At 43.5% G+C, this 144179-nt stretch overlaps 1 protein-coding gene across 1 annotated transcript; it reads right to left on the bottom strand.

The window, feature by feature from the left end:
• Nucleotides 1-52952: 52952 nt before the first annotated feature.
• Nucleotides 52953-120921, bottom strand: CPFTSY (signal recognition particle receptor protein, chloroplast (FTSY)). Its single transcript, XM_087378077.1, has 11 exons — nucleotides 120475-120921; nucleotides 120111-120215; nucleotides 119912-119985; nucleotides 83752-83810; nucleotides 65419-65456; nucleotides 63226-63346; nucleotides 63043-63111; nucleotides 62565-62647; nucleotides 62374-62442; nucleotides 61803-61865; nucleotides 52953-53538 (listed from the first exon to the last, which is right to left on the bottom strand). The coding sequence occupies exons 1-11, from the start codon at nucleotides 120904-120906 to the stop codon at nucleotides 53425-53427; spliced, it is 1227 nt and encodes a 408-aa protein (XP_087234203.1). The 5' UTR covers nucleotides 120907-120921; the 3' UTR covers nucleotides 52953-53424.
• Nucleotides 120922-144179: the final 23258 nt, after the last annotated feature.

Here is a 144179-nt window from a genome sequence, read left to right as displayed (position 1 = left end):
CATAAGGATGTTATGTTATCAACCATACCATCATCAGTGACTTTTAGAATCCTCATCTGCGCAAATGACCATTGCTCCACTTGTTCAAATCCCAATACTTCACCTTCTGCTACAGTCTTATTTGCAAATGATCTCATTTGTAAAATGTCCCCTATAGTAAAATCCAAGGTGGTGCACTTTGTATTCTTGATAATGTCTGTTGCATAAGTCTCATCTTTGTCCCATGCTATAAATGATTTGTTGGATGTATTGTAGGGCATAACATCTCCAAGTGTTTCCATATCTCCACATTTATACTTTAGCTCAACATGTGCGCTAAGAATCTTTGATACAATAACTGCCACCTTATCTTCGCCAAGTCTTCGAAAGTGGCAAATTGAATTGGGATCACTATCATGGATTGTAGCAAATGCAACTACTTCTCTTTTGCTACATAAAATCACATCCATCCCTGGAACAAAATCTATAGCCATCTCCTTTGTGAGAGTCCTTCGCAAGCAAGCTGCAGTAGCAACAATTACATAAATATTAGTCTCTTTTTAATAATCTACTCATTATTATAATTTTTAATTAGTACTTAATTTATTAGTGGGAGAAGTTATCCGATCAAGTACTCATCAGATGGACATGCCAAGTTATCCTTTGCATGGTCAATCAAGCATTAAATACTATTTTTGCTCGTGTCATGCACATCCGTAAAAAAACATGAGCCTCCTAGGTATGTTATCCAATCAAGCACTAATGGGATGCATGTGCCACTCTGCATGTAAGTCAATTCCACCTAGTTGAGGTGTACAAAAAGTGTTGTGCCCATCGGATATGCTTTGCATGGTCCATCGAGCATTAAATACTATTTTTGCTTGTGTCATGCACATCCGTAAACAAAACACGCTGCTAGGTGTGTTATCTGATCAAGTACTTATGCGATGGGAATGCCACTTTGCATGTAAGTCAATTCCACCTGGTTGAAGGTGTGTGCAAAGTATTGTGCCCATCGGATATGGTTTGCATTGTCGATCAAGCATAACACACTGTTTATGCATCACTGTCATGCACAACCATATAAAAACACGGCCATAGGTGTGTTATTCAAATAAGTACTTATCAGATGGGGGCTCCACTTTGCACGCAAGTCCATTTTAACTAAGTTGAGGTGCGTGCAAAGTATTGTCACCATCGGATATGATTTGCATGGTCGATCATGCATTATACACCATTTTTTCCCTAATGATATGCACATTCGCAAACAAACACGCCATTAGGTGTGTTATCTGACCAAGTACTTATCGGATGGGTGTGCCTCATTGAGAACATTTCAATACCACCTAGGTTGAGGCGTACAAAAAGTTTTGTGCCCATCGGATATCCTTTGCATGGTCGATCGAGCATTAAATACTATTTTTACTCTAGTGTCATGCACATCCGTCAAAAAACACGCTGCTAGGTATGTTATCCGATCAAGCACTTATGGGATGGGCATGCCACTTTGCATGTAAGTCGATTCTACCTAGTTGAAGGTGTATGCAAAGTACTGTGCCCATCGGATATGCTTTGCATTGTCGATCAAGCATAAAACACCGTTTTTGCCTTGGTGTCATGCACAACCATGAAAAAACACGGTGCTAGGTGTGTTATTCAAACTAGTACTTATCACATGGGGTCTCCAATTTTCACCCAAGTCCATTTCAACTAGGTTGAGGTGTGTGCAAAGTATTGTCACCATCGGATATGAGTTGCATGGTCGATCATGCATTATACACCGTTTTTTCCCTAGTGGTATGCACATCCACAAAAAAACACGCCCTTAGGTATGTTATCTGACCAAGTACTTATCGGATGGGTGTGCCTCTTTGACAACATTTTAATACCTCATAGGTTGAGGTATAGGAAAAGTATTATGCCCATCGGATATGCTTTGCATGGTCGATCGAGCATTAAATACCATTTTTGCCTTAGGGCCATGCACATTCGTAAAAAAACACGCTGCTAGGTGTGTTATCCGATCAAGCACTTATGCGATGGGAATGCCACTTTGCATGTAAGTAAATTCCACCTAGTTGAAGGTGTGTGCAAAGTATCGTGCCCATCGGATATGCTTCGCATGGTTGATCGAGAATTAAATACCATTTTTGCCTTAGTGCCATGCACATCCGTAAAAAAACACGCTGCTAGGTGTGTTATCTGATCAAGCACTTATGCGATGGGCGTGCCACTTTGCATGTAAGTCAATTCCACCTAGTTGAAGGTGTGTGTGAAGTATTGTGTTCATCGGATATGCTTTGCATTGTCGATCAAGTATAACACACCGTTTCTGCCTTAGTGTCATGCACAACCATATAAAAACACGGCCATAGGTGTGTTATTCAAATAAGTACTTATCAGATGGGGGCTCCACTTTGCACGTAAGTTCTTTTCAACTAAGTTGAGGTGCATGCAAAGTATTGTCACCATCGGATATGATTTGCATGGTCGATCATGCATTATACACCATTTTTTCCCTAATGATATGCACATCCGCAAAAAAACATGACATTAGGTGTGTTATCTGACCAAGTACTTATCGAATGGGTGTGCCTCATTGAGAACATTTCAATACCACCTAGGTTGAGGCATACAAAAAGTTTAGCCCATCGGATATCATTTGCATGGTCGATCGAGCATTAAATACTTTTTTTACTCTAGTGTCATGCACATCCGTCAAAAAACACGCTGCTAGGTATGTTCTCCGATCAAGCACTTATGGGATGGGTGTGCCACTTTGCATGTAAGTCTATTCCACCTAGTTGAAGATGTGTGCAAAGTATAGTGCCCATCGGCGGATATGCTTTGCATGGTCGATCGAGCATTTAATACCATTTTTTGCCTTAGTGCCATGCACATCCGTAAAAAAACACACTGCTATGTGTGTTATCCGGTCAAGCACTTATGCGATGGGCGTGCCACTTTGCATGTAGGTCAATTCCACCTGTTTGAAGGTGTGTGCAAAGTATCGTGCCCATCAAATATGATTTGCATGGTCGATTGAGCATTAAATACCATTTGTGCCTTAGTGCCATGCACATCCGTAAAAAAACACGCTGCTAGATGTATTATCCGATCAAGCACTTATGCGATGGGAATGCCACTTTGCATGTAAGTCAATTCCACCTAGTTGAAGGTGTGTGCAAAGTATCGTGCCCATCGGATATGCTTTGCATGGTTGATCGGGCATTAAATACCATTTTTGCCTTAGTGCCATGCACATCCGTAAAAAAACACGCTACTAGGTGTGTTATCTGATCAAGCACTTATGCGATGGGCGTGTCACTTTGCATGTAAGTCAATTCCATCTAGTTGAAGGTGTGTGCAAAGTATTGTGCCCATTGGATATGCTTTGCATTGTCGATCAAGCATAACACACCGTTTTTGCCTTAGTGTCATGCACAACCATATAAAAACACGGCCATAGGAGTGTTATTCAAATAAGTACTTATCAGATGGGGGCTCCACAATGCACGCAAGTCTGTTTTAACTACATTGAGGTGCGTGCAAAGTATTGTCACCATCGGATATGATTTGCATGGTCGATCACGCATTATACACCATTTTCTCGCTAATGATATGCACATCCGCAAAAAAACACACCATTACGTGTGTTATCTGACCAAGCACTTATCGGATGGGTGTGCCTCATTGAGAACATTTTAATACCACCTAGGTTAAGGCGTACGAAAAGTTTTGTGCCCATCGGATATCATTTGCATGGTCGATCGAGCATTAAATACTATTTTTGCTCTAGTGTCATGCACATCCGTCAAAAAACACACTGCTAGGTATGTTATCCAATCAAGCACTTATGGGATGGGTGTGCCGCTTTGCATATAAGTCTATTCCACCTAGTTGAAGGTGTGTGCAAAGTATCGTGCCCATCGGATATGCTTTGCATGGCTGATCGAGCATTAAATACCATTTTTGCCTTAGTGCCATGCACATCCGTAAAAAAACACGCTGCTAGGTGTGTTATCTGACCAAGTACTTATCGGATGGGTGTGCCTCATTGCGAAAATTTTAATACCACATAGGTTGAGGCGTACGAAAAGTTTTGTGCCCATCGGATATGCTTTGCATGGTCAATCGAGCATTAAATACTATTTTTGCTCTAGTGTCATGCACATCCGTCAAAAAACACGCTGCTAGGTATGTTATCCAATCAAGCACTTATGGGATGGGCGTGCCACTTTGCATGTAAGTCGATTCCACCTATTTGAAGGTGTGTGCAAAGTATTGTGCCCATCGGATATGCTTTGCATTGTCGATCAAGCATAAAACACCGTTTTTGCCTTGGTGTCATGCACAACCATGAAAAAACACGGTCCTAGGTGTGTTATTCAAACTAGTACTTATCGGATGGGGGCTCCAGTTTGCACACAAGTCCGTTTCAACTATGTTGAGGTGTGTTCAAAGTATTATCACCATCGGATATGAGTTCCATGGTCAATCACTCATTATACATTGTTTTATCCTTAGTGGTATGCACATCCGCAAAAAAACACGCCCTTAGGTATGTTATCTGACCAAGTACTTATCGGATGGGTGTGCCTCTTTGACAACATTTTAATACCACCTAGGTTGAGGTATAGGAAAAGTATTATGCCCATCGGCGGATATGCTTTGCATGGTCGATCAAGCATTAAATACCATTTCTGTTTTAACTATGTTGAGGTGCGTGCAAAGTATTGTCACCATCGGATATGATTTGCTTGGTCGATCACGCATTATACTTCATTTTTTCCCTAATGATATGCACATCCGCAAAAAAACACGCCATTAGGTGTGTTATCTGACCAAGTACTTATCAGATGGGTGTGCCTCATTGAGAACATTTCAATATCGCCTAGGTTAAGGCGTACGAAAAGTTTTGTGCCCATCGGATATCATTTGCATGGTCGATCGAGCATTAAATACTATTTTTGCTCTAGTGTCATGCACATCCGTCAAAAAACACGCTACTAGGTATGTTATCCGATCAAGCACTTATGGGACGGGCATGCCGCTTTGCATATAAGTCTATTCCACTTAGTTGAAGGTGTGTTCAAAGTATCGTGCCCATCGGATATGCTTTGCATGGTGGATCGAGCATTAAATTTCATTTTTGCCTTAGTGCCATGCACATCCGTAAAAAAACACGCTGCTAGGTGTGTTATCTGACCAAGTACTTATCGAATGGGTGTGCCTCATTACGAACATTTTAATACCACCTAGGTTGAGGCGTACAAAAAGTTTTGTGCCCATTGGATATGTTTTGCATGGTCGATCGAGCATTAAATACTATTTTTGCTCTAGTGTCATGCACATCCGTCAAATAACACGCTGCTAGGTATGTTATCCGATCAAGCACTTATGGGATGGGCGTGCCACTTTGCATGTAAGTCGATTCCACCTAGTTGAAGGTGTGTGCAAAGTATTGTGCCCATCGGATATGCTTTGCATTGTCGATCAAGCATAAAACACCGTTTTTGCCTTGGTGTCATGCACAACCATGAAAAAACACGGTCCTAGTTGTGTTATTCAAACAAGTACTTATCGGATGGGGGCTCTAGTTTTCACACAAGTCCGTTTCAACTATGTTGAGGTGTGTGCAAAGTATTGTCACCATCGGATATGATTTGCATGGTCGATCACGTATTATATATCGTTTTTTCCCTAGTGGTATGCACATATGCAAAAAAACACGCCCTTAGGTATGTTATCTGACCAAGTACTTATCGGATGGGTGTGCCTCTTTGAAAACATTTTAATACCACCTAGGTTGAGGTATAGGAAAAGTATTATGCCCATCGGATATGCTTTGCATGGTCGATCGAGCATTAAATACCATTTTTGCCTTAGTGCCATGCACATCCGGAAAAAAACACGATGCTAGGTGTGTTATGCGATCAAGCACTTATGCGATGGGAATTCCACTTTCCATGTAACTCAATTCCACCTATTTGAAGGTGTGTGCAAAGTATCGTGCCCATCGGATATGCTTTGCATGGTCGATCGAGCATTAAATACCATTTTTGCCTTAGTGCCATGCACATCCGTTAAAAAACACACTGCTACGTGTGTTATCTGATCAAGCACTTATGCGATGGGCATGCCACTTTTCATGTAAGTCAATTCCAGCTAGTTGAAGGTGTGTGCAAAGTATTGTGCCGATCAGATATGCTTTGCATTGTCGATCAAGCATAACACACCGTTTTTGCCTTAGTGTCAACACAACCATATAAAAACACGGCCATAGGTGTGTTATTCAAATAAGTACTTATCAAATGGGGGCTTCACTTTGTACGCAAGTCCGTTTTAACTACGTTGAGGTGCGTGCAAAGTATTGTCACCATCGGATATGATTTGCATGGTCGATCACGCATTATACACCATTTTTTGCCTAATGATATACACATCCGCAAAAAAACACACCATTAGGTGTGTTCTCTGACCAAGTACTTATCGGATGGGTGTGCCTTATTGAGAACATTTCAATATCACCTAGGTTAAGGCATACGAAAAGTTTTGTGCCCATCGAATATCATTTGCATGGTCGATCGAGCATTAAATACTATTTTTGCTCTAGTGTCATGCACATCCGTCAAAAAACACGCTACTAGGTATGTTATCCGATCAAGCACTTATGCGATGGGCATGCCGCTTTGCATCTAAGTCTATTCCACCTAGTTGAAGGTGTGTGCAAAGTATCGTGCCCATCGGATATGCTTTGCATGGTGGATCGAGCATTAAATACCATTTTTGCCTTAATGCCATGCACATCCGTAAAAAGACACGCTGCTAGGTGTGTTATCTGACCAAGTACTTATCGGATGGGTGTGCCTCATTGCAAACATTTCAATACCACGTAGTTTGAGGCATACGAAAAGTTTTGTGCCCATCGGATATGCTTTGCATGGTCGATCGAGCATTAAATACTATTTTTGCTCGTGTCATGCACATCTGTCAAAAAACACGCTGCTAGGTATGTTATCCGATCAAGCACTTATGGGATGGGCGTGCCACTTTGCATGTAAGTTGATTCCACCTAGTTGAAGGTGTGTGCAAAGTATTGTGCCCATCAGATATGCTTTGCATTGTCGATCAAGCATAAAACACCGTTTTTGCCTTGGTGTCATGCACAACCATAAAAAAACACGATCCTAGGTGTGTTATTCAAACTAGTACTTATCACATGGGGGCTCCAATTTTCACCCAAGTCCATTTCAACTAGGTTGAGGTGTGTGCAAAGTATTGTCACCATCGGATATGAGTTGCATGGTTGATCATGCATTATACACCGTTTTTTCCCTAGTGGTATGCACATCCGCAAAAAAACACGCCCTTAGGTATGTTATCTGACCAAGTACTTATCGGATGGGTGTGCCTCTTTGACAACATTTTAATACCACATAGGTTGAGGTATAGGAAAAGTATTATGCCCATCGGATATGCTTTGCATGGTCGATCGAGCATTAAATACCATTTTTGCCTTAGTGCCATGCTTATTCGTAAAAAAACACGCTGCTAGGTGTGTTATCTGATCAAGCACTTATGCGATGGGAATGCCACTTTGCATGTAAGTAAATTCCACCTAGTTGAAGGTGTGTGCAAAGTACGTACCCATCGGATATGCTTTGCATGGTCGATCGAGCATTAAATACCATTTTTGCCTTAGTGCCATGCACATCCGTAAAAAAACACACTGCTACGTGGGTTATCTGATCAACCACTTACGCGATGGGCGTGTCACTTTGCATGTAAGTCAATTCCACCTAGTTGAAGGTGTGTGCAAAGTATTGTGCCCATCGGATATGCTTTGCATGGTCGATCGAGCATTAAATACTATTTTTGCTCTAGTGTCATGCACATCCGTCAAAAAACATGCTGCTAAGTATGTTATCCAATCAAGCACTTATGGGATGGGCGTGCCACTTTGCATGTAAGTCAATTCCACCTAGTTAAAGGTGTGTGCAAAGTATCGTGCCCATCGGATATTCTTTGCATGGTCGATCGAGCATTAAATACCATTTTTGCCTTAGTGCCATGCACATCCGTAAAAAAACACGCTGCTAGGTGTGTTATCTGATCAAGCACTTATGCGATGGGCGTGCAACTTTTCATGTAAGTCAATTCCTCCTAGTTGAAAAATACCATTTTTGCCTTAGTGCCATGCACATCCGTAAAAAAACACGCTGCTAGGTGTGTTATCTGATCAAGCACTTATGCGATGGGCGTGCCACTTTGCATGTAAGTCAATTCCACTTAGTTGAAGGTGTGTGCAAAGTATTGTGCCCATTGGATATGCTTTGCATTGTCGATCAAGCATAAAACACCGTTTTTGCCTTGGTGTCATGCACAACCATGAAAAAACACGGTCCTAGGTGTGTTATTCAAACTAGTACTTATCGGATGGGGGCTCTAGTTTGCATGCAAGTCCGTTTCAACTAGGTTGAGGTGTGTGCAAAGTATTGTCACCATTGGATATGATTTGCATGGTCGATCACGCACTATACACCGTTTTTCCCTAGTGGTATGCACATCCGCAAAAAAACACGCCCTTATGTATGTTATCTGACCAAGTACTTATCGGATGGGTGTGCCTCTTTGACAACATTTTAATACCACCTAGGTTGAGGTATAGGAAAAGTATTATGCCCATCGGATATGCTTTGCATGGTCGATCAAGCATTAAATACCATTTTTGCCTTAGTGCCATGCACATCCGTAAAAAAACACGCTGCTAGGTGTGTTATCCGATCAAGCACTTATGCGATGGGAATGCCACTTTGCATGTAAGTAAATTCCACCTAGTTGAAGGTGTGTGCAAAGTATCGTGCCCATCGGATATGCTTTGCATGGTCGATCGAGCATTAAATTCCATTTTTGCCTTAGTGCCATGCACATCCGTAAAAAAACACTTTGCTAGGTGTGTTATCTGATCAAGCACTTATGCGATGGGTGTGCAACTTTGCATGTAAGTCAATTTCACCTAGCTGAAGGTGTGTGCAAAGTATCGTGCCCATCGGATATGCTTTGCATTGTCGATCAAGCATAACACACTGTTTCTGCCTTAGTGTCATGCACAACCATATAAAAACACGGCCATAGGTGTGTTATTCAAATAAGTACTTATCAGATGGGGGCTCCACTTTGCACGCAAGTCCGTTTTAACTATGTTGAGGTGCGTGCAAAGTATTGTCACCATCGGATATGATTTGCATGGTCGATCACGCATTATACACCATTTTTCCCTAATGATATGCACATCTGCAAAAAAACACGCCGTTAGGTGTGTTATCTGACCAAGTACTTATCGGATGGGTGTGCCTCATTGAGAAAATTTTAATACCACCTAGTTTGAGGCGTACGAAAAGTTTTGTGGCCATCGGATATCCTTTGCATGGTCGATCGAGCATTAAATACTATTTTTACTCTAGTGTCATGCACATCCGTCAAAAAACACGCTACTAGGTATGTTATCCGATCAAGCACTTATGGGATGGGCGTGCCACTTTGCATGTAAGTCGATTCTACCTAGTTGAAGGTGTGTGCAAAGTATTGTGCTCATCGGATATGCTTTGCATTGTTGATCAAGCATAAAACACCGTTTTTGCCTTGGTGTCATGCACAATCGTCAAAAAACACGATCGTAGGTATATTTTTCAAACAAGTACTTATCGGATGGGGATGCCACTTTGCACACAAGTAAATACTACCTAGGTTGAGGAACGTGTAAAGTCTTGTGTCCATTGGATATGCTTTGCATAGTCGGTCTCACATGATACACCATTTTGTTGCTAGTGTTATGCACAATCGTCATAAAATACGTTTGGAGGTGTGTTTTCCGAACAAGTACTTATGAGATGGGTGCACCATTTTGTATGCAAGTCAATAAGACCTAGGTTGAGGCGTGTACAAAGTTTTGTGCCCATCGGAGAAATGTAGATGCGATAATATTAGAAAATTCTCGGTATATGTATATGTGTGTGTGTGTGGCAAACAATTTTGACACAAAGTAAACACCTAGTGCACAAATTATGCACTTCATACCTTGAGTAAATAAGCTTGTTGATGAGGATAAATATTCCCTTGAATAAAAGCACAGTTGTTGTATGACCACAATAGGATCGCTTTGACACCTGTGATTTTGCCCATATGTAAGTTTACAAATAGTATAAAAAATCATATAATAATATATTAATAGTTTGCAAATGTGTATAGCAAGTGAGTAATGGGAAGTGGTAGTGGGAATGAGGAGGGAGGAGTGGAATAGGATAGGGAAGTAATAAGGGTGTATGATAATAAGTATAAAAAATAGTATAATAATATATTAATAGTTTTCAAATGGCAAGTGAGTAATGGGAAGTGGAAGTGAGAGTGGGGAGGGAAGAATGGAATGGGAGAGGGGAAGGTAATAGGGGAGTAGGCTAATAAGGGATTGAAATGAGTGAGGGAGTTAATAGGGGATGAAAAAGAGGAGGGTGAGATGGGGAAATATGGGGTTTTGGGAAATGGGAGGAGTATGGGACATGGTGGAAATGTGGGATGGGAGTGGTGGCAATGGGGAGGAAGAAGAAATGGATGGATGGGGGGAGGGCTAATGGATGAGGGATGGGGGTCCAATAGGAGAGGGGGAGTAATGGGAGCCAATGGGAGAGAGGATAAATGAAAAGCCAATAGGAGAGAGGGGAGGAATGGAAAGCCAATAGGAGAGGAGGAGGAAAACCTAATTTTTCTTATATATAGTCTTCCTTCTTCATTCATTCTCCCCTCATTTCATTCACTGAAGCAAGAAAGCAAGAAAGCAAGGACGATCAAGAGAGCAAGGAAGGAAGAGCAAGAAAGCAAGAAAGAGCAAACTTACAAACTTTTTCCAGGTACTTGCAAATTTTTTTGATTAATTTTTCTAGTTTCTTTTTTAAAATTTGAAGAGAGAGGAACTAGAGAGAGAAAGGTTCAGGGGAGGAGAAGAAGAGGATGGAGGGAAGGGAGGAGAAAGGGAGGCAGAGGGTGGGGCTGAGTAGAGGAAGGAAAGGAGGAGGGAGGGGGGGGAAGGGAGGGACTGTGTCTCCCATGGAGGGAGGAAGGGGGGAGGGGGAAGGGGGGGCTGGCGGCCTGGAGGGGAGGAAGGGGGCTGGCGGTAGCAGCCACCAGCTTGGGGGCGAAGAGGGAGGTGGGTGGGAGGGAAGCGGATGGGAGGGGGGGCTGGGAGGGAAGCGGGTGGGAGGGGGGGCTGGCAGCCGCGGCCGCCAGCTCGGGAGTGAGGAGGGGGTTGGGTGGGAGGGGTGAGAGTGGTAGGAGGAGCGGCTGGCGGCCGCGGCCGCCAGCTTGGGGGCGGGGTGAAGAGGGAGGTGGGTGGGAGGGAAGGGGGTGGGAGCGAAGGGGGTGGGAGGGGGGGCTGGCGACCACGGCCGCCAGCTCGGGGGCGGGGCGAAGAGGGAGGTGGGTGGGAGCTCGGGGGCGGGGCGAAGAGGGAGGTGGGTGGGAGCGAAGGAGGTGGGAGGGGCACCTGGCGGCCACAGCCGCCAACTCGGGGGTGGGGAGGGGGTTGGGTGGGAGGCGTGAGAGGGGTGGGAGGGGCGGCTGGCAGCCGCGGCCGCCAGCTCGAGGGCACAGAGGGGGTTGGGTGGGAGGGATGAAGGGGTGGGAGGGGCTGAGAGGGGGGGGGCTGGTGGCCACGGCCGCCAGCTTGGGGGTGGGGAGGGCGGTGGGTGGGGGGTGGTGGGAGGGGTTGAGAGGGGGGGGCTGGCGGCTGCGGCCGCCAGCCCAGGGGAAGGGGGGGTGTGGGGAAGAGGGAGGGGGAGGGCTGGGGGGTCGCGAAGGGGGGGAGGGTGAAGAGGGGGGGGGTTGGGTGGGAGGAACGGGGGTGGGAGGGGTTGAGAGGAGGGGGGGGGCTGGCGGCCGCGGCCGCCAACCCGGGGGAAGGGGGGGTGGGAAAGGGGGGGAGGGCTGGGGGGTCTCAAAGGGGGGGGGGAGGGCTGAGAGGGGGGGAAAGGGGTGGGAGGGGTTGAGAGGAGGGGGGGCCGCCGGCCGGGGGCTGGGAGGGTCTCGAAGGAAGGAGGGGGGACGGCTGAGAGGGCGAGAAGGGGGTGCGAGGGGTTGAGAGGAGGGGGGGAGGGGGGGGTGGGGAAGGGGGGAGCGCTGAGAGGGGGAGGGGGAAGGGTGAAGAAGGGGGGAGTGCTGAGAGGGGGAGGGGGCTGGCGGCCATGGCCGCCAGCCCGGGGAGGGGGTGGGAGGGGTGAAGGGGGTGGGAGGGGTGGGAGGGGTTGAGAGGAGGGGAGGGGGCTGGCGGCCGCGGCCGCCAGCCTGGGGAAGGGTGGGTGGGAAAGGGGGGGAGGGCTCGGCGGGGTCGGGAAGGAGGGGGGGAGGGTTGAGAGGGCAAGGGTGTGGGAGGGGTCGAGAAGAGGGGAGGGGGCTGGCGGCCGCGGCCAACAGCCCGGGGAGAAAGGGAGGGAGGGCTCGGGGGGGTCACCAAGGAGGGGGGGGGAGGGTTGAGAGGGGGGCGAGGGGGTGGGAGGGGTTGAGAGGAGGGGGGGGGCTGGCGGCCACAGCCGCCAGCCCCAGGGGGAAAGGGAGGGAGGGCTCAGGGGGGTCGCCAAGGAGGGGGGGACGGTTGAGAGGGGGGCAAGGGGGTGGGAGGGGTTGAGAGGAGGGGGGGCTGGCGGCCGCGACCGCCAGCCCAGGGAAGGGGGGGTGGGGAAGAGGGGGGGAGGGTTGGGGGGGTCACGAAGGGGGGTGGGAAAAAGGGGGGAGGGTTGAAAGTGGGTTAGGGGAAAAAGGGGTAGGGGAGGAAGGGGTTAGGCGACGGGAGAGGGGGAAGGGTAGCGGGAGGGGAGGGGTCGACGGGGGGATTTTGGCGAAAGGAGGGAGGGGAGGGGAGGGGAGGGGAGGGGTCAAGGGAGGAGTTTTGGTGGTGGAGGGAGGGGGGGGAAGGGAGGGGAGGGCTGGGTCGAGGAATGGATGGAGGGAGGGAGGGAGGGGAGAGGAAGGAGAGAGAGGAGAGAGAGAGGGAGAGGAGAGGAGGGAGCAGAAGGAGAGAGAGGGGAGAGGAGAATTTGACTTACTATCACGAGCAAGAACGACAAATAAGATTTGACTTACGAGAAGAATGAAAAGGACTTACGAGAAGAATGAAAAGGACTTACGAGAATCGAGAAGAATGTTGAAGAAAGTATCAAGAAGAATGTTGAACACAAATTTGAATTCAAAAGGAACGTATGAGAAGAAAGTATAAGAAGAATGTTAGAAGAAAGTATAAGAAGAATGTTGAACACAAATTTGAATTCAAATTTCCCTCTCTTTTTTGAAAATTCAAATTTATGCGTAGGAGGAATGGGCTAGTTTTAACTCTCTCCTCATTTCATTGAAGCAACCAAGAGCGGAAGAGAAAGGATAAGCGGAGCCTTACTTTTTTCACTTTTTCCGAGTACTTGCATTCTTTTTTATTCGTCTTGTAATTCTTTTTCTTTACTTACAATTCTTTTCAATTAGTTTCTTGTTAAAGTTTTTGAGTTCTATTTCTTAAAATTCGTATTGTAATTCTTTTTCTTTACTTATAATTCTTTTTCAATTAATTTATTCTTAAAGTTTTTGAGGAGGGTGGTCTTTTAGAAGGCATTACAATTCTTTTTAAATTAGTTTCTTATTTGAGTTTTTGAGTTCTATTTGAATTAGTTTTTTATTTATATTTGAGTTTGTAAATTTGAGAAATGAGAGAATAGGGAGGGAGGGAAAGAGAGAAATTAAGAGAGAGAAGAGGGGCTCCTTAAATGAGAGAGGAGAGGGAGAGAGGGAGAGAGAGAGAGAGATTCACACAGAGAAGAGGGGCTCCTTAAATGAGAGAGAAGAGTAGGGAGGGAAAGAAAGAGAGAGGAGAGAGGGGGAGAGAGATTAAGAGAGAGAAGCGGGTCTCTTGGGGGCCGTGGCTGCTTGAGGGAGGGAGAGAGTAGGGAGAGAGAGGGAGAGAGAGAGAAAGAGAGAGAGGGAGAGAGAGAAAGAGGGAGAGAGGGAAAGAGAGAGAGGGAGAGAGAGAGAGGGAGAGAGAGAGAGAGAGAAAGAGAGAGAGAGATGTTTATCAGAATGAAACGTGGCGAGAGGAGAAGAAGAAGAAGAAGAATGTATTACCGTCCTCTGGGGGCCGAGAAACCGACCCATGGGACCCATGAAAATCACAATACAAGTGTCTCCCTTCTTTTATGGAAGGGGTAGGAAAACAACTATTCTGAAATACATTGAGTAATACAACATTCCCGATATTGAAGAATCTTGGCAATAAAATTGCCCAGAGTGGCTATATGGGTATGTGAAAGCAAGCTTGCGAGGGTGTCGTGTTCCTTTGTAATGTTGTTAAAGTCCCTCCTTATGCATGCATATCGTGGGCATGTAAGGAGGACATGTGCCTCTGTCTCTACTTGTTCTTGGTCACATAACTTGCAAAATCTTTGTTCCCTTGAGACATCTCCCCAAGCACCTTTCTCTACCTCCAAAGTGTGTGATCGGGTGCGGATGAGTGCAATACTTCTTCTTGCATTTGCAGGTATGGGTATAGTTATGTACTTTTGTGCATTATCTTCCTCCTTGGAGTAGGTGTCCCAATAGATGGGATTGATATGTGTACAATAGTACTCATACTTAGCCCTTTTCTCAGCTGATTGCCATTTTTGTTGCAATATTCCCAACAAAGCTTTATGAAATGTCTTCTCATCCATTTCCCCGGATGACATCTCAAGGTAGGATGTTACTCTCCATCTTTGGAACCATCTTTGAATGTCTTGCCACCAACCAGATGATAACATCTTGCTTTTGTTTGTCTTTTGAGGCCTTTTACTTGCTTCCCATGCTTTCATTGGTAATCTCTGCCACCCCATGTTCTTGACCTTCTTCACATATTTGAAAACCCTTCGTAGTGCTCTCAGTTCAATGGGCCTTGTACCAGTCTCAATAAGCATGATTGAGTACGGTGTAGTAATTTTGACTCCTAGATGCCGTCTTAGAAATGATTTCTGTATTTTTTCAATATCATTCCATTTTGATGCTGAGATGCTTCCTCCCCATACTTCTACTGCATATAGCACTGTTTGCACCACATATGCATCAAATAGAATCCGTTTGATGCTCCATCTCTTAGTGTCACTATTTCTGCAGTCATTTTCAAAATGATAATACTTTCCCCACCCAGCATCTATCCTTCTATGGACACAATCATTCCATCTATGATTTGCTGGCACATCTATTCCCAAGTATTTGAATGTGTTTACCCTCTCAATTTCCTGCTCATTGAACATAATACTTGGGGTGTTTGCAGGCTGCTTTGTTTTTACTATCATCATTTTAGTTTTGGTGGCATTTACCATGAGTCCACTCTCTGCACAGAGCTTGTGTAGAATGGGCATCATCCTCTGCATACTTTCTGCTGTGTATGAGAAAAAGACAACATCATCTGCATATAACAACAGTAGTACGGTGTATGCACATATTTCAGGGTCCTCTAGCTGCTGCTCTTGCATCATTTCTTTGACCAACTCCTCCAATCTGTCAATACATAGTCCAAATAATGTTGGTGACAAAGGGCAACCCTGTTTAACCCCCATATTACTGTGGAATGTATTTGACAATCCGTTTCTGCCTTTGAGTTGGCAAGTTACCCTCTCATACAATCTGAAAACTGCTGAGAGAGGAAAAGAGAGAGAGAGAGAGAAGAGAAGAGGGAGACTTAGGGAGAGAGAAAAAGAGAGAGAGAGAGAGAGAGAGAGAGAGAGAGGAAGAGAGAGGGAGAGAGAGAGAGGAATGAAACTTCTGTGCTAGAGGGAGGGAGAGGGAGAGAGAGAATAAGTGGGATGAGGATAGAGAGAAAAATACTTAAGAGTTGTCAAAGAGAGAGAGAGAGAGAGATTAAGAGAGAGAATGAGGTGTCTTGACTATGGCTACAAAGAGATTTAGGAGTCGAGAGAGAGAGAGAGAGAGAGAAAGTAAAGAGAGTTTTATATATTTACATCTTTTATATTATACTTTTAAAAAATTATAAAAGAGTGAATTTATGGTTTGTTTTGAAGGTGAGATAATATTTTTATATATATTCATCTTTTAAATTGAAAAATGTTAACTTTTCTTTAGATACTTGTTCTTCATTTATATCACATGCAGGTTTAGCCTCTACATCACAACCCCTTCTTTTGCATATTTAAGCCTCTTAAACCCCAACACATTAAAATGAACACAGAAAAAGAAATTATTTATTGCTTTTCTTCGCTTCGACGGTTGGTTTAGCATAGTTTAGCATAGATTAGATTTCTTGTAGGATTATGGAGCAATCAGCTAATGTGATGGCTATCCTAAATGACTCTGAGATCAAAGAATGGGTTTCTGATGTCACTTTGAATTTCAAAGGAAAGGAATATAGCCCCAATGGCTTTGGTAGGTGGACTCGATATCACATGGGCAGAAGAGCTTGGTTTCTTCATCAAAAGGAAAAGAAACTCTTTCTACTTTTGTCAAAAAGGGAGTTCAATGGTGTTGAAGATCCATGGGATGCTACTTTCTTCAAAAAAGATATGACTTCAAGCCTTATAGTAGGCATAATAATACAGCGAAAAGACACCTTTGTGGATATTTTAACAAAGAGTTTAGATCCTGAAGTTGGTGGTATGCATTTTATTGTGTCAAGGAGAGACGCAAAGACCTTTGTGATGCCTCCTCCTCAACCATCAAAGTTTCCAGAGCTGCAAAGGGCATTGGAGACTCTTTCATATACTTGGGAGTAATTTCCTAGTGTGGTGGCAAAAAGGATGCATGCAAAGATAATGTTTGAATACTTTCAGGATGCAGAATATGCTCCTCATATTCAAGGATCTTCACATGAAGGAGATCAAAAAGCTCAGACTTCGATGCAGGGACAAGAAGAACAGGCACACTGTCACAAACCTGTAGAACATGAGCGCAAACTTCTAGAGCCAGAAATGGTGGATGTAACTAAGGATGATGAAAAACAAGCCTTGAGTGCACGAGAATTAGCAAAAATTGAAGAAGATCAAGGTCGATCCACTACAGTTATGCTAGAAGCTCTTGCTAGCAAACCACGACATGAAATGCAAAAGGCTAGTACTGCAAGAGCCACGGTTCCAAGCAGTAAGAAAAGACATCGTCCCACTGTAGAGAAAGATAATGTGGATGAAAAACGGTCAAAAAAAGAGAAAGATGAAGAAGACTCAGAATCCGAGGCTGAAGATGATCAGGATGAACTCACATCAATCAAAAATCTTAATCTGTGTCTTAATGAAGCAGTTACAGATGATGATGTGGGATATATCTGGGGTCAAAGGACGTGGTTTGTGAATGCCAAAGATGTGGAAGCTGCAGCTCTCTTTACTAATAGCCGAAGCCTTGATATATCCTATGCAATGCAAATATACAAGGCTTTGAGTGATGGTAAGAAACCTATGGCAAGCAATGTGGTCTTGCGCCCAATAATGTTTTGTCCAACCAAAAATAGTTTTCTGGATCAAATAACATTTACAGGGCCTACACATTTCGAGGAAATCTTCAGTCAATTCTTTAAAGACACTCTAAAAAATATTCCACATGAACAAGGCGAAGAGGCACAAGGTGAGAATATGCTAAAGGAAGTAAAGAAGGAATTTCTCCTTCATTGCAGATTCCAGCCCATTGATGGTCAACATTGGGCTTATGCTTGTAATCAGATCGCAAGGGAAGCAAAGGAGGGCAAAAGACTCACTCCAGAACAATTTGTAAAGATAAGCTCATTCCATTATTATCCTGCAACAATCTGTATATTCAAGCATGAGATCAAGTATTTGATTGAGTCCGAAAGACTTAATCATTATGTCCATGGAAAGCATAAGATATCCTCAACATCAGAGGTCTTACAGAAGGCAAGGGTTATATGGACAACATTTGGTTCTCCAAATCCTGATTTGAAGCGGAAGGTCACAAAAGCAGACGCCGACACACTCACAAACTTTTATACTTCTTTGAGTGCAGTTGTGCCTAGGGGAACTCAAGAGCGAGAAGAAAGTATGACAAGCCTCAAGGTGGTGAGGGACAGATATGCCGACTACACTTCTATCATATGTCGTCCTGTTGAAGTGTTCAATGAGATGCTTGAAACGTGCATTGCTTGTGAGCGTGGACAGCTGACCTATGAAGCTCCTTTGTTTATCTCCGGCAAGTCAAAGGTAATGGATAAGAAGGAGTTGATGGCAAGGATGTGGAGGCCTGTAAAGTACTTACCTGATAAGTATGCATCCATGGCAGCACAAAAAATTTTAAAGAAAGAATGGTTTTTTGGAAAAAAAGACAAAGACCACTGCATGGAAGAATGCATCATTGTACAGGTGAGGCGTGATGCAGTGCATAGTGCCATTAAGTATTTGCTGTCAGAGAAATAAATTCCACTTACTCATTGTAACATTGACTATAATGTGGTGAAGCATATAGCTTCTTTGTCAACACCCAAGGTAAAGCTATGGGCAAACAGGTGGATTAAAAAGGATGAAGATGGGTCGGAAATAGTAACCTCTTATATGAGAAAAGAGATCCCACAATAGGTGGTTGCATATGTGGAAAGATTAATCAACGAGATAAGAATGCCGACAGATATGCACCAAAGCTTTCAATTCAATGTAGAGGTTACGGCAGAGTCTGGAAAGCTTGTCAACTTTAGGGGAGTCTCAGAAGATGACTTCTTCAAGAATGAGTCAGCATGGGATAAGCCACAACTATTCTTTATCAATGAAGTTTCTAGCGATGATATCCATAACTTCATTGATAGAATAGTATATACCATCATTAGCAAAGTGGCGATTTGCAACATTGTCATTTTTGTTGATAAAAAAGACAAAGAAGCCATGCAGGTTACTCTAGAGCGAGCATATTCATCAGATTTGAAGATCTATAGTGGTGTTTATGTAGCAAAGAGAGGCAAGAGAGAATGTGGCATAGCGATTCAAACTCTTGAATCATTCTTTCTGTGTATGTGGAGTCCCAACCCTGATCACTCCTTACAAAAGAACATAAGAGGGAATTCAAATAATTTGAGATTGATGCTAGAAGAGCAAGATATTCCCAGGTCCATACATTATCAAAAAAACAACTATGGAAGTCCTGCAAAAAGTGGGAGTCTCTTGCTTACCATGATGGAGAATTTCCTGCCGGCAGGTTGGGAGGTCACCTTGTGCAGGATGGGATATTTATTTGAGGATCTCCTAAGAAAAGGCAACTCCACAAATATTATTGAAAATAAGCATTTCATGGCTTATTTCCAGCTTCAAGCAGATCTAAGCACAGGCTATGACAAAGAGATAGACCACAAGGACACCGATGACATGGATGATTACCTTGAAGATCATAATGTCCCAGTTGATGATGATGAAAAGATGGACTTACATGACCCGTTCACAGAGAGGTTGGTGGATGAAGACAAACATGATGATGCCTTCTTTGATAATTATGGCTCGTAGGGTTATGAAAAAAGGCCACTACGACAATACTTAGCAGTATGAACTCTCTATTTCTCAACTAAATACAATTTTTTAAATAAGATTTAAATTTAAAGATAATGAATCTAATCTCTCATATTTGTTTACAGGCAATAGAGGGAGAAGAAATGGATGAAGTCAATATGGAGGCACTCCCTTCTACTTCAACAATGCAACCACCTCTAAATTTGATTGAAAAATCAAATTTAGCTGCATTGGATAAAATGGAGAGATCATTTGAAGTTAGGATCATTTTGAAACGAGAACCTCAATATTTAAGCTTTGGTAGAGAGGAGGTTTCAATCCTCTCCAATCCTTTAAAAGAGGTTAATGACAATGTTATCTTGGCCATTCTCAGGTAACGTTTATTTATTTGTTGCTACTTCAATAAGCTAACATTTGTTTATTTATTCACAGTTCAGTTATATATCAATTTCCTAGTGCAAAATGCAAATCAATTCTATGAGCTAATGTTTGTTTATTTCTTGGTGCAGTGTAGCTATTTCTCAGCTTCCTAGTACAGTGCAGCATCGTGTCTACATGCTCGATGCTCTCCTTTCTTCTATTCTTAGCTCTCCTCAAAAGACTATAGAAGATGTTTGTACCTGGTTAAGCCCTTTGAATTTAGATGGGGTGCGAGTCATCTTAATGCCTTATCATGAAGCGTAAGTATCAACTCTAACCTTATTTTTACTATTTCTTTGGCAAGTTTATGTAAAACAATAATCATTTTTATTCTGGTCGTGTAGCTCACATTGGAGTCTGATCTTCTGGGACCTTGAACTCAACCATTTATGGTTTGTGAATTCAATAGAAGGCTATCATGCCAACTTCCCAAGGTAATTATTCTCTTAATATTTTTGATACTTTCTTATTTTGAGCTTATTTTGTATCTTATGATCATGACATATTAATATATTTCATATGTCATGCTGGACAGTGCTGCATATCGGCTAGTATCTCCTGTCAGAACAACCACGGAGCAACAAGATCAAGTAGAATTCAAAAGATGTCTGCCAGTGGAGCAAAAAGATGGACACAGCTATGGGTGGAGAGTTGCCTACAATTGCATGTTGTTTCTTAGAGAGATTTTTGATTTGGAGTTACCAGTTAAAATGGAATCATATACAGAAGCTGATCTGCTAGCATTTCGGGCTGAGAGTATTCAGCCTCTAATTACTACCATTGGGAAACAACATGAAAATATGACTACATTGCAGCATGTATAAAACCTTATCTTTATACTTGTATGCTTGTTCCAGCCTTTAATTGGGATCCTTTAATTGGGATGTGTAAATCTCATAACTTTTTTATATTTTCTTCCAAGAGGAGAAGAGACTGAGTCTAATGAAAGCATGCTATCTTTATACTTTTATGATTATTTAAACCATTATTTTTATTTGGGATGTGTAAATCTCATAACTTGTCTAATGAAAGCATGCTATCTTTATACTTCTATGATTATTTAAACCATTATTTTTATTTGGGATGTGTAAATCTCATAACTTTTTAAATTTTTCATCCAAGAGGAGGAGAGACTCACTCTAATGAAAGCGTGTATGAAACCTTTTTAAATTTTTGCTCCAAGCAGAGGAGAGACTTACTCTAATGAAAGCATGTATGAAACCTTATCTGCTTGTTTAAGCCTTTATTTGGGATGTGTACATCGCATAACTTTTTTATATTTTTATGGCAGAAGGAGGATGTGGAGGACATAGCAAGTGAAGAAGAATACGATGTAGACTACTCCCTCAATAAGATGAGTCATAAAAATATGAATATATTGGAGCAGATTGGAAGTTCATTCACTGCTATGTTGTTAATTCGACAACAACCTCATTTTTTTGAATTTGGTGAAGAAGAGATTTCAATCCTCTTGAATCCTAAGAATGAGGTTAATGTCAAAGTCATTACAACCATCCTCAGGTTTGATGCAGCCTTTTCCTTGGCTTTATACTTTGCTTATTTTGATTAAACCCAAGAAGCTAATACTTTTTTTTTAAATATAGTAATGTTATAGCAAATTTTTCGCAAAATATACAAAGCGTTTCATATATGCTCGATCCTCGTATTTCGGAAGTGCTTAGCAACAAAGAAGAAACCATAGAGAATGTTTGCAAGTGGTTGAAGCACGTTCCTATGAATGATGCACAAGTTATTTTTATAGCATATTATGAGAAGTAAGCATCAAACCCTACTTGTTTTTTCTATTGCATTGCTAGAATTGTCTCAAACACAGTAATTATTCTTTATTGATAATGCAGCTCACATTGGAGTCTGGTAGTCATGGACATCCTTGCGAAGAAGTGCTTCTTTGCCAACTCAATGACATCCGTCCATGGCAATGTGTTAGAGTAAGTATAGACTACACTTTCACTTCTTGACATGTAGATTGATATGCAATGCACATATTCACTATTGTTATATGTTTTGATGTGCAGATCAGCTCGAAAGTTAGTAGATGCTATCAACATAGTAATGTGGCAATGTGACTTGGCACAACAAATAGAGTATATAACATGTCAGGTATCACATCAAGAGAATAGCCACATCTATAATTGTGGATGGAGGGTGGGCTACAATTGCTTTTTGGTACTTGGTCAAATTTTTGAGATACAAACTGACACCACACTGTCAACATATACGGATTTGCATCTCTATGCATTTATAACATGTACCATTCGAGCAATCATTGATTGCGAAATGAATGCCATCAAAGAGTCAAAGAGGATAGAAGACCTCAACTCTACAAACATGGCTTCATTAGAAGAATTGGGAAGCTCTTTTAATGTTAGGGTTATGATTCAACATAGACCTCAGTATCTTGAATTTGGGGGAGAGGAGATTTCAATTCTCTCTAGAGCTTCAAATGAGGTCAATAACAACATTATGATGGCCATTCTCAGGTTTGATACAAACTTTTTCTCTACTTGATAATTCAATATTTTGCTTAAATCTAATAAGCTAATATTCATTTATTTGTTGGTGCAGTATAGTTATCTCACGATTTGGTAGAGTCGTACAAAATCGTGTGTATATGTTGGATTCCCTCCTTTCTCCTATACTTAGCGATAGCAGAAAGACAATAGGCGATGTTTGTAAATTATTACAGCCTTTACATTTACATGGCATGCGAGTCCTATTTATGGCATATCATGAGATGTAAGTATCATGGCCACCTTTATTTTTGTCTTATACTGGCAACATTGTGTTAAATAATAATGGTTCTTAATTATTCGTGTAGAGAACATTGGAGTCTGGTTGTTTGGAACCTTGAAGACAACTATTGTTGGTTTGTTAACTCGATTGCAGGCTTTCATGGCTCAGTGCAAACGTAAGTATTCTATTAATCTATTGTTACTTCTATATTATGTACCTTATGTGATAGACACACTAAGTTTTTTTAATATGTCATGATAAGCAGGTCGATTGAGAAGTTGGTATCTGCTATCAGAGAAACAGGACAGTACAAAGACTCGGTAGACTTCCAAAAGCATTTAGTAGTAGAGCAGGAAGATGGGCATAGTTGTGGGTGGAGAGTTGCCTACAACTGCATGTTGATTTTCAAAGAAATTTTCTCACTTAAGCCACAGATCTCATCGGAAGACTCTTTGGAGCTCAAATATTCAGAGGAGGATATACAATTGTTTAGGGCTGAAATCATTCGAGACCTAATTGCTGCCATTAGAATACAAAGTGCAACTGAAGCAATATCAGAGCTTCCCTTTAAGGAAGAGGAGACTGAGTCTACTATGAAAGCACTGCACACTACAGAAGAAAACACTATATTAGGGAATTTGGGAATTTTCAAATAGTTTGGGACTTCCCAATACGGTTAAGATTTGGCCACATGGTCAAATATGGACCCACTACTTGAAAGTCGAATCCATCCTGAACACCATACTAGGGAATCCTCCCAAGTTCCACGTTTAAATGAGGGTTCAAGTTTTGGCCACTTGGTCAAATCCTAACCCTTTACTTAAAAGTGGGACTTGGGAGATTCCCAAATTCTCCAATATAGTGTTAGAAGTAGAGACCCAATGTACACCTACAGCACCACAGCCTCCACTGGAAGCATCAGAAGAGTTGCCACCGCCTCTGCTTGCATTTAAGGAAGAGGATATTGAGTCTACTCCGAAAGCACTACATACTACAAAAGAAGTAGAGACCGAGTGTACATCTACAGCACCACAGCCTCCATTGGAAGCATCAGAAGAGTTGCCACAGTCTCCACTAGAAGCATCACAAGAGTTGTGATGCATGTATGATGTTGTGTTTGTAGTTTTTGTTGATTATACACCAATTTGTGACTTATTACTTAAGTGGCATAATCATGATATTTATATAATTTCTTTATGTACACAATTTTATGATATGAATGTGTGATGATGTGATTATTTAGAAATAAATCCTTGTGTGATGAGAATTTTGATATGAATATGTGATGATGTAATATTTGTAATATATTTCTTCATGCACACAATTTTATGATATGAATGTGTGATGATGTGATTATTTGGAAATAAATCCTTGTGTGATGAGAATTTTGATATGAATATGTGATGATGTAATATTTGTAATATATTTCTTCATGCACACAATTTTATGATATGAATGTGTGATGATGTGATTATTTGGAAATAAATCCTTGTGTGATGAGAATTTTGATATGAATATGTGATGATGTAATATTTGTAATATATTTCTTCATGCACACAATTTTATGATATGAATGTGTGATGATGTGATTATTTGGAAATAAATCCTTGTGTGATGAGAATTTTGATATGAATATGTGATGATGTAATATTTGTAATATATTTCTTCATGCACACAATTTTATGATATGAATGTGTGATGATGTGATTATTTGGAAATAAATCCTTGTGTGATGAGCATTTTATTCAGTTGGACAGTCTCCACTCACTTAAAGTAGAGCATTCGCAATGCTTCTCTCACTTTATTCCAACCCTTATCCTTATCATCTCCACTCACTTAAAGTAGAGCATTCAATCTCCACTCGCTTTATTCCAACCTTATCCTTATCATAGTGAACACATCGTGCCTCTCACTTTATTCCAACCCTTATCCTTATCGTAGTGAACACATTGTGCCTTAGTGCACTTGTATTCTTCCATCCTAGTCCTTCCACAAACACTCTCTTATTTCTTACATCCTAGTCCTTCTGAGTAACTTGTATTCTTCTATCCTAGTCCTTCCGCAAACACTCTCAGAGTCTTCTTTCATCCATCTTGATAACCAAGTATTCTTCTATCCTAGTTCTTTCACAAACACTCTCTTCTTTCATCCATCCTAGTGCTTCTCATTAACTTGTATTCTTCTTGTATTATTCTATCCTAGTCCTTCTGCAAACACTCTCAGAGTCTTCTTTTATCCATCTTGATAACCAAGTATTCTTCTATCATCCTAGTTCTTCCACAAACACTCTCTTCTTTCATCCATCCTAGTGCTTCTCATTAACTTGTATTCTTCCATCGTAGTCCTTCCGCAGACACTCTCTTCTTTCTTGCATCGTAGTCCATCTCCCTTTCTTTATCATCTCCCCACCCATGGATGTCCTTGGCATTGTTGAAGACGTGGAGTTCGGAATTAACAATCTCAAAGAATGGATTGCTGACCAAGGAGCACAGAGAGAGGCCAGAATTCGACAAGGTTCTCCTTTGACACACATGGAGAGAGAGGAATTTGCTGCACAAAGGCACGCAGAGAGGGAGGAGACTCTCAAGATAGCAGAGAGTGAAAGACTTCTAAGACGTATGATAAAAGCATGACAAGATCTATTAGACTTCTTAAGTAACCTGCGTTATCGCAGCTCTCGTCATGGACAATTTGATGCGGATGCTGAGAGAACAATAAGAGCCTCTCAAAGAAATTATAAAGAAACAATTTGTGATTGCTTAAATTTCTTCTTCGCATGTAATTATGTTGAGGATACAGCTATGGAGGCAATGAAAGATTGGGTTGTTGAGAAGATAAGAGAGACCAATGATGAGATCTTCTAGACTTAGATAAGAGAGACTATATTAAGGTGTTTTTTGACACCATATGGCTTTGTATTAAGGTGTTTTTTGACACCATATGGCTTTGAGTAATATGATCTACTTCTTGTACAAATGTGATGTTAAGATGATGTTAAGAGAGACTGTATTAAGGTGTTTTTTGACACCATATGGCTTTGAGTAATATGATCTACTTCTTTACAAATGTGATATGCTCTTTTTGAAATGTACTCTAGTTTTCATAACATGTCACGCCATTTTTTCTAGTTTGATTTTTTAAAATCTTACTTTTTGTCTCTTTTAACAATGTGATGTACTCTAGTTTTAATAACATCTCACGTCATTTTTTCTAATTTGATTTTTTAAAATCTTCCTTTTTGACTCAATGTTTTGTTTTATAAGGGCCTCTTTTTTTGAAATTTTTTATCCAAAATTATATCACAAAATGAATTTGGATAGTGCAAGAGTCCAAAATTAATGAAATAGGTGTTCATTGCAATAGATTGGTTTGTAGTTGCTCATCATCTCTTCCATGGATTTTCTTCTATGCTTTGAGCCTTCGTAGTTCTTATGCTCATCTAGTTGCACTAGGTTTAGCACGATCCTACATTATTTGACAAGGCTATCAGTGTGGACAATTAACCTTGAGGATAAGAGATATGGGTAGATGGGGGGGGGGGGCAAGGGGGTGGTTTCTATATTATCATGACCCAAAGGACCTTAATAAAGGGATCATATGAGGGGGGAGGACAATAGGGGACCATTGGAGGGCTTTTTTCCGAAGGCACCTTAGGTATTAATGTAGCCCCATTTAGGAGCTCTCTAGACTTGTGCTAACTCTCACCTTGTGTGCTAATGTAGCCCCATTTTTGAGCTCTCTAGAATATGATCATTCTCAAAAATGGGGGGATAGTGGTGTGGTCAAATCCTCACCCTATTGGAGGGTTCATATGTGCTAGTCTTCCCTAAGTGAGGCCAAAATTTTTAGGTTGTAACCCATAGTTTACTAGCTCAATATGTATCCTTCTCTCCTCCATGAGAACATTTTATGTGTATTAGTAAATCATAGTTTATTGGATTAATCTATATCACCCTGTCCCCAATGAAAGATAAATGGCTCTTAGCCATAGCCTAAAACGATTATCCTAAAGTTTGAGAAGATTATCTAAAAGCATATGCTCATTGGCCCTTATAGGCGTAATGTAATTATGATGACGTATAAATGCCATGCAAGAGTTGACCTGTTATCTCATTGTTCTATCCTTGAACATGCACTATCAATACTCATCATCACATATACTACCCTTTTGGAAGTGAAATCACTTGATTTTGGATACGCATGTATGTATGCACACACACACATCCCCCATTGGGAGGGGATATTAAGTGGCACCTTATTCTCTATGGGGGCTTTTCTCAACTTAGGACATTTTTATGTAGCACTATTGGAATAATAGTACCACACGTTCCAATTTAGGTGGATGTGAAGACCCTAACACGTGAGTAAAGTGAACAAAATTGAAATGATAATATTTGATATATATATTTGATCTGTATTAGCAAGTTATATTACAATATTTGTATTGGACATGGACAAGGATGATAGAAAAATAGATAACCTATTAGCAAATTATATTTGATGCATTATCATGATTGAATACGTAATATCACATTCTCCCTTTTAGATGAATGAGAACATCTCAACACATGAGTAATACAAGCAGTTATAATAGGAGCTATGTGATATATAGGGAACATAGAGAATGGAATATACTTCCAATGTAATACATTATACGGAATTATACTACAGCAATAGTATTGGGGGAAACTAGATAAACTGAAATATAGGGATACGAGAGGACATTAACTGATGACTTCTGGTCTTTGTATTGAACCAAACTTAGCTTTGTAATGGTTATGGAACCACCATGGGTGAGTGAAGATATTATGACTCTGATTAAGGGATGTAAACGATGATAAATTGGGGGATTCACGATACTGTAAGCCTTTTTTTAAAAATGGGCCACATTAGGAGGCTATAGATTTAGCCTAATAGATACCTAGAGAAAATGGAATTTAAAAAGTAACGGAAGATGCCATGCACTACCATGGTGCAACTAAATACTCTAAGGAACTACAGAAGCAACCTTAAGATATCCGCATCCAACAGATAGAAACTAGAGGTCCATCCAAGGGACCTATGGAATGGAGGAAAGGCACACATTGAGATCCAAGTAAGAAACAATGGAGGGACTGGTAGAGAGTAATACGTAGTAGAAAAGGAGGGAAACAAAGGACGTAATTAAATGAGAGATGGTGGAGATACTGACATGATATTCAAGGGTACTAACCCTCATTGATTGTAGGGCTGCGGACCACAGCCACGAATTGAACAATCGAGTAGTGGGGGACTTCCTTGGAGGGAGAGTTTACCCCGTCCTCCAAGAGAGAACAGCATCCACAGCAGGCACAAAGTAGAGAAACCCATGAGAAGAGAGCAACCATTACAAGACTGCACGCAGAGTACGAGTTTCAAGAGTGAATCATGTCAAGAAATTGGAAAAGACTTGTCTGCACGCTACACACTCTAAGAGATGAACAGAGAGCTCCACAGACACACGTGATGTTAGATGGGGCCGCCCCAGGTACCGATACCATAAAGAGGTGCTGAATGATCTGGGAACTCAAGGAGGGTGAGGCAGTTCTACCCCCTCCATGAAGCTCCATTGTAAGCCTACGTGGATGTTTACATTAGTATTTTTCTTCACCATTTTTCACCACGCCCTGGTAGGGAAGCGAGGATAGACTTGCATTAGTCCAAGAAGCTCCTCCACTGGGCACGAAAGGGTAGCATGACAATGCGCCCCGACTTGCACCTTCTCCTTGCACTACGTGGTTTTGCAATCTATGCGCCTCCATTAGACACTAGTGCCTTAGCTAGAAGCAATATAGGGTCACCCGTAAAGAACACCGATGACCGGAGGCCAATTGAATGGATATGGAGAAATTGGGTGGCTGTCGCGTCCCATGCACTAACTACACAAGTGGACCTCTGAGCCAGGCAGTCCGAGAAAAGCATGGAAAATGGGCCCAACTACATAAGTGGACCTCTGAGCCAGTCCGAGAAAAGCGTGGAGAATGGGAGTCCTCCCCTCAGAGGACTTCAACACCTTAGTGGGCAGTGAATAAGAAGGTGGGAAGACGTGGAGCATTGGTATATGGGTTAACAGTAGGAGAGAGGCAATGACATGCTGGATAACGAGTAGAAGTTTGCTTCACATAGTATTTTACGTATATAGAGTATAAGCTACAACTTTCGACAGTTTCTATTGATCGCTCGAATTTCTAGCACACTTGCTTGATTTCATTCGAAATGGTGGAACTGGGAAATTAGTGATTGAAGTGTGGAAGCCGATAGATTAGGCTCCAAACTATTTGTTATCTATGAACTATGTTCCAACGTGTCCAAACAGAGATGGGAACGAAGTGAGTCATAAGGAGAACCGGAGGGGATAACGTATATCCAGATTTTGGGATTGTCGATACGAGACTTTGTTGTATAAGAGAGCGTAGTATATAGTGACTTGTACGTGCATGCGACTAATTTGCTGGAGATTGCAATGAAGGGCCGTTGTGCCATCGAGCTTTTCACATGTGACGCTTATCTGCAGTTGGAGGCGGCATAAGGAGAACTACTAACGTGGGTTTACGAGTTCGCCAAGAATAGAACTAACCGTGCAAAATAACTACTTATACTTTAGGGTCGAAAATCTAAGGGACCAACATAGTTCATAAAAAGTGCTTCGCGCTAGAAGAGTTACCCTGCTCCATGATTACTATAACTATTTATTTTAACTTTGTCCATTACTTCTATGTAGTGAAGGAAACGAGATGTAAAGGAAGCTCTTGAATATTCCATAGATCATTCTACATTTATGTACATTCTCCGAGTTATCTATTTACAAATTATACACATTCTCGCAATGTTATCTCAACTGTATGTCTTCCACTAAAGTTACAACAAATATGTGAAATAAACATAGTTCTCTGATGTCTTTGAACAGTCATTGGGTTGTCCACAAACTTTTTTGAAACATGTTACAAGTTACATGATGGAAATGCTATACAAGTTACATATACAGCTCTCCTCTCCTTGCTTAATAGGAAGAAGAAACTTGGTAGAGTAATGATTACGTCCATGTTCACATATAGGTAGCATTAAGGAATACACGAGATGCATTATTGTTGATAATCTTTATTAACAAGAAAGCTTACAGCCACTTAGCGGTGAGTTTTATTACCATTTACTGAATGTGAGTTTTATTACCATTTATTGAATATTTTCGAGAGTGCCAAGTGCCATACTATGAAGTATTATGTAAAAGAAAGTAATATTATAAGTAAGAAAGTAGTGTTCTAGGAAAGAAGGTGTGGATTTCATAATATGATATGGACCGTTTATATTGAGCATGAGGTTCAGTTTATAATTTGGACTGGAAAAAGCTTTTTCTACTGTCATTTATGGAATTTTTATGACCATTTATTGATGGTTTTTACTGCCGTTTGGAGAGGATTCTCATTGACATATATGAAATATTCTTGCAATTCAAGTGCCATATTCAAGTGCCATATTAAAATTAAATGCAAATCAAGTTGGGTGACAAGGATAACAATTGTGTGCTATCATGGAGGCTTGCAGTCTCACATTAAAAGATCATCGTTCTAACTTGCCCTTTTTGTGGATGGATGCAGGTGAGTTGGCATACTTCTCAACCAGATTTGCTGATGACATTTGCTAAGGATGACACTGGCACACTTTATACTACTGGCGAAATAGATAGATGCATAGGTCCATCCTATGATAATAGTTGACAGTTTGGGTTATAACTTTTGGCCAATACTCATAATTTTAGGAGTAACTTACCCTCTATTTGAATATACTATAAACATGGAATTTTGAGTAAACTCAGGGATCTATAGATACTGCTATGATTTTACAAGTTTTTGAAAAAGACAAAAGTTTTTACCTTAAAGTCTTCCTTTAGATGTGATGGTATGAAATTTTGGAATGAAAGAGGACGGATAATTGAAAGAATTGGGACACCTTAGACTCCCCTTTCGAAATTATATTCAGTTGTTGATGTTATGGAACCTTTATTTACAGCAATGCCAATCTATTGATGTATAATAGTCTTTGATCCAGTTTTATGGGGAATAATAAGACTTACAATTTAAAGGAATTTGATAAATTCCATGTCTAAATGGGAGTGTGATTCTTGCAAATAGAAATAGTAAAGTTGAAGTTGTTCGATGAAATAATTGTTGAATGATTAAAAGATAGTAAAGGGGTATGATTCTGAATATATCAGGGATGTTGGAATGAGATGTGAAATAGAGTAGTAGAAATATAGGTTGAAACGCACACACACACACACACTTTTTCACTTATACTTATTTTATATGTTTCATTTCCTCCCCCCCATCCCTTTTTACTCACTAATAGTTCTTTTTCCCCCTTCTTTAACGTGTACTCCTTTTTTTTACAACACACTTGTAATTCTCCTAAAGCCTCCCTTGAGCTGCCCTTTCTTTTTACGTTACCCTTCATTCTTATTTTCAACCCTCTTCCTCCCTTATCTAACATATATATACTACTCAAAACCCCCTTACCTAGGCAACCAATTTTAACTAAACTTATTTGCTTTCTTTTAACTAACCCCCCTTGGTCATGGCGTTATGCACCGCCTTGCACCACCCAAACCCTTTATGGGCCTTATCTTTTACTTAATTGCTCACCACCCTTCCCTACGTACGTGTTAACTTCTTGCGGTGCCTTATCTTGGTGGCAGTTTTGGATCACTACGGCTCTTCTTCTTTTGCTATATCCCTTTATGCCTTTTACCAGTTCGTGGTCTTGTAGGCCTTTTGCTCTTAGCTCTCTTCCTCTATGCAGTGAGGCATAGCTACTCATGCTAATTCTTATGAAGTAGCTTGCTCCTATAACCTCCTTGCTTTCCAAAGTTTCACGAAGGACAAGATCTGCCCGTCGTCGTTCCCTAGCATCGCCTACACCTTGGCTACCATGTAGGTCTTGTTTACTCCCTGTTGTTTTGATATTTTACATTGCTTTGAGCTACGAACCTTTTACGTTGCATGGCGCTACGTTGAAACACTACCACTACCTCGAGTTCATTGCCAGGCGTTTGCTTTGCTACTAGTAGACTACGCGTTGCTCTCGGCTCCATATTTTACATTGCTTTGAGCTACGGACCTTTTACGTTGCATGGCACTACGTTGAAACACTACCACTAACTCGAGTCCATTGCGAGGCATTCTCTTTGCTACTGGTAGACTACACGCTGCTCTTAGCTCCTCCAAGTTCTTACTTAGGCATAGCTCATAGTAGCTGATTTCTATGTAGCATCATTTGGTCGAGTGGGTGGTCGACACTTGGTCTGTCTACATAGTTATCTCTGAGTTTTGAGTTTTGTACACAGTCGTACACTCTTGGTTTCTTATTTTTGACAACTCACATTGCTACTAAGCTCTCACTAGTGTCCTTCCTACTCTCTCTTTCTTGCCCAAGAATTTAGTTGCTTCTCGGCTCAAAGGGGCCTCAGAGCCTGCCCTTTGTGTTGTCTTAGTCTTTTTGCAAGGTTCTAGTTTTATGACGGTCTCCTTGATCGCTCTTTTTTTTTTTGCTTCTATTGCTAAAGCCTCCTCCATGATTTTCTCAGGTTTTGCCATGCAAAAGACCTTCTCCTCTCATACTTCCTTGATTGCCTCGTTATTGCATTCTTAGTTGATAGCTTGAGCACTATAGATGGCTCATTTCTTACACTTACTCTATTAATCCCTTTTTTTTAGATTTAGGTTTCTAGTTATTTTTAGAGTAGTTTCTACTTATATAATTATTTATATTCCCTTGTTACTTTTTCCTATATTTAGTGATGCACGTAAGCTTGTAGTTGACTAGACCATTTATCGCATACGTATTACTCTTATCTATGTGTGTGTGTGTGTGTGTGTGTGTGTGTACACATATATGTATATATATATATATATATATATACATACATATGTATATGTATATGTATATGCATATATACATATACATATATGTATATATATATACATATACACTACATACATATGTATATGTATATATATATATATATATATATATACATACATATATATATACACATATATAGCTGCACTTTAATGATGCTCTTTTTTCAATTAGTGTTTTGATCCTTTATTTTTACTTAATATGCTTAAGGTATATGCTTAATTTCAACCTTTTTACTTGATTCTTTTGCTTTATTTCAATATATATAATAAGGTCTCTTTATAAAGCTCTCTTTTATTTATGCAATTCTCTCCTCGCTTATTTGTTCCTATATTTTAGTCATGGCCCTTTAGTGATTAATTTTTAAGTAAAAAAGTGTTATTAAATTTCTCTCAAAGAAAAAGTTAAACCCCCTTTTTTTTGCCCTCTAACTTCAACTCACACACACACACACACGCACATATATATATATATGCATCCTTAGGGTACCATTGTTTTGTAATTTCCAATTTGTGGCTTTAGAAGCAATAGAATTCACATGTACCCTACATGTGAATTCTATTTGTAAGATAAGCTTTCTCTCTACTTCAAGTTGTGATTTTTTCTTAATTAAGCTTGCATGGGAGTGGATTACCCCCTGCTTTAATCTAATTAATGTATTTGGTCCCTAACTACCACTCAGGGATGAGGTTTACCCACCTTACAATTCTTTTCACGTTTTGGAAATTCTTTAGATTGTTAACCCACACTATTTTTACATTCCTTTAAAGCTCCTTTTCATCTTTGAGGTCTGAAAGGTGTGCTCATGTTCTTTGGTAAATTGATAACAAGCAAGGGGATACAGGCATTACCTGTCTACCCAAATTCAACTTCCTTGTTCTAACAACTGGTTGGTTTGGATGGTGGCAGGTAAGTTAACCTTGACCTTGGAGCTTAGACTACCGAAAGGATTCTACACTTTTGTAAACCTACCTTGTTTGGCTATAATACCTTTGAAATAAATTTATATTTCATTTCTTTTACATGTTTAAATCTCCATATTTGAATTATTTTTAAATTTTAATTGTTTAGTTTAAGGCCAATCTATGACTGAAGCAATTGTATGGTTCAATTATTGAGGGGATAATGAATTTTAAACACATAATACTCTCCCTACTAGCCTTTGGTCGGGCTAGTACCATACAATTGTTTCAGTTTAGTAATGGCTTTTGTTTGCTTTGGTATCTTGTAGTTTCTCTTGTCCTTTTATACAGGGTCATAGTCATCTCCTTACCAAGAGGTAGTCAGTTGATTCTCATGTCCCCTTATTCAAGATCAGAGTTGTCTCCTTACCAAAAGGTATTTGGATAATCTCCTGTGTAATAATATAATTCGTAATGATTGTTTAACAGTTTGAATCCCCTTAATGGGACAGTCATATGACATCTTATGGTATTTTTTCTTCCTTGATTTACTAACTATTAAATCTGATGCATAGAGCTTAGATGAAAGTACACTTCGGATACCCTTTTCTATCAAGCCCACTTATGACATTTACTTCATCATCTCCTACAAAACACTTCTATTATACTAGAAAATCTATCATTTCTTTGGTGGGGAGTAAGTCACATGGTGGGCTTACTCCCCACCATGTGGTCTTACCCTCTGGGTTGGGAGTGGGCCACACACACACACATTTCTCTGACACTATCACATTTAGACTCACACATACACTTTTTCTTTAATTTACACATTGGTCCCCACACCCACTCCCTCACCCCCCACTTATGATTGACTTCCCCACTTGAAAGCTTCCCTTTTACTTTATCTCTTTTAATTTCTTTTATATTTATAAATATCATATATATATAATTTTATGTATTCATATAGATATTTAATTATGTAGTTACGTAATTGTTCTTAAAATAATTATATGGCCTTTAATTATTAATTGATGATCACTTATTCAAGTTTCCATGAGATTCTTGGGTGAACTATTAAATTTGTTGATCACGTATTGATTTTAGCTTATGTATCCTCAGTTTGTTTATTAATAGTTCCCTTCTTAATTTATTCTCACACACACACGTTAATTTAGCTCAATAACTTATCTTAATCACACACACACACACATAGTTTTTCACTTATACTTATTTTATATGTTTTATTTCCTCCCCTCCATCCCTTTTTATTCACTAATAGTTCTTTTTCCCCCCTTATTTAATGTGTACCGCTTTCTTTTACAACACACTTGTAATTCTCCTAAAGCCCCCCTTGAGCTGCCCTTTCTTTTTACTTTACCCTTCATTCTTATTTTCAACCCTCTTCCCCCCTTACCTAACTACGCCTTATCTAACATATATATACTACTCAAACCCCCTTACCTAGGCAACCCCTTTTAAGTAAACTTATTTGCTTTCTTTAAACCAAACCCCCTTGCTCATGGCGTTACGCACCGGCCTTGCACCACCCAAACCCTTTATGGGCCTTATCTTTTGCTCAATTGCTCACCACCCCTCCCTACGTATGTGTTAATTTCTTGTGGTACCTTATCTTGGTGGCAGTTTTGGATCACGATGGCTCTTCTTCTCTTGCTATATCCCTTTATGCCTTTTACTAGTTCATGGTCTTCTGCCCTTTTGCTCTTAGCTCTCTTCCTCTATGCACTGAGCCATAGCTACTCTTGCTAATTCTTATGAAGTTGCTTGCTCCTACAACCTCCTTGCTTTCCAAAGTTTTCTACCCATCATTGTTCCCTAGCATGGCCTGCAACTTGGCTACCACATAGGTCTTCTTTGCTACCTTTTGTTTTGATATTTTACATTGCTTTGAGCTACAGACCTTTTACGTTGCATGGAGCTACGTTGAAACACTAGCACTACTTCGAGTTTATTGCAAGGAATTCGCTTTGCTACTGCTAGACTACACATTGCTCTCAACTCCATATTTTACATTGCTTTGAGCTACGAACTTTTATGTTGTATGGCGCTATGTTTAAACATTACCACTATCTTCTTAAGGGCATTTCAGCTTGATGTCTTGCCTACATATCAGCAACATTTGGCTCATCATTTCCACCAATAGTAAGGTTATCCACGTAATCACTCACACAACTTATGAGTTGGAATTGCTACTTGATGCACTCAGGTGGCCCATGAAAATCTAGAGGAGTGATCGTGATCATGTTGAGGAAGGAAGAAAGTATGAGGTGGCTTCTAGAGTGGAATAAGAGTGATCTACTCCCAAATGGGTTTTGGAAAGACACACCAAATGAGATAGAGGGGACATCAGCCTTGAGCAAATGTCTGTAGCTAAAAAGGCATTTAATGATTGGTCTAAAGCTAATCCAATACTCTTTCAACTTAAGAGTATGCTAGATCAACCAAATTTTGAAGAGAATTTGAAGATGAAGTCAAGAGAGCAAGAGACAAGTCCCAATAGATTAGACAGAAGGCTATTCAAAACTTTGAGATCATCTTAAAGAGCTCTATCCCTGAAGGAACTAAAAGGAACTATTGATACCAAGCAAAACCCCATGAGAAGATGGTCTGCAAATGAATTTGAGTGATGGTGAGGCCTAAGCTTATCAAGGTCTCATAGGAGAGTGTGCAACAATAGCAACTACTTGATCATGTGAATGGGGATATCATTAAGCTAATTCCCTAGGAGGGTAGCAAGGATGAGCTAAAAGATTAGAGACACCTTAGCAGCTAAGTTGTAGTTACAAGATCTTTGCAAAAGCCTTAGCTCTAAGAATTCAAAGAATCATGTACTATTGGATTCTTCAAGAGAAAAAAGGGTTTATCTAGGGAAGTGCTTGAAGCCATTATGGGCTTGTGGGAAGAATGTGAGTATGCTAGAGATACTAGTCAAGACATATGCTTCCTAAAGGTAGATTTTGACAAGGCATATGGTAGGCTAGAGTGGGGCTTCTTGCAGCAATTTCTTCTCCTTTTGGAAAAGTCTCAAGGTGCCCCATTGTGAGGCTCAACTCACTGCACTCAATTTTTGCTTTCATGTAAATGTCTACATTTTTTATATTCTCTTTTGTCATCAAAATATTGATAGTGACCATTCTTGCAAGGAAAATATTTATGGGAAGATGATTTGTTTTGGGTAAAGTCTATACAAAGATCAAGACAAAGCACTTTGGACTAGTTTTTATAATCTGATTTATGTATAGGACTCTAAAATGTAGATATAATGCCCAAGGTGGTGGATTTTGACAGAAAGTGATGATGAGCCAAGTGGTAGGAAACCAAAGATGGTTCAAAGTCATACTATTGATTATTTCCAGATTCTGCGCCATTTGGGAGATACAAGCCTCCAAAAAAGGCCTTGTTTTTTTTATAAAAAAGAGAGAACTTGCTAAATTGCAACAGTGATATTGCAACAGTGATCTATTTCTAGAAGCAAGGGGGCTGACTTTTAGAAAAAACAGGTTTGCACCTTAAAAAGGGGGGTTTCCATTTTCCAAGCAAAAACCCCCGAGTGACGAGCGGACAAAAGGTAGGAGGGGTCAAAATATATAGGCTCAAGTCATTTTTTGGGAGCAAAAAAATCCAAATTATTTCAAGGAATATGTAAGTAAATATGAAATACTAATAAATAGATATAGATATAAATATACCTTTATATAATATACATATATAATGTCCAAGTGGTGACTTATTTTATCCCTTTCAAAAATCCTTTCTTTTCCTTTCACCATTGGTTGGATCATAAAATTTTGAGCAAATATCCTCTTTACAATTCCTCAGGACGACCTAAGAAAATATTATAATACTTTTTTAATAGACCCTCTAAGTGTATTTTTCCAGAGGAATATGGTTTGAAGAGCTTGCCCCAACCCTATTCTGCCTGCGGAATACCCTTGGAGAGCCTACGCAGAAGGGGTCATAACTTTTGCTCCTTATCTCAGATTGAGGAGCTATAAAAAGGAAAAATGTTCAAAATTTCATGATCTATGCAAAGGTAGGCTTAAAATTAAATTTTTTATAGTTATAAAAGAGAAAAAGTGAAAATTTCAAGATGTATATGAGAGTTACAACTTCTCCCTAATTCATATTATGGTAGAAAGGAGTTTAGTAAAGACCACATTTCCTTAAAAGTACTTAGGTTTGGAGAATTGGGAATATTTTGAAAATCCATTCCTTGCCTTCCCATATTTGATAATGTATTAGAGATTAATTTATGATCGATTATAATGGCCTCAAGTATGAGGTTTCCAATATCTTTTTCCTACTCATCCAAGGAATATGGTATACATTGTTATATGAGAGCTTCAAATATGGGATTGCTAAAGATTAGGGAAACTCTTTTAAAACCATAATCCTCAAAAGAGAGTATGGTAGGGAGGTATTTATAGGAGTTTCTAAAGTGTTCACTATTTGTTCATATATACATGATGTTCTCTAAAAGGAGGGTTATAATGAAAAATAAGTAAGTTATGCTTCCATAAATGAGAAATTAAGAAAGAATTGTATATTCCTTTGAGAAATATACAAGCATGGTTGGTGTCAAAAATTATCGCTCGGACTTTTTTGCTCGTAGGTTTTTGCTCGAAAAGTGTGCACATCCCTCAAAAAGATAGATTTTTGTAGACCATGATTCATTTTGAATGCATGGATTTTTACATAGATCTTCTTGCACGGTCCACAATTACAATTGAGATCAGGACTGAGGAACTAGGAACAGAACTTGAGATTTAGATTGCGATTGAGATTTCTTAAGAGATCGAGATTGTGATACTGACCTCTGATGTGGTTGAGATTGAGATTGTGATTGTGATTAAGATTGCAATTGTGATTGAGATATTGGAGGTTGGGCATGGAAGTGGTGGGGCGGTACATCTTTCTTCCTATGAAGAAGAGTTTCATTGTAAGGGATTTCCTTTGAATAAGGATATTCTTTCTTCTCCAATTTGTAATTACTTTTTTGAGTGAAATCTTGACTTCCTTGATGTGGAGCCCTACACTTGTTAATAATATCGAGGACGATTTCCTCTGGAAGAGTCTCAGGTCTTCCACAATCATCCTAAGACTGAGGATCTCATCATCTACTACAATAGGTGCTATTGAAGTCGGCGAAGACCCTGATACTATGCCAAAGCATCCTTGGATCTCTCTCTCTCTCTCTCTCTCTCTCTCTCTCTCTCTCTCTCTCTCTCTCTCTCTCTCTCTCTCTCTCTCTCCCTCTCCCTCTTTTCCTTTCTCTCTCTCTTTCTTTCTCTCTATCTTTCTTCTTCTTCTTCTTCATCTTCTCCTCTCTCTCTCTCTCTCTCTCTCTCTCTCTCTCTCTCTCTCTCTCTCTCTCTCTCTCTCGCTCGCTCTCCTTCTCGTTCTCCTTCTTTTTCTCCTTTGCCTTCTTCTTCTTCTTCTTCTTCTTCTTCTTCTCTCTCTCTCTCTCTCTCTCTCTCTCTCTCTCTCTCTCTCTCTCTCTCTCTCTCTCTCCCCCCCCCTCTCCCCGCTCCTTCCTGCTCTCTCATACATGATTACCCTCTATCCTTTTCTCTTGCTCCCAACTCCCACTCCACTCCTTGGAACTCAGTTGGGAACCCACTATCTCTTTTTACCTCTCCAAGATATGTTGCCCACCCACCACCCCCCCTTCTCAAGCTCTATCCTCCCTAGTGATATGATCATTTCCTCTCTTGGCATCTCTTGGCTCCCCACAAACTCCCATGATGCTCATGCCCGACCCCCTTATCTCACCTCTCTCGATCTTCCTCACATGCCCCCATCTCAACATACTCTCTAGCCCCCCTAAGGTTCTCCTCTTAGCCACATCCTCCATTCTTCCCTCTAATCTCAACAATGCCTCTTCAACCTGTCGCTCCTCTCAACTCACCCCATCCTCTCAACCACTCTCCTCCAACCCTCTGGTTTCAAGTTGTCAGAACATACTTGTCTCGTCCCTCTATTCCCCCCTATACTCTTGCCAAGGCCCTTGCCTCCCATTGTGTTGTGACTCCCTTGGTGACCTGCTCTTGTTCCCTCTCCTCTCGCCAATTTCTCTACATGGTAGGCCTCACACATTGACACATGGATAATTCCCCAATCGACATGTAGCCAAGCCACTTCAATCAAAACAAAGTCAACATGTGGCTTCCCCAATAATAAATACGTGGCAGAGCCATGAGTTTTCCCATGGCAATCACCTCCACATGTGGCAGAGCCAAATTTTGACAAGTCGCATCCCTCCATATGGCCAAATGCTAATTCCACCATTTCAAAGGTTTAAGGTAATTTTATTTCAAAGTTTCTTTGGACTGGAGTACATCATACTCTCTGTGAGGAATTGGGTGGATTTAAGAAACTAACATTTGGACTTGAAAGAAAAGATTGGAATGTATTGAAAGAAAAGATGAAATTTCAAAGTGCTACATCATACTCTGTGTGAGGAATTGGGTGGATCTAAGAAACTAACATTTTCAAGTGAGTCAAGTGTGCACCTAGAAACAACTCTTTAGGGCATTAACATTTCCAGAAAGCACAATATGTTTGGCAAAAATGGCTTTGTAGATCTCCTCCCAAGCCTAGTTCTGGTGGAAGTCTATACATGGAGGGACTTCTTCCTCAAATTGATAATTGATCTACTGTGATAATTTATTGAGTGTAGCTCATTGGCAAATGATAGTTGGGGTATACTATGATGATAGCTACATGACAAATGATAGTTGGCATATAGCTACATGGCAATACTATGATGGGTATGCTATGTACAATGGGAAGACTTCTTAATTGACACCAATTATGCATTGATAGATTTTTTGCTACATCCCCTTGCACTCAAGAGGCAAGGTTCTATTACGGATGGTAATCACCAAATGATTACCATCTATATGCCGGATTTGTTGTTTGATCTCATGGAAGAAGTTGGTAGTGCCTGAGTATTATCTCTCATGTTTAGTGAATTGTTTTGACACCAATCAACACCCATACAAGTGGTACTTCTTGATGATGTTCCACGACCCCTTTTAAGCTAGACCAAACTTTATATCCAATATATAAGCTACTTGTATTTGATGATTGTTGTACTAGACCATGCCTTAGATCTAGTATATGAGCTACATGTTGTACGCCTATTTGGATAAAAGATAAATTGCCAACAAAGGATTGTGAGATTATTTGGTGTTGCATAAGTCTTAAATTCACCTCACCCTCTCATTCTTCAGATTTTGATTTCTATAAAACTTAGGACGTATGCGTACTTGAGGTGGTGTAATGTCACCATGGACCTTACATCTTGATGGAGCCTATAAGCTCTTAACAAACTCAGTTGGGACCCATGCAATTCTAATAGCCCCATTTGGTACAATGTACCGGTACAATAACTCTATGATGACAAACACTTGCAACCACAACACTACTTTTTGGCTTTCAAAGAGGTGGAGAGCTCACATATCAAAGTTGCAAGTTCGTGTAAGAAACATTTGGAGAGTTTGCATTGATAGTATGGATTTGCAACACCATCAAGCTCTCAAACTTTGCAACGAGTTTGAGGTAACAACTATCCATAGCATGTAAGAAAATAATACAACGTTGTGCTCAACAGATAACAGGATCTCGTACACAAGAGAGAAAACCAGATAGTATGGAGAATCAAAAATTTTATTACTATAGAACTGATACAATAGATGGTGCTGCCTCCCAACCGTGTGCTCCTGCGAAAGAAGCTTCGATGGCAAGCTGGAAACAGTAGAGGACGGAGGCTGGATGCTAAGGAATCAGGGTTGTTGTAGCCACCAATCGTAGTCAGTTAGGCTTAATTGGGTGACCGACCCAGTCTACCCAAACGATCGACTGGTTGGTCCCGAAATAGGCCACCTACCGTACGATAGAACCGGTGCGCAAAATAGAGCAACTAACCTAGGATCTCCACTCGGCCCAGAGCCATCCGGGATCATCTGAGGCTCCAAATGGGCCCCGTAACCCGAGAGTGGGCTGCCCTAGGAAATGCTCCGTCTACCCTCAGTGCGGTCAGTCAAGGGATGCCTTCCCGCACTTGCATGTAGCCTAGTTGGCAGTGTACCAACTCTATTTGAAGCCGTCCAGCCATCAGGCCACACATGGCCCCCATCTGGTGTCCAAACCAGGACCTACTAGATAACCGAGCTACTCAAATGCCTTCTCCTCATATGGGGGGCTTACAAGTAGAGTTAGCTGGTTCCCACGTAGTTACACGAGAGTGGAGCATTGATATCTAACACCCCCCCTCAATGTCCACCCGCAAGTGAACTTACTTTTTTGGCCCAATGCCAAGTCGATGAAGATGCCTCTCTAGCAAATCTCTTCCAAGAGCCTTCGTGAAGATGTTCGCAGCATTCTCTGTAGTCGGACAGTATACCAAGTCAACCTCTCCATCCATGATGAGCTCATGTATAAAGTGATATTGAATCTCAATGTGTTTTGTGCAAGCGTGGAACACCGGGTTCTTTGCAATCGCCATGCAACTTTGATTATCACATGATAACTGTGTAGGCTTGTTCTGCACTACACCCATTTCCTCCTCAACCACACTGCCTCGCAGGAAGCAAAGCATGCTAATTTGTACTCAGCCTCGGTAGAAGAAAGAGCAACTATGGGTTGCTTCTTGCTGACCCATGACACAGCTCCACATCCAAGTGAGAAATAATAACCTATCACTGATCTCCTGTTGTCCACGTCTCCTATCCAATCCGAGTCAGAATCCGGTCAAGATGTTGCCCTTGGTATAGGTGGTGCCATAATCAAGTGTGCCTTTGATGTATTTTAGCACCTGCATCCCTGCCCTCTAATGGTTCTCCTGGGGCTTATTGGAAAACCTACTTAGTACATCAGTCACAAAACTGATGTCGGGCCGTGTTTTGCACAAGTAAATCAAGCTGCCCACTAGCCTTCTGTACTTCGCTTCGTCCACCAGTGGTGATGAATCCTCGTTTGAGAGCTTCACATCAACCTCCATACGGGTACCAATTGTCTTGCACTCAGCCATGCCAAATGCCTTCAGTATCTCTCCAGCATACCTCAGCTATGAAATGAAGATCTGTTTCGGCTCCTGCCAAACTTTAATCCCCAAACAGAAATGCATTAGTCCCAGGTCTGTCATTTTAAACTCTCTTCTTAGCAAATGCTTCGTCTGCAAGATCTTCTCTTCATGGTTCCCTGTTATGACAAGGTCATCCACATAAAGAACCACGATCATACACTTGCCTCCTTCTCTGAAGATATACAAATTTGCATCAGATGGGCTCCTCCTGAACCCATTTTGTAGAAAGTAGGCATCAATTCACTGGAACCACTCTCGTGGCCTATTTCAGCCTGTAAAGTGCCTTCTTCAGTTTGCAAACTTTACCTTCTGAACCGAGGATCTCAAAACCTGGTGGTTGTTCCACGTATACCTCCTCCTTGAGATCTCCATTCAGAAAGGTGGATTTTACATCCATGTGAAACACGGGCCAACTTCCCTGGGTAGCTAAAGCCAAAACACTGTGAATTGTGGTTAGGCGAGCTGTGGGAGCAAAAGTATCCTGATAATCAAAACCATGTACCTGTGCGAATCCTTTTGCCATGAGCTGAGCCTTGTACTGATCCAACGTGCCGCCGGACTTGTACTTGGTCTTGTACACCCACTTGGTTCCGATTACCTTACGTTTTGGTGGTCGATCCACAAGGTCCCAAGTGTTGTTCTTCATTATGGAGCCATACTCTGACTGCATAGCCTCCATCCACCTATCATCACCATGTGCCTCTCCAAGACACTTGGGTTCTTCAGCACGGATCACCTCTGTCATCAACGCGTAGTTGACCAAGTGTTCCTGCGCCCTTCTTTGCTCCTCTAATCTCTTGGACCAGCGGTGTTTGGATGGTTCCCCCTCAATGGCTGGAGGTTCTCTAGCATCCAAAAGTTGCTTTACCCACTTTGGGAATGGTCGTTGCCGCTGTGGTTGTACAGGCTCTTCTTCATCTTCTTTGTCATCCTCCCAAGCACCATTGGGGGAGTGCGGTCTGCTATTGGCAGCGATACTGGATGGATATCCTGGTCCTAGTTGTCTAGGAAGGAAGCATCCTCCTCCAATTGATGCGGCTGTTCTGAGAAGATCACATCGCGACTTACAATTACCTTCTTGGTAATAGGGTTATAGAGATGGTAACCCTTCGCCTCTCCACTGTAGCCCAAGAAAATACACTTCCGGCTCTTCGGTTCCCATTTGGTCCTGGTAGCATCAGGGACATGCACAAAACAGTCACATCTAAAAACTCTGAAATGTGCAGCTGAAGGTTTCTTACCAGAAAAGGCTTGCAGTGGAGTCATCCCGTTCACAGCCTTCATGTAGCTATGATTGCGAATGTAAACTGCAGTGTTACATGCTTCAACCCAGAAAGTCTTTGGCAAATCTTTCCCTTTCATCATACTTCGGCCCATTTCACAGATAATGCACATCTTGCATTCTGCTACTCCATTTTGCTGTGATGTATGTGGCGGGGTCTTCTGCCTCTTGATCCCGTGACTTTTGCAGTAAGTTTCGAATTCAGTCGATGTGAACTCTCCACCTCTGTCTGATCTCAACTTCTTCACCTTCCTCCCCGATTCTTTCTCGACCATTACATGCCATTCCTTGAACCTACTAAAAGCCTCGTCTTTAGTCTTTAGGAAGTATATCCATATCCTTCTACTGTAGTCGTCGATCAGCGTCATGAAGTAATAGGAACCACCCAAAGCTTTCATCTCCATCTTTCTGCAGAGGTCTGTGTGAACGAGCTCTAGAGGAGCCTTCGCCCTACTGGCCTCTTTAGGAGAGTGATGCCGATGCTACTTGCCCATTATGCAAGCTTCACATACATCGGGCAGATCTGAAATTTCTGGTAGGTCTGTAATCATTCCACTTTTATGCATCTCCTTCAAAGAACTAAGGTTTAGATGACCAAACCTCTCATGCCATAGCTTAGTGTTCTTCACATCTGCTCGAGCACTGAAAGCTGAGAGTTCATAAATATTGTTGCGCCGTGTACCTTTACCAATGACCTTCCCTTGAAGATCCACAATTTGTGCGCCATTCTTATCGAAGTGAACTTTGAGATCCCGATCCGTAATCGCAAAAATGGACAACAAGTTCCTCTTGATATCTGGCACATAAAGAACATTAGACAACTGTTTTACAACTCCATCTGACTTGAGAGCAATCGTACCTTTTCCTTTTGCTACCAGGATGTCATTCCCTACCAGCTATAGAGAGGTATACCAATCCTTTCGACTGGTCATGTGGTGCAATGCACCACTATCAATAATCCACGGTTCATCTGCAAGTACATGAATTGCCTCTGTGCAAATCTTCTCAATTGCTACCAACAGCTCTATTGGTACTGCCTGCACACTGTTGCTGGACTCTTTCTTTACTCCGTTCTTCTCATCTGCAATCTTCTTTTGGCACTCATTCTGCTTGTGCCCTGCCTTGTTGCAATAGAAGCACTTGATCTTCTTCTTTCTCTTTTTATCATCAGAAGAAGATGGGTTACCAGAGTCCTTACCCTTACCTTTCTTTGATCTAGTCTAGAAAGCCGAATCTTCTCCAGTCCTCATCTTTTGATGCATCTCCTCCTCCAGAAGCATTGCGCTGAAATCCTCAAAGTTGAGGGGTGGATTTCTGTTCTACATATTCAGTGCCATAACAAGACCATCGTACTTTGGTGGGAGAATCCGTATGCACCTTTGTGCTAAATTCTTGCTGGTGATGGTGATGCCAATCGCAGTCATTTGATCGCGCAGATTCTTCACCCTGGTGATGAACTTCTCTGCCGCTTCAGACTCAGACAATTTCTCGTTCATGAGTTGAGTCTCTAGATTTGAATCCGCGTCTGATTCGTGGTCTCATACTAATTTTTCAAGACCGTCCATGCCTCCTCCGCTGTGGTGACATGTTGAATTAATGCCATGACAGAATCACTTACACTACAGACAATAGAACACAGTGCATCTGCATTTCTTCTTGTCCACGCGAGAATCTCATCCACAGTTGGTACTATCTATTATCCTGCATTGGATGGATCCGGTCTCAAAACCGGCCTCACGTCCACCCCAGTAGCAGTGTCCCAAAGCTCATATGCGCTTAGGATGGTCTTCATCTTGAACTTCCAGAGAGGATAGTTAGAGCTGTCCAACTTTCTGCTTTCGCCGAACGGTGGGATTCGCAGTCTTGCGCTCGCAAACAGAAACACACTACCAAATCTTCTTGCTAGAGTCCAGGCTCTGATACCATGTAAGAAAATAATACGTCGTCTATGCTCGACAGATAACAGGATCTCGTACACAAGAGAGAAAACCAGATAGTATGGAGAATCAAAAATTTTATTACTGTAGAACTGATACAATAGATGGCGCTGCCTCCCAACCGTGCGCTCCTGTGAAAGAAGCTTCGATGGCAAGATGGAAACAGAAGAGGACGGAGGTTGGATGCTAAGGAATCAGGGTTGCTGTATCCAGTGATGAAATGGGCTTCACGGGCTTGCTCTTATATAGCCACCAGTCATAGTCGGTTAGGCTCAATTGGATGACCGACCCAGTCCGCCCAAAATGGTTGACTGGGGGTCGGTCTCGAAATAGGCCACCGATCATACGATAGAACCGGTGCGCAAAACAGAGCAACTAAATACGGTAACCGTTCGACCCAGAGCCATCCGGGATCATCTGAGGCTCCAAACGGGCCCCGCAACCCGAGAGTGGGCTGCCTTGGGAAATGCTCTGTCTACCCTCAGTGTGGTCAGTCAAGGGATGCCTTCCTGCACTTGCATGTAGCCTAGTTGGCAGTGTACCAACTCTATCTAAAGCCCTCCAGCCATCAGGCCACACATGGCCCCCATCTGGTGTCCAAACCAGGACCTACAGGATAACCAAGCTACTCAAATGCCTTCTCCTCATATGGGCGGCTTACAAGTAGAGTTAGCTGGTTCCCACGTAGTTACACGAGAGTGGAGCATTGATATCTAACATAGCACATCCCAAGCGTGTTAAAAGATGTTGTAGACTCTTTGACACAAGAATCCTACACACAAGGACATACACACTCTTGAAGACGATCACGAGGCATGTGGTCGTTGAACACATCGCAAAACTTAGTGCCCTATATATCTTGATTGTGTGGCCCATCTTTGAGCTATAATCCAAATGTTTTGAAAGCAGATTGCTCAAAAGAAGAATGCAAAATTGGATGGTCAATGTGAATATGGTCAAGAAGGTGGAGAGACATATTTTAAGCTTTGATCAAAGTTTATTGTGCACTCGAACATGTAGATTCCAGTTTGAGACATCTAGTTTGGATAGTCTTTGTATGGCTTGACAACAAGATGGGGACTCTTTTAGGGACTAAGTGAAGGCTCTGGGAATCCAAGAGGGGCTTGACAAGGTGTACACTCTTACATGGATGAGAAGGCTCTAACATTCTATAATGAACTAGAAAAGCAGCTGTGGAAACATCAACCTTCTACGTGGTCATTGGCTGGGTTGACTAAGATAGCTAGAAGAATCTCCAAAAACTTAATCATACTCCATGTCTATATTCAACCTAGGTATTGAATGCTACTCATTCCAAATCTGAGTGTAAAAAACAACCAATGTAATTGTAACTAATTTCAATGTGTATAATATGAATAGGCATGTATAAGTGGCTCATCCCCTAATCCTTGGTTTAAAGTGTTGCTTTACATCCTAATCCAATAGGCCTTTTTTAGCCTAAATCTCCCCTAATTCCTGCAAGCGACATTGATCCAAGGCTTTCGAATGTAACAGGGATTGAGCATAAGCATCTTCTTGGCCTTTTCTCCTTGCAATGATCATGCAAACACTATATATATATATATATATACCTTTGTAAGACTAAAATATATCCATTCATAAAAGTTTTGCTTTTTTATTGTTCAAACCCAATGCTTACTAAATATGTCAAATAAACAAAAGGCAAAGAAAACAAGAAATAAAGAAGAAAGGAAGAAGGTGACTAAGCAAAAATAAGCAAGCAAAACAAGAAACAAAATCTTTCAAAAAACAGGATTAAAAACTCTCTCTCTCTCTCTCTCTCTCTCTCTCTCTCTCTCAATTAAAACATGAAAAACTAAATGGACCCCTTACACTTATGAACTGCCTCCTACAAAGATGAAAAACTATAATCCTAACTTAGAAAGCACATGCATACTCAATCAAACTCTCTTTCGAAACTAAAAAGAAAAACGGGCTATTCAGCTCTCTGCTTTTTTTTTTCAGCTTATGCTCAATCATTCTAAACATGCCTAAGGCCAATACACCATAGATAAAAGACTTCATATCTAGGATTGTGCAAACTTTTTTCATTATTTTTATTGGATCATACCTCTTGTGTATTAGTAAAGTGATCAAATTACTACATTGAGTGATGAAAGACTCCATAGTTCTACAAAGGTGGGAAAATCTATGTAATTGGGAAGAAATGACTCCATATTTTGCCAAATAAAAACTGTTTGAGTCAATGTGAGGCATTTTTATAATGTGTAAACCACTACATTCAGGTTGTTCATGTTGATCATATATATCAACCTCTAATCCTACAGAAGATTGAGAAAGTCTAAGCTCTAAGAAAATACAAGAATCCCCTCTTGAAGTACAATTCAATTCACAAGAGTCACGAGGATAGATTCCTTCTTCAAAATCACAAGCATCTTTGTACATAAAGTCTTGAAAGTTAGGAACATCTAGTACAAATAAATCATCTATAAAACACCTAACTTGGCTAAGCTTATGTAAAATGATAGGGCATGTATTGATAGAAATAAGACATTGCATAAACTCAAATTCATAAGTGAAAAGATAAAAGTTTGCTAAAAATACAGCACAATTAGTGCCCATGGGGATTCGTATAATTTGTTGAAATAAAGAATCACCTACTGTGATGTAAAATTTATCTAAAAGAAAATCTATCCAAGAGCAAACCTCTTCAACACTTACTACCTTTGTGTATCTTTTATTTTTAGAATCGATGTCATGATCTTTATTATTTAGCCACAAAAAGTCAAAACATAAAGCTGTTTTCTCAACTTTTAGCACTTTGCATCTATCTTTGTCAAATCTTAGTTTGAAAACTTCAACCACTAGATTTTTTATTATAAACTTTAGATCTTCCAGCTCGATCTTTGTGTAAAGCATAGTAAAATCATAGGTTTGAAGGAGAATAGGAGACTCTCTTTCCTGAATGCTTCGAGAAGAATTAAAAAGTTTTACAACGAGAATCACTCCTATAGAGTCATTTAAAATCCAACTTGAGTACGAGGGGGCATCTACCTCCTTTAATAAGTCCCTCCAAAGTTCATGGACACTAGGCAACATGGCTTTAAAGCAGTAGCTTAGCCATTTAGAGACATCCGTCAAAGTACTCTCACAAGCAGTTGTAATAAATCTTAGCTTTTTTGGAGTTTTGTGAAACTTCCAAGCAGCACAGAGAAAAGAGATACTTGGATTGCAAACAAACCCAAAATACTTGTAAAAACTATGGTGTTTTGAGACCAAATCCTTTTGAGAAACTAAGGCAGGGCCGTAAGTTTTGGTAGATGAGTTCACTCCTCTCAAAAGATGTTCTAAGTAAAACTTTTTGCAAATAAAAACAAAGTTATTGTAACATTTGTCCATATAAGAAATGACAAATTTCCTATGGAATTCTCCAAGAAGAGTTTCATCTTCTTTAGAAAGATGGTTACTTTCCTTTGAGTTAACAGAAGGGACTTCTTCTAGTTTCAAAGTAACTTTCTGCAAAATCTTCCCTTTCCATTCTGATAAGATATTTCGAACTCCTAAACTTTCTTCTATTTGCAAGGCAAACTTTGAGATTCCCTTATCAATAGCTTTTTAAAGGCAAGACTCTTTAAAAGAGTACAATCGAAATTTTGTGCCTTCAATGAAAAGGTCTCTTAACTTACTAGAAAGCCAAATTGAAGTATCAATTGTGACCACATGTCCTAAATCAGCATCAACAAAGCTTTGGAATCTCTTACTTTTACAACAACAAGGTAGAATAATATTTTGAATGCTCTGAAAGCCTTTTACTTATCTCTCCATAGTTGAAGCCTTTTGTCCTAAAGTTTTGACATACTCCCAAGCTACTACTAGATGCTTCCAAATTCTTCTCACATAATGAGTGAGAGAATCCATTACTTTAGGAGACTTCAAAATTGAGTTCAAGCCTACCTTGTCAAGAGAGGGAGAAGTAAAAATAGAAACCAAAAGTTCCTTATTTAGATTGAGTTTTTTGCTTTGAAAGGAAGCTTTTAGTTTTAAGAAGTGATCCAACGAAGTTTTAAGTTGTATATAATGGATGTAATTTAGATTTAAATCCTCAAAAGAGAAGTTTTCCAAGGTGTATTGAAGTTTGAAAAGAACTTTGACATTATATTCTTCAAAACCTTTTATTGAAAGAAGACCCACCAGAGACATTAATCTATCTAGGTAAATCAATTACTTTAGTTTAATTCCCAATAAAATAGGTTGGAATACTTGTTTTGAACTAATTTAAACTAAAAGCTGATTCTTGTTTTATAGTATCGAGAAGGAAAAACTCTTGGAATTGAGGAAGTTAAAGAAACTAAAGGAGGATGAAGAGGAGGAAGAGGAAGTGAGGGAGGCAATTCACGATCAACAAGAAGGATTACAGGAGAGCTAGGCCCACCCTTGGAAAGTTACCAAGACAAAATTAACCAAAGACAAGAAATGAGAAACGAAAGGTGAAATAAACAAATGAGAGCAACTAAAACAATAAGCAAAAGCTCACTTTTATAAAAAATAAAATGAAAATGAAAATAATAAAGTTAAGTAAAACATAAAAGATTTAAAATAATAATAATAAACATTTAAAAAATAAAATGATAATAATAAAATGAAAGAAAGAAAAAAATAAGAGTAAAATATCAAACAAAATAACAAGAAATAATAATAATAATAATAATAGAGAAATTTTAGCTATTCGGGTTTTTGCACCCACATAAGATAAATCGATGAAGCTAAACAATTGATCACCACTTGGACGAAAATTCAAAGAATTTGCACGTCTGCTAAGGTGATAGAAAAATATACCTTTGTAAGACTGGAATATATCCAATCATACAAATTTTGATTTTTTGTTGTTTTAAAGTCCAAAAAACTACACAGAAAATAAAAGAGAACGAAAGAGAGAAAAAAAGAGATAACAAAAACTTTTTGGAAAACAAAAGGAAGAAATACTTAGCAAGCAAAGCAACACTTATGTCGTCATCAATGCCCAAGCATAAGCAGCTATACTGGGTTTCTAAAGACCCGTGCCGTCCCTTGGGAAAACCCAGTGCTTACTAAATACGTCAAATAAACAAAAGAGAAAGAAAACAAGAAATAAAGAAGAAAGGAAGAAGGTGACTAAGCAAAAATAAACAAGCAAAACAAGAAACAAATTCTTCCATAAAATAGGAATAAAATCTCTCTCTCTCTCTCTCTCTTTCTTTCTTTCTTTCTCAATTAAAACATAAAAAACTAAATGGACCCCTTACACTTATGAACTGCTTCCTACAAAGATGCAAAACTACAATCCTAACTTAGAAAGCACATGCATACTCAATCAAACCAATTCAATGGGCAAAATGGCTTCCATCCCATTTAACTAACTACGATGGTGTGGCCCATTAAACTTATGCCAAGTGTTTATCCCAAAGCCTTTCCTCGGTATTGCAAGCTTGCAATGTGAATTGCTGAATAACCCATTTATTTTCTCCATGACATTTGCATCGCCAAGGGTTACAGATGCTTAGACAAAGGAGTTGTTAAACAAGGAAGGCTTTAAACACTATATTAGTGAATTTGGGAATCTCCAATAGTTTGGGAATTCCTAAAAGGTAAAGATTTGGCCACATGGTCAAATCTCAAGCCCTTACTTGAAAGTGTAATCTGCCCTAAACACTATATTCAGGAATCCTTACAAGGCCCACTTTCAAATAAGTGGTTAAAATTTTAGCCACATGGTCAAATCTTCAACCTTATTTTAAAGTGGGACTTGGAAAATTCCCAAATTCTCTAATATAGTGTTTTTAGGCCTTTCACTATTAAGTATTATATGTCTAGAGACTTAAAAAGGGCTTACAAATCTTGAAATGCATGGTTATCATTGTATTAATTGCAAATGCAACATTTTCACATCTTTATTGCATGTACTTGTAGGAAGAGGTGAACACCAAATATCTCCCAAAAAAACACAAAACAAAAAACTTAGGAAGGAAATCTAGATAGGAATTCACAAGGACAAAAGAAAAACAAGTGGTAAAGATAAATAGCAAAGAGAAGTGATCAATAGATTGATAGTGTCATGGGCTTTGTCTAAGATGCTTCTCCTACTCATATAACATTTGTAATTATAAATGGAAAGCAAGTTTGAACATTGCATTGCAAAAGGTCCATTTTTTTATGTTGCGTGCAAAAATGAGCCTCATCAACCAATTGATATGTTTGCGCATTGTGCAAGTTTTGGCCATGTACCCTCAAGATAGAACTACATCATGTGATACAAAGATGATTGTAAGTATGGGCTTCCATTGAGGTAATGGCAACTTTGAATAGATACTCAACAATCAAGAGCAATAGGAAGCCTTCCAAACAATGTATCCATGGGTGGCGTAGAGGTTTTTGTCCAAACATGGGCATTTTGAGAATCTTACTTGAGCACAACACAAACTGAGAACCTAATCCTAACTTGAGAAATTTAGGTCGTGTTTTTGGGAAAGCCAACACATTGAGAAAGATTTGCATGAAAAAGTAGATTTGCTCAAGTACCATGCTGTTGTGAAAGAATTCTGTCAAGCAACGGTGGAAGTACAATGTTTCACATACATTACTTCATGTTTCATTCGAATTTGGCAATTTAATTCCATTGTAATGTTTTATTGTCTACCATGGTCTATGGTTTACTCAAGAACTGGTCCATGTTCAGGAATGGAGAAATTGCATTAGAGAGCAGGACATCTACTTTAGAAGAACACATCATGGGAGAGGTGTAATCAGAAGCAAGGCGATATGCAAACCCAATCTTTACTACTCAACATTCCTCAATTCTATATATAATATAACATTTTTATTTTTGTACAACAGAAGTGTGTGCAATTGAAACTAAATTTTGAGCCTTCTATACCTTAATGAGGATCAATCTTTCTTTCTGTACCAGAAATCCTGAAATTCATGGAACCTTTGACACTGAAGGGATACTTTCATTTGATATATTCCCAAGTATTAGTTTGCCTTAACCCCGCTAAAAATGGAGATATAAGATGGTATTATAAGCTTTTGCATGACTTCCTTTGATAAAATTCTGATAAACTGACTGCAGGCTGTTCATGGACTAGAATATAGCAGCCCAAAGTTACAAGGGAATGTTGCCAAAGCTAAAGCATACATACTTGCAATAAAGAATCATTTGAGCTCGTTTATATGAAAAAAAACATTTTGTTACAAACCGTGAAAAACGGTACTTCATGAATGGCTTTCATTGTTCCATGAAGTTGCACTCAGTACATTTTCTGCTTACAATAATCAGTCAAAAGACTGGTGCCGTGAAGGAGTACCACAGGCTCCAATAGCTGACCCATCAAAAACTAGCAAAAGGCCAGTGTTCCAGTGAAAATATGCTTCTGCCCAGCTAAGAGCTATGGCAGGACAACTTTCTGAAAATAATGTCCAATCTGCACCCTAGTGGATTTGATTTGCATCAAGGCTCCCCCAATGGAGTGGAAAATCACTGATGTAAAATAATGCATATAAGCATTACCTTACGTATCTGTATTTACAAGGGGAGAATGATATCTTTCATTTAAAATGCCTAATATCAGAAAAAAACTGATCGAGATCAAGGAAATACTGCATTTACAAATGCCTCAGCATCAAATGGCTGAAGATCCTCCAGTCCTTCTCCTATGCCCACAAATTTAACGGGTATCCTCAGTTCATCTACTACACTCACCTGCAAAAGTAAAAAACAGGGGATAAACACAGAAAAACCGGTGCAAAATGGAATCGGGAAAAGAAAAAAAAGAGGATACTTCAGCATCACTTTAACAGATAACCCATGTTGATTTGTTCAAGACAGCTCTATGGAACAACAGGAAAGTCCTGTTTAGGAGGACTCCATTTTTCGAGTCTGGGAGGTAGACCCAGGCACAACCACTAGCAGCTCAATAATGCCTACATATTAGTTCTAAAAGATCCTCACGGCCACTTTTCAGGTGTAGTGTACATTGTCATCTTGAGTTCATGTTGTTTATTTATGCAACCATCTACCTCTCTAACATGAGCTTGCTGTTTTTTGATTGTGTGTATTCCACAGACTGGACAATTGCATAGTAACCCTTTCAGAATGAAGCCAACAAAAAAATGTTTCTGGATGAGCCGTGTATTAACATGGGAATCCACTTAACTGTTTTGGTCTCCTGGATTTAAAAAGAGTAAAGCAATCAGAATGAAGTCAACGAGAAGATGTTTTGGGATGAGCCGTGCATTAACATGGGAATCCACTTACTGTATTTGGTCTCCTGGACTTCAAAAGAGTAAAGCAATCAGATGAAAATGGAAAGGTTAATGCCCAAGCTTATCATATAAACTCATAAAATGACATTAATGATTTACAGAAGAATCCACAAGCTTCCAAGAGAAACAGCACCATATAGCATACAAATTAATTTGTCAGGTTTCAAGCAACGCCCATTAACCTACTGAACAAAATCTACACAGCAGAAAGCAGATCAGTATGTCAACTTTCTACTTTATTATATAGTGAAACAGGCGAGTTGACCATATCACCTTGTGCACTACGTTGCTGGAGGAAATGCTTGGCAGAGTGATTTCTATGAATTCCAAAGCAATTTCTAGTAGCTCAAACCAGCTTGGAAAGCATTTCTCTGATCGAACCACCCTTTCATCACTACCAATGGAAGACTCAGCTGTTATATCATATATGCACTCCCCTCCCTCTTACGTTCTCCCCAATTCGTATCATCCGTGCCCACAGCTGGTACACAGAGTCTATGTTTCTACGTCTTCTGTCGCCCTCCAGGCACGCCATACATGACAGCTTTTGAAAGGTTAGTCACTACTAACTTCGATGTTACTCTATCCCCAAGCTAAACTGCAAGACCAAAGGTCAATACATAAACATGGAAATATCTGGTATAGGCTAGTGCATCAACACCCAAAAGAAGAAGTACGGAAGGATCGGCCCTCAGCTAGAGGCCATAACATCCCTGACCATTGTACTCCTAGGTAAGACTACACGTTCCATACCACATAGCCCCATCTGAGCACATATGTCTTGAGGGAGACATGGGCTCTGTCCTTCTCACAAGATTCCAATCCCAACAATGCCAGCCAAGGCTTAATTTAATCTAGGCATAGGGTATCCCTAGAGTCTCAACTCCAAGACTACCCAGTATGTACTTCAACATAGAAGCATGAGCAACTATACTCCAGCATACATAATGGGCGTATGCACTTTTTTGTCACTGAAGGCAGCCACACCTATCTAGTACTTTTACTCTTGGCACAATCTACCCCATATTGGAGTCACCTCATTTGATGCTTGGTTCCAATGTCTCTACCTGACACAAAATGCTCACCAAAAACTCTAACATGGCCTCTTACAAAACCTACGAGTAAGGGCTCAAAAAATGTGCCTTGTAATGCTACTCAAAATCATTACTAGAGATCACGAATATAGGTAGCATCTTAGATGTGTCTTAACAAAACTGATGCATATTACATCATACTTACCTTTTCATTAGACGGTTCGCAATGTGTAACTCTGAACAAGGAAGTATTGCAGGAACCAAGGCAGAATGTGGCATCCAACGGGAGGAGAGCTCGATTGCATCCTGTACTATCAAAGACATGAATATCTTATAATGGACATCTCCATCTTCAAGAAGGACCTCCAATGCTTGATAGCTCACATGCTCTAGAAGGTAGAAATGGCCTGAAACGTTTCAGTAGGTGACAGTTAGCAGCCCATTCGAGAGAGGCACAATATAGAGGTGTTGGCACTCGAGTCTGTTTGAGAAGCCAGTAATAAGTGTGGCTTCATACATCGAGCAGATTCTGGAATCAGGACCAATTTTTTTTAAAAATGACATAGAGACCCGTGAAAGTGACCTTGCAGAAAAGTACAACCCATTCAAGAGAGGCACAATGTAGAGGCGTTGGCACAAAGTCTGTAGAGTCTGTTTGAGAAGCCAGAAACAAGTGTGGTTTTCATACCTAGAACAGATTCTGGATTCAGGACAAAGTTTAAAAAAAGACATAAAGACCGGTGAAAATGGCCTTGGAGAAAAGTACCTAGTCTCATAGTTGTCACTTAATCATAGACCTAAAACTTGTATTTGATGCATGTTGTTGAGTTTGCAATGGACTTAATGATACAAGCTCTCATACGGCCACTCTGAAAGAAAGGTCACTGACCCACCTATGAGCCCCCATATGAGGACACAGGGTACAATGAATCTAGGGTAGGGTAGGAGGTTACCTTGAAAAGTTCTTGATGTATGAGCTGTGCTTGGAATCCTAGCTGCGCACTAGAGGCTGTAGCAGTGCGCCTGCAGAAGGCGAGCGAGGTGTTGTAGACGACAGAGACAGCTACACATGGAGCTGCTGAGGCCTCCAGCAGCAATATATGCGCCTATTTATAGGCATACAGTGGCAGCAAGCAGGTCAGCAAACAGGTCATCAGCATGTCTGCAGACCTGATGGTGGGTCGCGTATTTACAGACCAGGGCCAGCCTGGCCTGGTCGGTGCAATTCATGGACCAGGTCAGCCTGGCCTGGCCTGGTCAGGGCACTCTTCTAACACACACTGAATAGTAAATATGAACCCACAAACTGTAAATGAACAGAGAGAGAGAGCAGCAAAGGTACTTCAAAAAATTAGTCACTACAAGAGTGGCAGAAATGCATCAGGATGAGCCACAAACATCCAGCAGATTGCTGGGAAAAATACAGTCTGAAAAGGACTGAACAAAACTGAAGTATGTAAGCCGAGGAAGACACACTATTTCTACTCCTCCGTCCCTTCTAATAGGGGCTCTATGCTGAGGAACGCTTCCTAGTCAAGATCACTAAGACGTGATCACTTGCAGTGACTGATGGGGGAGATGATTGGCATGCCGACAGCGGAGCCTCAAAGCACAATGTCAAAGACAAAGCAATGGTTCACGAACCTGGCTGGTGGAAGTGCTTGATCATCTGTTGCTGTGGGGACAGTTGAAACTGCCCAATCAAAGGCAATGGGAGTGTGCATCCAACCACAATTTGTTCGGCAAATGCTTGCCTTTCAACAAACACTCCATGACTGATCTATTCTCTCTCAACCATGGGATTCTACTAAGGAGTGTAGGGCACGGTGCATTGATGATGTATGCCACGTGAGGCCAAAAAATCAAAAAATTCCTTTGACATATATTCACCCCCATTGTCTATATTAATGTGGGCAATTTTCAGCCCGCTTTCATTCTCTACCAAGACAATGAAATGGATTTCAAATGAAACTTCAGATTTGGATTTCAAGGGAAAAATCCAACTATATATTGTGAAGTCATCGATGAAAGTGACAAAATAGTAAAATCCCCCCAAGAGTTGCAACCCACATGGGTCCACATACATCACTATGAATCAAATACAGCTTGTGAGATGCACCAACTCTCCCATCCTTGGGAAATGCAAAACAATGCATTTTTCCAAGCAGGCATGCTTCACAGACATGCTTTGAAGGCATATGCATTTTAGGAAGATCAACAACCATACCATCCTTATGTAGCTACACCAGAGCCCCAAACTTGAGGTGTCCAAACCTTTCATGTTACAAATGAGAATCTCCCATGGTAGAAGCATCAACAACATTGGCATCTAACATCATCCAAGCATCCATCATATGCATCAGGTATGTAGAGCCCTCTAGTCAATGTGCTAGTCACAACACCGTGGTAAAGGCATGTGTAGCATCATAGACCGCACACCGAACACCATCAAAGAGAACCTCATATCCACAAGTAGCTATGGCTGAAATGGATATGAGGTTTTTGTGGATGCCTGGTACATAAAGTCCATTGTCTAGAGTGATAGGACTACCAGAAACAGAAGTAATGGCAACTTGTCCGACGCCTTTCATTGAATTTGATGCATTATTAGCACATGTAACTATTACTCAATGCATGCTCAAGTGAGCTAAATAACTTGTGGCAGGTAGAAGTTATGTGCTTGCTAGCACCACTATCAAAGAACCAGGCATCAGAAACATCAAAAACTGTCACGCAAACATTATGAATATCAGGATTATACTGACAATTAACAAGAAAAGTCCAATGCTGGTCTTGTGCAAAATTAGTGGACTCATCGTCTGGACCAAGAGTACCAAAACTGCAAGACCAAACTCTTTGTTCTTCTTTTCAGATGCAATTCTCTTCATGCACTCAGAAATATCATGCCCATGTTTCCTACAATAGTTGCATCTCTTTTTCTTTTTCTCCCAGAAGAAGAGGCATCATGGGAGTGACTAGCATGTGTATGAGAGGGCTTACCAACTGAAACCTTGCCTTTGCCCTTGTTTTTATGCTGTGCAGCAAAGGCTTGATCACTAGCCATAGAAGCATTTCTGTTTGCATGGCTTTGTTCCTCTTATAGTAAGAGGGCAACCAGCTGGTCAAAGTAATAATGGTTGGCATTGCCACCTGCAACCAACCTCAAAGTAGTAGCAAAGCCCTGGTAGGAGCCAAGCAACCCATCAAGGGTCATAGAAACAAGCTGAGAATCATTAGAAATGTCACTAACCCACCCATGAGCCCCCATATGAGGACATAGGGCACAAGGAACTTGGGATAGGGTAGCCGATTACCTTGAAAAGTTCCTAATGTATGGACTGTAGTACAAAATCCTGGCTGCACACTGAAGGTTGTAGCAGCACCTGCAACCAACCTCAAAGTAGTTGCAAAGCCCTGGTAGGAGTCAGGCAACCCATCAAGGGTCATAGAAACAAGCTGAGAATCATTAGAAACGTCACTAACCCACCCGTGAGCCCCCATATGAGGACATCGGGCACAAGGAACGTGGGATAGGGTAGCCGATTACCTTGAAAAGTTCCTAATGTACGGACTGTAGTACAAAGTCCTGGCTGCACACTGAAGGTTGAAGGAAAGGACTGAACAATACTGAAGCAAGCGAGCCAAAGAAAACACCCTATTTTTTCTCCTACAAGCCTTCTAAGAAGGGATTTCGTGGGATGTGAAATAGGGGATGTATGCACTCCTTTATATAGGCTGTACCTTGCCTTGACCACACCAACCTAGTTAGTCCCTCTCCAGCATCTTGTTCCATTTGGATCAAGGATGAGATAGCATGGACCAGAAGTCCCAAGGGAGACGATGTAGCCGAGACTCTGAGAGAGACACAATAGACCCACCAGTGCATTGACACACATATGGCCCAGGGAGACAGCTGACTACGTGGCAATGGCACCGGAGCCTCCATCTGTTGAGACCCTCCTATCCATTCTTAGCCTCCTAGTGGATCTGCATCCTCAAACAGAACAGAGAGGACTGTCATGGTAATACCATGTTGTATATTAGTCTTTTTTTCCCAAACCAGCCAATCCTAGTCTGTGAATACCTGATCTAGTATCAAGTCTGCCAACCTGCTTCACTGACCTATTTGCTAACCTACTTGCCTGTTGCTCCATGCCTATTAATGTAAGGATATGTGAAAGAAAGGGAGCATTAATGCAAGGCAAGCAAGCAAGAGTTGAAGCTGAACTGAGGTCCATTGCAGCAAAACGTTACAACTGAAGTGAAGAGACAAAGCCTATGAAAACTAGCCCTCACCCTAGACTGGTCAACTCATGCTTAAACTAATAGGACTAGAAGAGTAGGGACTAATCCAAACAAAACCCCCTCCATGGTAGGGGTGATGTACTTTGAAAACATCTGAAAGATACTTGGAACTAATGCCATGGTTGCACATCTTCATTCAAAAATATATAGCAACCTATTGAAGTATAAGGGAGATCAATATTTAGTTTTACATGATTGTACTTTTGTTTCATTGTCTCAATAATTTGAGATGAAGTTAGGTAGGTTTACTTTCCCTAGTGCATTACATCGTCATTTTCCTTCTTTAGCGGAACTATGTCAAGAACTTTGTGGACCTTGTATTCTGTAATTTCTTTTTTCGAGTCCCATGGATCCTAACCGGTCTCAAATAGACATTAATAAAAGCATTTCATTTCATTCCCTCCCTCGCTCTTTCTCTCAAACAGACTTTAATACAAGCATGGACTTGGTAAGAGGGGACGACCTGGAGCAGCAGAGCAGAAAGTAGCTAGACCACGCACAATTGGAGGTCCAGCCTATCACGGCCTTTCTCTGAGGTGAGAGCCAAAGTCGAGGGTTCACTCTTGACATGGCACGTCGGATACAGGGCCTCGGAAACCACGCCCCCCTTGGCCATTACGCGAGTTGACATAACAGACGCAGCTCCGAGATATCCTTGCACCTCACAGGAGAGCCACCATGGCACTTGGATATGCTTTCTGAGTATTTGAGTCTCTATATATATTCTTTCTTAGTTATGTTTTTCTTTGAGTTTTCCATAGTACTCTGCAGGGGTCTTAGCGAAGCCCTTGCCTCAGCCATAGCGGCTTGTATGAGTCACTTGTGATTGTACTTTGTCTCATAGGCCCACGAGGCCTCCCGAAGACGTTAATACATCTCTCTCTCTCTCTCTCTCTCTCTCTCTCTCTCTCTCTCTGCCACCTCAAGAGACAGCTCGACAGACACAGATACAAGAGCTTTTTAGGTCTCATCAAAGAGCCACCATGGTGCCTGGATACACAGAGCTTGGGCGTGTGAGTAAACAAAATAGCAAAATAGCATCAGGTGCTGAAAGCTAATGCTCTGAATAAGCTTAGCACTTTAGCATTCAGCAAGGGCCTTAGTTTGTTTCAGCCCATAGCGGCTTGTATCAGTTACTTTTTTATTTGTACTTTGTCTCATAGGCCAGCGAGGCCTCCTACAGACGTTAATACATCTTTCTTTCTTTCTTTCTCTCTCATGAGATCAACCAACACAGGGAGCAATCACTAAGGTGAGACCAAGACACACAGCCAGACTCCACTCAAAGCACAATCACTGAGTTTTCCCATCCAGACAGCTCTTACCATCAGTTTTCATGGAGAACCAAACGGGGAGGGATGTCAAACTCACCAACAGGTTGAGACACAGATCAAACTAGTAGACCTTCCTTCCATGCTTACCAGAGCACATCCGATTGGCATGACAGTGGCAATGGATTGACAGTGGCAATGGATCGTCATAGGGCCATTGCTAGGAGGCCACAGCAGACCACACGTACTCACAGCTTTGGCGTCCCATCACAAGTTTTATGCCACCACAGCAGCCTCGCACATTGTCGACTCCATCTTAGGCTCGACTTCTCCACCAGCCCTCCTTGAATGGTCATCACAGTGCCACCAGCCGTCACCCTCTCCATGAGCTCAAAGAGCTCTCTCTTTATTAATCGGTATCGCTATGATCATGGTTGTTCTCTTGTGTTCGTCATGGGTGTTGATGCCTGTTTAGAGGCTCCATCCCTCAGCTCATTGTATCACGTCTTTTTTAGTCTCATAGACCCTTTGGTCTTCCAAAGACTCTCTCTCTCTCTCTCTCTCTCTCTCTCTCTCTCTCTCTCTCAGTGTTTGCTCCCCTTTTTGGGTTTCTCTCACAGCAATAGCGCGATGTATTCCTTGTTCTCATCACAAGCATCAGCTTTGAATAGGGATGCCCGTTTTAGTGGCCCCACCCTTGGGTTTCATTGTATCTGGATTTTTTCAGTCTCATAGACCCTTTGGTCTTTCATAGATGTAAATAAACTCTCTCTCTCTCTCTCTCTCCTCTTATCTAGTATTTTGTTCACTAGTTTAGCACTGTAGCTTTCAGCAAGGGTCTTCGTGAACCCTTTGCTTCAGCCCTCACTGGCTTGTATGAGTTACCTTTTTGTTTTGCACTTCGTCTCATAGGCGCACGAGGCCTCTTGCAGATGTTAATACATCTTTTTTTCTTTCTTTCTTTCTTTCTTTCTTTCTCTCTCTCTCTCTCTCTCTCTCTCTCTCTCTCTCTCTCTCTCTCACGAGTTATGTAAGTGCATGCATGCAGTCTGCAATGGTTAAGCTCAATCAAGCATATGGATTAAACGTACCACACAACCACCTCTTGCAGTACCGTCAAGCTTGGTCAACACAAAGCCAGTTACTCCAACAACCTGAAGTTTGAACACAAATACTTGGTCAGCTTTAGAAACAGTTGACAAAAGCTACATTTCACACTATGAAAGTAATTATCAAAAACATTTCTCATCACTTTGGTCCTATTGTTAAAACGAATTCCTGTCAATGTTATCTAACAAAAAACTGGGTCAGGCTCATGACAGGAACAAAAGTCTAAGCAACCTAGTCAACATGGAACAATTGTCTACAGTCAGTCACAGCAAGATGCAAAATCTACCAATGCCACAGAAACCAAAATAAATTGAGTTTCCGTATACAAGGATATCATGTTAGGAATTAAAAAAGCTGTGCAAAGGTCAAATAAAGACTAAAAACAAGGAAATAGTTATGAAAGTCTGGATCCATCAAACTGCAATCTTTGACGGATCAAGAAACAAACACAGAATGAATATATAGACACTATAACAGTCTACTATCATTATAGAGACAATCTGATACGCTGAAGTCACTAGCATATAGAAGATGTGACTCCAGGTTCAGTACCTCATGAAACTGCCTTGCTTGTGGAAGCATATTCAATCCTGTGGTTCCATCAAGCACCAAGAGTATTTCCTATAGAAGATTCATACGTTATACTTCAGCCGCAGAGGAATGGTAGAAAATCCAAGCAGGGTCACATGTTCTTGCCCTATTTGAGAACATGCTCAACAAAGAAACTGTGTAATTACACATACCTGTGGAGCACCAGGCAAAGCCTTTGACAGCGCTCGTTTACAACCACGAAGCTCCTCCATTAAGTTGTAGTTTGTATGTAAGCCTGCGCTAAGAAAAATAATTATACATCTCTCTCTCTCTCTCTCTCCCCCCCCCAGACACACACACATGCATTTGTCTCTCAGCAGCTTGAGAGTGTCGTCCCATCCAATATTACAAATCTAGACACATGAGTCCATACAAAATTTGTGGTGCCTATATGTACCCATACATGCCTTCTCCAAATCCGTATTTCACTTTTAAGGCCAAACAACTTCCTCGGGAATATTTGCCAAAATGTTTATTGCAATCTTGCAAACAAGAAAACAAACCTGCATATTCTATTGCAATCGTGCAAAGAAGAGAATAAACCTCCCTATTCTCAAGACACGTGAATGTGGTTTCATTCCTAGCAAGGTGTGCCCGTTCCAAAAAGAGTATGGCAATCTAAAAGCTTACGTCCTGAAGTGTCACAGAGTACAAGATCATAGTCTTCTGCAATTCCTTTCCGTATCGCATCTGATAACACTGGTTCACAAAGCACAAACTAATAAATGAACATACATGCAGGGCAACAAAGTGAAAATATAGCTTTCAACTTTTCAGAAAGGGGATTTGTAAGGGCATTAAATGATGTAATACCTGCTGCAGGTCTGCCCTTCTCTTTTCCAGATACAACAATATCTGATCCAGTCCTCTTCGCCCACTCTTCAAGTTGCTCACTGGCTGCAGCTCTAAATGTGTCTCCTGCTGCCATCAAGACCTACCCAAATATAGAAGGCTCAGTACAAAATAATGATAGCTTAGGTTTCATATCTATAACCATATTATTTCCGGACAAAAAGTTATGTGCATGCTCCAAAGATACATCACGGCTACCACAGTCTAGCTGCTCAGATGGGTGGTTAAAGTATAGGACTATACTTCTACACCATAAATTGAAGAAGCCTCACCATACACACAAGTGTGCTTACATCACCACATAAAATCACCACCACTAAGCCCACACTTTACAATCACCCATTTTTGTATCATATCACAAGTGACCTCTACACGAAAATGCATCCAACGTTGATGTCAGGAAAAACCATCACACTATCAAGTCTACAGTTTTAAAACAGGTAGAATTCAAGGATACTCAGTGCAGCCCTCTCATGAACTTAGCAGGCATTGAACATATCTTGATATATCTTTGTTTCTAAAAGTCTCAAATGTGTAGAGTTTAGTTTCAACTCTTACCTCTGCAAATAAGAAATCGCCATTTCTCAACTCTCTCGGAAAACTCATACTTCCTAAATCGTTATGCAACCTTGCTGTCCTGCCAACTTACTGAAGTAGGATAAAATAATCACCTTTCAATCTCTTCGTATATATTTTTATGTTATCCTCCTTAAAAGCTTACTCAATGCTGCCATCCAAGATATCCCGAAAACAGAAAGCTATTCATGCTGAATCTTGATGATTGTATTATTGAGTCTAGACTGAGACATGAGATTCTCTGTGCCTTTTTCGAACCACAACCACAAAATTTCAGCTACAAATATCAAGCAGCTTTCCTGAACTAACAGTGCAGCTGCAATCCTTTGTAGACAGTCAGTTGGGACATTCATCTACATGCAAATCACTAATTGCTGTGGATTTACCCAGCTTCAAACAACATTCATAAATGTTCTGCAATTGGATTACACTTTTAAGGCACTATCATGTCTCCATGAAAGATTCTGCTTAATTTCATGCATGTGCTCATGCGCACATAGATGTATGTATGCATTATGAAAGGCTGGGGAAAGATCCCTTATCAGCATATTGACACTAAATGGCAGCATTAACGTGTCCATCTGCTTTCCATTGATAGCCTACCAACTGGGCAAATTGGCACCAACTCAACATGTGACATTTGACTACAACTCCTAGTACCGTCATCTTTTTCTTGTTCTTTAAATGTAAAAGTAGCACTTAGGATCTCTATACATGGTACACTATAAGCTACGTACAAAGAATCAAAGCAAGAGCTATCAATCATGTGCACAAGAGAAAAAGGAACTAAGTGAATTCGGTCATCTATCATGTTGTGTCAAGCAAGAGTTCAGATGTTGAACATACATCAGGCATCTCCAAGCCCGAATATTTCAGATGTTACTAGGATGCAACTTTAGGGCATAATTTATTCATTGCTTGCCTTCGAATAATCCATGTAAAAATGATTGTCATAGAGGTTCAACATTGTGTCATGATGTCTGAACAGTTTTTTGTTGAAGTTTTCCATTCTTCCTTTTAGTCAAGATCTATAAAGAGCCTAGTGTATGAAGGGGACAGGTACTTCTTACAGATTTAGTTAGTTTCTCTTTTCAAAACACTTGGCCCCTTAGTCAGTATATAATTAAAACTATTCAGGCCCTGGCCTGGGAATTCTATATATATATTCGTAATTTGAATATCACTATGCAATTTCCATAATTTTAAATCCAATAGACTTGCTTAAGAGAATGCTTTCAAAACACACAGTGACAATAGATAGATTGTTAGGTACAGTGACTCACAACAACATGAATGGGTTCTCTAAATAATAAGTTTTAACCAATTTGTGCTATGAATACTTTTTTTGAGATTTGGACAGCATAACAATCTCACATTCACACTCAATGCACTTTTAAAACAGAGTACTGCACAATCAATCTTCTCCAATGTACAAGCATACAACCCAAAAATCATAAAACTAATTATTTTCTCTCGTAGCTAGGAAAACCAAGCCTACTGCAGGAGAAGGTATATTTTTATGCAACTGCAGCAATTTGAAGAAGTCGAGAGAATTGGAGCCACATTTGACATAAATACCTTTGATTCATCTTTTTTAAATCGGTGTGCTAATTTCCCTGCAAAAAGAAACAAAAACCATCAGAATGTTAATAACTGTCTTACTGCACCAAGCCCCCCTTTTTACAAACCACTTATTTAGGTATTGAAATCCTTACCAAGGTTGGTGGAAATATAGTCCCCTTCCAAAATTATTGAATTATGGTTTCATGGTCCAAAACCGTTTAAAGGAACATGTTTCTCTATCCATCTTCCCACCAACTATACTTTTTCTGGACTAGTACCGAAGTACTTTTTCTGGACTAGTACCGAAGTACTTTGCAATGTTTTTGTTATGATATAGACCTGGAGAATCGATGATTGTTTTGTTCAAGATGACGATTGCCCACATATTCTGAAGTGTATGCCAAAGATTTTCTGCTAGCAATATTTATCTTCTATAATCGTTAAGTGTGCATATATAGCCTTGGTTCCTGAAGAGCAGGTAGCTGATCTATTTGTGGCTAATCCAATAAATCATGGTACATATGATGTCTCCATCTCTTTGAGTTTGTGAGTGCTTACAACCATTTCACCTTATGGGGGGAATGTTGGGATAATGCCCACGCTGCTTGTAATCGTTTTCATAATATTTGAATGTCAAACAATAGTTACTTTGGTCACCAAGATCTGGACTCGTGTGATTAGTGTGCAAGGTCCCATGGCCCTATGTAAAAGGTATCTGATTAAGAATCTCACATCACTTAAGCTGAGGTATCTAGGGTCCTCTAGCTTATCGGACAACAAAGCATTTAGAACTGTGCAGCAGCAGTCGACAGTGTGTCCAATTCATTTCAGCATTGCTCATCATCTATGTGCTCTCTCCTCTCCATTTCTCTTCAAATGGTATCAACTGGAGCAATCCTAAACAGTCACTCTCCCAAAGTGATCCTACACCTGTAAACCTCCGCATAGAACCGAAGAACAAGAATACCCTGGCACACCCAGGCCATGGGCAAGTAGCTGCATTCAAGCTTTGGCGCAGCTCAAGGCAGCTTCAAACATCTCTTTATCAACAACTGCAATCAACTTTACACATCCTCAGGCAGTTTAAAATCAGCATTTTCAGTAGATTTTGAGGCGTGCTTCCCAGCCCAACTCCCATTCGGTGTATTGTAGTACAGCAATCCTTCATACAACAACGAAGACATTGGTCATACAACCGTATAGACATCTGTACAGTCCTTATGGACAGGAGCACTGTCCAATAAGAACCTGCACAAAGCTTTTTTCAATGGAAACTTGGAATTTCCAGTGAGATTATGCATATTTCTCCAATTTTCTACTAATTTCCTGCAATATGTATGCTCTGGTTTCGAGTAATTTGTAGCAATTGTTAACATTTTTTACTGTCCATCATGCAACCCAAGGTATCTTATAACAATATTTTCTGTTTTATGCAAATTTGCATGTGGTACAAGAAAAAACAGGTGCTATGGCCGACATTTCATGTTTTCAAGAAGGGTTTCACCATGTTGAGGCACGACTGTGTCATTTTGAATTTCTCTGTGCAGTATTAGCCTAGGAGTATACAAGTGTGGAACCCCACAAGGTAGTCAACTATGATCAACTAGAAATGGTATGAAGAGAAATGAAAATTTGGATATAAAGCATGAAAGCATGAAAACCAGCAAAAACGGCAAGAAGAAAAAGAGCATACTAACAGCTAGTGAGACAAAAGAAGATAAGGTTTCTCAAAACCAAACAGTTCAAACAATTTGAGGAGCTCAAGAAAATCCCAGAAAAATATTTCAAAACCTACTTGTAAACAAATCTCAAGCGAGGGAAGTAGCATGGGAAGGATCTATAGGAAAGGGAGAGAGAAGAGAAAGATGATGACAAATGAAGAAATTCACAAATGTAAGACTCTGGTTTCTCAAAGCTTCCTATCAAAAATGCTGAATGGGAGGGGACAAAAGAAAAGTAATGTAACACTTATAACAAGCGAGTACAAGTACTCATGAGCACTGCCTTAGGTTCTGCTAAACACAAACGATTGTCAAGATGAATGGGTGATTACTTTGCACAACCTATGAGAAAGCCCATGCATGGAACCATTGGAAAGCAACCTTCAACTGATGGCTGGCAGAGCCGAAGAAAGGTTATTTCTGCTCGAAGAATTCCACCCCCCCGCACTTGGAATGGTGCCTCTTCTAGCGGAAACACCCCGGAGATCAATACAGGAATTGGAATTACATGGGCTGCAGTAACAGCCAGCAGAACACTCTTCCCTGAAGAAGAGGTTGCTGCTTTGCTGTCCACTTCTCAGGCGACTACTTCTTCTCAGGGGCGAGGCCTCGACCCTGAGATAGAAATGCAAGGCTGACCTCGTACATTTTGCTGCTGTACATAGTTGTTACATTACTATAAATATCTGTATATATGACTGCTCACATCACCTCTTTTACACTCAATGTCCAGGGCATGTGTGACAGTAGGAAATGGAAATCTGTGTGGCTGTACATCAACAGATTTCAGCCTGACATAGTGGCATTACAAGAGCACAACCAACATATTTATGCAGGCAAGACATGACACTACTGCGGGTATGACATTTTCTATGCTGGGGAGCACTCTTTCTCAAGGGTTGTCCTTCTGATCAAACATGAGCTTCAACCAGTCATTGCATTAAATGACAACAAAGGCAGATGGCTTGTTCTCCAATGCATTATAAGAGGAGAAGTGTTTGAATTTGCTTCAGTTTATGCACCTCAGTCATCTCGAGACAGAACTGTAATATGGGATGCTATGCAACAATACCCGTGGAGATCTCATGCCTACATATGTGGGGATTTCAATAATGCTCCACAACAGGGAGACAACACTTCCAGCCACGATCATATGTTATCTCCTGAAAGGCATGCCTGGTCTCAACTACTTTTGCATTTGGATCTAGTTGACCTCTGGAAGGAATTGCAGCCTCTGTCACCGGGCTACACTTTTCAACATAATGCTCTTTCCGCTTATAAGGCACAACTGGATCGTTGGTATAGTGTTGCTCCACAACAAAATGGGGATTTCGCATGCAAAATGTGGATTGACTATGCCTTTGTGCATTCAGACCATGCACCACTATGGCTGCGGTTATCTTTTCATAAGATGCCAGAGGATAGATTGCCACAAAGGCGACATCTAATCATCAACAACAGTTATTTGCAACATGCTGAATTCAAGGCAATGGTTACTGAAGCAGCTCATTGTCTTTCATCTAACAGCCATCTTCATGTTGATGATGCCTGGGCTTCTTTTATTTCTAAAATGCAAATGGTGATTAGAGCTTATGGCAAGTCTTACATGAAGACTCTGAGGGAAACCATTGCTCAGGCCAAGTCTACTTGTCAAGACCTCACTGAACTCAGTCATCATCATTCGTTGTCCATGCATGAGCAAACCACATTATGTCAGGCCAGACATTGTCTTAAACTAAATGATCACAGGAAACTGGCAAAATGGGAGACTAGAGCAAGACAAAGAGCCTTCACAGATAAAGGTTGCTCTTCCAAAGAATTTTTCAAGAGTTTGCATCAGAGGAGAATCAAAACAGAAATTTGCAGAGTGCTAATGCCTGATGGATCATGGACTACTTCACGGTCACAGCTTGCCTCTGTTTGTGTGCATCACTTCTCTCAGCAATTTGGCTCTGTAGCTCCTCCCTCGCAACAGGTTTTGCTTGCACGAAATTTACTGTTGCAAAATGTTTCTCCAATCATTTCCCCTACTCAAGCTTTGGAATTGGAGGAACCCTTTACTGAGAGGGAACTGTCAGGATGCCATCAAATCATGTGGCAGATGGAAATCCCCTGGATGGGATGGCTTGACAGTCGAGTTTTTTCTAGCTTACTGGCCTATTTTGAAGCATCCACTACTATCTGACTGGAGACCTATCACTCTTATGCCCGTAATTTACAAAGTCACTACCAAAATAATTGTTGCTCGGCTAAAGGGGTTTTTACATGATGGGTTACATCCTGCGCAATATGGCTTTGTCCCGCGTAGGCATATCACCGATAACATTGCTAATGCCTACATTGGAATTGAATATGCCAAATACACACAGCAGGATGTTTTGTTATTGCAAGTTGATATTGCCAAAGCTTTTGATACAGTTCAGTGGGATTTTATTTCATCGACTATGCAGGCTTTGGGTTTTGGCACAAAAATGCAGCAACTCATCAATTGGCTATATCAAGATAGTGAAGCTGCCTGCATACTTTCAGGAGATATTTCTCCATCCTGGACTCTTGCTTGCTCTGTCAGACAAGGATGTCCACTGAGTGCTTTACTTTTTGCCATAGCCACTAATCCACTGCTTCAATATCTGGATCACCTCTTGGACACTGACCAGCTACACGGTTTGGAGATCCTTGGCAGTCGCAGCATGATTGCTCAAGCATATGCTGATGATTCATTCTTTACTCCAAAAAATAATCGGGCTGATCTGTCCATGATCATGCATGCTCTTTCTACATATGGATTGGCTGCTGGCCTTCGGGTAAATTTTCCAAAATCAAAATTGTTGCCTTTACATGCACAGGACTGGCACAACCTTTTGTGGCCTGGGGAAATTGTCCCTGCTTCTCAATTCATTCGACATCTTGGTTATCCTTTAGGCTGGGGACTCACCCGTTCACAACAAACTGATTGGGTGCTAGTAAAGTTGAGGGCAAAACTTGAATATTGGAAGCTTGCAACTTGGCCATTACATGTTCGTATGCGAATTACACAATCCATTTTGATAGCATACATACAATTTTATCTGCCTCTTACTATGTTCACTAAGGCAAATTTGGTTTCATTTATGTCAGCTATCATGGAAATTTTATGGCGTTCAAAACATGGCAAGAAAAGTCTCAGATTACTCTCCATGCATCGTCTCTGTTCTCCAAAGATGCACGGGGGTCTGAACATTCTAAATATTCAAATGCATTTACTTGCTCACAGGGGGAAAATGATGATGCAGTTTCTACAAGGAGATCAGCCTTGGGCTTTTATGATTCGCTCTCTCTTATTACATCTTCATACATCTGCTTTTGGGAATTGGCAGCCTACTCAGTGGGAATTTTTATTTGGCTCTATCCAAGGCAAGATCAGAGGATGCCCTTTTGTCTCTTCTCTGCTTCTTGATTGGAAACACATTCTTTCCCACTTGGAATGGAAAGGCAGGGACTCTCTCTGGGGCAACTCTTTGAGGGAAGAGAATCTCTTTTGGTCTAAAGTATTCCACCCACCTTTGGCCATACAAGAACCCCGACGTTCATATTTTCTCTCCTTCAAAGGCATTTCATCTGCGGCGGATGTACTTCAAGATGATGGCACAATTCTATCTTTTTCTTTGGCTGCTCGCAAATATGGCTTGGGAGCTCATTATCGTCCTTTATGGCATAAAATTTCAGCAATGCTCCAACCGTACTTGCCGGTGCCTCATTTAGAAATTCAGCATCGGCTTGAGGATAGGATTTTACGCTCTCCTTCCTCATATGTCCGTCCTTTGAAGCTTTCACATATCACAGTGTCATCATTGTATAAAGTATTATTACCTCCACCTTGGATTTCCGACAGAGCAAATACTGTTTGGCATATGGATCGTCCAATGAAGTGGTGGAGAAAAAGGCTGCGTCTCCTTTGGCATTACAAAGTCCCTCTTCGACAACAGCTTTTCCTATGGCGAGTTCTCCTTGGCATTTTTCCATCTGGACAGTTACTCGCACACAGACATATTGCTTCAACTGTTTGTCACAGATGCTCGCACTCTACTGAATCAGTGCTCCACATCTTTTGGTCCTGTCCAAATACTTCTGATCTCATTGCTCTCATCAGACAGAGGCTTCGACAACGATTTCCTACTGTTACTTTTGGCAGATTTTTCTGGTTGTTTGGATTTCATCCCCAGAGACAGGGTTTTGATTTATTTTTCGTATGGGTGCGATATTGGACCCTATGGACTTTATGGATGGATAGAAATCATAGAGTCTTTGGTGATCCACTATTTTCATCCTTCCTTTTTTTCAAACGATCTCTGCAACAATCATTCTACGATTGTTTTCAGACTCGTTTGATTGATCAGGATGTGTATACAGCCTATACTGAGATCTTTTCTTGAGTAGTAGCTACTTCGCTTTTGAAGCAGCTATGAATGTAATTATTCTATAGAAATAAAGATTTCTTCTCACAAAAAAAAAAAAAGTGTGTGTGTGATCTTCGCTGGGGCTTAAAATCCCTGGGGCTGCATCTTTTTTGGCACAAGCATATGCTGATGATTCCTTCTTTATGCCACAAAATTCTCCCCGGGAAGTTCACATGCTTATGACCACTCTTTCATTGTATGGTTTGGCAGTGGGATTGCATGTCAATTTTGAAAAATCTAAATTACTTCCCTTAAAACAATGTGATTGGCATTCTATTCTTTGGCCAGGTCAGGTGGTGCATTCCAAAGATGTAGTCAGGCATTTGGGATATCCCATAGGATGGCATATCACCAGGAAGCAGCAGCTAAAATGGATCTTCCAAAAACTTCAACATAAATTGGAATACTGGAAGATTTCTACTTGGCCTCTTCATGTCAAGCTCAGAATAGTACAGTCCATTGTAATGTCCTATGTTCAGTCCTATTTGCGTTTGCTGCATTGGTCCTCCAGGGATATTTCAGCCTTTATGTCTCAAGCTATGGAGATATTATGGAGGACAAAAACTGCTGTAAAAGCATTGAGACTGATGAAGATGGAAATGGTGTGCTCTCCTAGGATGCATGGTGGACTTAATGTCCTCAATATAAGATATCATGTGCTTGCAAGGAGGCGACCATGCTGCATACTTTTTTCCGCCAACAACAGCCATGGACTTGTATGCTAGCATCCATGTGTGTCAACATGAGGACTTGTGCTTATGGTCATTGGACTACTGATCATTGGGAGGTTGTCATTGGCAGATTTGTAGGGAAGATACCTTGCTGTCCTTTCTCTACTACTCTGATACTTGACTGGAAACAAGTACTTTCTAAGGTCAAATGGGCTCCTGATAATTGCTCGGGGACAAACTCAATGAGGAAAGAAAGTATTCATTGGAGTGCCATCTTTGACATTCCACTCGCTTTACAATAACCTGTTCGGGCATACAATCTCATGAAATTGGGAATTAGATACATACATGATGTGGTAGATGATCAGGGATATGTCTTATCTTTTCCTCACGCCACTGCTTCCTATGCATTGGGAATGCATCATAGGCCTATATGGAAGAAAATTTCTGATTTATTACATCCTTTTCTACCTGTTCCTACTGTGGCTGACATAGACAGGCTTACGGATTGGCAATTGCAACCCTCTGCTTCATGCACTCATCCTGTTCCTCTTCCTGCCTTAACCTCCATCAAAGCCTATAGGCTTCTTCAGCCTGCTCCATGGATTCAGCAATATGCTAATTCTCTGTGGCATATAAGGCAGCCCCTCTCATGGTGGCGGAAGAATCTCGAGATGTTATGGAAGTGTAAAATGCCATTGAAACAAAGACTTTTTCTTTGGAGATGTATGGCAGGTACATTGTCAGTGGGGGTCACACTTGCTAAACGTCGCATTGCACCATCCATAATTTAGCATACTTGGGTCGGCAAATTCACAAGTCATATGAATCTTTCCGAGTCTCATTGCGGCAATCCTTATATGATGCCTACCATGAGGGTGATATGGATGCTTCTTGCATAGAGTTTTTCTTTTTATGTTTCTGATCTTTGGGATACTCTCCGTTTCGGAGACCTCCCATCATGTAAATTTATGAGCATATAAATATAGTGCACTGGATATTACCAAAAAAAAGTGTGTGTGATCTTCGCAAAAGGGATAAGTTGAAGGCATGAGATGCAAAGGTGGGTGGGTGGGTGGGTGGGTTGGGGGGTGGGGGGTGGGGGGGGGCGGGGGGGTTGAGAGGGGTTGAGAGAGAGAGATGTGTGTGTGTGTGTGTGTGTTCTTCCCGAGAGCGATGGAGACCTCCTCCTCTGCACTGCCAGCCTCGTCCTCCTCCCTGTTTCCATCCGTACCATCCCCCTCCACGTCACTGCTGTCTGCCTTGTCCTCCGTACAGCTGCCGTCAGCTGTACGGCCTTCCGTACAGCCACCCATACACCTTTCCCTACAATTCTCGTGCCCCGTGGACCTTCCCGTACAGCCTCTCATACCTGCTGTACAGCCTTCCATACAGGCTGTACGGTCGACCGTACAGCCTGTACCGTCCACTATGCAGCCTCCTTCCTCTTTTGTTTTCTCCGCCTCGGCGCCTCCTTCTGCCACTGCTCCTCCTACCCGTGTTTTTCTTCGGCGGAAGCATGGTGGTTTGTCTGCCTCCCCTTTCATCAAATCGGCAAAGCTGGGTGTTTCTGATGGCCCTTCTTCTTCCCTCTAGCTGGATCTTCTTCGCCAATTGTGCTCTGCCACTGTCACAGAAGCTCCTTCATCGAGTTTCCCGCTTGTTTGTTCCTTGGATTCTGCCCTTTTGGTCTCTGGTCTTCGACAGGCTCAGCAATTTGGAGTCTGCCTCTATTTCATGGGCAGGGTTTTATCTTCAACTCAGCTCCGACATTGGGCTGATGTTCCAATGGGTCTGGATTGTATTTCTTCCTTTATCTTTCTAGGCAAAGGATTTTACTATGCCCACTGCTCTTCGACTGAGGTGGTAGAGCGCCTTGTCAGTGATGCTGGTGTTCCTGGAGCTGGTTTTTTCGCTTATGTTATGCCCTGGGATCCGCTTTTCAATCCTTCTGCAACCATTCTAACTCACTGTCCGGTTTGGGTTACTCTCAAAGCACTGCCTGTGCCTCTTCTTAAACATCTTCCAACTCTTGCACCCTTTTTGGGAAGGCCTCTTCATGTTCCGAGACAGGAGTTCTTGCAAGCCTCCCGTGATGTTCGTCTTTGCATTTTGTGGGATATGACGCAGCCCGTACCATCTACTCTGGATCTTGATTTGGGATTTGCTCATCCGATGCGCATCAGGCTCCATTTTGCATCTTTTCCCACTGCATGTTATCGGTGCCGACAAGTTGGTCATTTTGCACGTGATTGCCCTTCTACATCCAGGCCCATACCTCCTACTCCTTCTACGGCTGTCAAGGTTACTCTCCCTTCTCCTCCGATTTCTGCTATGGCATCTTTGGCGAAGCCCTCTACTGCTCCGAAGCACTACTAGAGGAAGGTTGATAAATCACAGGCAAATCTTCCTCTTGCTGAAGAAGCTCAGGATTGCACCCTTGTTCAGCACCATCAGTTTCCTTCTACTCAGGATATGGATGTACCCTTTGCAAAGGGCAATTTACAGGATGACATGCATGCTCTCTCTCCGGATACTGCCCCTGCTCTTACTCGGATTGATCCTCCGAATGAAGCTCAAATGCTGAACCCTGCTTCATCAGATGCAGCTTTTTCATCGGAAGATACGGATGTTGATTTAGCTTCTCTGCCTTTGATGCCTGTGCCATAGCTTTCTTCTGTCAGGGATGCAGAAGTGCCTTTTTTACTGAAATCTTTTCATCCCATGTTACAATAGGTTTTTGACCCTCTGATTCAAAAATTTCAGGTACCAGCCTATATCAAGAAGAATCACAAGGGCAAAAAACAGCTTGTTTTTATTGATGGTGTGGTTTCATCACTGCATCAGTTTTTACAAAGCAACAATTTGAAGCTGGAGGATGCTGTATTTGATTCTCCTCCAGCTTGATATGTAACTTTTTACTTGGCTACCTCATGACTTTTGCTCTGAGGTTTTACTTGTAAAAACTTTTTCCTTGTACTTATTGGTGGGTTTTTACCTCTTTTGAGGTTTCCCACACAGAAATATAAAGATTTCACTATTAAAAAAAAAGTGTGTGTGTGAGAGAGAGAGAGAGTGAGATTCTGTGCTAGCCCTCGTGCTCCCACGCTACAGCTGCTTGTTTCTCCCTTAGTTTGACACCCTCGAGGTTCCTTTTGACGTCCTTTTTCTGTCCGTGCGCTCTATCAGAAAATCCGAAAAAAAAAAAAGTAATGTCAAAAATTCGTACGATTTTGTCCGCACAGTCAAAAAAGTCCGTACAATTTTGTCCGTATAGTTTGCTTGTCATTTTTTTTTTTAAATTACTATCAAAAATCCGTACGATTTTGTACAATCAAAAAGTCCGTACAGTTTTGTCCATATAGTCCATACAGTTTCGTCTGCACAGTTTGCCTGTCATAAAAAATAAAATAAAATATCGTACTGTCAAAAACCTGTACGATTTTGTCCGTACAACCAGGAAAAAACCGTACAGTTTTGTACCTGTTGTGCTTTCGTCCTTGTAAAGCGTTGCTGCTTCCAAGTTTTTTCCTTAACTCGAATGGCGGATTATTCCTATGAGAAAACCTTTCACAAAAACAAGTCGGTTTCCAACAAGAAACAAAAACAGGTGATGGATTCAGATAATTCCCTTCATGACTGTGCTGAGGCTCAGCTTGTTTATGAGGTTATGCATGAAGGGTTTGAAGACACCCGTAAAGGTTGGAAAGATCCACTTCCCACCACTGGCATTATGGTGGAAGTGGATGATATATTTGATCCAGTTAAGGAGTATGCAAAGCATGCCATTATAATTTTCTTCCCAGGACGAATGCCTGCTGCTGCAGATGTTGGGAATTGGTTGACTCGAATCCTGGGTGGTTCTTATGTCAAAAAAGTTCATTATGCAGCGAGGGGCTTTTTTGAGATCATTATGGCTGATAAGGAGCACCGTCAAGTTTTGCTGGAGCACTCTCCTCTTTTCTATGGCCAGCAGATGGTCCATGTTCTGCCCTAGTCTCCCACCCGGGATTATCAGGCATTGATTCAGCATCATTACCCTGTTTGGGTAGAAGTTGTGGATTTTCCTCAATGCTTGTCTTCTCTTCTACCTAAAATTGCAGCTTCCCTCGGTAAGGTGGTATGTCCACCGCGACCCAATGGAAATTCGAATCACTTCTACATTTTGTGGGATACAGATCATCCCACTCCAGCTTCATACTCGGTTACTGTGAATAATGTTTCCATGGGGAGTGCCTTTTACAAGTTCAAGTGGGGGCTGTTTGTAGGTGCTTGCTTTGAATGCAAGCAATTTGGGCACATGGCTTCACAATGCCCTTCTCGAGCTCCACGGATGCCAATGCAAGCAGAAATGGTTCAGCCTTTGAATAAGAATGCAAATGCCTCTTCTGTGGTCAAAAACAAAGGGGTCAAACAGTTTTTCTATGTTCAAGACAAAGGCAAAGCCCCGGCTGTCTCACATGGTAATGCTTCTTTTCCTGTGCCTTTGTCCTCTCCACCTCAGGGAAAGGGGGAAATTTTTTTGACTGATGGATGGCAAACTCCTCGCAAAGTGATCTCCTCCAAGCGACCTTTGCCTTCTCGGACTTGGAGTGGTGCATCCTCTCATGGGAAAACACCTGCTGAAAACTCTGGTGTTGGCTTGACCTGGGCTGCTGTGACTGCAAATCAAACCTTGTTTCTTGAAGAAGAAGTTGCTGCACTTTTGTCCTCTCCTCAGGCTGATGCTTCATCCCAGGGCAGAGGCCCGGACATTGAGGTGGAAATGCAAACGTAGACAGCCCGTTAGTTGCTGTACATACCTGTCCCATAACTGTAAATATGCTTGATCATCTGAAGTGTGTTACTCTCAATGTACAGGGAATGTGTGATGGTCGCAAATGGAAACTGGTCGGGATGTATATCAGGCAATTGCAGCCTGATATAATTGCTTTGCAAGAGCATAATCAGCATATGAATGCTGGTCAAATAGGCCATTTTGCTGGTTATGATATCTTCTATACTCGAGAGCAATCCTTTTCTGGTGTGGCTTTTTTGGTAAAGCACGACCTTCAACCTGTTGTGGCTCTCAATGATCGCCATGGTAGATGGATTATTGTTCAATGCCTTGTTCAAGGAGAAATTTTTGAATTTGCATCGGTTTATGCCCCCCAGTCTTCTCATGATAGAGCTTTGATCTGGGCTGCCATGCATACTTATCCATGGCGACAACATGCCTTCATTTGTGGTGACTTTAATAATGCCCCTCAATCGGGTGACAACACCTCAGGCCACACTCATATGTTGGCTTCTGAAACATAGGCATGGTCTGATTCTTTGCTTCAGTTGCGCCTGGATGATCTCTAGAAGAAATTACAGCCCATGCTTCCGGGTTATACCTTTCAGCATAATGCTCAATCTTCTTATCGGGCACGCTTGGACAGATGGTATCAAATTGATCCACAGCATTGTGATGACTTTACTTGTCAAATTTGGGTTGATCATGCTTTCACACATTCGAATCATGCTCCTCTTTGGTTGAGGCTTTCCTTAAATGAATTTCCCACTGACAGATTGCCTTGCCGAAGGCTTTTGCTGATTAATAATAGTTATCTGGAGCATGCTAACTTTAAAGCCTTGGTCTCTGATGCTATTCAGCCTCTCTCTCGTCAGCATTGGTTTGAATTATGCCTGGCAGGCTTTTGTTGCTCGGATGCAAGCAGTTATTCGAGATTATGGCAAATCCTATATGCAAGCCACAAGGGAGACTGTAGCACATACCAAATTTACATGTCAGAGTTTGACTGAGCTTGCTCATCTTCGCCCTTTGTCTTCAGAGGAAAGCATGCTCTTATGTCAGGCTCAATTCTCTCTTCAATCTAATGATCACAGAAAGCTTGCTAAACTCAATCCAGACAACGGCCATTTTTGGATAAAGGCTGCTCTTCCAAGCAATTTTTTAAGAGTTTACACTACAAAAGACAGGCTGCCAATATCTGTCGAATCCGGATGCCTGATGGTTCTTGGTCAACATCTCGTTCAAAGCTTGCTGATTTATGTGTGCAGCACTTCTCCACTCATTTTGGGCCTCTGGATACTCTTTCTCCTCGGGTCGTGTCTGCACGTCAGCTTCTTTTGCAGCATATTCATCCAATTATGTCTGATGCTCAAGCTTTGGAACTTGAACATCCCTTCACTGAAAGGGAATTGTCTGATGCACTGAGATCCTGTGGCAGATGGAAATCTCTAGGATGGGATGGTTTCACTGTTGAATTTTTTCTTGCATTCTGGGATCTTCTTAAATTCACCTTGCTGCAAATGGTAAATACAGCATGGCAAAATCAGCAGATGCCTTTGCCATGGAAAAAGGGTCTTCTCAAGCTGATTCCAAAAAAGCAGCTAATGCCTTTGCCATGGAAAAAGGGTCTTCTCAAGCTGATTCCAAAAAAGCAGCTATGTGATTCACTGGGTGATTGGAGGCCAATCACGCTCATGCCAGTCATTTACAAGATCATTGCCAAAATGGTGGTTGATCGGATTAAAGGTTATTTGCATGATGGGTTGCATCCCTCCCAATATGGCTTTGTTCCACGTCGCCATATCACAGATAACATTGCCAATGCTTATATTGGGATTGAATATGCCAAATACACGCAGCAGGATGTTCTACTCTTGCAGGTAGATATTGCAAAACCCTTTGACATAGTTCAATGGGATTTCATCTCGCAAACTATGCGAGCTTTGGGGTTTGGACAAAAAATGCAGCAGGTTATTTACTGGCTTTACAGAGATAGCAATGCGGCTTGCATTATCTCTGAGGATATCTCTGATGAGTGGACTCTTCGTTGTTCGGTCCGCAAGGGATGCCCTCTCAATGCTTTACTGTATGCCATTGCTACTCATCCTATGCTGCAATATATTGATCATCTTGTGGCTACAGGATCACTTCATGGCTTGGAATTGGATGCTAATCGCAGCATGGTTGCTTAAGCTAATGCTGATGATTCTTTCTTTACCCCGAAGAGTACGCCCCATGATCTTGGCCCTCCCTATTTATGGTTTGGCAGCTAGTCTTTCAGTATTTCTGCGTTTGGTCATTGGCAACTCGATCACTGGATTTCTTTTTTGGCTGCACTGATGGCACTTTGCCTAGATGCCCTTTGAGTTTCATCACCGGAAAGTCCTCCAAAACTGAGAAAAACCAGTCAACCAGCGCGTGGGACCACTCGAAATTCAACAGAAAGCTGTAGCTTTGCAAGAGGAGAGGCCCAGGAGGCGGTAGAAGCAAAAAGGTCCAGAAAAAGCCACTTTTGCGAATTCGACCAGCAAAAGAAGTGCTCAGCTCTGCCCGTTCTACCAAACGCACGGAGGGAAAAGCATATCACTACGAAGGGGAGGCAGAGGGGAAGCCATCGGGCCAAACAGAAGTCGAGGAATCCAAACGGGTGAGGAGTTATGAAGAAAAACGGAATTCAACTGAAGGAGGCTGAAAAACCAGTCCAAAATCTCAACAAAGGGAGAAGATGATAGAGAAAACCACACATGTGAAGTTTAGAAGTCCCAGGAAGGTCCAGGAATGGCAAAGGAGCATGTAGAAGGCACTAGAGCCACCCGGAACTCTAGGGGGGCCACTGAAGGTACATGGCCCTCTAGGGGGCCCATTAAAAATGCCACATCATCATTTCCCAACAACCACTCTTTTAATTCCTTGGAATGCCTTTGGGCCTAGGGATTAATTACGCTTATGTGCTAGGCACCATGCCGCGTTTAATTACACATTATTAAGCCCATGCTTGGACTTTTAAAACCAAAGTTGTCACGATCTTGTAGTACATTAAAGTACTTAGAATTTCACGCCCCCGTGACATGCGATGTACTCCATATAAAGCCCCTCATGATCTTTGACTCAACCATTATGTAACTTTAGGGCTGCATATTTGATATCACTAGTGGTGAAAAGTGAACAAGAGGTAGAGAGGGTAGTTGTTAGAGCAACTGAGTGTGCATGGCTAGCACAGTTAGGGAGGACGGGGACCTCTACCTCAATCAAAAGGTGATGCTTGGTCTCAAATCTAGTTGATGGCATGATGCCTTACACTCATCATCTTATCAGCCACTGGAAGGGACCAATGCAATGGGTGGCAAGCCAGTGGATTTGGTGGTGTAGGAAAAAACTGAAGAGCAATATTGTGAAGGAAGCGAGTAATCAAAGCACCTTCTAGCAAAGGGGTGTCATCAATGTCAGCGTGCAAAGTAGAAAGGCAAGCGGCATAGGTAGAAGCTGAACTCTATACGTGATGTGTGTGAGGGGGTATCCTAGGTGTAGAATCTAAGGTCAACCAGCTAAGAACAGGTACATATAGTTGGCTCAAGGAGTGGATTGGCGACGGGATGGAGAAGTTTGTGATGTGAGAAACAAAGACAAGGGATCCCATTAAGTAGTCATCTCCGCTAGAACCTCCTCCATGCGAGAAACAAGGGAGCCTGCTTGAAGGAGGCCATTTGTCAAGAGCCTTGTAGATAATCAAGTCATGTATCCTGCCAATATCTATGGCAGAGTGTCCATGTGAAGTGATCGGGGCTTGCCTATCTGCGGATGCTCTAGATATGCTTGCCTCATCCAGATCAATGTCAGGTCAAGTTAGGTAACAGAACGAAGTCATGCTGAAGCCGATGGTTGATACATGTCAGTCTCCAAGCTTAGCGTTAAAGTATCCAAGAAGGAAAACTTCCACACGGCTCGAAAAGTCCATGATATCTGAGATATATGGCTATGTACGGCGGCGTCTCTCGCCTCTCAAACCTCCGAGGAAGAATGTAAGGTCTCTATGAGAGAGGAGCAAACATAATAAAAAAGTCTCGTTGAGGTGCATCCCTTATCCGAATCCACAAAAAACTAGCGTGTAGGTCACATCTCTCCATTGAGATTATCCCAATGAGAAGATCAGTAATAGTATTGCGACCAATCCTGTACTCCACCTATCTCTAGAATCTAGTCTCTGTGTAGAAGATAGTATCTTGTCCTAGGTATGACTCTAAGAAGTTCCCTGGCTCTAACCACAAGGTTCTATTCCAGTTCCAAACGTTGCAAGTTAGGGCCTTGGTCCTCTAAATCTCATAGATCCCACCTTCCTAGGCGGATGTTTCAACAAATCATTCTCCCGGACCATTGTCCACTTCCCCTCCACTGTGGATGCTTCCGAAGAGCTACGCGTTGCAACACAGCCAGTCATGCTTAGGTGTCCTTCAAGCATATGACTAGGTGCTTATCTATATTAAAATCTTACCCTACGCGCCAAGTCCTCTCAATCCCATGCTCCTAGGACTTGTACCCCGAGATAAGAGATCACTTAAGTAGTGTCATCTCTGATAATGGAGGGAAAGCGACAGCAGATCCGGGGTTAATAGCCTTACTGACTCTCTCAAGTAGCGTAGTTGAGATGGTTGCCTTTGACGCTCTTGTTTCACTACATGCACCAACTTGGAAGTCTCCTTTATGATCACTTGCATCTAGACATGTGCGCCTCTACAACTGTGCCATCCCTCAGAGAGATGTCGAGCTCTCACCAAAAGTTCGGTACCTCCTTTCAAAGATCGGGAGCCTCAATTGCAAACGTCAAGACATCGCGCCTGAAGTGTCAGACTGTCGCCACTACTCGGTGAAAAGTGCAAGAACATTGAGCAGATTGGGGCCTCTTGAGCTTGGAGATGGTGTATCCCTGTAAGAAGTTGTTGTAAAGAGTCTAGGGTGAGTAAGGGCTGATGTGGTGGGTATGTATAAATGAGGGAAGGAGGGGGGACGGTGGGGTGAGCTGGAGAAAGTCAAGCAACAATAGACAAAGAATTCTGGCTAGGCATGGGGATGGGAGGGGAGAGAATGCATTGCGTGAGAGGTAGGGGGGAAGAGAGGAGGGAGCTGAAGACGAGAGGTCCCCCAAAGTAATCTGTGTGTCCCCTCGATGTCTCGTGTGTAGTGCTGCGATCGTCGGGTCGGGGTCTCTGTCACAACCCGACGATCGCACAGAGAGAGAGAGAGAGAGAGAGAGAGAGCACTCCAAAAAGATTCCCAAACTGAAAATGGAGCAAGCAGTGCACTCGTAGCCTCGTGATAGTCAGCCACAAGGCTAAAAACCGTGAACACCATGCATAGCTACTATGGCATGATTTGCTACCAATATAATCAGCAGTAAACCATGGTTGTGGTTATGTGAAAACTCTAACGGTGAAGGGCTGACTAGGTCAACAAAGCTCAGGGCAGTCCATTTTATTTTCTCCAAGGCAAACAACTCTGATCTTAAAAATTAAAATACCATGAAAGATCTGACTATAGTATACACCTTTGTAAGACTAGAATAAGTCCAATCACACAAATTTAGATTTTTTGTTGTTCTAAAGACCAAAAATCTACACAAAAAATAAAAGAGAAAATGAAAGAGAAGAAAAAAGAGGTAAACAAAAACTTTTATGAAAAACAAAAGTAAGACATACTTAGCAAGCAAAGCAACACTTTATGTCGTCATCAGTGCCCAAGCATAAGCAGCTATACTGGGTTTCTAAAGACCCACGGAGTCTCTTGGGCAAACCCAGTGCTTACTAAAATACGTCAAATAAACAAAAGAGAAAGATAACAAGAAATAAAGAAGAAAGGACGAAGGTGACTAACCAAAAATAAACAAACAAGTCAAGAAACAAAATCTTCCAAAAAACTGGAATTCTCTCTCTCTCTCTCTCTCTCTCTCTCTCTCTCTCCCCCCCCGTCCCCCTCTCTCTCTCTCATTTAAAACATAAAAATCTAAATGGACCCTTTACACTTCTATATCGCTTCCTACAAAGAGGCAAAATTACATTCCTAACTTAGAAAGCATAAGCATACTCAATCAAACTCTCTTGTGAAACTAAAAGAAAAACAGGCTATTCAGCTCCCTGCTTTTTGTTTTCAGCTTATGTTCAATCATTCTAAACATACCTAAGGCCGATACACCATGGATAAAAGACTTCATATCTAAAATTGTGTGTACTTTTTTCATTATTTTCCTTGGATTATACCTCTTGTGTAAAAGTAAAGTGATCAAATTACTACATTGAGTGATAAAAGACTCCTTAGTTGTACAAAGGCGGGAAAATCTATGGAATTGGGAAGAAATGACTCCATATTTTGCCAAATCAGAAATGTTTGAGTCAATGTGAGGCATTTTTAGAATGTGTAAACCACTATATTCAGGTTGTTCACATTTATCGTATATATCAACTCTAGTCCTACGGTAGATTGAGAAAGTCTAAGATCTAAGAAAACACAGGAATCCCCTCTTGAAGTGCAGTTCAGTTCACAAGAGTCACGAGGATAGATTCCTTCTCCAAAAGCACAAGCGTCTTTGTACAAAAAGTCTTGAAAATCACGAACATCTGGTACAAATAAATCATCTATAAAATGCCTAGCTTGGCTAAGCTTCTGACTATACTAGTTCAAAAACCATTGGCGTATTACGTTCAAGAGGGAAACATGCTATCAAAGCTACTTGTAGCAAGTAGTTCACTTCTCACCAAGTGTTGTTGTCTTGCCTCCACCATTGACGCCAATTATCATTATGACAGCTGGATGGCTGAAGCAAAAATCAACAATTAAATGCAACAATGAAACCATTGGCAGAAATTATTATCTTAAGAAAGAACAAGTGAGAAAAAAATCATAAGCAAAACATAAAGCAGAATCTACTCAGCAAAGTCAAAATCACAATATGCCACCACATAGCAGCAATTACATGGTGGAAAAACATAGTCTTACTTCATGACAGCATAATCATTTCAGTAGACCAAAAGCAAAAATCATCTCATTGAGATACAATTCATGTAAGAAACACTTTCAACAAAATTGTCGAAAGAGGTTGATACAAAGCTTATAATTTTGTGTTATAGCAGGCCCACTGATTCAGCACAAGTGACAAGGTACAACATAATTGTCTAAAAGTGATTAAGTTGATCCCTCTATTCAATTGTGTAACCATCCACCAATCAAAACAAGAACCACTGCCAATGTCAATGGGTTGCTTGAGACAACCCCAAACGGTAACATAGTCCTCCTATCGCCTAAAGTGCAGTCAAAAGTCAATCACAATTCATGTCTAACTGTGACATGCTACGGTTTCTATGGAAATGGTTTACCACTTTATGGCAAATGGTTTGACACCATAAGGTACATTCTATTGTTTTATTATATGTGAGAGATCTAATTTTGAGAGGTGGACATCTTAAAACTGAGTATACCCGATTACCATGGCCTGCTCAAAAGCTTGTTTAGTTGGAGAGGATTTGTAGCTCTTCTTTAGATACAAACCTTGTTTTCATCTATAAACCATATAGGTGAAGTGGTGTCAAGGTGATGCATAAGGCGAGAGTGATGGCCATAGCCCACCAAATAAAAGGCCACCTACTAGCGGATCCCCTAATTTCCTTCTATCTCCCCACTTTCTAGAAAGGACTCCGTCCTCACGTAAGGCTATAAAAGGAGGAAGATAGTTTGCATTTGGTGCAGCTCTTCTCCATGTTTCTTGAGCTACCCTCCAGCTTTGCGGTTTCCTCAGCATTCATACTCCCTCCCTCCCTCTCTCTCATACACGAGGACCTCCTAAAGCTACACACATTCCCTGGTTGGAGCCAAGTGAGCCCCCAGTGAAGCTCAGCTTCTACAGAGATCAATGTTGGTGCATTTCTGATTAGGGCTTTATTGATCCTCCAAGGTATACGCAGATTCACCTCCCCCATTCATTGAGGATTTCTAATGGGCAGTTTTGAGTTTCATTACATCGGCTCCACATTGAGAGCAGTCGAGCTAAGGGAGTAATAGGGAGAGGCACATATGTGCCTTGTCTAATCTTCAGGAGAAAGAGTCAAAGGATCATTTCATCTTCAGATGCCCGGTGTAGTATGAGATCTGAGGCCGCTACAATTGTCTCTTCAGAGACAACTTTGGACTGCTCTTCTGCTTCCTTTCTTTCCCAGACCAGAGATGTCTAACCACCTTCATTCATGAGACTATCAAGCATCGAGAGCACTTACTTAGATGACAAAGACAAGGACGGGACACATAGGCAAACTCTTCTCAAAGTACAATTATGTAGTTTTTCCAGCCAGACAGTACAGGTCACCACCTCACGAGCACTCGAAGAGGTCATGATCCAGAGCCAGTGACACGACATATCCAACAGAGGCTGGATGCACAGATTATGCTTGGAGACATTCCTTCCATATTCAGGACTGGGGTCCGACAGGGTTACCATGGCCCTTGTCAGACATAGAGCTTTTGCTAGGAGACCACGCCGGACAGTGTCCATAGATAGTCAACACCGCTCTATACCACCACAGCCTCACTGGCCACCGGATCCATCATAACCTCCCTTCTAGGAGGAGGGAGGGGGGGGGGGGGGGGGGGGCTCTTGTATCTATTATATAGAACCAAACTTGACACTGGATTTTGATGAGTTAGGATGATGGTGCTAATGGTGCTGATGATGATGATGATGATAATGATGATGTTATCAATATGTAGCATTGATGTGTTTTTTATGACTATATGACTATATAGCATTTGGCATTTAGCATGGATGTTGATGCTCATTTAGTAGCTCCACCCTTTTGGCTTGTTGTATTAGGTTCATAGACCCATCGGTCTTCCGAAGACTCTAATAAACACCCACTTTGTCTCTCTCTCTCTCTCTCCAGGCTCACTACTGGCCGATCTCGTGATACAGATATTGCTATACGCTGATGACAATGGACATAGTCCTTATCTCATCCTCAGCAGCGGGGGGGGCCCTTGTACCTATTATATAGAACCAAACTTGACACTGGATTTTGATGAGTTAGGATGATGGTGCTGATGATGATGATGATGATGTTATGACTATGTAGCATTGATGTGTTTTTTATGACTCTATGACTATATAGCATTTGGCATTTAGCATGGGTGTTGATGCTCATTTAGTAGCTCCACCCTTTCGGCTTGTTGTATTAGGTTTCTTACAGTCTCATACACCCATCGGACTTCTGAAGACTCTAATAAACACCCACCCTCTCTCTCTCGCTCTCTCTCTCTCTCTCTCTCTCTCTCTCTCTCTTCGAGATGTACATTGATGAGATCACCTCTTTCATAGACCGCCTAGGCGGCGAAGGATCACTACTACTGGCCAATCTCATGATACAGATATTGCTATACGCTGATGACATAGTCCTTATCTCATCCTCAGCGAAGGGGCTACATAGACACTTGAAGGCCCTAGAGGTGTTCTGTAGAGAGAGAGACCTGACAGTCAATCTTGGGAAAACCAAGGTTATCGTCTTAAACACCTCACATGCAGTAATCCGACGACTCAGTTTCACTTATTGAGACGAGCCAGTGGAGATAGTGCAGTCCTACACATATTGGCTTCTACAGATATCACTACTTCCTGATCTCGGAAGGGGGGGTTTACCAAACCGCCGGGCCACACCAGATTCATCTCCCACCTCGATTGGACAATTCTAGATATATTCTCATAGGCTACGGATTGAGATCAAGAGATCACTTGGACAAACATGGCAGTTTATGAGAGTCTTGGGTCGGGTTCAAACAAGTACATGGTGGACAAAGGAGATTGAGTACTATTGGGGTCAAACAAGGTTGTCCATTATCAACAACCATGTTTGGCCTCTATATGGCGTGGTCTTACTCTCCTCGGCAAAGGGGCTACAGTGACACTTGGACGCACTTCATACTTTCTGCAAGACACATGACTTGAAGGTAAACCTTGGTAATACCAGCGTCATTATCTTCAATACATCTTGAGCAGCTGTATACAGAGAGCACTTCACTCTGGATGGGTTAGCCACTCTGGATGGGTTAGCAGTGAAGGTTATTACATGCTTGGGGGTTCTTTTCTCTGGCCTGATCTTCATGATGCGACCAACACTACTCGCTCGACTGAGCAAAGGATAAGCCACACTAGCTATACTGGAGCAGCAGTGCTTTCATTATGACTTCCAGAATCCCCAGACCAAGACTGTTTGGTCCACCCAGCAGGTCTGTATGGCAGCCCTTGTTGGGAGCCAAACCTATCAAAGACAGATTGGTGAGAGCCTTCAGGTTCTTATGCTTTCATGGATGATCAACAATAAGCCTTCAGTCCCACATCAAATAGTCTTAGCTGAGTTCGAAAGCATCCTCACTATATCTTGATGCAGCATTTCAAGCTCTCACATATCTCTACCACATCAAGGAGTATGGCTCTTGCACTGCAAGGTCACACGCGCTACCATGGTTGGCCCTATCCTCATCCATGGCACTCGTAACCGAGAGTGATTAGAGATGTTGGTATGCACATACATACAGGTGGTTTGAGAGCTTGGGGCTCCACATAGACAAATTGATCCTCTTCCGGTACAGCATTGACGCCCCCTCCATCGCGCTCACATATCACCAGGGGAACCAAGTCATCCGAGAGGATCTCTTATAGTTACACACATTGGGGACTTCATTGGCACTCGCCGAGCTCCCTGTGAAGCTTAACTTTTACAAAGACCATTGCTTGTGGATTTAGAAGAGGGCTTCGTTGATTTGCCAGGATACACATGGATCCATCCACCTCCCCCACACCTTGAGGATATCGATTGGGTAGTCCCACCTCTAATCACACTGACTTTGGATTGAGAGTGGATGAGCGGAGGGCATACCTAGGGTGCGTTGCATCTACACTCTATGATCATCAAGAGATCGATTAGAGGAGCACTTTGCTTTCAAATGCCCCTAACCAATTTCTTGAAGATGCTAAGCAGCCTTCATGCATAAGACCCTTCGACACGAGGAGCACCTGCTCAAGACACAAAGGCAAGATCAAGATATACAGACAGACTCCAGTTTTTCCAGCCAGATAGCACCGACTAGCAAGACCCAAGGAGGCTGCGGATTGGAGGACCCGAGCCAGATATTCGTCAAACTCGCCAGCGAATGAGGCACAAGTCAAAATTGGGGATCTGCCCTCCATGCTCACCAAATTGAAGACGCATCTGATAATAGTGACAATGGCACTTGTTTGTCATAGCGCCATAGCCAAGAGACCACAATGGACCACACATATCGACAAACGTCAGCGCTCCATCACATGCTTTCATGAGCCACCGCAACCTTGCACCCACTCCTAGGCCCCACATCCCTGCCAACTCCTAGATGATCACTAGAGTGCCCCCAACCCTCATCCTTTCCATGAGATTCGAGTGCTTTCTCTCTATGTATCGTTGTTGTTAGGGTTTCTTTTGTATTTGTCATGGGTGTTGATGCCTACTTAGTGGCTCCAGCCCCCAGCTCATTGTGTCAGGTTCTTTTAGTCTCTGCCTTTCGAAGACTTTTAATCCCCTCCCTCCCCCCCCCCCCCCCTCTCTCTCTCTCTCAACCCCTCTTCCCCCCCCACCATCCCCCAACCCCCCACGCCATCTTTCAGCTCCTCCAGCTCATCTCCGCGCACCTCCAGGTCCACGGGCTGGACTCACAGGTCACAGGACCTGCGGTGAATCCCGTCAGGACATATAGGCTATAAAGAAAGTACTTGGAGACAAATAAAACAACACTGAAGACTAACAATAGCTGAAGAAGAAATATATATCACCAAAGGAACTCAATACAAGATAAGAGATATCTGAGAAAGAAACTGTGGAGGGAGCAAACAGCAGTCCTCCAGAATAGCCAACTGAAGTGGGCTCTGCACTAGCTCCACTAGCTGGAACTGAACCAGATCGGGGTCAACAAACTGTTGCCAGAAGAGCAAAGGTTTGCTGCAGATCTGGAGGAAATAATACAGCAACAGTAGAGAAATAAGTCGATGCTGCTCTGGAGCAGTAGCAGGAGAGGATGATGAAGCGGAGACAGAGGAGGCAGAGATGCTGGAGCTGAAGCAGAGGATGCTAGAGAGGATGCAAGAGTGGAGGCAGAGGATGCTGGAGAGGATGCAGGAGTGGAGACAGAGGATGCTGGAGAGGATGCAGGAGTGGAGACAGAGGAGGCAGAAATACTGGAGCGCAGGTGTGCAGCAGCTTGTTCCAAAAAAGGTGAGTTAGTACCCAGGGGGCTACTGCCTTTTATAGGCCTGACCCATCTGGTCGGCCAGTTCTGGTCGGCCAAATCTGGTCGGCCAAATCTGGTCGGCCAGTTCTGGTCGGCCAGTTCTGGCCATTTGTTTGGCCCTGACCTCTGTGTTTGGAGATTTGCCAGTTTTGGCCTTTCTGGCCATTTGTTTGGCCCTGGCCTCTGCGGTTGGAGATTGCCTGTCTTAACACCCCCTCTCAATGTCCAAGGTAGAATGGTTCCAGATGTAATCAAAAAATGGTTCCAAGGGTGATCTATCTTCTTCATCAGCCTTTTTTGTTTTTTTTATAAATAAAAAAAAGAGGGTTTTCATTTAGATGGAGATGCCTACAAAGTAGGTTTTCATCTTCGCTAAATGCCCAGTAGTGATGGTACAATCATAGAGTACAGAATTAGAGGTGCTTAAGGAGTGCCCTCGCAGGGGATTTGTTCACTTCCTTAAGCACTAGTATACAAATACTGCTAAGGAGAAGGAGGCGGTACACCAATCCCAAGCCGTGGGCTAAGATGCTCAAGAATAGGTTGGTTAACCGGCTTGGTAAGAATGTCAGCATGATTATCGACAGCTGAGCATATATCTCCGGCAGTTTCTGGCAGAGGAGCCCAGTGGCATAGGAGAAGACGAAGGATGAGAAGCCACTGGAGGAAAGATGGCAGCGGAAGATATGAGAGGGATGGGAGGGAAGGAAGAATGAGAACCGAAAGCAAACTCATTGTCTGACGCATTTCTCCTTTCTCGTCTACGAGTGTTCACATGCATGTATGGATCTGTGTCCTCGTGATTACTCGTTCCTATGCCTTGCATAACAAACGGAGTTGCACCAAGGGAATAGGGCAACATACCTTGCACTGATTCTTGTGGGATAGGCATTGTCGAATAACCCATTGTCCTCATGCCGGCCTGTCCTCTTTCGTCAGGGTATACTTGTTCTTCGTCGGGACCGAACTTGAAATGTTGCTCAGCTTCTTCCGAGTTGAATAGAGGTCCTTGTTGACGTATCGGAGAAAACCGTGGAGAAGAAGAAGCACGGGGTGTGCGGGTACCTGCTTCAAGTTCCTTCCATTTCTGAAATTCAGCAAATTCTTTAAAGAGTTTGGAGAGGTATTCATCACCTTCGATCCTTGCAGACTCCCTCTCGACATATGACGAGGGTGGTGGTTGAATAGAGGTCGATTCGGGCTGAGATCGCTTCGGGGAAGAAGGAGAAGACATCTTCAGTTGATGATCTATCTTCCAAGCTTTCCAGGTCAAGGCTCACGTGTCGATAGGCACACCTTGCTCTGATACCATATAAAGAAAGTACTTGGAGACAAATAAAACAACACTGAAGACTAACAATAGCTGAAGAAGAAATATATATCACCAAAGGAACTCAATACAAGATAAGAGATATTTGAGAAAGAAACTATGGAGGGAGCAAACAGCAGTCCTCCAGAACAGCCAACTGAAGTGGGCTCTGCACTAGCTCCACTAGCTGGAACTGAACCAGATCTGGGTCAGCAACCTATTGCCAGAAGAGCAAAGGTTTGCTGCAGATCTGGAGGAAATAATACAGCAGCAGTAGAGAAATAAGTCGATGCTGATCTGGAGCAGCAGCAGGAGAGGATGATGAAGCGGAGACAGAGGAGGCGGAGATGCTAGAGCTGAAGCAGAGGATGCTGGAGAGGATACACAGGATGCTGGAGAGGATGCAGGAGTGGAGGCAGAGGATGCTGGAGAGGATGCAGGAGTGGAGACAGAGGATGCTGGAGAGGATGCAGGAGTGGAGGCAGAGGAGGCAGAGGCGGCAGAAATGCTGGAGCGCAGGTGTGCAGCCAGGGGGCTACTGCCTTTTATAGGCCTGACCCATCTGGTCGGCCAGTTCTGGTCGTCAGGTCGGCCAGTTATGGCCTTTCTGGCCATTTGTTTGGCCCTGACCTCTGTGTTTGGAGATTTGCCAGTTTTGGCCTTTCTGGCCATTTGTTTGGCCCTGGCCTCTGCGGTTGGAGATTGCCTGTCTTAACATAGGACCACCGTGCTGCTTGTGACGCCCTCACGTGCTGTTCACAACCCTCAGGGCCCCCCATGGGCTCCCTTCATGTTGCGCAGCTGCGTTGCCGTTGTCGCGAGGCCCCCATGGGCTGTTGCTGAGTCGCTAGGCGCATGGGCTGCCTCATAGACCCGCTGTGTGGGCTGTTCTCTGCCAGGCCATCGGGCCTATTGCTCCACGCAATAGGCCACCTACCTATTGCGCCTACTGCTCCACCCAGGCCACAAAGGACCTGCACCACCTATCGCTCCAATTACCACTCCAGCCCCGCTCCAACTCGGCCTCAACAAGCTCCAGACCCGCAAAAATAAAGAAAATCAAGAAAGGCAAACTCCAAATCAAGAATGTATAGACGAAGGGAGCTCAACAACTCATTGTGTCAAGTTCTTTTAGTCTCTGCCCTTCCAAATACTTTTAATCCCCTCCCTCCCCCTCTCTCTCTCTCTCTCTCTCTCTCTCTTTCTCAATTCCTCTTCCCCCCTCGCCATCCCCCAACCCCCCACGCCATCTTTCAGCTCCTCCAGCTCATCTCCGCGCACCTCCAGGCCCACGGGCTGGACTCACAGGTCACAGGACCTGTGGTGAATCCCGTCACGACATATAGGCCCCCCGTGCTGCTTGTGACGCCCCCACGTGTTGTGCACAACCCTCATGACCCCCCATGGGCTCCCTTCATGTTGTGCAACTGCATTGCCATTGTCGCGATGCCCCCGTGGGCTGTTGCTGAGTCACTAGGTGCATGGGCTGCCTCATAGACCTGCTGCATTGGCAGAGCATTGTGTCAGGTTCATTTACTCTCTCTCTCTCTCTCTCTCTCTCTCTCTCTCTCTCTCTCTATCAACCCCTCTTCCCCCCTTGCCATCCCCCAGCCCCACGCCATCTCTCCGCTCCTCCAGCTCATCTCCGCGCACCTCCAGGCCAACGGGCTGGACTCACAGGTCACAGGACCTGTGGTGAACCCCATCAGGACATATAGGCCCCCTGTGCTGCTTGTGACGCCCCCACGTGCTGTGCACAACCCTTAGGCCCCCCATGGGCTCCCTTCATGTTGCGCAGCTGCATTGCCGTTGTCGCGAGGCCCCCGTGGGCTGTTGCTGAGTCGCTAGGCGCATGGGCTGCCTCATAGACTCGCTGCGTGGGCTGCTATGTGCCAGGACATCGGGCCTACTGCTCCACGCAATAGGCCACCCGCCTATTGCGCCTACTGCTCCACCCAAGCCACAAAGGACCTGCGCCACCTATCGCTCCAGTTACCGCTCCAGCCCCGCTACAACTCAGGCCCAACAAGCTCCAGACCCGCAAAAACAGAGAAAATCAAGAAAGGCAGACTCCGAATCAAGAATGTATGGATGGAGGGACCTCAACATCAAATTCACGTAATGCAAGTCTGAAAACAGATAAAAGAGGACAGGAAATAGCCACCAGCGCACCTAAAGATCACCCCGGCCAATAAATATGTGAGGAATCCATATATTTCTGCACTTTGACACTTCTACAAAACAGTGGCAAACAGTGGCAAAAATAGTGACCTTGCACAATGCCTACACAAGCATGTGTAGAGGATATTTGGGGGAAACAAGCACTTGACAATGCCATGACAGCCTACACAGCAGGGACAACTCCAAAACTACATCCAGTGTCCTCACCAGCCTCCAAAAAATATGTCTTGCATTGATAGAAAATTTTGACATTTTGGAATCTATGAATGTGGCCCTCCTTGCGGAGAAAGCAAATGTAGACAAGACACTTGCTGAAGTGCAAAAACATGGAGGTAAAATGCAAGAGGAATGGAGAAAAGAAAGGGCAAAAAGTTTGCTGCACTTCAATCTCCAGATCACGCATCCGGTCTTGGAGCTTGTTTTTTTCAGATATCCATTCAGCCTTTTCTTTCTCCCATTCTCCCGGAAGGAAATTGCAAAGCAATGGACGAGCTGAAAACAGAAAATGCCACTCTCAAGAAGGAGATTGCAGCCATCACGAAACAATGCAAGGCACACATGTTGAGCTCAAACAACAAATCAGCAACGGGAAAGCCAAGATGCTGGAATGGACAGATGTGGTCAAAACGGGCACAACAGCTCCAAAGAAAGAATTTATCTCCGAAGCACCTGAGGAGGAAAAGAGAAGCGCTAGCAAAGGGCTAAATGTCTTGGTGAAGGGCCGACCAATGGGAGACACTCCAATGGGAGATGCCAACATACTGTTCACCAAATTGGGGGTCAATCTCACTTGCGAGACAGCCTGAGGGTGGGCAAACCTGAGGTGATTACTGAGCGACTAGTGCTGGACAGCCATGGACTCATGAGCACGAGAGCGACTTTGAAGGGAACCAAGATCTACCTAGATGACAACCTCACACTTTTACAACAGAAGCACAGAAGGGGAGGAATGGTCCGACTAATGGTAGCGAGAGAAGCAGGGAAATGGGCGGCATATAGGGATGCTAGGCAGAAAGAGGAGACAAGGAGGATAAGGAAGAGAAGGAAAAAGGGGAATTATGACGGTGTCGAGATCAAGGGATGTGTGCACACACCAGACGGAAAATAGCAGTATGGAATTGTAATGGCACACTATGGCTTGACCCAAAAGGTCTCTTGGAGACATATAGTGATAGAGATATGATCTTCTACACCAAGACGCACGAGAGCCAAGAGAGGGCTGCCCATAGTAACAACATACACATAAGAGTCAGCTCATAGGAGGGAGCTGAGGAGAGATAGCGGAGTACGAGGCTCCGGGGGGGTGGCTATCCTGTTCAAATCACACCTGAGATCACTCATATCTATGGTTCAGAGAGAGGAGCATGCAAGACACATGTCAGTACGAGTTCAGCGTCCAGATGCTGGACCTATCTTCATTGCGGTGTGCTACTTCCCTCCACACACGTCATCCTACGCACGAGAGGTCACTACAGATGGACACAGTCCATATGAGATGATCCCTAATCATATCACGGAGTTTTATAGACAAGGAGACACCCTCCTATTGGGGGATTTCAATGCATGCAGAGAAAGAGACAAGTGGGCCTGCTTGATTTCACCGATGATAGAGATCCATATATAGTCCCGGAGCTAGATGCCGCTGAGCTCTAGATAGTGAGGCACTCTGCAGATGTCCCACAGGTGATAGGATATGGACGACATCTGCTTGAGGTGGGGGCAATGCAAGACCTGATCATTTATAATGGTCTTCAGAGATGGCCATCAACTGGAAGACTCATTTGCTTCCCGCATGGCGATGGGTCTAGTACAGTGGACTATCTACTAAGCCCACTAGACTTTGTCTCACGGATACACAACTTCCCCATACCCCCCCCATCTGTTAGAAACATGGTGAAGGGAGAGAGAGAGAGAGAGAGAGAGAGAAGGTTAGGGTGTGAGGAAATGATGCTCAAATGAAGACATGACAAAGGCTCTCATTCATTCATCAAGTGTGTCAAGACAAGTGAAGTACACGCTTTATGTAGGCTACTCACTCACACTCTAGCACCTAGTGTATATGGGATAAGTCCCATGATGACACGTGGCACTCACACAAGACTCACTCACATAGACTAGTACTAGATCACCTAGTACTCACACTAACACATCACACCAACACACTCTTTGACTATGCTGTCTCCAACACCCCCCTTCAGAGCAAAGAGGTGTGAGACCCAACACGCAAGAGTAGACCGATCCCCCCTCCACCGCAATATTGCAAAGAGCAAGTCCAACTATCCAACACCTCCCGTGTGATTGTGACTTCTCAGTCAGCTTGCAACCGGCAAGGGCAAACCATCACTCATCGTCCCCCCTTACTCTGAACTGAGTGGTCAATACCATCAACCAAAGTAAAACACAATACAATCATTTTTGGGGGACAACCCAGGGCAGAGAACCTCTTATTAACTCTTCAAACATTCATTTTAGAGGGACTACTCAAGGCAGAGAACCTTTAACTCAAACATAGAAATATTTTCATTCATTTTATGCATAGCAAGGGTAGAGAACCCATGATCCCGAAGTAGATATTGCACAAGAGTGTGCACATCTTGATGCGAAGAGGTATGTCGGTGCAGAACCAAGCGAGGATGCCCTCGAATGATGTGTCGATGAAGTCCATAGGAGCAGCTACCAAGGAAGATCATGTCATGACTCTCAATGTGCCAACTGGACAGTCACCGAATGCGAAGAAGATCTTCAATTTTTGAGCAATTATGCCCAAAGGAGCAAAATGCCCAAATGAAATTACATGAATTGTGAGAAATCCCCAAATGTCTACATGCCGGAGACTTCAATACAGCTCAGGGGATGCAAAAAACAGAGCCCTAAATTTTGCAAATTAGGGTTTAGCAGAAAAATAGGGTTTGGGAAAATTTGGGGCTTTTCAAAATTTCTTGCAGGAGAGTGTTCTTGCAACACTTAGGAGCCCTCAAATCATAATAGCCCTAAAAAGTTTGGAAGATCTGAGCAGATATTGCAAAAATCGACTTTTAGGGTTTCGGGGCAGTTAAGGTCCGAAATCTGCACGGAGCAAGTCGTGGGCTGGGGTAGAGGTGAAGTCAGCACCTCCAAAACGTCGTGAGCAGCAGCACCAAAGAATGAACTGTATGGGCAAGCCATACTATGGGCAAATCAGAGGGCTGGTCGTACAATCGTATGGTAGATCCATACGGTGGTGCAGCGAAAACAAGGCGGTAGCGCAGGACTGGTACGGCGCTGTACGAACAGTCGGGCAGGAGCGTACCGTTGATGTAGATGGCTAGGCTGAAAGCTACAGATGCTCCAGCTCAGCAAGACATCTCCGAAATGCAAAAGTGGGTCTCGAAAATGCAGCAGCTGCCTCAGAATAGCTTGAAAAAGCCTTCGAGGACCTCGAACTCCTGCCAAAAATGCACACAAGGTGTCAGCTCTGCTGCAGCAACTCAGAAAAGCTGATTTTCGGCGATGAAAACCTCCACATGTGCTCACAAGCGTTGAAAATTGTGCCAACCAGTCAGGTAACAGGCCGTCAAGAACGCCTAGAGCTCTGAAATGGCTCAAATGAAGGCGTCAAAACCGGTGCAAACAGCTGAAAGGAAGAGGCAAATAGAGGCAGCAAGCAGTGGTGGCAAAAGCAGAAGCAAATGGGTGCAAGGAGAAGGTGAATAGAGGCGGAAATGAGGCGGCTGAGAGGAGGCAGCATAGACGAAATTAGGGTTAGGGCAAGGGTGATGTGGCAGCTATGGAAGGTGGCTCTGATACCATGTTAGAAACATGGTGAAGGGGAGAGAGAGAGAGAGAGAAGGTTAGGGTGTGAGGAAATGATGCCCAAATGAAGACATGACAAAGGCTCTCATTCATTCATCAAGTGTGTCAAGACAAGTGAAGTACAAGCCTTATGTAGGCTACTCACTCACACTAGCACCTAGTGCATATGGGATAAGTCCCATGATGACACGTGGCACTCACACAAGACTCACTCACATAGACTAGTACTAGATCACCTAGTACTTCACACTAACACATCACACCAACACACTCTTTGACTATGATATCTCCAACACCATCTAAGCTGACCACTCATACTTAGCCTTCTATATCTCTGCCACTATGCCAGCTAGAGGGAAAGGAGAATAATGCTTGCAAGGCTTTGAAGGAATTCAAAGCAGAGAATACCAAAATCAAGAAGGATATGGCACCCCTGCAAGCCACCATGCAAGGGAAACACACAGAAATCTCTCAGCAAGTAAATAAAGGGAAAGCAAAAATGAAAGAGTGGACTGAAGAGGTCAAGAAAGGAAAATCAGCTCCAAAAAAAGTGATCATCTCTGATGCATTAGAGGAGGAGAAAAGGAGACACCACACATCACTGAACGTCCTGGTTAGAGGCCTACTAGTGGTCCGATGATGGATGCCAAGGCATTGATCACCAAAATGGGCATCAATCCCACCTTCGAAGGGGCATGGAGAATAGGCAAGGATGATGCACCGTCTAGACCTATGATAGTGAGACTTTTTTTTTTCCGAAAAAACAGTGCTGATTATATTACTTCGAAAACAAGATACATGAGGTCAGTTTTGCAGCTGACGGGGCTGCGTTCACAAATCGGACGCAGCCCTAAAAGGAAACAGAAAGCTCTCTCTCATGGAGGGATCAAGCGAGTGTGAATGAACAGCCAGAGAGGTGGTGAATAGCGCCACTGAAGGCCCTGAGAAGTATGCTCGAAGAAGAGGCCCTGCGTATCCCAATCACGGAGGAATCGTCTCCGCTTCTCCCGGCCAGCCCGGGAATCTCCCTGTATCTGGTCCCACTGGCCTCTGAGTGTGTGTATAATCTCACTCCAGATGTCGGTCATGACCTGGGCAGTCGAAAGAGAGGTGCCACCGAGGATCTGCGCGCAGCGCGAGGTCCAGATGTGCCATCCAGCGATGCTGCTAATAATCTCCCAGACTGGCTGCCTCTCCTGAGATCCTGTGTCAGCCTCTGCCAGGACTGATGAAAGCCAAATGTGGTACTGCACCAGCAGAACGCGCCCCAAGTGATCAAACCTAGCTCCGGTGCTGCGCGAGTAAGGATCCCGAAGGTCCACCTCCACACTTCCTGGACGCGAGTGCAGCTCCACAGGCAGTGTTTTGGTGACTCCTCGTCCTCATGACAGATCTGACAAAGTCCATCCTAACCAACCTGCCGCAACCAGCTCCCCACTGGAAGACCCTTGTGGGTGAGTAGCCAAAGGAAGTAGGAAATCTTCCGCGGCCGCCAGCTCTCCCACAAGGCCTTCCAGAAGGCCTGCAAAAATAGCCTGGAGATACCCTGAGCATACCAACTGGGCCGCTGGGTGGGCGGGCGGCTCTGCATCCTCCCGAGAACTCTCCTGCCCAATGTCGTGCTGTAAGCGAAGAAAGGGGTCGGCCCCTGGCTTGTCACAACCTCTGGCCATCTCCACTCACCTGGGTCCCAATCAAGCTCTGACAAGGCCCGCCCCTCCCAAAGCCAGAGTCGCCATAACTCCAGCTGATCCTGCTCTATACTGGGATCGGTCCGCCAAACCTTCCCCACGAGGCCTACGACCCGAACCCTCTGCCACGGGAGAAGGGGGTCGATGAGCACACCCTCTCTCCTGAGTCGGCCGTCCCCCAAAACCGCGAAGAAGGAAACAGAGGTGTCGTCCATCTGGCCTGCAACCACCAGTGGGATGCCACGGGGGGTGAACTGTCCAAGCCAACGGTCATCACCAGGCATGAGGATCTGAATCTCGGGTGGAGCCAGCCAACCGGCAGGAATCGCTCCGTCTATCTCTGTGCGTCTCGCCTGAGCTCCACGGACACCTCCAGCTGCGGCTGCAAGACCAACGGTCTCCAAGTGTCTATAAGTGTCCCTCCAAACTCGAAGGGACCGGGCTGGCCCCCGCATCCAACTGTCCCACATGATATGTGACCTCTCCCCCAGCTGAAGGCCCAAGGCATCTCTGACCTGATCGTTCCATATGAGCGGCTGACGGTCGATCTCCTCTTGACAGCTAGGAGGGGACTGGATAAGACTGAGACGGAGTCGCCTCCAAACCATGAGAAGGCTACGAATGAGCGGGGAGCGGGGGTGAGTGAGCGGTGCAGAGGTGAAGATCCACCGGAGGGACGGTAGCCACTCTCCACCTCGGCGCGGGACGCAAGAACCGATCCCCTGCTGAAGTAACATCTTCCACGTTTGCCCCCCTGGGGTCAAACCGCGGATAACTAACTTGCCCAGCAGAGCCTCACTCTGAAGCTCAGGATCCATGACCCCCAAGCCACCCTCAGCCTGCGGAAGAATGACTATCTGCCAGGCTACCCTGGCTCAGGTATCTCTGAGACCATCCCCCCCAGACCACAGGAAATTCCGGACCAGCCTCCTGAGCTGTGCCACGCTGGATCTCGAGAAGCACCAACAAGAGGCCACATACCAGGCCGTGGCCAGGAGAACCTGGTTGACTGCAAGAGCACGACCTGCAAGAGAGAGCTTAGCAGTGCTCCAGAAAGCCAGCTTCCGTCGAATGGAATCTAGCACCGGGAGAAACTGCTGAGCTAGCGTGATGTCCAGGCCGACCTGAAAGCCAAGATAATTGGCTGTCTGTCCCCGCGGGATCCATCTGAAACCCAGAAACCTCCCCCACTGTGAGCATGCCCCAGGGTTTGTGAGAAAACCAACTAATTTGTTCCAGTTGATTTTCGCACCGGCTGCCGAGCAGAAGACCTCTAAGGCCAGCCTCACCCTCTCCAGCATCATTTCATCATCCTGAATGTACAGCGCTGTGTCATCTGCATACTCCGAGTCCAGGAGCTCCGTATCCTCCCTGATGGGAAGGCGAACACCCCGGATCCCGGTCGACCTCGCCCGAAGGTAGTATGTCGTCGCCTCGACGAAGAAGAGAAACAGGTAAGGAGCGAGGGGGCAACCCTGATGCACTGACCTCTCCAAACGAAATCGCTCTCCCATCCTGCCGCCGATGATGACCCTGCTGGAAGCTGTCCTGTATAACGCTGAGATACCTTGAATCCATCCTACTGGGAATCCTAGTCTCTCCAAAGTACCCTCCAGGAAGGACCAGTCCACTCGATCGTACGCCTTCTCAAAGTCGAGAAGTAGGATGGCTAAGTGTGACCCACTGTGCTGAGCCCACTCCGTCGCCTCTGAGAAGGTAAAGACATTATCCAGGATACTGCAATCCTGGACAAAGCCTGTCTGAGTGTCATGAATGAGGTCAGGAAGTAGAGGCCGAACTCTGGTGCTGATCATCTTGGCAAGGATTTTGTAGGCAGTGGTGAGGAGAGTGATCGGGCGCCACTGACGGATCTCCTGTCGGTCTCCTCCCTTCGGGATGAGGCAAATCAATCCCGAAGAGAGGCTCTCTGGCATATGTCCGCTGCTGAAAATCCTCTATAGGACTGCTAGGAGGGGCTGATGGATCTGATCCCAGAAAAAGGTGAAGAAAGCACGAGAGAGCCCATCCTCGCCAGGGCATTTCTGCCCATCGATGGCCATCAAGGCCTCCTGCATCTCAACAGTAGTGAACGGTGCCATCAACGTCGCCTGCATGCTGGGCTGAACAAGGGGTGGAATATGCCTCCACACCTCCTCGCGGGAACATCTAGTACGAGGGGCAAGCTGCTCCTGCTGGAAAAGAGTCCTGTAGAAGTCGGTAGCCAACCCCAAGACCTCTTCCGGATCAATAACGATGTGCCCCTCCGCTGTCCTAAGACTCGGAGCTGATCACCTGCTGCCCTCTGGCCATGCGTCCTGAAGAACTCTCTGCTTATCCGGTCGCCCTTGATCCCAATAGGAGAGGGAGGCGTGATAAGAAAACTTTGAGCGGCACTGGAGAGTCTCCTCAAGAAGGGCTCTGGCTCGAAGGGCCTGGATCCGAAGCTCCTCCGACCCCGGAGCTGCCTGCTGGAGTCGCTGAATGGAGGCGAGGTCCCTACGAAGAGCTCTCTCTCTGCCCCACCACTCCTGGCGAACCTGAAGGGCTGCGAGCTGCCAAATCTGGCTCGACTCCTGCAAAGCCTGCGCCACCGACTCTACCAGATCCACGCACTCGCCCCAATCTCTGTCACAGAGGCTACCAATACTACTGCACACCTCCTCCCTAGAGAAAATGGAATCGGGAATCCTGCACAAACGGGGAGGAAGGGACTGAGTTGCCGAGTCTAGTGATAAGAGCACAGGCGCGTGGTCGGAGAGTGTCGTCTCTGGCACTATACCCACCTGACCACCTCTGCTGATGGCCCAATCACTGACATAAAATCTGTCCAGTCTCTCCAAGAGTCTGCCTCCTTCCCTGCGGAAGCCCCACGAGAAGTCCAAGCTTCCGTGCCATCGGCAGAAGGACGGGTCTCTCCAGCTGTCCCTACCTCCTGTCGCGAAGATAAAGGAGTCCCAAGTGGACTGCTCTGCCTGAGCTATACATGTAAACTCTAGTCCTCTGCCCTGCTGGTCCTCCAAAGTCTCCAGATTGTTGAAGTCACCTCCAACAATCCATGAATCCATGTCTGGGAGAATCTCTGTGAGTGTCCTCCAGAAAGTGGCTCTGCATCGGAGGTCTGTGGGTGCATAGATGTTGAGGATTCCTATTTTGGAGCCCTCCAACTCTAGGCCAACCCAGAGTACACGGCCTGGGATCAACGTACCATGACCAAAAACTCCCTGGGCAAACGACTCGCAAACGGAAGTACAGACACCGCCACTCCTCCCCTGTGCACCGATCGAGGGCTCCCAATAAGTGTGAGAGCGTCCAGGGAGGATCTTCCCGCAGCTATGGGAATGGGCCGCTGAAAGCTTATGCTCCTGAAGCAGGAGTATATCCAAGCGACCAATCACTGCTGGCTGAAGTTCCTGTCTCAAGATGAGCTTCCTAGGACCACGGGTGCCAGAAGAATGAAACCCGTTCACGTTCCAGGAGACAAGGTGTAAGCTCATGATGAGGACTGGTAGGCTGCGAACAACTGTTTGCTCGCGGCTGAAGTCGATGAAGAAGCTAGCATTTCGGAATGAAGGCGCTGATGCTTTTGAGAGGGTTTGAAGGGGGAGGCGGGGTCGTCCTGCCCGTTCTTCAAAACTTTTAGCAAAGGCGTGAGGCCTTTAGTGCCATGGACAAACGCTTTCTCGAGCCAACTCGAGATCTCTGAGGTAGTCATCCCGTAGAAGGCTCGGAGTTTCTGAGGAGTCCAGGCTCTGACATCCTGGGGAAGGGGCCACGACAGAGGGGGTCTGAGGATCACAATCAATCTGAAGCGCTTGGCGGCGCAACGCCACTGCAGGCGCATGTCACCCTCGGACCACTGAGTCTCGAGAAGCTGTCCACCCGACGGGCCTATCCAGGAGCAAATCTGAGCGTGCGTCTGCTCTCTGAGAGTCTCCCAGACGGAGTCGTCTGTCCAAATCTCGGTGCCGTCGCTGAGAAAGGTGAAAGCAAAGCTAGGGCCATCCCTCGGGGCCAAGGCTGCGATCTTCCCATCCGCCCCTTTACGGAGCAGGAAGATACTGATGTCGAGGCAAGCAGGGAAGGTCCCAAGGTCGGCCACATCCAAGTAATCCCAGGGACCAGATCTGTAGAAGTCGCAAGGAAGCTCTCTCTCCTGAAGCTGAGGCCCACCAGAGTCTGCAACTGAGGGGGTCGGGCTAGCAGACAGGGAAGACTGCTCCAGGGGTGGTGTAGACTCGGAGTGCCCTGCGTGGGGTGGGGAAGGGGAAGGAGGCTGAGGGGTAGGCAACTCAGACTCCACGGAAGCGACTAGCGGGGGGGGCGGAGGAGGGGGAGTGGGGGCTGCCCGCGGCTGAGAAGCCATCGGTGCAGCTGACACTACAGGAGAGCTGAGAGGGGCGGGGGAGGGGGGATGGGGCTGAAACTGGGACTGGGGCTGAGTAGGAAGAGGAGGGAGCTGAAGAGGAAGAGGCGGGGGCTGATGCTGCGGGTCGGGAAGAGGGGGCTGCGGCTGGGGAAGAGACTGGGGCTGAGTGGAAGGGGGCTGGGGAGCAGAAGAGAGAGGGACCTGAGGTTGCGGAGGGCGGGCTACAGTCGAAGAAGAAGCTCTCCCAGGACCCTGGGGCGGCTGCCTGTCTGGTCTCTGAGGCACTGCTGCAGGTTGGGTAACCTCTGCCTCCTTGCCTTTGTCAGAAAACTTCTTATTTTTTCCTCTTTTCCTTCTGACCTCGGTCCAGCCGCCAGCCACCTCTGGACCGGACTCCGGCTGCCTCTGCTCCTCCTGACGTGGCTGCCCGGAGGGGGGGGGGCCGAGGGGGCCGAGAGGAGCTGGAGAATCGTGGACAAGCAACAGCTAGGTGCCCAAAGCCGTGACACCTCAGGCACTGGCCTGGCTGTCCTGTGACTACCATGCTCTGAGTAATGCTGCCAGCATCTGTCACGATCTCAATCACTGCAGGAAGGGTCGCAGGGTCTGCCACAGCCACACGGACTCGAGGAGCTCCTGCCGCAGTAACCGCGTCGACGAAAGTGTCATGCATCACCCAGCCAAAGTGGGAACCCAGGTCCCTGACTATCGGCCGCAACTCAGCAGCAAGGCCTGGAAAAACTAGCGTCACTGGGTGGCGAGGTATGCGGAAACGAGCATCAAAGTCCGCTGCGCTGAATCCACGGTACCAAGGGACTATCATGATGATCTTTCCATCCACAGATGTGGGGGAACCACCAATCAGGTTGCTCGCAGCTTTCGCAGTGGAGAGTTTAAGCCAGAAGATGCCCCTTCCCATAAGGGCCACCTCCTCGATGTGGCTGTCCTCTAGCATGAGAGTGGACTGTGGAGCTAGTCCCTGATGGCTGATCTGGAGGGAGAGTGTCTAATGACTCTGCCATAGACGGAAGTAAGGGCAAAGTCATTGGCAACCTGTTGTACCCGAGACGACTGTTGCTCTGTCAGGATCACACGGTAGGCATCTGGAGAGGGAGGGTCCGGCTGGACCTCCGGTTCGGGGCAGGGAGCCGCCATACCGCCAAGACAAACTGCGAGACCTCCGATGAAGAAGAGGCTGCCACCAAAAAAGGAGGGGAGATAGACGAGGGATGGAGCCTGGGTGTGACGGAAGAGGATGAGGCGAGACGAATCGAGGTGGGCGGGGGAAGCGGAGGCGAAGGCGGGGGCGGAGGCGGAAGGCGGAAGGGGACGGAGGGCGGAAGTCGGAGGCGAGAGCGGAGGCGGAGGTCGAAGGCGAAGGAGAGGACAGCGGCGGAGGCGAGGGCGGAGGGCGGAGGGGGGAGGGGCGAGGGCGAGGGGCGAGGGCGGAGGGCGGAGGGGCGGAGGGGGGGTGACGGGCGAGGGTGGAGGGCGGGGGGGGTGAAGGGCAAGGGGCGGGGCGGAAGGGCGGGGGGGCGAGGGGCGGAAGGGCGAGGGGCGAGGCGAGGGGCGGGGGCGTGGCGAGGGGCGAGGCGAGGCGGAGGGGCGAGGCGAGGGGCGAGGCGAGGGGCGGGCAGAGGGGCGAGGCGAGGGGCGAGGCGAGGGGGCGGGGGGGTGAGGGCGAGGGGCGAGGTGAGAGGTGAGGCGAGGGGCGAGGGCCGGAGGGGCGAGGGGTGAGGGCGTGGAGGCGGGATGAGGCGAGGGGTGGGGGGGTGTGGCGAGGGCGAGGGGGGTACGGCGAGGGTGAGGGGGGGCGAGGGCGAGGGAGTGAGGCGGAGGAGGAGTAAAGATAGCTGTATGGAACTGTAAAGGCACTCTTTGGTCAGATCTCGGAAACTTTTCAGAGACATACACTGATAGAGACATCACTTTCTATACGGAGACACACGAGAGCCCTAATACCGTACACATGGGAATCAGCCTGCATGAAGACGTTGAAGAGAGACAATGGAGTCCAAGGCTGCGGGGGTGTAGCTATCCTCTTCGAATCACATTTACGACCGCTCATATCTATGATGCGTCGAGAGGACATTCACAACACATGTGGATTCGGTTGCAGCCACAAGATGCAAGGGCCATTTTTCATTGCAGTATGCTACTTTCCTCCAGATACATCATCATATGCCCATGAGGTCACCACAGACGGGCACAGCCATATGAGACAATATATAATGAAATTACGGAGTTCTCTAGGGATGGGGAGATCCTCCTTTTAGGTGACTTCAATGCAAGAACGGGAAGCAAACAAGTTCAGAGATGACCCATTAGAGTGCCAGAGACGGACCTAGCAGAGCTTGGTTTAGCGAGACTCAAAGGATGCACGGGTCACAAGATATGGTCGACACCTACTGGATATGGGAACAGTGCATGACCTAATAATATATAACTGCCTTCTCATATCGCCGTCATCTAGAGGGCTCACTTGCTTTCCACGTGGGGGAATGAGCACAATGGACTATCTGATAGGCTCCCTAGCCTGTGTCACAAGTACATGACCTCATTATCCCTCCTCCCCCACTTGGTGCAGACCACTCCTACTTGGCATTTAGTATATCGACCACCACACCAGTAGCAGGATGGGGCCAGCCGACTCACTCTCGTACCCAGATACACTTTGACCATGCTATGGATGCAGTATATATGGCCCACATGTCATCACGGCACCGTCCCAATTGGAAGATGACACGGATCTTTCACATGCCTCAGACACTTTGGTTTCAGTGGTCCAAGATGCCGCCACTAGGTCACGAGAGCAGGCTTTGAGACACCTCACGAAACCAGAGGCACAGCGGATGTACACAGACTTAGTACCCTGCAAAGGGCCTTTTGCTCTAGCCCGCAGTGACTTGTATGGTTTACACTTGGTGATTGTACTTTGTCTCATAGGTCCACGAGGCCTCCTGAAGACGTAAATACATCACTCCTTTCTTTCTTTCTCCCTCTACGATGGGGCTGGTAGAGATCGTTGCGTCCTATACATAACTGGGTGTTCTCTTCTCAAAGCAGACAACAGCATAGAGCTGCTGGAACACAGTCGGGATAGGAGGTGCCTATGGTACGGATCAGTACAGATGGCTTTCCGGAAATGGAGCAGCAGATCCAAGGCTGCAAAAGGCCGTGGGGATGGTAGGCGATGAAAAGGGGCAGGGATTAGGCCAGCAAGAAGGCCTGGAACAGGTCAGGGCAGGGGCAGATCTGCCTCGGCCAGTGGCTGGATACCACGTGGCCAGGCAGGGTCTGCAAAGGCCGCAAGATATGTGCCCTGTCAGGTCGGTTTAAACTTTACAGACTGAGGGGTGGTTGGCTGGGTCGGCCCATTAGGGCTGACCAGTCAGCCTGTTTTGGGGGGCTCTCAGCCCCTATATAAAGGGAGCCCCTGAGGCTCATAACTCATCCATTGTGGCAGCCTTCAAGGAGCAGACTGGAGCAGCGGACCAGCAGGTTTTGGACCTACATCCAGGAGGTCCAAGAGGGAGTTGGGTACTGCAGACAAAGCTCAAGGAAGGGCTGCACCCTTTGCTGTCTTCCAGGGCAGCATGACACAGAGATCAAGCGATCCACTAGAGTAGCAATTGAGGAGCAGATTGAAGCAGGGCACAGTTATTTTCCTTGGTGTACTGTGTCCAATAGGCCCACGAGGCCTCCTGAAGGACGTTAATCTCTCTCTCTCTCTCTCTCTCTCTCTCTCTCTCTCTTCTATATCGCAGAAACATCGCCAGGTTCCGTACCAGATCTCATACATTTGCCATTGAGCAAGGAGCTTGGATACACCAGCCTAGACATGCTAGAGTCTGTACCCTTTGTGACATGCAGACAGTTGAGACGGAGGCACATGTAGCTCTACAGTGCCCCCTATATGCACATATCAGGGAGGACTACCAGCAGATACTGGGGGACTCCGCTCAGTTGACATCAGTTCTCTTCACTGCCTCTCCGGTAGCATTGGGATCTTTTGTCACTCGTCTTTTTACCTGTCGTCAGGAACTCATAGACTCCTGACCCCTCTCCTTGAGGAGACTCTTTTTACATTATATCGAGACGGGTCCCATGGGTCATTTTTTGGCCCCCCGAGGACGCTAATAAATTCTACTTCTACTTCTACTTCTACTTCTCTCTCTCTCTCTCTCTCTCTCTCTCTCTCTCTCTCTCTCTCTCTAAAGCATTGAGGGAAAATGCAGGAGGAATGGAGAAAAGAAAGGGGCAAAAAGGAGGAATGGGAGAAAGAAAAGGCTGAATGGATATGTGAGAAAAGCAACCTCCATGACAGGGTGCATGCTTTGGAGATTGATCATTGAATTGCAGCAAATAAAGGACATGAAAGCACTCCCGAAAGGAAATTGCAAAGCAATGGAGGAACTGAAAACAGAAAATGCCACTCTCACGAAGGAGATCACTGCCATGCAGGAAACAATGCAAGGCACACATGTTGAGTTTAAACAACAAATCAGCAAAGGGGAAGCTAAGATGTTGGAATGGAAAGATGTGGTCAAAAAGGGCACAACAGCCCCAAAAAAAGAATTTATCTCCGAAGCACTTGAGGAGGAAAAGAGGAGGACCAACAAAGCACTAAATGTCTTAGTGAGGGGCCTACCGATGGGAGATGCCAAGATACTGTTCACCAAAATGGGAGTCAATCTCACTTGTAAGACAGCCTGGAGGGTAGGTAAACCTGAGACACCCACAAAGCCAATAGTGCTGAAGTTCCGGACAGCCATGGATAGGAAGACCCTCATGAGCACGAGAGCGACCTTGAAGGGAACTAGGATCTACCTGGATAACGACCTCACACTTCTACAACAGGAATACCGCAAGGAAGGTATTGTACGAGTAATGGCAGCGAGGGAAGAGGGATGGAGGGTGATCATCCGAGAAAGACGAGATAAGGAGGATAAGGAAGAGAAGGAAGAGGGAGAATTGTGACGGTGTCGAGCTCATGGGATGTGTGCACATACCGGACTCAAAATAGCAGTATGGAATGTAATGGCACATTGGTCTGACCCAAAAGGTTTCTTGGAGACATATAATGATAGAGATATGATCTTCTACAACGAAATGCACAAGAGTCCGGAGCGAGGGCTGCCCACAGTAATTGGATACACATGGGAGTGAGCTCACAGACGGTAGTTGAGCAGAGAGAGCAGAGTACGAGGCTACAGGGGGTTGGCTGTCCTTTTCAGATCACACTTGAGACCGCTCATATCTGTGGTTTAGAGAGAGGAGCATGCACGACATAGGTGGATACGAGTTCAGCTTCCAAATGCTCGACCTATCTTCATTGCAATGTGCTACTTTCCTCCAGACACATTATCCTATCCACGAGAGGTCACTACAGATGGACACAGCCCATATGAGACGATCCATGATGACATCACTGAGTTTTCCATACAAAGAGACACCCTCCCACTGGGGGATTTCAATGCACGGACAGGAAATAGACAAGTGGGCCTACTTGATTTCTTAGATGATGACAGAGATCCACACATAGTCCTAGAACTAGATGCAGCTGAGCTCAAGATATTGAGGCATTTTGCAGACGCCCCACAAGTGATAGGGTATGGACGACATCTGCTTGAGCTGGGGGCAATCCACGACCTAACCATTTATAATGGCCTTCATAGATGGCCATCTTCCGAGAGACTCGCTTCCCACATGGTGGTGGGTCTAGTATAGTGGACTATCTACTAGGCCCCCTTCCCCATCGGTAGGCCCCTCACTAATACTTCACCATACCCCCCCAAGTCGGAGCTCACCACTCATACTTGGCCTTCCATATCTCTGTCACCATGCCAGCCACATGGAGAGCTCCCCTCACGCATTCAGATCCACTTTGACCGTGCCCTTGACCCAGTGTACGTGAATCACCTAGCCAGAGAGCTCCCGGCCCTACTTGGAGATGATATAGACCTCGCCAACGCCTCCGACGCCCTTGTCTCAGTGGTACAAGACACTGCTATCAAATCCTTTCCCACAACCCAATCCATGCGGACCCGAGATGGGAAGATGCCTCGGAACCCTTGGTTCGACAACGAGTGCAGAGAGGTGAGAGCCCACTTCACACTAGAGCAAGCTTTGGGTCATCTGACGTCACCTGAGGCACAAAGGATCTATCGACGACTAACACGTCATAAGAGACGGGCCTAAAACAGCAGGACTACTGATCATCTGCATCATCCATGGCCTCCTCGTCATCGTCATCCTCTGCGTCCTCAGATAAGTTCGAGGCATCTGTGTCACTGTCTGAAGAAGAAACATCAACATCAGGATCAGGACCATCGGGTGCAACTGAAGTACTAGCACCATCTCCAGATGGTTGAGTACCACCACTATTGTGCCAATACACAAAGCTGGGGACCCTACGGAGATTGAGAACTATCGTACCCTTATGATTGGCCACACTCTAGCCGAGATTTTAGAGAGGGAGCTCAGCAGTCATACAGAGGCTCGGGGCAGCAGGCACTAGGATAGGCAGAATTCAAAAGATAGCACTCTACCCTAGATCACATCTTCACTCTGAGGCTATCATTGAGGAGGCAAGGTCTGGACACCAAAAAGTCTACAAATGCTTTGTAGACTTTTGGAAGGCTCTTGACATGGTCCCACGATCCCGCATGATCTAGAGATTACACGAGCTGCAGATTCCAAAGACACAGGTATGGGGGGTGATGAGCCTATATGAGTCAGTCAGAGGCAAAGTTCGTGCCCCAGGTGGCCTATCAAATTGGATCGACAGTACGATCGGAGTGATGAGATCACTTCCTTCATAGACCGCCAAGGAGGGAAAGGATCAATACTGGCCGATCTCATGATACAGATATTGCTATACACAGATGACATAGTCCTTATCTCATCCTCAATGGAGGGCTGCAGAGACATTTGGAGGCCGGACCAAGATTATGGTCTTCAACACCTCACATGCAGTGCTTCGTCGATTCAGCTTCACTTATCGAGACGCGCTAGTGGAGATAGTGCAGTCCTACACATATTTGGGATCCGTCTTCACAGGACCCCTTTTCACTATGACACATGCAGCCCATGCACGACTCACACGGAGACAGGGTGCTCTGGCCCAATTGGAGAGACACTTGGGGGGAAGATCAGGAGCTACCCACTGACACGTCCCAGCACTCCTGAAACCTCTGATCTGCAAAACCAAACACGCACGTGAGAAACTGTGCAGGCTGCTCACCACCCAACCATGACATCTACGGGATGTGATCCCGAATCAGAAGATGTCCCCTCCGAGCCACGAGCTGAGCTACTGGCACGAACTCCCAACCAGATCCAAACCAGCCTGGTGTCCCATACCACAAGGTGGCGCTGTGAAGCCTAAGATCTGCCACTGGGCCTTGGGCTATGCAAAGATGCAGGCGCGCGTCCGCGACTCAATCCAGGATCAGACCTAGCCCCTCGGAACGAAACTTGCTCCCATCGGCTCCCTGAGAGCTGAACCCCCTGGGCCCCTTATATAGACTCGGGCCCTAAGCGCCAAAAATAGCGAAGACCCCAAACTGGTTCGTACCCTTGCCACTCAACCCGAGAATCAAGCCTGCCTAGCTCTAAGCCTCCCCAGGCTACCTGAGCTAGTCTTATGTACCTAGTACACGTCAGATACCAATCCGTGCACATGACATACTCCCCCTCCTCTAAGAACTCACTCCTGAGTTCGCTAAAAAACCCGGAAATGTTCTTTGGAGGTTTGGTAATGTCTCCCATGTTGCATCCTCCTCAACACGATCCTTCCACTTGATCTTGTATTCCGTGATAGACCTATTACGAATCTGTCTGTCACGAAATTCAAGAATACACTCAGGTTCATGTGGAATAAAAGTCAAATCTGTAACTTCTATTATCTCGTGAGGAGAAACAAGTTGATCATCCGCACCCAAGACTTCTTTCAGTCTACTGACATGAAAGACTGGATGTACTTTAACATCAGGAGGCAATTCTAGTCGATATGCAACTGGTCCAATTCTTTTAATGAGCTTGAATGGACCACAGTATCTGGGGGATAATTTCGGAACCAAACCACTACTGAGGCTCTTGGATTCCTTAGGAATTCGTAAATATACCATCGTTCCTTCAGAGAACTCTCTAGGTGAACGATGTCTATTAGCATAAAATCTGTCCCGATCTTGGGCACTTCTAATAGACTCCTTGGCAAACTACAACATTTCCTGCATGTCTAGCAAGAAGTTCTTAGCAGCATCATTTTGAATCCCTTTTAACCCAACCATAACTGGTGACTTAGGTTGAAACCCGTACATAAGCATAAAAGGACTGTAACCAGTACTAGAAGGCTTTGCACTGTTATAAGCAAATTCTATCATAGGTAGATAATCTTTCCATGAAGACTGTCTCTTAGATACATATGCCCGAAGCATGTCTTCAACCAACTGGTTGACCTTCTCGGTACTGCCATCGGATTGTGCATGATCCGAGGAACTCATACTTAGAGTAGTTTCTAACTTCTCAAAAACAAGTGTCTAAAAGTTACTTGTAAATTTTGAGTCCCTGTCACTGACTATGTCAGATGGCAAACCATACAACTTAAACAAATGGTCCACAAACTCGTGAGCCAGCTGAACAGCTGAAATAGTTGTTCTAGTAGGTAAGAACCTAGCCATTTTTGTCAAACGGTCTACTATGACCCAAATGGAGTCATGACCCTTGCGCGTTCGAGGCAAACCCGTAATAAAATCCATGGAAATACTTTCCCATTTATTATCTGGAATCTGTAATGGCTGTAATAAACCCGCGCTTCTAAGGCAATCTGCCTTAGTAACCTAACAAACTCGGCAACCTACTACATAGTTCTCAATAAATGCACGCATCTTAGGCCAATAAAAGGTATGCTTCACAAGAGACAGAGCCCTATGTATACCTGGATGTCCAGCACTAGGAGCATCATGACACTCCCAGAGAATCTTGGATTTAAGGTCCAGAACATCTGGCACACAAATCTTTTCATTCCGGAACAGCAAGCCGTTCCTAATCATCCACTGACCTCCTGCCGCCTGTACGGTAGGGAGCACCATGGAGCTCCCATCCTGGACTCTCTGCCAATAATAACTAAAATGACTATCAGTTGTGTATAGCCCTCTCAAGGATTGAAATAGCTCTGAGGATATTTCCGTAAATGACAGAGCATTACAAACTTAACTCGACTTAAGGCATCCGCCACAGTATTCAACAAACCCTTACGATAACGTATTTCAAAGTCAAAATCTTGCATTAATTCTGCCCATCTAGCTTTCCGTCCCCTCAATTCGGATCCATCACACACATACTTAATTGACTGATGATCAGTCAATACAAGGAACTTTGAACCATACAAGTAGTGTCTCCAAACCTTAAGAGCATACACTACAGCATAAAGTTCCTTTTCTAGTGTGGGCCAACGATATTGGGTGTCGTCTAGCTTCTTACTCTCGAAAGCTACAGGTCTGCCCTCTTGGAATAGAGCTGCCCCAATCGCATAATCACTCGCATCGGCCTCTAAAAAATAAGGCCGGGTAGGATCGGGTAATGCAAGAACGGGTGCTTCCTTGATAGAAAACTTCAAGGTTTCAAAAGCCTTGTTCAATGCATCATTCCAAGAGATCGGCTGGGTAGACCTGCGTCCGCGACCTTTCAATATGTTTGTCAGGGGTGCTGTGATATGTGAATAATCACGCACAGACTTCCGTAGAAATACCGTAAATCCTAGGAAAGAACGAAGTTGTTTCACAGTCTGAGGGATAGGCCATTCTAAAACCTTCTGGATACGATCCAGATCAATGCTAATACCTTCAGAAGAAATCTTGTGTCCTAAGTAAATGATCTCCTTCATAAAGAAGTCACATTTACTCATCTTGGCATAGAGCTTATGCTGTCTTAGAATAACTAAGACAATCCGGAGGTGTCCTATGTGATCCTCAAGCGGTCGACTATATACCAAGATGTCATCTAAGAACACTACAACAAATTTGCCCAGATAATCTCGAAACAAATCATTCATCATCTGCTAAAGGTGGCAGAAGCATTGGTCAAACCAAAAGGTAATACAAGGAACTCGTAGTGACCATACCTAGTTCGGAATGCGGTTCTATCTATGTGTTTAGCATAGATACGGATTTGGTGATAACCCGTACGCAAATCAATCTTAGTGAAATACTTCGCTCCGGCCAAACGGTCTATCAAATCATCGGAACGAGGTAGAGGATATCGATTCTTAATTGTCACTTTATTTAATCGTTTATAATCTATACACATTCTCCATGTAGAGTCTTTCTTCTTTCTTAAGAGGACAGGTGCCCCCCAAGGTGATTTACTTGGGCGAATATAGCCCATATTCAGGTAATTCTGTAGCTGGGTAGCTAACTCATCCTCCTCTAGCTGGCTCATCCTATAAGGTGGTACACTAATAGGTTGAGCCCCTGGGACTAAGTCTATGCGATGATCTACTGGCCGTTCTGGAGGTAAACCTTCCGGCAGTTGAGTAGGGAATACATCCTGAAAACTATCTAACAACATTCTCAATTCACGGTGTTCAAACATACTTAAATCATTTTTGTTAATTACAGAGACAACAAATGAAGAAAGCGGAATCAAAACACACTGATAGACATCATAATGAGAAGTGTTTAATATATCCGAAGCTGCATCGCAGATACAATAGGTCCCTGAGAAGAGGGAATTTTATCACACTGAATACAAAATTGGGTGTCCTTATCTACAAAAGAAAGTGTATGCTCCGTCCATCCAATCTGAATATTGTGGGTTTTAAACCACTCTATTCCGATTAACAAGTCTACATGCTCCAGGTGCATAACATAACACGTAAGAGCCCCTGTGTAAGCTTGAATCCGGATAGGAAGCGCTTCAACCTTGCGATCCCAAAACTGCTTCCCAGCTGGAAGCTGCACCTCATAGGTGTGATCGCTAGGTACTGTGGACAGCCCCATCTTCTGCACAAATTTGTAATTAACAAAGTTGTGAGAGCTGCCCGGATCAAAGAGAATGTGAACCTGTTGGTCCATAACTTCTCCATAAACTCGGAAAAGTATTGAAAGTGCAATTACAAGAAAGTGGGCAGGTAATGACATTTACAAAAATACCTGTCATCGAAACTTGGTTCGCTCCCTTGGCTTTGGTACCTGGACCCGCCTGGAGCTTCGGTCCAAGCACTAACTTTTGATTCTTGCGCTTTGGACATTCATTCTTGGTGTGGCCCCGCTCCTCGCAATAGAAGCAACATCCTTCTTTCTTAAGCTTCAATGTGCTAAGGAAACAGGCTCGACCATTCTTTGCCTGAGTCAAGTGTTTCTTGGAGGCGTTGTCCGTAGACTTCGTCTCCCTGGTACCAGTCGTAGGTTGAAAGAACTTGCGTTCGTTCTTTCCACTTGTGTCGGAAACTGTAGTTGCCTTTGCACCGGCCATGGTATCATCATAAATACGCGCGTAATTCATGGCCTCTTGCAACGTTGTACATTTGTTGTTCTTGATTTGCAACTTGTACGAATCTGGCAAACCATCCACAAAGAAACCTAACAAGGTCACTGGATCCATCTTTGTGGCCCTGGTCTGCAGATCCCGAAACCTTTGAAGATAAACTTCAAATGACAAGTTGAGCTTTGACATATCGAGGGCTTTAAGCTTGCCAACGATATCATAATCGTCCTCCTTCTTCAGGAACTCCTTCCTGAAGACCCCTTCGAAATCTATCCATGTATCCGGCTTAGGTTGGAGTTCCTTCCACCATAGCAACGCCTTTCCTGACATGAAGCCGGCTGCAAGCTGTATTTTCTTTTCATCTGGGTACGGGTGGAACTGGAAGTGTACCTGCCACTTGTGTAACCAAGTGTCAACAACCTCCTTAGTTCGAGACTTTCGAATTTTCCATCCAGAGCAGTGGTGAATTCACTGAAGGCCTTCTTCGTAATCAGATCGTCATAAAGACCCTAGTCTTCCTCTCCCACAGGAGTGTAATCCAAATCCGGATCTCCCATGGTGAACTCGGGATTTGCAAAATCAGACATATCTGAAATCTGATTTGAACGAATATAAACTGAGAGAAATAACTGAGGGAATCGAAGCTGGAAGGAGAGTGGAGCAGAGAAAAACCGTCCCAAGAGATGCTGACGAAAGAAGATGCTGGAAAGTGGCGAACAGCGGGCGCAAATAATCCCGGAGTCTTCCTCTTGCTGAATTCGCTGCAGGCTGCAGTGTACGGAGATCTGCAGCAATCCGTACTGTACGGAATCCTCCTGCTGGTTGTACAGTTGACATAGACTGTACGGATGCTGACGTGATCTGTACGGATGCTGACGCAATCCGTACGGTTGCTGACGTGATCTGTACGGATGCTGACGCAATCTGTACGGATGCTGACGCGGGTGTACGGTAGCTGACACAGGTGTACAGCAGCTGACGCGGGTTGTACGGCAGCCTGTCGCATGCTGTCCCGAATCCTGATGGCGCAATCAAGTCGTTGGGCAAGGAGGGCTTCTCACGCAAGGTTGTGGCTGAGCTTGGAACCTTGCCAAGCTATATAGGGAATAGGGCAGCTAATCTAGGAAGCCCTGCTTCCCAGAAAAGCTCACCCTCCCAACTTTGGAGGGTGGTGCTTTTTCGAAAAAAGCATCACCTCCCACAGAGTGGCCGCACCCTGTTCCAGCCCCTTGCGCATCACCCTGCCCTGGCCGAAACTCCTTCCAGCCATGGTGCACCACACAGCCTCACGCCTCTGCGTTCTCTACCCCCACGCAGCCCTGACCACTGCACGCCTGCCACTCAGCTCCTCTATCGCCTCTCCTACCTGCACCTCCGCTCTCTCCCAGCTACGCTCATCCCTCTCTCACCTAAACCCTTCAGCAAATTCGAATCACTCTCTCTCTTTCTCCTACCTTTTTCCCTACATCCTGACCACCCCTGATAACCCATGAACCAACCAGAATTTGCAGCAGCAAATTTCGAATTTTAGGGCATACCTGGAGGAAGAAATCGTCCAAAGTATTCGCATCAGAAATTCCTACCTCAGAAGCTGGCTCTAATACCAACTGACACGTCCCAACACTCCTGAAACCTCTGATCTGCAAAACCAAACACGCACAACGTGAGAAACTGAGCAGGCTGCTCACCACCCAACCATGACATCTACGGGATGTGATCCCGAATCAGGAGATGTCCCCTCCGAGCCACGAGCTGAGCTACTGGCACGAACTCCCAACCAGATCCAAACCAGCCTGGTGTCCCATACCACCAGGTGGCGCTGTGAAGCCTGGGATCTGCCATTGGGCCTTGGGCTACGCAAAGATGCAGGCGCGCGTCTGCGACTCAATCCAGGATCAGACCTAGCCCCTGGGAATGAAACTTGCTCCCATCGGCTCCCTGAGAACTGAACCCCCTAGGCCCCTTATATAGACTCGAGCCCCAAGCGCCAAAAATAGCGAAGACCCCAAACTGGTTTGTACCCTTGCCACTCAACCCGAGAATCAAGCCTGTCTAGCTCTAAGCCTCCCCAGGCTACCTGAGCTAGTCTTGTGTACCTAGTACACGTCAGATACCAATCCGTGCACATGACACCCACCAAGACCCAATTCTACCGCAACCATTTCCTGAGCATCTCGAAGGAGGGATTCATCATCAGACCCCAATGTCTCGAGGATAGAGGAGTCTCACATGCACTAAGGATCGCCATTGGGGAGATGCTGGTTTCATCCCATTAGCTGAGGATTGAGACAGGGAGAGCAGCATGTATACCCAGAGAGCAGCGGACCTGCATGCTATGCACATAGGAGTGATTGAGATAGAGGAGCACTTTCTCTGCGCCTGCCCTACCTACTACAAGATTCGGGGGTGATACCACTGTCTCTATTAGGATGGGAGTGGCTTTGGCCCACTATCACAATTGATCCGCTTCCATGACCAAGTATGCATTGGGCTCTATCTACTTGAGATGCGCCGACACAGGGAGACCCTGCTACAACAGATTAGAGAGTAGCAGGAGGCAACTAGACCACAGGAGGATATAGAGGCTGACCAAACACAGCGGCATGTCACAGATTTCTATGCATTTGAGTCAGCTCCACGACACAGTGGAGTGGAGGACGAGGAGGAGCTAGCTGATATGTGGGCAGTCTAGATTACCGGGAGAGAATTGCAAAGGCCACCCGCGACACAGAGAGCGACCATAGCACACTTGATTGAGGTCCGACCTATCACAGCTATCCTCAGAGGAGACCACCCGAGACGAGGGGTCACTCTGAACATAGCTCAGCCGGTTCAGAGATCGAGGAGACCACGCCCCCCTCCACCACCACAGCATGAGACAGCCAGATAGACGCAGTTCCGAGACATTTACACCGCTGATAGACGAGCCACCACAGTGCCGGGTTTCGGATTCTGAGTTCCAGCTCCAACTCTCAGCCTACTTCAGATAGCACATGATATGATATGATATGTTTTGTGCTTGATTTTAATTTTGCTAGAGCTATTGAGCTCTTTATTTCAGCATAGTAATCAGCAAGGGCCTTAGCACGCCCTTTGCTCCAGCCCTTTGTGGCCTGTATGAGTTTTTCCCTTTTGGTGTACTTTGTACTTTGTCCCATAGGCCCGCAAGGCCTCAAGTGGACGTTAATATATCCTTCTTTCTTTCTTTCTTTCTTTCTCTAGATCTATAAAAAAGAGAGAGATATCAGCTCCTAACAGGGGCAGTGGGCTTTAGGACAGGCTGGTTTCCAGACGCAACATTCCACTCTTGCCCACATCTTCACCCTATGGGCCAACATAGAGGTGGCAAGATCAAAATCCCGGAAAGCCTACACTTGCTTTGTAGACCTTCGAAAGGTTAAGCATAGAGCTCCTCTTTCCTAAGTATGAGGGCACTATCAACACATGGCACCTTATCAACAGATGGCACCCATGCTCAAAGAGAGTCTTGCTATAGATCAAGATGTCATCCAGATATGGACTAAATAAATCATTCATCATTTCTTGAAAGCTTGTTGATGCATTAGTGACCAATCGCATACGAAACACAATCATACAGGCATCTTTCTCAAGTATCCTCATCTGGTGATTCTCGAATCAATCTTCTTGAAATACTTGGCTTTGCCAAGCTGATAGATGAGATTGTCCATTTGAGGTAACAAATATTTGCTCTTGATCGCCAATCGATTGAGACCCTTGTAGTCTATGCAGATGCATGCCAAGTCTTTCTTCTTTGCCAAAAGCACTGGTGCACCCTAAACTGGCTTGCTAGGTTGCACTTGACCCACACGCAAGTATTCTTGAAGTTGCCACGTAATTTCATCCTCCTCTTTCGAACACAGTCCCACGAGTCCACATGCATTAGGAGACTCCAAGACATGCAGATCCCAAGAGACATGATCTGGAAGGTGATGAACTTGTATGAGTAAATTGGGCTCAACATTGATGAGATCACGACTTTCATTCATTGCCTAGGAGGGTTCCTTGCTTGTTGATTTGGTAACATAGATATCGTTGTATGCAAATGACATAGTCCTCATATCCTCCTTAGTGGCAAGTCTACAAAGACAACTAGAGGCCTAGAGGTGTTTTATAGGAGAGATCCCTAACAGTCAACCTTGGCAAGACCAAGGTTATGATCTTCAACACCTCATGGGTAGTAATCCATCGACACAGCTTCACTTACCCAAAGGAGTCTGTTGAGACCATGCAGCCACACTTATCTAGGAGCAATCTTCACCGGTTGAGTTGTCACGACAACTCATGCAGCCAGGGCTTTGGCTCGACTAGAGAGACAATGCTTTCACGCACACTTTCAAGACCCTCCAACAAAGGGATGGCTATTTGATATACTTGTGAGGCTGACAGCCACATATGCAGCACCCTTCTGAGGGTTGGACCAATTGGTGGAGATTCAAGAGGCTACATGTGATTACCAAATCCAAGATGATTCAGAGTAGGCCCTTGGGTCCTCACCAAATCGTACTAGCAGAGTTCACTATGACACCACTCCAAATTGATTCCATCTTCCACACGGTAACATCTCTTCATAGGGTTTGGGCCTTGCTTATCTAGAGACTAACGAGGTTGGCTCTAGAGTCATCAAGACTATGAGCCAAGAGAGGGATTAGAACGACCTCTTATGCACGCATATCTAAATGATTCGCCAATCAAGATATTCACATAAACCACCTCCCCCTTCCATGAATTTCAAATAACATAAGCCTATGAGGAAATACAATGGCACTCTTCATTCTCAAGATAACAAGTTGCTCATCATATTGGTCATCCCTTCTTCATTCTGTAGATACCAAGCTTCTATTCAAATCACACCATAGTTAGTCCGTTCCTAAAGATAATCGAGTATCATGTAATAAAAATGCTTAAAAATGAGTCATCTCAACCCACATAATAACGATACCTTTTGATGCTCATGGTCCCTTAACATCAAGTCCAAAGCCAAGAATCAATTAACGACAATTGGGCACCAGAACTTTTCATAGAACCTGGAAGCGCTATATACCTAAATGGACAATAGAGCTAATAAGTTCTTAAGATGTAAAATTAAGTGAAAAGATTCACCGGACATGGAAGCATGGAGGAGGGAGGATAGACCCTCTCATGCACAAGGAAACCCTCTGTTGGGAGACTACACTCGGTGGTAGAATTTAAGCAAGCACATGGGTGGTACAATTTAAGCAAGCACACTATATATAATTGGCATTGTTCTCTTTCTAAGACTTGACGCTCTCTCTATACACGTGTCATGCTCCCAAAAATGAGGTTTTAAAAAAACAAAGAAATTGCAAGTTGCTTGGCAAGTGCCGCACGCACACCTGCCACGTGGTTGCACACCGCCCATCAAAGTTTGAAATCTTGTGTGCGCCTTCAAGGATTGATCCCAAGACCAATTTTATCACGCTGAAGAGCATTGACCACTAGGCTAACAAGCCAATAGTGAAACTTTCTTTTGCCACGTAGACTATAAGTTAAGACATCCTTCACCATACTTACAAGGCAAAACCATAGGCACTCTTCCAAAACCACCTAAGCTTTACATCATGCCGCAGCAATGCCTTCTAGTTTTTTTTTTTTTAAAGAGCTATAGACCTTAAAGAAAAAAACTAGTTGGAATCAGAAACTTAAAGCATCCCGCAACCAGAAGCCTTCCTATCTGCATTTAGGAGATATAATGAACATAATTATGACCAAATTTAACATGTTGCATGAAACAAGCTTTGCAGCACCTTGAGCCAAGATTCAATTCCGAACTCCCTATTTTCTCTGTTAATAGGGCCACAATAATTTTCTTCAAGGTGACCTGCCAGCCGTAAATTGAGTTTCAAACCTTCATTTTCGAAACAGAAAACAGTTTACTTGAATGAGTCTCTTTACCACAAAGCATATATATCGAAATTCCAACACCAGAAAGGTTGGCCGCGACACCTTTATCTCAGATCCTGATTTGAGCTTTCCTCCCAAAATGTCCTTACGCAGATTCTCCACTATCTTCATGGCAGTCTTCGGCCCAAAGTCTGAGACAAGTAACGCCTGTAAGGTAAAGCAAAGCAAGTAAGCACAAACCAACGTCAGAACATTTGTTTTCAACATCTGTACGCTGCCCACCAGAATTTTGGATAAGAAAATGATTGTCACGTGGCCCCCGTGTTTCCCGACAGTTTAATTGAATGTTTCGGCCGCGTGATTGATCAAAATTTCAGGCCACCCCTTGCCCTTCCCCCCAAAAAAAGAGGAATGGGTTCACAAATAACATTGCTCCAATGCGTCCAGGAAGAGCAGACCTTGCTACCTCTTCAAGCTCGTCCAAGACTTGTTCTGAATCGGCCAAATTCCAGTAAGTGAGCAGCTCATCAACGACGGCAAGGTTTTCGCGAGTCTTAGAGAATCCGGAGAAGAGGCGCTCGACGTCACTTTTGGCCTTCTCCTTGATGACACGGCCGAGTCTGCCAAAGAAGCCGATCTTGTCGGAGGAGCAACGCACGGAGAGGGAAGGAGAGGGGCGCTGGAGGTGATGGAATTGGAGGGAGGAGGGGGAGAGGGCAGGAGTGGAGGGGGCGAGGGCCTGAGAAGCTTGGAGGGGGTGGGAAAAGGGGGGGTGGAGGTGGTGGTGGTGGTGGTGGTGGTGGTGCCTCAGCATGGACGCCATAGCCACAATGCTAAGCTCCCACTCCCTCCTAGGAAACTTGGAGCCCGTTCCCGCGTGAGCCGCACCGCACACCATTGCCCGCGTTCTGCTAGGGGTCCCCACCCAGTCCTCCTTGCCCGTCTCTGACACCACCAATTCCCACGGAACCAGAGCAGAACGTGCAATCCCATGCTGGTGCTGGTGCTAGTGGTGCTGCTGCCTCAACATGGACTCCATAGCCACAATGCTGAGCTCCCACTCCCTCCCTCCGAGGAAACTTAGATCCCATTCCCATGTGAGCGGCATGCCAGCACGTCTGCTACTGCTGGCAGTGTGAAAATGGGGTTCCCTCCCAGTCCTCCTTGCCCATCTCTGACACACCAGTTCTCACATCCCTGACATGAAAACTTGCGAAAAGCTCAGAACAAGAGCACAACATGCAATCCCATTGGTGTTTATTGTATTAGCATGGACACCATAGCCACAATACTAAGCTCCCACTCCCTCCAAGGAAACTTACAGCCCGTTCCCGTGTGAGTTGCATCGCTAGCGTAAACCGACTCCCTCCCAATCCTCCTTGCCCATCTCTAACACTGAGTCTCACATCCCTGACATGAAAACCTGCAAAATCCCATTGGTGTTCATTGTAGCAGGCCCCGAAATGCCTTGGGTGAAGAGTGAAATTGTCACTCTCCAACCAAGCAGTGCAATGCTCGGTTTTGGCGTGGCAAGCAGATGGTTCACGTTGTGGGAATAGGGTAGAGCTTTCTAAAGATGTAGCAAAATGTGGCAATTTCACTCACGTGGGATTGGGCTTTTAGGCTAGCAAGGTGGTGTGAAAGGCTGCGGTCCTAATTGGCCCAATAGCAGGGATAGGCTCGGACACTGACACAAGATTTGTGTCCAGTCCTCCATGGCCATACATCTGACCAATTCATTCCATCTCCTCCAACCGCGGCACTAATCACACATGGGTGACATCGCAGACCACCACATTCGGTGGCCATCCTCCAAATCTATTTCCTCCTCCATAGGCATGTGGGTGGTCTGAACCCACAATTATGCCTAGTTCATACCATGCGGACACTATCTTGACAGAAGGGCATTTCTTGAGGTGAAAGGTCTCGATTCTCGACGATGTGCGTGTCTGGCTAATGGCTTCTTCATCTAACAACCCCCCAGCCCAAGCAAGATTCAAAGCTAGAACGACCAACAAATTGCTCCAAGGAATCTCAGTCTTTCGCCTAGTCTGAATGTTGTGTCCACCTGGTCTGAATCAGGCCATATGCCAAGTTTACACCAATCGGCATCCTATGAGCTTTGATAGAGGAGTCTGCCGTTGTTTGGTGTTCACACCAATTGAGTAGTAGCTCCTGACGTAGCCTGGTTATTCGCTGTCAAAGCCTACCAAGGCCTTTGATTGGTGCTGCTATGCTTGACCAACTCTTGGGCGAGGGGGGGTGCTGGACATCCTTTCCTCGCAGACAACTAGCACAAATGGGTTTGTTCCACCTCAAAGGACACCCCAGTTGCAAGTTGGGCATTCGGGTGGTGTGAACCCAGCCTAAGAGGGTAAGGGAATCATACGCTCTAAATTTGCAAAGAGGCATTCTCCACGTTCTTCATTGGGCATGTAGAATCTCTCGTTAACATCGAGAATTGGGTGAAGTTAGGCGTGAAAATAGGGAGGGAAGAATTTCGGGGAGATTGGACCCAATCTGTTGCTTTAATTTTGCTGCAACAAGGAAAGCAAATGTATCGAAGCTGCCACACCAAAGTTGCAAAGATGTCCCCACAAGCAGGTCTTGATTTGTGACTGGGAAGCATGGAGGGGGGCTTAGCATGGGCGTCATTGCCACAATAATAAGCTCCCACACGCTTTAATACAGTGTTCACAAAAAGAATTTTTCTTAACAGATACCAAAACCTTCAAGCTGAAAATTTTTAAGGTTTTTATTTTAAAAACTCGGGTTTTAAGCAAAAATATAGCTAAAATGTCTTGAAATGGGTAGCCTTGCAAATTTATAGCTTAATTCTCAAATTTTTCCTTTCACATGACATTAAACTTCAACTTTGCGTGACCACTACTCCAAAGTAGCTTAGGCTTAAGCTTTGCATATCCGAACTACACATCCTCACTCATTAATACAGGTCCTGAACAATACCAACTATGGAAATCGGCCCTCTGCACAAGCGGATCAATATGCCAATTCTTTTATGGTTCTTTGAAAAGGAGCCAATGCATTATGGCAAGGGGCTAAATTGTCACGAAGACATGGGGAATGTTCAAGATACTCATCAATGGCCCCTCTATGCATGTCCATTGAGTTGGCTCCGCACCCACCAAACGGTAGCCATCCATGCCCCCTTACATTCAAGTGTTCTCAACCCTTGCATTCCAACCTTCTTTGGTGCATGCACATCCCAGCTTAAAGAACCCAACACCCAAATGGCACTTGAAAGACCAAGGCAAGATAAGCAACAATGCAGATTTTATTCACAAGGGAGAATGTTTACAACATTGGAGATAGTTGCCAGCAAGAGAGTTGAAGCTTGTCATCAACTAAAGTAGAAAAACGAATGGATGATGTGGCATTTTGCTGAGAAAGATTATTTGGAGATGTGCGAATATTAGAATAAACAATGTGGCATCTACCAAATATGGAAATAGGATGTATCTCGAGCGTAGGATTTCACAAATATGAAACTAGAAAGACCTCATCAAAGATTAAAATAAACAATGTGGACTTAACATTTCACAAATAAGGGTCATATCAATAATGACATGGCACTTGGTAAATGATCACTAGCAAAAGGTCTGCATGGATCATGTAGTATTTATAAACATGAAAATTTGAAGGATATAATCAATGATGTGTATACTAAGAATGTTGTGACATTAAAATCACAACTCAATATACAATAATCATGTTTTGAAGATGACAATTACATGGCACTTTCCAAATATGATAAGTATAAAAATGAGAGGATCTTATCGGTGAAAACATACCACTTCCTAAATAGAAGAAGTAAAGGATTGCATAAATGCCAAAGGTTACAACCCCCCCCCCCCCCCCCGGCCCAACAAACTGCCAACCTATGCAATTGTTGCCTGAACACCAATTGTAACCTCTCCCCTTCCCCCAAAAAAAGAATGAGCGAGACCCCTATATGAGCAAGGCTAGGACCCACAACATGTAAGCCATAAAAACCTAACATAGGGTACAAGAATAGATGCAACGAAAATTGGAGACACTAAAAGGATAGTCAAACACTAGAGCATCGACTATAAATTCCATCATGACAGAGCCCCAAAATGAGACCAACAATTCATCGACACATCTAGACCTTCCACATCAAGAGTCAAACCCACTAAACTAAAGGGGGCCCATACTAGAGCCCAAACATGTGCTAACAACTAGAGGACCCCAAAATTTTGCTAAAATCTATCCACTTAGGCTAGCACACGCAACATTGTACAATTGGATCTACGAGGGATCTATAAGACCTATTCGGTGGCACCAAGAAAAACCATTGCTAGGAATCCAAATGCATGGGCCAAAATAATGCATGAAGAGGGGCTAGATGAAAACCCTAAAACAAAAGATGAAAACTTGGGATCCCTCATAGATAACATTCAAGACCATACCCAACCATCATAGCTAGCCTAAGTTAAACCCCACAAAATAACTACTATGAAAAGCAATGTTACCACCCAAAAACAACAAGGGACAAATGAACATGCAAAATTTGTTCTGACAAGCCATCTAATGGATTTAAGAGCATCAAAACACAGCATTGTAAGAATTATTGGTTCAAGACAAAGGTAATGCTAGACAAAAATTCTTCAAATGTTCGTCTAGGAGATGACAATTTACTCCCAATGAAGGGTCACCAATAGTGACATACAGATCCACGTGTTTGACAAGCTGGATGCGCTTGTCCTTAATCACCTCTCTGATGAAGTGATACTTCACATCAATATGCTTTGTCTTCGCATGGAAGACAGGATACCGTGCCAACTGGATGGCACTCTGACTGTCACAGTGCAAAATTGGAACCTCTCCTGCAATGCTCAATCTCCCACTAGACGAGTAAGCCATATAGCTTCCTTGCATGCCTCAGTAGCTGCAACATACTCTGCCTCAGATGGTTGCAAACGAGAGACCCATGAAACTGCACCTCCAATGAATGAGAAAACATATCCTGTAGTAGACCTCCTGGTGTCTACATTCCCTGCAAAATCAGCATCTGCATATCCAACAACAGATGTGTCCTTCCTCCTAAAGAAAATGCACATGTTCTTTGTACCATTCAAGTATCTCATGATACCTTTCATTGGCTTCCAATGCTTCTTGCCAGGATTTGCCATATACCTGCTAACAGCTCCCACTGCAAAAGCAATATCTAGACGTGTAGCAACCATGGCATACATCAAGCTTCCTACTGCAGATGCATAAGGTATCTTTGCCATTTTAGCTCGCTCCTCATCTGACTTAGGGCTGTCCGCTTGGCTGAGTTTCAAAATGGAGGCAACAGAGTACTTATATACTTCCCCCTCTCCATATTGAAACGCTCAAGTACCTTGCTAATGTACTCTTTCTGTGACAAATGAAGGAGTTTCTTGTTCCTATCCAGAACAATCCTCATGCCAAGTATGTGACTGGCATCACCCAAATCCTTCATGTCAAAGGTCTCATGCAACCTTTTCTTCAAGGCATCCACATCCAAAGTAGATTTCCCAGCAATAAGCATGTCATCAACATATAAAATCAAAATAAGAAGGCTGCCATCTGATGCCTTCTTTGTGTAGAGGCAATGATTTGTCTCACTCCGTGTGTAACCTTGGGATTGCATAAATGCATCAAACTTATGGTACCACTCCCTAGGAGCCTGCTTTAGCCCATAAAGACTTTTTGAAGCTTGCATACCATCCGTTCTTTTCCCTACACAACAAACCCCTCTGGCTACTGCATTTAGATGTTCTCATGAAGATCTCCATGTAGAAAAGTTGTTTTTACATCCATTTGGGCAAGCTCCATGTCCTCTTTGGCAACCAATGCAAGCACTATACGAAGGGTAGTCATCTTCACCACTGGGGAAAAGATCTCATCAAAGTCAATACCCTTCTCTTGCTTAAAACCCTTGGCTACCAACCTTGCCTTACACTTAGGCAATGCATTTGTTGGAGACACTTCAACTTGTAAACCCATTTGCATGGCAATGCATGCTTTCCTTTGGGCAAATAAACCAAATCCCAAGTAGCATTCTTCATCAAAGAATCCATCTCTAATTGCATAGCCTTCTCCCACTTATGCTTGTCATTCCTAGACATAGCATCCTCAAAGCATGAAGGCTCACCACAATCTGTCAACATGACATAATCTAGAGATGGAGCATATCTCTGTGGAGGTCGTGAGACTCTAGTGGAACGTCTCAACACTTGCTCACTATGAGCATCTTGCTGTCCCAACTGATTTTCCTACATAACCTGAGGTTGTCCACCTAGATGTGGCACTCCCACCTCATAATCTATGGGCTGTCCATGCCCTGCATCATGTGGAACATGTTGTGCATGCCTCTCATATGGTGGTTGTCCATCCTCTTGAAACACCACTCTGCATATCTCAGTAGTCTTTTCTGGCTTCTTGTGCATCTTGTCCTCGTTAAAGATAATGTCATGGCTGCGTACTATCTTTCTGGCCTCTGGATCCCACAATCGGTATCCCATCTCGCTTGAATCACCATATCCAAGAAAAATGCACTTCCTTGACTTTGGATCAAGCTTGCTGTGTTTTTCCTTAGGAATATGAACATAAGCTTCATAGCCAAATACACGCAGATGCCCATAAGATGGTGGCTTGCCTGACTAAACCTCTTCTGGCACTTTCTCATCTAGTGCCTTGCTAGGTGATCTATTGATAAGATGTATTGCTATCTTGATAGACTCAGCCCAAAAGTCATGAGGTAGACCGGCATTAGAAAGCATGCTTATATTCCTTTCTTGAATAGTTCTATTCATCTTCTCAACAACCCCATTCTGAGAAGGATTCTCAGGAGTAGTCAACTCCCGCTTGATGCCACGTAGCTCACAAAAATTCTTAAATGCATGAGACGTATACTCTCCTCCATTATCAGTGCACAAGCATTTGAGCTTCTTGCTCGACTAATTTTCAGCAAATGCTAAGAACTTTTGAAATGCATCAAAGACATCACTCTTCTTCCGAAGAGGATAGACCCACACTTTTCGTGTAGCATCATCAATGAAAGTAGCAAAGTAAGAAGCACCACCCAATGAGACAGTAGGCATAGGTCCACACACATCACTATGAACCAACTCCAATGGTTCAAGCCTCTTCTTGCCCAAAGATTTTTTATGTGAAGGCCGTGTTTGCTTCCCATACATGCAATGCTCACACATGCTAAAATCTAAAAAATTACACACGGGAACATACTGCAAACCAGAAAGTATCTTCATTCTTGTCATTCTCATGTGTCCCAACCGATGATGCCACAAAGAGATGGATGGCTGCTCGATCACATTGATTACATTATCTCTTATGCTTGACTACAATGTTCCATGCTTGGAACCTCTAGCAATCACAAGTGACCCTTTGCTAATTTTCCATGTATTGTTGCCAAAAAACACATGATAGCCATCATCATCAAGCTGTCCCGTACTTATCAAGCTCTTTTACAGATTTGGAACATGCCTATCATTCTTGAGTACAAATGTAGAACCATTAGGAAGAGACAAGTGGATATCTCCCACTCCAACAATGTCACATGGATAATCATTTCCAAGTCTCACGGTTCCTTTCCTTCTTGCATCATAAATGGTAAACCACTCCTTATGTGGAGAGACATGGAAAGATGCTCCTGAGTCTAGCATCCAATTCTATGACAATGCATCATCACTAGTCACAAGAAAAGCATGCTCAAACATAGAGGCATAAAGAATGTCACCCTCATCACTATTGTTACTTATGGCATTCACTTCCTCTATATTGACCATGGATTTCTCTTCCTTCTTGGGCTGCACATTAGCTTTGCCTTTGCCTTTATCGTTCTTCCATTTGTAGCAATCCTTTTTGAAATGACCTTTCTTCCCATAATAGAAGCATTCCAAATCCTTTTTGGCATAGGATTTTCCTCTAGATTTGCTTTTAGACTTGCTTGTATTTCTGTCGTGGTATTTCCCCCTGGAATATGACCTCCCTCTCACATTGAGAGCACTTGAACTTTTAGTTCTAGCATTGTTCTTTCTATTTATCTCCTCAATGAGAAGGCTACTCTCAACATCACTGCTTGTCATGCCTCCTGCACAGGCTGAATTGCTTATAGCAGTCCTAAAAGTGTCCCAACTTTCAGGAAGGGTGACCAATAAGAACATTGCCTTAACTGAGTCATCAAAGGCAATTTTCTGAGCTAAAATTTGACTGAAAATTGTGTCAAACTCATTTAAATGGCTAGACATTGAAGTCCCTTCTTCCATGCGAAGATCTATGAGTTTCTTCAACTAATACACTTGACAAGCGGCACTCTGCTTCTCATAAAGATCATGCAACTTTGTATACACACCATAGGCACCACCTGCAGTATCTTTCACATTGAAATACACCGATTTTGAAAGTGTGAGGATGATCGTGGAGCATGCAAGCTCATCCAATTCCTTCCACTCTTCATCATCTCCCCAATCCTCTGGCTTTATGCCTTTGCATTTTATAAGCTTTACTTGGTTCTTCTACTCCAGGACATTGTAGATTTGCTCCTTCCAATAGGAGAAGTTTGTGCCATCTAACTTCTCAATGTTAAACAATGCCTTCTCTGACGCCAAAGCCATCAAAATGGATGACAGAACAACCAGGATACACTGCACCAATGTACCAAACTCAAGCCCAAAACTCAAGCCAAAGAATATCAAGTGCAATGACAACATCCACACTATCACTATCACAAATACATGTTCTGCTGTAAGTGACCTTAGGGCATCCCAAAACTAGCCAATAGCTTTTGCACGGTAGCTTCGATGCAAAAAGTGTAAACAGAAGAAATGTAGCTTGTAGAAAACTCTACAACTTCTCGGTTTACAGGAAGTCCAAAATCCTTACAGATTTCCTTATATCTGCTGTTGGAAACCACCACCTGCAAACTTTTACTATTGTAATAACAGTCTGCAACAGTTTTGGCCTGTTTTGAACTGTCAATATATTCCCAATCAATATATTCCCAACCATAACTCGGTTGCCTTTGCTATAAACACCAAAGTTGTATACAACCAATAAATCTACCAACTTCTAGTTTACTGCAAGTCCAAATTCATTATGGATTTTTTGATATTCACTGCTGAATGCAGGCCCCTGCTCACTTTTTCTAGCTGCTATCATAAACTGTCAAAACTGTAAATCATGGACATACTAGGCATCATAACTTTTCCTCTAAATCTCCAATTGAAACGCTTTCAAAAACAAGATTGTAGATTGTCCAAAAAACTAAAAATTATTAGTTCAATTATAAACCCAACTGAAATCTAAATGTACCAGCCGCCATTGATCAGTTGGAGTCCGCCACAAGCAAAAGACGTTTTTGCTTTCAGACCCCAAAAAAGCAACTTTCTTTGGCTGGAATTGCATAGCAGTAGGGCGTTTTTGACTGTAGATGGATAATATTCCTTCTCCCCCATTCAAACAAGACAATAGATTGCTAGAACAGTCGAGGCAACCTGATATATATGGCTAAAATAGTAAAAATGAGCTAGTATATGTCAAAATACAGCTTTCAGAGGTAGCCCACGGGCAGTAGGAGACTCCACGCAACAAGTTCGAGCTCTTGGCATAGCAACACCGCAATGCGACAGTCTCCTTGTTGGCTTCGCTCAACCAATCTCTGATACCAGTTGGTGGAGAGGAGGTCTTATCGGAGAGCAACAAAGAAAAAGGGAGAACACCACAAATTGTGGGTGCTAACTCACCCAGATCAAGGTAAGCTCTTATTATGTATGTATGGTACAAAGGGGTATAGATTGGGCCATTGGCCTTTACCCCAACAGCAAGTGCTTGATGAGGTGTGGAATATGGTCAATGGTATCCTAGCTATTAAGGAATGGGGCTTGTATGAGGCATGTCTCTATGGGAAGCAATATAAGGAATTGTCTCCAAAGAAGTAGGAAATGTCAAGTCAATTTTTCTCAATGGAGGTCTACAAGAACAAGCCTCTATGCTTGGTACATCAAGTTGGATGGATACTTCAATTCAAAACAATTTGTTAAAAGTGAAGATGATCATATGTTATACAATTTGAAACAAAATGGCAGTATGACGATCGTTGCCATTTATGTGGATGATCAATGAAAGTAGGCGATAGCCTGGAGATGATAGATCAACATACGGTAAACTTGAGTAGGCAATTTGACATGACAAATTGCAAACCTACCAATATGTTACTTAAATCAAGTAGCAATAGTTAGTTCCAAGATGCTACATTACATTGCATCAAAGGGGAAACCATTTTGGCCTTGGGTGAGTCAATCCAAGAATTTAAGGAGCTTTCAAGCAACTCCATTCTTTGTTGGGAGTGGTTGGGAGGCAAACAATCTTGGGTATAAAGAATATAAGGAGTTGTTATTTTTTTGGTGAAAGAAGTCTACTTGGCTTATTTTTGTGATGCCACCTAAGAGATCATTCTCACTCCTATGAAAACTTGTAAAGCGTGCTTACTCTCTCAAAGAGTTTAAAACTGTGATTCCATCACTTGGAAAATGCACTTTTCAAGAGTAGTTCGATTTAAGAAAGTATGTCAAGCTATTGTAAACGGTGGTTTTTCCATCACTTACTATTTAATGAAATGCGATTTTAAAGAGTAGTCCCATTTGAGAAAGTATGTAAAGCTCTTGCAGAGGGTAGCTTTCCCATATATCTAGCTACACCCTAGTCTAAATTTTATAGCAAATTTGCTTTGCATTATATGTGATATTTTTCCATTCTATAATTGCATTGGATGTGGGATTAGCATTGATGTAGGAGAGGCAGTCAATAGAGCGAGCCCAAAAAAGCGAGCGACAATTAGTTGAAGTGATTGGAAAATCAAGCAAGCAAAGAAAGAATCTAAGACTTTTATAAAATAATTGCTTGAAGTATAAAGTATTCAAAAGAGTGGTTATGTGTCACATTTCTTGAAATTGAGTAGCCTAAAGTTAAGGACTTGGCAATTATCTTGGGGGGTTACTCATAAACATGTAACATACCACTTTTGTGCATTGAGGGGTATTTTTTAGTGGGGGGCTTACATGTTGTTTGTGTGCATGAGGGGATTTATAAAATAGCAACTTAATGTAATTTATATATGTAGATATTTTAAAATGTAAACACATACATGGGTTCAACCATTTACATGACAAAATGTAAATTGCAAGAATAGGGGTAATTTTTAATACATGCTTGCTTGCACATGCTTTATGGGTTTATGAAGAGTGATCCCCATAGTGTAATTAAAAGGTAGAGGATGTTAAATTTGGGTTTTTTTTTTGGCCAAAATAGACAGTGTCTTCTCGCTTCCCATTATGGGAAACCTTGCTTTAAAATTGGTGCAAAAAATTGGACAGAATCTCACAAAATTCATATTCTAATGCGCACAATTTTTTTAGATGGTGCAAAAAGGCATGATATTGATCTAAATCATGCCTTGTCATTTGATTTGATATGTAACATTATGCCATTTATATTTGACAATAAAAAGATGTAGGGATGTTAAAAACTCATCTTTTGGGCCAAAAAATCATATGTTGACATCTTGCAAAAATACAGGGATGTGAAAATTCCCTCTTCTATTTTGGCCCAAAAGAGGACATTTTCACATCCTTGTATCTTTTGATTTACAATTCCAAACATGGTCATGTTACATATCAAATCAAATGGCAAGGCATACTTTAGATGATTATCATGTCTTTGTGCACCATCTAGTAAAATTTAATGCACCAAAATATGAATTTGTGGTTAATTTGTTGCATTGGTTAGATTAGTGGGAGCTAAGAATAAATCATTAGGGAAGGATATTTTTCCAGTAACAAAGAAACATGGGTATCATTCCAAGAGTGAACAGAGTTAAAAAAGCTAAGCATTTACATATGCATGGAATCTAGACTAATCCATGCAAGGAGTCCTTGGAAACACCCCACCTATGTGGAAGGTTGCATTGATGATCTCAATTACTCTAGTGGAAAGAGAGAACTTGATTGCACTTATTGTAGGGTTTGTCTTTAATACAAACAATGAATTGGAAATTGAACATACAAACTATGTCATGGATGATGTGAAATTAGTGTTAGTGGCTCAGAAAATTATATGCATATTTAACCTTCTAGCATTGAGGAAACATATGGACTTTTGAATAAGTTATAATTTTTTGCTACTGAAATGGGGGATTTATAAATCTTTTATTGGTTTTTATTGCTCGCTTCTTTTGGCTCGCTCGCTTTTTGTCGCTCGCCTTTTGGTAATCCTCGATGTAGGATGCTTGAATTCTTGCTAAACTTTTGATAGTTTTTCACTCAAATATATTTTTTATGCCATTAGCATCATAACTAATTTCATGCCAATTGCATTCAATGAAAGTAATGTGATTCAACTTTAACATTGGAAACAAAGAAAAGAAGGAAGTATGATGTCATTAGTGGAGGCCCCAAGAAATCTTTCCTCATTAAAGCTATGGCAAGGGTATAGTTCTTCTCATTATATCCATGACTATGCTCGCAAGCTAACATTCTCACCCTATTTTTAGAGCTTGGAGCTACACTTGTTTACCTCATCTATACAAAATTGTGGTCCCTTTGGTTTTGCCATGTAGCAATCCTTGCTATTTTTGGCTCCATTAGTGCACATGCACACACACATATACACACATAATTATTTTTATCCATTTTCTCACCTTCCATCATATATAGCTATAATATCTACATCATTGTTAGTCTTTAGGAGGGAACACGCACACGCACACGTGCACACACACACACACACACACACACACACACACATCATTGACATAAGATTCAGCTTTCGTCGAGCATCTCAGAGGGAGGAGGACCTACAAGCATCACAATTAGGAATGGCTTGACATCATTGCCCTTACCAAAATTACCCATGGCTCCCCTATGCATTGGCCAATCCCCCTTGTAAAATCTATCAAGATGCTTTGGGAAGTTTGGAGAACTCACCTCCCTCTAAGGATTTTGTCCACTAATTATGAAGATGAACTCCTTCTAGTGGTAAAGGGCATTGTCAAGAAAGAGGATCCATGTAGCTTGTCCTCTTCAAACTCTATATTGTTGCATTCTCCTCCATCAATCCAAGAGTCTACATCTAGAAGGCTTTCTATGAGCCATCTTTAAAAAGAGGGTGTTGCTAATGACACATTGGGGCATACACATTTAGGATCTTGATCCTAGAGTCTCCCTTGTGTAGGCCCCAATCCAGGTCATTTGGACCTCCAATAAGCTCTCCATGATCAAACTCATCTAGGATCTTGATCCTAGAGTCTCCCATGTGTAGGCTAATCTAGGTCATTTGGACCTCCAATAAGCTCTCCATGATCAAACACGTATAGGGCTAAAGACTATGATATAGAACTACTCCTACTCATTACCTAGGACCACAGCTCACACCTCAAGGTCTCTCCTTAGGGAGCCGGTGCCATCATCTAATGCTCATAGTTGAAAACATGTCCTCTTGAATCAAGAGGATATCTACTGATCAACCCATCATATCTCTCTACAACTCCTTGCAAAGTACCATGGCCAATCATAAAGTTCGTGTGCACTCCAACTCACCATGGTCCAACTCATGGGGCGGGGTAAGAAGGCCTTCCCATGTGTGGAAGCCTGTGTCGAAGGTATGTACTTCTAAGTGTTTAAAGGCTTGGATGGTGAGTAGTTCAATAGTGTGCTAAAGTCATGATTGGCTCAATGCCTAGCTTTAGTGCCCACTGCAGGCTTGCACAACTAACCGATTGGGGTACTATATCAATGTCCAATGTGCAAGCTACTCCTCTAGTCCTAGGTGGATTACCACCATTGCAAGGTCGAGGCTCAAACCATCAATGTGCAAGCCACCAAGGCTTCTCTTCTAGACCTAAGTTGTCAATGCCCACCTTTAGTGCCCATTGCATTAGAAAGGTCTTCCTACCTAACAAACTAGCATATTAGTTAAATGGCCAATGTGCAAGTTGCCTGATTTGTACCTTTGGACATACGCAAGAGAGAAAAATAGATAATATGGAGAATCAAAAATTTGATTATTGTATAACTGATACAATAAATGATGCTTCTTTAGGGTTGCTGTAGCCAGTGATGAAATGGGCTTCACGGGCTTACTCTTATATAGCCACCAGTCATAGTCAGTTAGAGCCAATTGGGTGACCGACCCAGCCCGTGCCCAAAACGGTCGACTGGGGGTCGATCTCAAAATAGGCCACCGACCACATGATACAACCGGTGCACAAAATAGAGCAACTAACCTACGGTTACTGTTCGGCCCAGAGCCATTCGAGATCATCTGAGGTCCAAATGGACCCCGCAACCCAAGAGTGGGCTGCCCTGGGAAATGCTCCATCTACCCTCAGTGCGGTCATGGATTCCTTCCCGCACTTGCATGTAGCCTAGTTGGAAGTGTGCCAACTCTATCTGAAGCCGTCCAGCCATCAAGCCACACATGGCCCCCATCTGGTGTCCAAACAACAGGACCTACCGAATAACCGAGCTACTCAAATGCCTTCTCCTCATATGGGGGCTTACAAGTAGAGTTAGCTGGTTCCTGCGTAGTTACATGAGAGTGGAGCATTGATATCTAATACCCCCCCCTCAATGTCCACCTGCAAGTGAACTTACTTTTTCGGTCCAATGCCAAGTCGATGAAGATATCTCTCTAGCAAGTCTCTTCCAAGAGCTTTCGTGAAGATGTCCGCAGCATTCTCTGTAGTCGGATAGTACACCAAGTCAACCTCTCCATCCATGATGAGCTCACGTACAAAGTGGTATTGAATCTCAATGTGTTTTGTGTGAGCATGGAACATAGGGTTCTTTGCAATCGCCATACAACTCTAATTGTCACATGATAACTGCGTAGGCTTGTTTTGCACTGCATCCATGTCCCCCAAAATCCTCCTCAACCACACTGCCTCGCAAGAGTAAAGCATGTTGATTTGTACTCAGCCTCAGTAGAAGAAAGAGCAACTATAGGTTGCTTCTTGCTAACCCATGACACAGCTCCAGATCCAAGTGAGAAACAGTAACTTGTCACGGATCTCCTGCTGTCCATGTTTCCTGCCCAATCTGAGTCATAGAATCTGGTCAAGATGTTGCACTTGGTATAGGTGATGCCATAATCAAGTGTGCCTTTGATGTATTTCAGCACCTGCATCCCTGCCCTCCAATGGTTCTCCCGGGGCTTATTGGAAAACCTACTTAGTACACCAGTCATGAAGCTGATGTCCGCGGCCGCGTGTTGCACAAGTAAATCAAGCTACCCACAAGCCTTTTGTACTTCGCTTCATCCACCAGTGGTGATGAATCCTCGTTTGAGAGCTTCACGTCAACCTCCATAGGGGTATCAACTATCTTGCACTCAGCCATGCCAAATGCCTTTAGTATCTCTCCAGCATCCTTCAGCTATGAAATGAAGATCTGTTTTGGCTCTTGCCAAACTTCAATCCCCAAACAGAAATGCATCAGTCCGAGGTCTATCATTTCGAACTCTCTTCCTAGCAAATGCTTTGTCTGCGAGATCTTCTCTTCATGGTTCCCTGATATGACAAGGTCGTCCACATAAAGGACCATGATCATACACCTGCCGCCTCCTCTAAAGATATACAAATTTGCATCAGATGGGCTCCTCCTGAACCCGTTTTGTAGAAAGTAGGCATCAATTCGCTAGTACCATGCTCGTGGGGCCTATTTCAGCTCGTAAAGTGCCTTCTTTAGTTTACAGACTTTATCTTCTGAACCGGGGATCACAAAACCTGGTGGTTGTTCCATGTATACCTCCTCCTTGAGATCCCCATTTAGAAAGGTTGATTTTACATCCATCTGAATCACGGGCCAACTTCCCTAGGCACCTAAAGCCAAAACGCTGCGAATGTCGAGCTATGGGAACAAAAGTATCCTGATAATCAAAACCATGTACTTGTGCGAATCCTTTTGCCACGAGCTGATGAGCCTTGTACTTATCCAACATGCCATCGGACTTGTACTTGGTCTTGTACACCCACTTGGTGCCGATTACCTTGCGTTTTCCCAACTGTTGTTCTTCATTATGGAGCCATACTCTGACTGCATAGCTTCCATCCACCTATCATCACCTTGTGCCTCTTCAAGACCCTTGGGTTCATCAGCATAGATCACCTCTGTCATCAAAGCGTAGTTGACCAAGTGTTCCTATGCTCTTCTTTGCTCCTCTAATCTCTTGGACTGGCGGTGTTCGGACAGTTCCTCCTCAATGGCTGGAGGTTCTCTACCATCCAAAAGCTGCTTTACCCACTTCGAGAATGGCCGTTGCCATTGTGGTTCTGTAGGCTCTTCTTCATCTTCTTTATCTTGAATCCTCCCAAGCACCATTGGGGGAGTTTGGTCTGCTGTTGGTGGTGGTACTGGATGGTTATCACGGTCTTGGTTGTTTGGGAAGGAAGCATCCTCCTCCAATTGATGCGGCTATTCTGAGAAGACCACATCGTGACTTACTATTACCTTCTTAGTAATAAGGTTATAGAGACGGTAATCCTTCGCCTCTTCACTGTAGCCCAAGAAAATACACTTCCGACTCTTCAGTTCCCATTTGGTCCTAGTAGCATCAGGGACATGCAAAAAACAGTCACATCCAAAAACTTTGAAATGTGCAGCTAAAGGTTTCTTACCAGAAAAGGCCTGCAGTGGAGTCATCCCATTCACAGCCTTCATGTAGCTACGATTCAGAATGTAAACTGGAGTGTTACATGCTTCAGCCCAGAAAGTCTTTGGCAAATCTTTCCCTTTCATGATACTCCTACCCATTTCACAGATGATGCGCATCTTGCGCTCTGCTACTCCATTTTGCTATGATGTATGTGGTGGGGGTTTTTGCCTTTTAATCCCGTGACTTTTGTAGTAACTTTCGAATTCAGTCGATGTGAACTCTCCACCTCTATCTGATCTCAATTTCTTCACCTTCCTCCCCAATTCTTTCTTGACCATTACATGCCATTCCTTGAACTTAATAAAAGCCTCATCTTTAGTCTTCAGGAAGTATATCCATATCCTTCTACTGTAGTTGTCGATCAGTGTCATGAAGTAGTAGGAACCACCCAAAGCTTCTATCTCCATCTTTCCGCACAGGTCCATGTGAATGAGCTCTAGAGGAGCCTTTGCCCTACTGGCCTCTTTAGGAAAGGGATGCCGATGCTGCTTGCCCATCATGCAAGCTTCACATACATCGGGCAGATCTGAAATTTCTGGTAGGTCTGCGATCATTCCACTTTTATGCATCTCCTTCAAAGAACTAAGGTTTAGATGACCAAACCTCTCATGCCACACCTTAGTGTTCTTCACATCGGCTTGAGCACTGAAAGCTGAGAGTTCATAGATGTTGTTGCATCGTGTACCTTTACCAATGACCTTCCCTTGAAGATCCAGAATCTGTGCACCATTCTTATCGAATTGAACTTTGAGGTCCCGATCCGTAATCACAGAATCAAACAACAAGTTCCTCTTAATATCTGGCACATAAAGAACATCGAACAACTGTTTTACAACTCCATCTAACTTGAGAGCAATCATACCTTTTTCTTTTGCTGGACATTTTGTATCGTTAAAGCATTTTACTAAGATCCAAGATCTTAGGGAGAAGCTTCTCAATATTGATGAGATCATTTTGCAAAAGATACTCCCTTTGGCCACCATTTGTGTGCTACACTACCACCTCGATTGCTGCAATACTACTAGCCTGACTGTTGCACTGCTCCGGCCCTCGATTACGTTACTGCCTTGACTCCCCATGACTACTGCTACTGCTCAAACTTTGCGCCACTCATGACCTTTGTTGCTGCTGCTGAGTCAACTGTCTCACTTCCTATACTGATTGTGCCCTTGAGCATGCAACCTCTGCAAATCGACTATCACCGCCCCTGCGCGTATGGTACTTGTTTATTCTAATGCCTTCTCTATTACCTGCCAGCACCTCCTCTCTCATGCAAATTCAACATAGCCATGTATGTCTTTCATACATTGATGTACTCACAGAGTCACAGGTCACCTTCACTCAGTTTGTGGTCGCCCTTTGCGCATGCCTTTCTTTACTTCTATAGTTTGTAGTTAGTTTGTTTTGTAATTAGTATTTGTAATTAGTAGGTAGAGTTAGAACTGTTTGTGGTTCGGTCGACTAGTGTATGTTAGTTGGTAGTTTGTTCATTTTAGAGTTTTGGTTAGTGTTTGGTAGCCAGTGCTAGTTAGTCTAGTTAGATTAGTGTTGGTTAGCTAGTTCAATCAATTAATTTATTACCCTCACTTGGTAAGTACAATAAAATTTTATACAAGATCTATATTTACCCCTCTTAGTTTTTCTCTATTACCCCTATTATTATATATCTAAAAATGTTAATCTCTCTTTATGTTATTTTCTAGATTATTATTAGACTATATAAACTTATATTTTTTTCTTTATTAATTATTTTTTCTATTCTATTTCATTTTTCATTCATTTGCTTTTTAATCAAGCATACTTTCTCCTCTAATTCATTTTGTCAATTTCTTGTAGTTTTTAGTTAATATATATGGCATATATGTAAGAAAATAATAATACGTCTGTGCTCAATAGATAATAGGATCTCGTATGCAAGAGAGAAAAGCAGATAGTATGGAGAATAAAAAATTTGATTACTGTAAAACTGATACAATAGATGGCGCTACCTCCCAAGCGTGTGCTCCTGTGTGAGAAGCTTCGATGGCATGTTGGAAATAGTAGAGGATGGAGGCTGGATGCTAAGGAATCAGGGTTGCTGTAGCCACTGATGAATATGGGCTTCATCGGGTTGCTCTTATATAGCCACCAGTCGTAGTCATTTAGACCCAATTGAGAGATCGACCCAGTCTGCCCGAAATGGCCGACTGGAGGTCGGTCTCGAAATAGGCCACTGACCACACGTTAGAACTATGGCATAGAATAGAGCCGGGAAATGCTCCATCTACCCTTAGTGCGGTCAGTTATGGGATGCCTTCCCACACTTGCATGTAGCCTAGTTGGTAGTGTGCCAACTCTATCTGAAGCTGTCCAACCATCAGGCCACACATGGCCCCCATCTGGTGTCCAAACTAGAACCTACCGGATAACCGAGCTACTCAAATGCCTTCTTCTCATATGGGGGGCTTACAAGTAGAGTTAGCTGGTTCTCGCATAGTTACACGAGAGTGGAGCATTGATATCTAACAATATATATATTCTGGCATGCATATATGTAATATTTAGATTACTTGTAATATTTTCCTAGTTTTCCCATACACACACAAATTCACTCCTTGTTATCTTATGGTACACCCACAAAAACCCATGTTATCTCCTTATCTTTATTTAATTGCTTTATCCAAATCATGATATTATCAAAATTTTCAAGTATTCTAGACTTAGTGGTTTAGTTTCTTAAATTCCTCTTTGGTTTGTATAACCTTAGGGTGTGGAGTATCCCCCATTTGATTATTTTTTTGGTAAGGGTGTGGACTACCCCCCTTATTGTCTCACACACTTTACCAGTGGATGAATCCCCTTTTGCTAGATTTGTGACACCAATTTTTTATAGCATGGTATTTTCAAAAATTTACTTATGAATCTAGATCTAGACGGTTGTCTTTGTTCCTAGGTAAAGCAATAACATGCCAGGGACTACATGCATTACCTATCTACCCAATTGAGACTATGATGTTCTAACACCTAGTTTTTCTTGGATGGTGGAAGGTAAGTGGACCCTGACCTTAGAGCCTAGACAACCTGACGGATTCAACACTTTTGTACCAAATATATACATATGTTATGAACACCCATAAGATGAGGAATTTATTATCCAAACTTTTTTTAGCATCGTGTGCCGTGTTGTTAAAAGGTTTTATTTTAAAAACACACACACACACACACACACACACACACACACACACACACACACACACCACCTTCCTCTCTTTTATATATAGACCCTGGCCCCATGCTAGCTCTTCCTCTCTCTCTCTCTCTCTCTCTCTCTCTCTCTCTCTCTCTCTCTCTCTGTGAGACACACACACACACACACACACACACACACACACACACACACACACACACACACACACTCTCTTCCTACAATTTTTGCTCTTTTTTAGACCTTGACCCCCTTCTCTCTCTCTATCTCGCTCTTTCTTCTATTGCTAAACCCCTTTAAATAAACCCCTAATCCTATTTACCCCTTTAATTAAACCCCTAATCCTAATCCTAAATTATTTTTAAAAAATGTTTTTTAATTTAAAACCTTCACCTATTTGGACCCCCTCCCCACACTTTCTAAACCACCCACCTACATGCATTTTTATGCTCACCTAGCCGACTTGCCTCCCTAAACTATATATGTCCATCTATTATCATAACCTACCTCGAGCCCCGACCCCCTCTCCTAATCGACCCTCCCGACTACTCTCTTCATACCCTATAGAAGCCCTTCTACTAAGCAAACCTTCTCCAAGTTCTCCACTCATGACATGATGCTGCTGCGGCCCACAGTCTCCCCCTGTGCACAGACCGCGCTCTCTTCTACTACCCCTTTTAGACAGTTGCGGTACCTTTTGCACTGGCTCAACAGTACACTCTCGTGCGGAATGACGTGCTGACCATGTGGAGTCTTTGGACCACTATGGAGGCTTTGCTGGTTTGACCGTTTGGATCACTGTGAAGCTTAGTTACTCATCAAACCATCTTAGCCCTCGAGTCCCGCTCTGACGCACTCCCCGAGTTTTTGCTACACACGGCGTCCTTGGCCTTAAAGGTTCAAACTTCAATACTTACTTTTCTTTTTTCATCTCATATTATAAGGTATCCCCACCATTTCTCTATGTATTCCATCCACGGCCCCTCTCTACATATATATTCTCAATAGTATATATATATTTCCCCCCCCCATCCTCCTCTCTACTTATTTTTAATCCACACCCTCACCCCCCTCTCTGAGTTTTTATCCTTGTTAAATGACCCCCCTCTAATTATGTATATATTCTTCTCTCCCCAACCCCCCTCTCCAATTAAATCTAAAACCCCTTGTTTCCCCTTGTTTTGTTAATTCATTTGCCCCCTCTTATTTTCATAGGAATCTACCCAACTACTTCTACATCCCCCCTCTTGCCTGAAAGAATAGAATGCATATAAGGCCTCGCTCCCTACTCACCCTTATTTCTTACTCTAGGTGCAATAGTTCTACTAAAATTTTCCTTAAACACTTTTGTACCAACTATATACATATGTTATGAACACCCATAAGATGAGAAATTTATTATCCAACCTTTTTTTAGCATCATGTGTCGTGTTGTTAAAAGGTTTTATTTTTTAAACACACACACACACACACACACACACACACACACACACCCCCACACCCCCCCCCCCCCCACACACACACACACATGTGTGTGTGTGTGTGTGTGTAGGTATGTATGTATGTATGTGTATATATGTATATATATGTATTTGTATATATATATTTGTTCATGTGCGTGTGTATGTACACACACGTGCATGTGTGAGCAAAAATATAGATATAGACATGTATATGTGGTGTGTGTGTGTGTGTGTGTAGATAGATAGATAGATAGATAGATAGATAGATAGATAGATAGAGAGAGAGAGAGAGAGAGAGAGAGAGAGAGAGAGAGAGAGAGAGAGAGAGAGAGAGAGAGAGAGAGAGAGAGAGAGAGAGAATTAAAGTCTTCAAAAGATCGATGGGTCTATGAGACTGTGAAAATCTTGGTACAAACAAGCTGTGAGGGTGGAGCTACTAAATGAGCATCCACACCAATGTAGAGTGCAAAAAATGCAAAATGATAGTACTAAGTACAACATAGTCATGTTAGTGGTGGACTATATATCAATCTCCTCCTCCTCAGCATCATCATCGTCACCAACATCAGGACCTCATGGTGGGTGGGGGCAATGGAGGAATGAAATTAGTGATAGAATGCTGTTAGTGCTCACGAGTGTGGCCCTATGACATCCCCTTCTCATAACTCTGCATATTACAAGGGCTACAGTAACCCCTATCATCTAGGCTTCGACACTGAACAGAGAGGGGATATCCCCAAGTGTAATCTATGCATCAACCTAAGATGTCAAGTCATTAGCTTTGGGTCACGATCATGTCGAGGCCTCATATCATGGGGGTTTGTGTGATTTGGTAGGAAGAACTTTGTGATAGAGCTCTGAGATGGAACTGCCAAGGAAGAAGTCTACTCTTGTCTTCGTGATCGAAGTAGCCTCTTGCAGTGCCTGACTACCTCAAGGCCGCCAAGCATCATTGGTCTGGATAGGAGAGGAATTGAGACAAAACCCTAGAGCTATCTCTAAAGAGGCAGAAGAAACACCCTTGGATATCATAGTAAACAGGACACCTGAAGATGGAGTGCTCATCCGTATCAACAACCTGTGTGTCACATAATGTGCATATGCACCTCTCCGTGGGTAGGCCCTCTGTTCTGCCACTGTCGATACAAAGTCTATGTGAAGAGACCCAAAAATGCCCAATAGAGATCCTCAATGAGTGGGGTAAGTGGATCTGTGTGTATCCTCGTGGGTCAATGAAACCCTCCTCTGTGATATGCAAGCAGTGATCTCTATAGAAGCTGAGCTTCACTGGAAGCTTGCTCAGTCCAGGTCCAGAATGTGTGTAGCTAATAAGAGATCCTCACGAATTACCTGGTTGATCTCGTGTGACAAGAGGAGAGAAAACGGAGTTGCCATACCATATTGAAGGGAGGGAGTCTATCCATGTGGATCCCCAATCATGCAAAGCATCTCTCTATGCATGCATACCAACATCTTTGGTCACCTCTTGTTGAGAGTGCCATAGAGGAGGACAATGCTAGCCATGGTAGTCCGCTGCACCCAAAAGTATAATCCCCATAGTCCCTGACTTGATATAGATGAGTGATGACTTGAAATGCAATATATAGCTATAATGGGGATGACCCAAACTTAGCCTTTACCGTGAATCATTTGAGATAGCATGAGAACCTATAGCCACTCCACACAATCCCACTCTATATCTGTCTAGTCTGGCCCCCAACAAGGGCTGCCATACATCCATGCTTGGCAGACCAAGGAGTCAAATAGAAGCCCCTTGGTCCATGGATCCTAAAAGTGCGAGTGAAAGCACTAACTCTCTAGTCTATCCAATGAAGTTATCCCCTACCTAGGTGGACCGGACCTGCATCTCAGGTCTCATAGTGAAGATGTTCAGAGAAGACAACCCCAAGATATGTGTATGACGAAACTATCTCAATAGATGACCCATCAAACGTGAAATGCTCCTAGTGCATGGTGGCTTGAGATGCATTGAAGATCATAACCTTGGCTTTACTAAGGTTGACCTTCAATTCATGACTCACAGAAAAAATATAGTGCATCAAGGTGTCTCTGGAGGCCCCTTTGTCAAGGAAGACAAAAGTGCCACATCATCTACATATAGCAATATCTAAGAGAGATGAGTGCATGCACGTGCATGCTCACACACACACACACACACACACACACACACGTGCCTATATCAAATGTTATTAAACTATTTCAAGAGTGAAGGATGAAAATTGTGACTACACTAAAGTATTTTTTCTAATGTCACTCACGAGCAGTTAATTCCTACTCCCAATTGGATTCTTAGGTTGCCACACTTCTTATCTGGTTGTGCCAGTAACGTTATGGTATATTTTGTTCATAGACTTTCCACTTGATAGTGCTTATATTACTAAATTTGATGAGTTACCCAATAGGGCCCTACCCACATTGGTAGAAATGTTTTTGCAATACCTTTTTTATTAATGGATACTTTATCATGACAAGGTCCCCTTGATTAAATTGAATAAATGATGTCTTTTTTCATACAATATTTTACATCTATCTTGAGCTTTCTTTAGGGTGAGCACATAGATTATGTACATTCCAAGTATGTTACCTTGGATTGAGCATCTCAATTTGTAAATTACTGAACTTAAACCAAATTATCATAGCTATAAATTGTGGACATTACTCAAAGAATGACTCAAAAGGGCTATTTCAAGTTGAATCTTAGATGGCAATATAATAGCCGTAGCTAGAATGAATGGCAAAGGCACATGCCCTTGGCGATGTTTTGGA

The sequence above is a fragment of the Dipteris shenzhenensis genome, chromosome 8 (genome assembly GCF_047967505.1).
Source record: "Dipteris shenzhenensis isolate YYH24624 ecotype China chromosome 8, Dip_SZ_1.0, whole genome shotgun sequence".
NCBI classification, from domain to species: Eukaryota; Viridiplantae; Streptophyta; class Polypodiopsida; order Gleicheniales; family Dipteridaceae; genus Dipteris; species Dipteris shenzhenensis.
Note: the sequence above shows the minus strand (reverse complement) of the source record. Positions and strands in the feature narration are given on the sequence as shown.

Excerpts from the sequence above, each read along its gene's own strand:
- CPFTSY (XM_087378077.1), bottom strand. The coding sequence starts at position 120,906 with ATGGTGTGCGGTGCGGCTCACGCGGGAACGGGCTCCAAGTTTCCTAGG. Across the intron at positions 61,866-62,373 it reads AAGCAAGGCAGTTTCATGAG|GTTGTTGGAGTAACTGGCTT; the intron begins GTACTGAACCTG and ends TTCAAACTTCAG. Across the intron at positions 53,539-61,802 it reads CTGCAAGAGGTGGTTGTGTG|GTGAGTGTAGTAGATGAACT; the intron begins GTACGTTTAATC and ends TTACTTTTGCAG.